The sequence below is a fragment of the Sphaeramia orbicularis genome, chromosome 18 (assembly GCF_902148855.1).
Source record: "Sphaeramia orbicularis chromosome 18, fSphaOr1.1, whole genome shotgun sequence".
Taxonomy (NCBI): domain Eukaryota; kingdom Metazoa; phylum Chordata; class Actinopteri; order Kurtiformes; family Apogonidae; genus Sphaeramia; species Sphaeramia orbicularis.
In genome coordinates, this window is record NC_043974.1 from 40,450,208 (window position 1) to 40,561,622 (window position 111,415).

General features: G+C 35.5%; 5 protein-coding genes across 13 annotated transcripts; 2 read left to right on the plus strand and 3 right to left on the minus strand.

Moving 5' to 3' along the window:
• Nucleotides 1-6,340: 6,340 nt before the first annotated feature.
• Nucleotides 6,341-13,943, minus strand: LOC115438792 (growth-regulated alpha protein-like). Its single transcript, XM_030162628.1, has 4 exons — nt 13,607-13,943; nt 13,400-13,511; nt 9,417-9,497; nt 6,341-6,578 (listed from the first exon to the last, which is right to left on the minus strand). The coding sequence occupies exons 1-4, from the start codon at nt 13,665-13,667 to the stop codon at nt 6,467-6,469; spliced, it is 366 nt and encodes a 121-aa protein (XP_030018488.1). The 5' UTR covers nt 13,668-13,943; the 3' UTR covers nt 6,341-6,466.
• A 9,019-nt stretch (nt 13,944-22,962) lies between these two features.
• Nucleotides 22,963-33,110, minus strand: trmt10b (tRNA methyltransferase 10B). Of its 2 annotated transcripts, none has more exons than XM_030162424.1 (9): nt 33,036-33,110; nt 32,611-32,772; nt 31,942-32,050; nt 31,080-31,213; nt 29,951-30,103; nt 27,618-27,696; nt 26,552-26,619; nt 25,406-25,529; nt 22,963-23,662 (listed from the first exon to the last, which is right to left on the minus strand). In XM_030162424.1, exons 2-9 carry the CDS (start codon nt 32,740-32,742, stop codon nt 23,526-23,528), a joined length of 936 nt encoding a protein of 311 aa, XP_030018284.1. In that variant the 5' UTR covers nt 32,743-32,772; nt 33,036-33,110; the 3' UTR covers nt 22,963-23,525. The 2 variants fall into 2 exon arrangements, with proteins under 2 accessions (XP_030018284.1, XP_030018285.1); XM_030162425.1 differs by lacking the exon at nt 33,036-33,110 and adding an exon at nt 32,856-33,027.
• A 5,036-nt stretch (nt 33,111-38,146) lies between these two features.
• Nucleotides 38,147-74,742, plus strand: intu (inturned planar cell polarity protein). 4 transcript variants are annotated; one of them, XM_030162777.1, is made up of 17 exons: nt 38,147-38,496; nt 40,952-41,544; nt 43,581-43,666; nt 50,019-50,234; nt 57,138-57,256; nt 58,932-59,021; nt 59,583-59,660; nt 62,603-62,786; nt 63,489-63,542; nt 64,170-64,232; nt 66,291-66,497; nt 66,603-66,695; nt 67,627-68,052; nt 68,495-68,589; nt 68,704-68,893; nt 70,366-70,570; nt 71,691-72,142. In XM_030162777.1, the coding sequence occupies exons 1-17, from the start codon at nt 38,411-38,413 to the stop codon at nt 71,819-71,821; spliced, it is 2,916 nt and encodes a 971-aa protein (XP_030018637.1). In that variant the 5' UTR covers nt 38,147-38,410; the 3' UTR covers nt 71,822-72,142. The 4 variants fall into 4 exon arrangements, with proteins under 4 accessions (XP_030018637.1, XP_030018639.1, XP_030018638.1 ...); XM_030162779.1 differs by lacking the exon at nt 71,691-72,142 and adding an exon at nt 74,275-74,742 and having other exon boundaries at nt 38,150-38,496; nt 70,366-70,508; XM_030162778.1 differs by lacking the exons at nt 38,147-38,496; nt 71,691-72,142 and adding exons at nt 39,494-39,722; nt 74,275-74,742 and having other exon boundaries at nt 70,366-70,508.
• A 378-nt stretch (nt 74,743-75,120) lies between these two features.
• Nucleotides 75,121-82,037, minus strand: ino80b (INO80 complex subunit B). Its single transcript, XM_030162785.1, has 5 exons — nt 81,556-82,037; nt 80,212-80,398; nt 79,284-79,432; nt 78,094-78,266; nt 75,121-76,442 (listed from the first exon to the last, which is right to left on the minus strand). The coding sequence occupies exons 1-5, from the start codon at nt 81,593-81,595 to the stop codon at nt 75,978-75,980; spliced, it is 1,014 nt and encodes a 337-aa protein (XP_030018645.1). The 5' UTR covers nt 81,596-82,037; the 3' UTR covers nt 75,121-75,977.
• Nucleotides 82,038-83,840: 1,803 nt separating this feature from the next.
• On the plus strand, nt 83,841-109,445 carry aadat (aminoadipate aminotransferase). 5 transcript variants are annotated; one of them, XM_030162853.1, is made up of 14 exons: nt 83,841-83,911; nt 84,494-84,576; nt 86,851-87,019; nt 89,490-89,622; nt 91,167-91,241; nt 91,489-91,698; nt 92,738-92,803; nt 92,946-93,028; nt 98,391-98,487; nt 100,456-100,517; nt 100,633-100,697; nt 101,631-101,737; nt 108,957-109,058; nt 109,144-109,445. In XM_030162853.1, the coding sequence occupies exons 2-14, from the start codon at nt 84,510-84,512 to the stop codon at nt 109,183-109,185; spliced, it is 1,278 nt and encodes a 425-aa protein (XP_030018713.1). In that variant the 5' UTR covers nt 83,841-83,911; nt 84,494-84,509; the 3' UTR covers nt 109,186-109,445. The 5 variants fall into 5 exon arrangements, with proteins under 5 accessions (XP_030018713.1, XP_030018714.1, XP_030018712.1 ...); XM_030162854.1 differs by having other exon boundaries at nt 83,869-83,911; nt 84,505-84,576; XM_030162852.1 differs by lacking the exon at nt 83,841-83,911 and adding an exon at nt 84,107-84,143 and having other exon boundaries at nt 84,505-84,576.
• Nucleotides 109,446-111,415: the final 1,970 nt, after the last annotated feature.

Sequence of the window (111,415 nt, forward strand, 5' to 3'; positions counted from 1 at the left end):
ATGCTGCAGCTCTTTCATAATTCATAGTTTGAGTTCTTGTTTGTTCAGTATTATTTGTCAGCCTTGTAAATCCAAGCTGGACTGACTGTACATATCCTGACCAAGGAAAATCAAATTCTCACTTTGTGCAGTAATCTACACCTGGCTTTACTGCCTCCTAAAATAATTATATAAATTATATAGACTAAATGTTGTCTAAAATTTGCCTTTATTTGCAACATAGTAAAACAAAATATTACATGATGAAAGTAAATTAATTTTAACAAAATGTCTCCATTTTGAATGTCTGGGGTCGGCAGAAATTTGTGATGTTAAAATGGGGTCACGAGTCAAAAAAGGTTGGGAACTACTGGTATATAGTTTATAAGCACAGTTATAAATGTTTTACTGATCATTCATAATCATTCATTATTCAATCATGCAGTTTGTTTGATAATCCCCTGTGCTGTGTCTTTCCTTTGTTAGAATAACTGAGACTTGTGTGAGTCTGTAGACACTGCCAACCTTTAAATCTCATTTGTAAACACTTTAGATGGCACAGATAGTCCACACTTTAGATGAGCTCACATCATATACTGAATGAATGAGTAGTAAGTGCTTTATAACTACCTGAAATAATGAATTCCTGTATTAATAACTGTTTATAGGACATTTATTGGAAAAGAAATGTGTGAGTTAGTATAAAACACTCACGAAATTATTCACTAACCATTGTTACATGTCCGAATAGTGTATGTGCGAGCATAAATGCACGTCATAACTGGTTTGTAAGTGATGCGATACTAAATTTTTAAATGCTGAATCCATAATTTATAAAGTATGAAAATATAATCATTAAGCACATTGTAGATGAGCTTATGAATGAGTAAAACCATAATAACTGTGCTTTTAAACCATATATTAATGAGTGTTCGTGTCAGAAATATGCTTCATAAATGATGAATTCAGTATTTTTTAATGCTTCATAGTGTGTACTTATTATATAGTGTTACCTTATTTATTTATTTATTTATTTATTTATTTATTATTCTTATTTATTTGTTTGTTTTTATTTATTTATTTATTTAGAATAGAATAGAATAGAATAGAATAGAATAGAATAGAATAGAATAGAATAGACTTTATTTGCCATTTGCACAGATACATCGCAGTATAGGCATGTTGGAATTTTTGTGTGTTTCCCTGAGTCACGGACTTCAAAGAAAAAAAGACATGAACAAAAACAGAAACAAAACAGAAACACAGCTGAAACAACAAACATATAAAAACAGTTATTGCACAGACAAACACAAATACACACTTGTAAAACAGAACACTGGTCAGAAAAAAAGATAAAATAATAACAAAAGTACTGGAAGGTAGAAACAACTTATTGCACATTCAATTAAAAGCAAAAAATATATATATTTATTTATTTATTTATTTGTTTAGAACATGCAAAGACACAAAATAAAACAAAACAAAGCAAAGTAAGTCAAAAACAAAATAACATTTAAATGAACAGAATCTATCTTCAAGTACGTGTCTGAATTTGCACGGTTGAAAAAGAGTAGGAAGAAATATAAACTATATGACTATATGTGATGTGCAGTTTGACTAAACTAATTTCAAAGGCAAAGATTGTTACTAAAAATAAATAAATAAATCTGCTGACGTCTCATGATTGACGGCATGTGTCATTTTCAGACATTCTGGTCAAAAATGTGGGAAAGCTTATGTAGGTCATTATGAGAAAGCCACAAGACCACATGACTGAAAAAAAAAAACAAAAAATAGAACATGTAACTGAATTATGACTCAGCAAAAGTTTTAGCTTTTGAAAAACAATTCTGAGGAGACATTTACTGGTATTATTATTACTGTCCAGCACAGCACTCACCAAACCTGTCTGATTTATAAAGAAGGCATCATAGTTTGATTCCATCATTATTTAGTTTGTAAGCAAACTCATTTTAGTTCAGGGATCACATTTACCTGAATATGATCTGAAGTGGAAAATAAAAATAATAACATAATAATATAGAATTAGTGTCAACTCCAAACTTTTCTCTAAGTTTTAGAGTGAAAAAAGTAAAAATACACTATGAAAATGTTTACATCTACAAATTATTATAGAAAACAATGTGAATAACATAAACAAACTGAAATTTCTTAAGAAAAATAAATTTAAGTTTAAAAGTTTAATGAAATCAACGAAGTTAAACTTTTAGAGCCCTTCTTAACTTTCTTCAGTTCACTTCCATTCTTTTCTTGTAATTGATGGACCTACCCCCTGTCCTTTTTAAAAAAATTAAAAAAAATTAATCTAATTTTAATTTTTATTATTATTATTATTATTAGTAGTAGTAGTAGTAGTAGTAGTAGTAGTAGTAGAAGTAGTAGTAGTAGTAGTAGTAGTAGTAGTATATTTCTCTTCTTCTTTTTATATATTTAATTTTATTTGATTATTAATTTTCTGTGTGTGCTTTTATGGGGGTTATTTATCTAGGATTGCACACCTCTTGTATACTTTGTTTAAAAAATATATTTTTGTGTGATGCACAAACAATAACTATGACATTTTTGTCAATTTTTTATTTCCTGAAATGTTAATTTTTTTGTCTTTTATGTGCCATATTTTTCAAAAATAATAAAAACAAAAAGTTTAACAAAGTTAAAATGCTAAAACACTTGAAGAAACACAAATGTCACTGCTTTTATGTTATACTAACCCCAGTTTTATTGCAGTTTTGCAGGTTTTTATAAGATGATATGATGATCATAAAATCATACAGTAGATGGGTAACAGTAGACATGAAAATGTTAAAATATAGAAAAGAAAAAAAACAAAAACCTGTTAACCCTATAATGTCGAACGTATCATATTTGTTACATGAGTTTTGAAGCCCTCTACATGATCAGTGTGATATTTTTTGTCTTGAAAAACCTGATGTATACAATTAGATACATGCAATACACAGATAATCCACCAGGGGGAGGAATTCATTCACCAGAGGCCTTTCCAGTGACACTACAAGACTGTCATTAATGATAACTTTATCTATTTTGAAAAGGAATTACCAATTTGTTAGACATGTTTGTGTTAAATTATGTTTTTGTTTGTTCAAAAATAATAATATTTGAGCATTGAGACCTGATGGATCAAATATGATACAAAATTGAAAGTCATACATGGAAATTGATATTTGAAAAAAAAAAAAGTTTTTTGGTTGTTCAGAAGGACCAGTAAAGGCTCTGGTTTCAAAGAACTGGGATTTTCTGTCACTGAGTTAATGGTTCAGGCTTTACAGTTGCTATAGGAACCAGGGATACCTGTTAAGGGTTAAGGTTATTCCTGAGTTGTATTTGAAATTCTGTAGTTCAGGATCTGTTTAAGCTACATACATGTTAAATACAGAAAATATAACAATAATATAATATAAAATAAAACATGCTCCTTTTCATATTTAGTCTGATACAGTCATATACGTATATACCGGCATCACAGTGTTTCGATGGGGTTGAGTTATTCTGAAAACTGTGGATGTTCAAAGGTTCAGATACAGTTGTGGAAAAAATTATTAGACCACCCCTTGTTTTCTTCAATTTCTTGTTCATTTTAATGCCCGGTACAACTAAAGGTACGTTAGTTTGGACAAATATAATGATAACAACAAAAATAGCTCATAGTAGTTTAATTTCACAGCTGATATCTATCCATTCTCCATGTTTTCTTGATAATAACCAAAATCACTTCAGTTCTTCCATTAATATCTATGGCATTGTACTGACAAAAACAGTGCTTTTAGACATTCCATGTTTTCTTTTCTGTCTGTTTTAGTCACATGATACACACAGGAGTTAGTACTGGATTGCATAACCATTGTTTTTGATGACTTTGGATGGTCTAATCATTTTTTTCCATGACTGTATATCACAATGAAACAGTGAAAAAACACACAGAATACATAGTTTAGTGCTTTTGAAGATCAACCTGCTTCACAAAAGCACAACATCCTTCACAGTTTCTATCATGGCCACGTTTTGGCTGCAGCATTTTTAAATACTTCTATGTGAAATGGTAAGTCAACTCCTTTTGAAACAAGTGTGTGTGTGTGTGTGTGTGTGTGTGTGTGTGTGTGTGTGTGTGCGTGTGTGTGTGTGTGTGTACATATAAGTAACTATAATTTGAAATCTATATGAAGAAATGACTATGGTCTTTACTGTTTTTTTCTGTTTGTTTTTTTGTTCAGTAAATCTGAAAATTCATGGACAACAATTATAATTATGATTTAGAATTAAAAGTATAAGTTCAGTTAAAGAGCTTCTAGACACTGGTGTATTAACCATTACAGAGACATAAAAAATGATTTGGAAATAAACTGTGTCCTCACCCACCTGGCTGGTGTTGTTTCTCCTTCAAACTCAACGTATCCTTTACCCCATGTATGCCCCCTAGAATTAACAGCATTTTTTTGCAATTTTTGGAAGAAAAAAAATGAAAAACGTATAAAGTCTGTTATTATTTCTTCATTAAGATGTCAAATTATAGTTATTTACTTGCATTCCTGAACAGAATAATGAGTTTTGGTGTTTGAATATTATACTTGTTTAATTTGTGGGAGTAAAAAACGTCAGTTCAGTCTGAAATTCCTCATTCCTGTTCAAAATGGAGTCAGTTTTAAAACACCTCATGATGCTGGATGGTCTCTGAGACAAACAGGGAGAGGTGGTCGAATACATATGTTAAGCACTGTACATTATATACTATATTAGCTGCTTCAAAATCTTGTATTCCTTCAGCTATCACACGTTTAATCTCTGACAGCAGCCATTTTAGTCATTTTATATGAGATTTTTTTTATGTTAGTAGAACCAATAGGGTCTTTTAGTTTTTTAGTCTGCATTAGTATTTATTGATTACACTGGTCAACAACAAATTTATTGCTGAAGTTTTGAGCTGATTTAGGATAATTTTGGTGTGCTGAATCCAAAAATCACACTAATTTTGCTCAATCAGGTCAACTTTCTGAACTATGCTACATATTGGCTTTTTAACATTTTTGCTTACATTTATGGGCATTTTCACATCATATGATACAAAATTCTTTCATATTTCTTGCAATAAATGAGTTCTGAAGATTTTACTTTTGCCAATTTATGATTAATGTTTTTTTTAATATTACAGGTGAATGAAATGGCTTCGACTAGAAGATCTTGCAAAAATAAGCCAGACGTATTCTGCTACATCTGTGGTGAATACATAATAAATAATAAATACATCCTGTTAGAAAATGATTTTTTTTTCTCTTAAAACCTATTTTGGGTGAGAACTATATAAAAAATCAACTGATAAAGTCACAAAAATGTAATCAATTTTGTGAGAAGATCAAATTTTTCAAAATCAAATTAGCAAAAAAAAACCTGACCTGATTGAGAAAAACAGATGTCATTTTTGGATTTAGCGGTGCAAAATGGTCCTAATTCAGTTGAAAAAGCCTAGACAACTTGCAAAAAAAACATTTTTTTGTAACCCAGTGTTATGTATTGTTGATTATTTAAATGCATTTACACTGAACAAAAATATAAACGCACCACTTTTGTTTTTGCTCCCATTTTTCATGAGCTGAACTCAAAGATCTAAAACTTTTTCTGTGTACACACAAGGTTTATTTCTCTCAAATATTGTTCACAAATCTGTCTAAATTTGTGTCAGTGAACACTTCTTCTTTGCTGAGATAATCCATCCACCTCACAGGTGTGGCATATCAAGATGCTGATTAGACAGCAGGATTTTTGCACAGGTGTGCCTTAGGCTGGCCACAATAAAAGGCCACTCCAAAATGTGCAGTTTTATCACACAGCACAATACCACAGATGTCACAAGTTTTGAGGGAATATGCACTGGTCATGCTGACTTCAGGAATCTCCACCAGAGCTTTTGCCTGTGAATTGAATGTTCATTTCTCTACCATAAGCCATCTCCAAAGCTGTTTCAGAGAATTCATGAAGAAGACTGTGTGAGGAAAATGGTGGTCACACCAAATACTGACTGGTTTTCTGACCCCCCTGGACCACCCAATACAGTAAAACTGCACATTTTAGAGTGGCCTTTTATTGTGGCCAGCCTAAGTCACACCTGTGCAATAATCCTGCTGTCTAATCAGCATCTGGATATGCCACACCTGTGAGGTGGATGGATTATCTCAGCAAAGGACAAAGGAGAAGTGCTCACTAACACAGATTTAGACAAATTTATGAACAATATTTGAGAGAAATAGGCCTTTTGTGTACATAGAAAAAGTTTTAGATCTTTGAGTTCAGCTCATGAAAAATGGGAGCAAAAACAAAAGTGGTGCATTTATATTTTTGTTCAGTGTAATTGTAGTTGTCACATTGCACTTTGGACGTGGGCTGATGTCTGTTGTAAGCTGCAAATGAATTGCCTGTATGGGATGAATAAAGTTTTCTGAATCTGAATCTGAATTCATGTTGTGGTTGGAGGTGTTGAAGTTGTTGTCCCAGTCATCCCAGTTGACCCAGTTGTTGTTCTGGGGGTGGTGGTACTTTTCTTCCTGGCAACGTGAAGCTCCCTCTGCCTGGAAAAAAAAAGAAAAAAGAAAAAACGACAACAACATATTAGGATCAATCATTGTGTATATAAGAAAAAACTGTAAGAGATTCAAGTAGTGAATTATTTTGGGGAGGTGGGGGTTATGAAATCCTTGTTTTGCAAGAAAAACATATTTTATGAGGCTGCAAATTATGAGTGTCAAACATACGGCCCCTGAGCCAAACCAGCCCACCAAATCCAAGTTCAATCCGGCCCGTGGGATACATTTGTGAAATACACAAATTACACTGAAGATATCATCATCCATTTTAGTTCAGGTTCCACATTCAGCCCAATTCGATTTCAAGTGGGTCATCATTTCATACTAACCTATCAATTATGACAACTCCAATTTGTTCTCTTTGCTTTAGTGCTAATAAGGAACACTACATTATAGTATTTACATTTACAAACTGTTCTCAAAAAACAGAATAACCTGAACAAATGTGAACAACCTCAAATGTTTTAAAGGAGTGATATTTAGCTTTTTTAAATGGAATTCTGCATTTTCAAACATGTCCCTGTGGTCTACATAAACTGTAAATGCTCTGCTTGGGTCTGAATTCTTCATTAATTCAACTCCACAGGTCTATCCTCAACCCTATTTCTGAGGAATGACATTCTAATGAGCGCTGGCCCTTTAAATGCACATGAGCCACTTCAGGCCCCACCCCCTCCAGGTTGTTGACAGTGCTTTCTGTCCCGTTCAACCACTGGTGTTCGTTAATACAACCAACACCTGAACATTTTAGGTAATCGACTCGAAGTTTGGACATATTTTCAGTTTTTACTCCAACCGCTGCTGCTGATAAACAATTATGTCGTACTTGGAGAAATGTTCGTCGGAAGTCTTGACCTTATATGTGCAAATGTTGTGACGTAGCTAGTTATAAAATGTAACAAATTAAGCAGGAATTAAAACAGGTTGTAGAAATCTACTCATTTTTTGCCAGGCTTTGCAGTTCAAACTGTTTGAACTATTAGTGTCCAAATACACAAATAAATGAACCAAAGACTAATAAAAGTGGGTTTAGCAAATTATGACCCCTTTAAAAGAAGTAAGTAAAATTTTAACAATATTCTGCCTGTTACTAAATGTTTTGTGTGTTTGTAGATCCACTGTGATCTGTAAATGAAAAGCTGAGGCATAAAATTCCTATTTTTCTTAATAAATTCCAGTTTGTTCATAGTTGTTCATGTTGTTCACATTTTTTTTTTATTTCATAATTTGTAGATGTAAACATTTTCATAATGTAATTTTACTTTTTTCACTTTAAAAAGCAAAGAAAAGTTTGGAGTTGACATTATTTATATATTAATATGTTATTATTTTACTGGTCGGGACCACTTCAGATCATATCGGACTGTATGTGACCCCTGAATTAACCTCCTAAGACCCAGGAAATGTCAGCAAAGTACAAGCTTTTTTTGTTTTTATTAAATAAGTGTCTATATTGGAAACATCATAATGCAACAGTTTTTTCAGATGCAGTTTTTAAAATTTTTAGGGAATGTCCTTTGTGGTGGACAGTTTTCTTTTCTTTTTTTTTGTATAAAGTTGTGAAACTCTTGTCCACAAATGTGGACAGAAAACCCAGAGCTGGGTCTGAGGAGGTTAAAAAACAAAGAAAAGTTTGAAGTTGACATTATTTATATATTAATATGTTAATGTTTTACTGGTCAGGACCACTTCAGATCATGTTGGACTGTATGTGACCCCTGAATTAAAATAAGTTTGACACTCCTGCTCTGAACTCATGCTTGAGAAAATCCAAACATTACTTTGTGTCACATTTTTCTTGAACCTCTGGTGAACCTAATACCGCATGTTGTATAAACCTGCTGCATTTCATCTCTTCTTATCGAAATAGTCATTACCCCTGTAACACCAAACGTATCATATTTGATACATGAGTTTTGAAGCCCTCTACATGATCAGTGTGATATTTTTTGTCTTGAAAAACTTGATGTATACAATTAGATACATGCAATACACAGATAATCCACCAGGGGGAGGAATTCATTCCCCAGAGGCCTTTCCAGTGACACTACAAGACTGTCAGTAATGAGGAAGGAGGAAGAACTTTGACAATTTTGAAAAGGAATTACCAATTTGTTAGACATGTTTGTGTTATATTATGTTTTTGTTTGTTCAAACATAATAGTATTTGAGCATTGAGACCCAATGTATCAAATATGATACTAAATTGAAACTCGTACATGGAAATTGATATTTGAAAACGCCTCTGTTGATGTTTCTAAGAGTAAACTCAAAATTCACTTCTTTCTCCAGACATTTTAATGGCAGTAGATAAAGAATTGTTATATGACCAACTTATTATTTTAAATGTATACCTTTTTATGATTGGAATTTTATCTGTGTTCTTATTTGTATTTTATTGTCTTATTTATATTTTATTTTCTTTTGTGAAGCCCTTTGTGACTTGTCTTGTCTGTGAAAGGTGCTATATAAATAAACTTTGCTTGCTTGCTTGCAAAAAAAAAAAAAAAAAAAAAAAATTGGGTTGTTCAGAAGGACCAATAAAGGCTCCAGTTTCAAAGAACTGGAATTTTCTGTCAATGATTTAATGGTTCAGGGTTTACAGGGTTGATTTTGTATTGCATAACAAAGGGTATTATAACTATCATAATTACTGTTATAAGAGCTTGCTAGCACGTCATTCTGAATAAGTCCATACAAGTTCAGTTCCTTGTTTTTCTCATCTCACCAGATAAAACCTCCTCCACTCGTATGTTGGCCTGTGCTTGAATAACATGTGGTGAAAATGTTCAGTTAGCCGTGCCAACACTTCTTTGGACTTACATTTTCACTGTAGCCAGGACTGCCTGGGTAAATTCTCCATCAGGGTCCAGACACTGTTCTGTCTTATCTTTGAGAGTGACGCTGCAGGAAACAGAGAAATTGTTGGAAAACCAAGGAAAACATTTACAAATGACTACTGCTGTGCAACAGTAGAGTTGAACCTTTTAACATCCATTGCACTGATGGAATTGTTAGTATTAGAGTTATGACAGAAGATAACAGAACATTTTTGTTTGCATTTCTTATTTCCTCAGGTGAGTAACAACCACAATCCATGATTTTTTTTCAACAAATCCGGTGTTTTTTAAAAATATTGACCTCTACCAAATGGTCATGATGTCAGTTAATAGTTCAAGTACGTTATTTCATGCAAATGCCCCAATAAGTAGACAAAAATAAATGAGATACACATTCATAAAGCATTTATAAACATCCAACAACATTGAAACATAACGTCTCTTAACGTTTCACTTCAACAACCTCATCTGTGTGACATGTGTGGCATTAAAACCACATGACCTCTGGTGGTGCTTTTGATTTTACAACAAATAATCCATTACTTTATATTGGCTTAATTTTGCTACTTTAACCATAAAGCAACAAATCAACCATTTGGTTGAGCATGTTTTTAAAAAATTATTACATATCAATTGTTTTTTTCTGTGGCATCAAGTAATATAACTGTGTTCAGGAAGAACTCTAACATTATGATATGACAAAAAGTATTCATACACTTCATATTTTCACCAAAAAAAGAAGATTTTCGTCTTTCTCATTTCCTGGTTGGGGGGGTTAAGAAGCATACCGCTGACAATCACAGTGACACCTTTACCCTACCCCCCAAAGGGGAGGCAAGGGGTATTGTTTTTGGTTTGTTTGTTTGTTTGTTTGTTTGTTTGTTTGTTTGTTTGTTTGTTTGTTAACACTCTAGCTGCAAAACTATTGGTTGAATTCATAAAAAATTGGGTTTATAGATTGCCAGTGACTCAGAATAGATGTCATTACATTTTGGGAAAAGAAGGTCAAAGTTCCAATTTTTTATGAATTTTTAAAATCTTTTTTTCCCCATTTAACCCTTTCATGCATAGTGGTCACTCCAGTGGACACATATTCTCCAGCTGTTCTCTTGTATATTCATGGGTTGTGTTGTTTTACTTGCATATCAGACAACACAGTAAGCACTTATGCATCATCCCAAACACTGCAGTTCATACAATTATTGTAACTTTGCTGCTCATGATAAACCTGATCTGCACTTACATGTTTTAGTGTAAATCAGTTGCTACTTGTTATTAGAGTGTAATTAACAGTTTTCTGAAAAAAAAAAAAAAAGTTTTTTTTGTTTTTTTTTTCAGAAAGAAAAAAAAGTTTTTTTTGTTTTTTTTTTTTTTTTTTTGCATATCCTCCTGAGACCCAGCAAAGCATTTTGTCCTCTGTAGGGGACAAAAGTTTGATAGTTTTACTTTAAAAATGCTGTGCATTACAAAGGACATTCCATTAAAAAAAATCTATCAATAAATAAAAATTATTCTAAAAATGTATCTGAAAAACTGTTGCATCATGCAGTTTCCAATCAAGACCATTTTTTAATGTAAAAAAGTTAAAACTGTCAAATTCCTGAGTCTCAGGACGATTTTATCTCCATGAAATGAGTAATAACTAATATTAGAGTATGATAAAATGTGAGAAAACATCAGCAATTTAGCAATTAAATTTATTTGGCATTTATGTGGCATTAAAAATGTTTTTATTTCATAGTTTTCACACAGTATATCACTTCTTTGCTTCAAAAATGAAATGCATGTTCTCCACCTGAGTGGACATTTTTGTGACTCCATGAAAAATAGGTTCATAAAAAAATTAATTTGCATTGTTTTTTTCATGCCTAAAGAGGAATAAAAACACTCAAGAAAAAAATATTGACTAAGGTTCTCATAATTCTTGCATGAAAGGGTTAATTATGGAGGGCAAAATTTCAAATGTCTGTAGCTGCAAAACTGTTAATTGAATTCAGACCAAATTTGATTTATAGATTGCCAGTGACCCAGAATAGATGTCAATACATTTTGGGAAAAGTAGGTCAAAGTTCCAATTTTTTATGAATTTTTGAAGTATTTTTTTTTCTCCCATTTATTTATAATGGGTGGAATTTCACATCTATAAAAACATCAATTTTGTTTCAATTTACTTCAAACTTGGCACATATATAGAGGTAATTGATATGTTGACATCAGCACGTGCATGAACATGATGACATCAGCTGGATCGATGCCAGAATAAGCTACAATACATGTGAGGGGCGGGGCTTGTTGTACCTGACACCACTAGTTTAGTACCATACACTTCAGTCAAGTGGCAGAGTTGGCTCAGTGAGGTTCAGATAAGTTAGGCACTCCACTTATTGAAATATAGTGACTCAAAATCTGCTAAAGCATATGGTCAGACAAGCAGTTAAAGGGTTAACGTGGCTCAAATGTGACCTATTGCCCTTACCCAATGGTTCCCAACCTTTTTTTGGCTCGTGACCCCATTTTAACCCTTTCATGCATGAATTATGAGAACCTTTGTCAAGAATTTTTTTTTTTTTCCTGAGTGTTTTTATTTGTATTTAAGCACGAAAAAAAAAAAATGCGATTGTAAAATTTTTTTTAACCTATTTTTCATGGAGCTCCAAAAATGTCCACTCAGCTGGACACCATACGTTTAATTTTTGAAGCAAAAAAACAAAACAAAACATGTATTTACTGATATATTGTGTGAAAACTATGAAATACAAACATTTTTCAAGTAGCTAATCTGATGTTTTCTCACATTTTAACATATTCCAACACTAATCACTACTCACTTCATGGAGATAATATGCAAAAAAAAATTGTTTAAAAAAAAAAGGTAATTCCAGTCTAATAACAATAACAAGCAATTGATTTACACTCAAACATGTCACTGCAGTTCAGATTTATCAAGAACAGTAAAGTTACAGTAATGTTATGAATTACTGTGTATGTGATGGTGCATAAGCGTCCACTGTGTTGGAACTAAAACAACAAAAAAACCAACAAAACCCATGAATATATGAATAAGAGAACAGCTTTGAACAGCTGTCCACTGGAGTGACCACTACGCATGAAAGGGTTAACATCACACATTTTTGGCAACCGCAGACATTCAAAATGGAGACCATTTTTTGGCTAAAATTAATTTGTTTTTGATCATGTAATAGTTTGCTATACTATGTTACAAATAAACGTTAATTTTGGACAACATTTAGACTATATAATGTAAATTTTTATTAGTAAGTTTTAATTTTAAATTTTTTTTATCAATTATTAGAAATTTCAGGCCACCCTTTGTGGGGTCCAGACCCCAAGGTTGAAAAACACCGCATCAACTGCTCCCAATCTCCTTTTTAAGTGGTTTGGTATAGTCTGTTCTTTCTCAAACTGATAAAATCTTGTGCCACAAACATCTTAAACCAGTGTACACATCTGAATGAAGGGGATAACCCAGTGGTTCTCAACCTGTTTTGGCTCATGACCCCATTTTAACATCACAAATTTCTGGCGACCCCAGACATTCAAAACAGAGACATTTTATTTGCTAAAATTAATTTGTTTTTGATCGTGTAATAGTTTGCTGTAATATGTTGCAAATAAATGTTAATTTTAGGCAACATTTAGGCTATACACTGTAAATTTTTATTAATAAGTTTTCATTTTTTATCAATTACTAGAAATTTCAGGTGACCCCATTTGACTTCCAGGCTTCCAAGGTTGAAAAACACTGCCCTTACCCCTCCACTATGGGTGACACAAATGCCATAAAAACTGAAACATTCTCTGAGGTGATAAACTCATGTATTTGTTGTTGCTTCACATTTCTAACAAAGTCATGAGTTCTGCAGAGATAACGCCCCAACCCAAACCCCCACCCTAACACATTAAATGTAGGTCACTATGGAGGTTTGAAATTATTGCACTACTTACATGACTTCTTTTTTGTTGCAGTACGGACGAGGATCATAGGACTTCACAGTACGGATGAGTTTGGGGTTGACTGAACCGGTGGTCTTCACACATCTACAATGTCCATCTGTAACTGAAATATAGAAGAATTTGAGAAGTTTTCATCATCATTTTACAACACACAAAAATATAAAATCCACCAGTATAAGCAGTGAGTGCAGGACTTACTTCTTGATGTACAAATGGCAGCACAGGCCAGGAGTATCACAGCCCGGATCACAGCGTTCATTCTGTCTGGAGCTGTAAACCAATGTCCTGGTGTTCTGTCAGTGAAGATGAAGAGACGCTGACTGGGTCTGTCCTTCAGTAATTCCAGATAATAGCCTTGCTGTGTTTATCCTACTCTCCTACTGGGTGCCTGGAAGCCATGCTCTACTTTTTATAGGTGGACACCAGCCAGGGAGGACTTCCTAAGAAGTAGTTAGAAAACTTCTTCTCACGCTGGTTCTTTTGTAATCCTAACACTTATCTTCCACAGAACATGTTCAGTCCTGTATCATTTCCTGTTCAACTCTGTCAAAATCTAAATCTTGGCAAGTATGTTATCTCAAATTATCTTATTAAAAACACAGTACAACAGATAAAAAGAAGTAAAACATTAAAAAAATAAAAAAAACAGAGCAGTTTATTTTGTTTTGTTGAGAGCAGCTATTGCAGAGGGGATAAAAGATTTTTTGCAGATGTTTTTTCCTGGCTAGCAAATGTGCAGAATTAATTCATTTATTTTTTTAAACTTTCAACTATTTTACATGTGCTCAAACATTTTTGGTTTGTCTAGATCAGTGTTTTTCAACCTTAGGGTCGGGACCCCATGTGAGATCACCTGGAATTCAAATGGGGTCACATGAGATTTCTAGAAATTGATAAAAATAAAAATAGAACCTTACTAACAAAAAATATATGGTGAGGTGACAGAGACAATCACATTAAAGACATGACAAACTGTGAAGCTGAAACTGCAGCACTGTGGTTCTGTTTATCTGTCAAATGTTCATTGTGGTCAGTTTCACTTTCATAATTCATAGTTTGAGTTCTTGTTTGTTCAGTATTAATTGTCAGCCTTGGAAATCCAAGCTGGACTGACTGTACATATCCTGACCAAGGAAAATCAAATTCTCACTCTGTGCAGTAATCTACACCTGGATTTACTGCCTCTGTCCATAATAATATACATTATATAGACTAAATGTCGACTAAAATTAACGTTTATTTGCAACATAGTATAGCAAACTATTACATGATCAAAAAGAAATTAGTTTTAGCAAAAAAATGTCTCCGTTTTGAATGTCTGGGGTCGCTAGAAATTTGGGATGTTAAAATGGGGTCACGAGCCAAAAAAGGTTGGGAACCACTGGTCTAGATCATTCTGTTTTCATGTTGTAATTTCTTATTTTTAGTCATTTTTAGCCTTTGGTATCAATACACTGCAAAAATCCAAATCTTACCAAGTGTATTTTTCTCATTTCTAGTCCAAATATCTCATCACACTTAAAATAAGACATAACCACCTAAAGAGTAACTTTTCAGTGAGTTATAAGAACTTACCTTTTGATGATAGTTCTTGAAAATCTTATTTCAAGAAATTTTTTAAAAAATTTTTAACTTGTTCCATTGGCAGATTTTTTGGATAATTCAAGATTTTTTTTCTCTTAATTTAAGGAAACAAACAAACAAAATTCTGCCCATGGAACAAGTGAAAATTATCTTGGTAAGATTTCTTGAAATAAGATTTTCAAAATCTATTCTCTAAAAATAACTTTCTTATATCTCACTGAAAAGTTACTCTTTAGGTGATTATGTCTAATTTTAAGTGTGATGAGAAACTGTGATGAGACTAGAAATGAGAAAAATACACTTGGTAACATTTAGATTTTTGCAGTGCATTGATATCAAAGGCTAAAAATGACTAAAAATTAGAAATTAAAACATGAAAACAGAATGATTTAGACAAACCAAAAATGTTTGAGCACATGTAAAATAGTTGAAAGTTAAAAAAATAAATAAAGTTTAATTCTGCACATTTGCTAGCCAGGAAAAAACATCTGCAAAAAATCTTTCATCCCCTCTGCAATAGCTGCTCTCAACAAAACAAAACAGACTGCTCTGTGTTTTTATTTTAATGTGTTTTACTTCTTTTTATCTGTTGTACTGTGTTTTTAATAAGGTGAGGTGAGGTGAGATGAGACTTTTTTGTTCCCACCATGGGGAAATTTAACAGTATACAGCAGAAGTATGCAACTTAGCAGTGCAAAAGAAAGGCAGGTAGGAAATAATCATTCTTAAAGTATAAAAATGTAAGTATACAATTTAAAGATCTTTACATATTTCAATAGTAATTGCACATATACATGATGTGATATGGGGGCGGTGGAGGGTCACTGTGAACTGTTAGACAGTGCCTGAGTGTCTTACAGCCATGACAGAAGACAAATATTTTTGTTATTACTTGGAATGGACAATAAATGTATTTGTTTATTTATTTATTTATTTACACTTGTTTTTCATAGTATGGGGGGGGAAAAAATCATGTTTTTTTTTTTTTTGTTCTACTATAACAAACTGTTTCAAGCACCTGTTATATATAATGATAACACTGGTCAACAACAAATTTATTAAGTTTTTTGAGCTAATTTAGGATAATTTTGGTGTGCTGAATCCAAAAATCACATTAATTTGCTCAATCAGGTCAACTTTCTGAACTATGCTACATACTGGCTTTTTAACATTTTTGCTTACATTTATAGGCATTTTCACATCATATGATACAAAATTCTTTCATATTTCTTGCAATAAACAAGTTCTGAAGATTTTACTTTTGCCAATTTATGATTGTTTTTTTTAATATTACAGGTGAATGAAATGGCTTCGACTAAAAGATCTTGCAAAAATAAGCCTGACGTATTCTGCTACATCTGTGGTGAATACACCATTGTACCTAACAGGAATCAAGTGATCAAATGATTTTTTTTCTCTTAAAACCTATTTTGGGTGAGAACTATATAAAAAATCAACTGATAAAGTCACAAAAATGTAATCAATTTTGTGAGAAGATCAAATTTTTCAAAATCAAATTAGCAAAAAAACCTGACCTGATTGAGAAAAACAGATGTCATTTTTGGATTTAGCGGTGCAAAATGGTCCTAGTTCAGCTGAAAAAACCTAGACAACTTGCAAAAAACATTTTTTTGTAACCCAGTGTAATTAATGGACAGATATTTAACCCTTTCATGCATAGTGGCCACTACAGTGGACCGCTGTTCAAAGGTATTCTCTTGTACATTCATGGATTTTGTTGTTTTAGTTCAATTTCAGCTGATATAGTGGACACTTAAGCATCATCCCATACACTGTAATTCATACCATTACTGTAACTTTGCTGTTCTAGATAAACCTGATCTGCACTAACATGTTTTATTTGTAAAAAAAATTTGCTAATTGTTATTAGATTGTAATTAACAAGTTGTTGTTTTTTTTTGCTTTTTTAAACATTTTGCATATTATCTCCACGAAGTGAGTAGTGACTAGTATTAGAGTATATTAAAATGTGAGAAAACATCAGATTAGCTGCATTAAACATGTTTTTATTTCAGTTTTTACACGGTAGATCAGTAAATACATGTTTCTTTTCTTCTAAAATCAAACGCATGGTGTCCAGCTGAGTGGACATTTTTGTAACTCCATGAAATATTGGTTCATAAAAAAATTTAATCGCATTGTTTTTTTTTGTTTTCATGCCTAAAGGGGGGGGGGGGCACGTCTTGATTAAGGTTCTCATAATTCATGCATGAAAGGGATAAAGTTCAACCTGGAAAACAAAGGTGCAAAATAATTGGCAAAAAATACATTTTAAGACACTTTTATTGCAAAAAAACCCCAAACAAACCATAAACTAATCTAGGCAGCCTGTTATAATGGTAATTGTTAAAGGGTTAATAATGATGGTAAGGTGTTTTGCAGTTATCCTGAGCATCAAATGCAAATAATGTAATGAAAAGCAGCCAAATCATAGTAAAAGTAGCATCCAGTCAGAGAATCAGAGGTTCCAAACATTTTAATAGGCGTTTGTTCTTAGTGTCAGACACAGTCAGACAGTAGTATGTGAATTCTGAAAAGTGAAAAGTTCAAGTATTTTCACATACTTTCCCATTTAATAATTCAAAATGTCACAAAGACCGATAAAACATGGACAAGACAGAACAGGTTGGTTTTCATATCAAGTGATCAACTGGCGAGTTGTTCATTTGTTTTATACAAAACCAGACTTCTGAGAATGTGAGACACTGATAAACAGGATGATACATGTAAAGGATTAGTAAAGTGAAGATTACACAGACATGTCCCCTGACTTTCACAACACTGGATCAAAATGATTGAAAATTATTAAAAACCAAATCAACTAAATATCTTCATCTGACAGATCGGTGGTGTATGTTCTCCTGCAGTAACTAAGGCTCCATTCACACAGCAGGTCTTAATACACAACTCGGATTTTTTGGTGAAATCCAATTTGTTCATGCGCTCATTCATGTTACACATTAAATGCGACTTCTATCAGTTTTGAATATGCACTGAATGCGACCCTGAAGTGTTGTTTTTTTTTTTTATGCAACCCTGAAGTGACCCGCATGTGTAAAAGAGGTCCTGATGTAATACGTGACCACACAGACACACACTGTGTTCACAGAAGTAAGAATATTTTTCCCACCGCTCCTCCTCCTGGGATGCACACTTGGGACATTTGTCGCATTTCAATGACGTAAAGGTCGGATAAATGTGATCTGGCCGTTCAGACTGAAATCGCATTCCAAAATATCAGATATGTATTGGATTTAGGACCACATATGAAAGTGGCCTGGGTCGGATTTGAAAAAAATAAGATTAGTGCTGTTCAAACTAGTCGCTTTTCCATTGGACATCTGCGCAAAACTTTACCGAGATTTACTAAATACCGAAAAAACAAAAGTGCATAATGTCGATTTTTCCATTAAAGCTATACCGTATGATGTGGCATTTTTACACTTTTCTTTTGTCATCTTAAAATGCTCCTAATAAGTGTGTGTCAAACTAAAATATAAAAGAAATCCACCAGGTATTGAAACTCAAAAATGTTTAATTCTCATATATTTCTGATAAAAGTCTGACCAATCATTTTAGTTGGTCCGAATAAAATAATTGGCTGAACCTGACTGAGCCTCCTGTCAATCATCCATTACGGCCGTCCAGCATCCGATCCATTATCGCCGTCTCACATCCGATATGTGTCCCTCTGAATCTGACGCTTCACTGGCGCTGCTTCTCCTGTCACTGACCACAGTCTACTGTCTAGGATGTTTGGATAGAACTGACATGCACATGTGGAAGGGATTAAACGGATTTATTAACAGAAATGACAACTGAGGGGCACAAACGGGAGTCTGATGAATGAAGGATGGAGATAAAAGTCTGGAAGTCAGCTGTACTGGACTGAACAGGTCTGCATAAAGCTCAGCTTTTCTGACGGTGGGACTCATACAGGTACATGTACATGGTGTCACACATGTAAGATGATGTAGGATGATAATTGTATGGACTATGAAACTTCAAATGTCCACGGAAAATTCGCGGAGGCCGCGTGTTCACAGTGCGCGCGCCCATCCCCTGGGCCCTGCAGTGAAGACCCTGACCCAGTACTGCACAGACCAGGTCCACTGATGGAACAGGAGCCGCGGGCCCGCGGCAGGTGGATGATGCATCTGATTACTGAGGGAGGGGTCCGCGGACACGCCAAAACGGACCAGACCTCCACCTCTGTTTCCTCCTCCGTTTACATCGCGCATCAGGAGAGAGGAGGAGGAGCCTCAGTGCTCAGGCAGAGGGAAGGGGGCGGGGCTTTGGGGGGAGGCAGGTTGTTCATGTTCAAACTTTTACTAAGTGCTGTGAGAAATGCCACATCGGCAGGTAGAGCTTTAACTCACAAATGTGATGATTTATTTATTATCACGAGATGACACGAGAAGTCATTCCATAAACATGGCAACGAACGTAAAGATGGTGTTGATTTACAGATATATTCATTATTATTATATACTAGCAGCATTGTACCCGTGGTGCCATTGTACGATAGCATGATAAGTAGAACTGGTCAGCCACCACTATCCATTCATAAACTATCATTTAATCATGCATTGTGCAGGAAATAATTTGAGCCAACATGTGAGGCATGAAGGGAAGAGCATGTATTTGTTTGGCCTGTCAAGCATGATTACATTCATCCAGCAGTAGTGAAGTGTAGCCTTCACATTGTAGCATGGTCTGGTGGGAGTAGAAATGTCATGAACGGCAGCATAACCACCAGTGTTGGGCAAATTACTTCTAAAAAGTAATGAGTTATAGTTACTAATTACTTTTCCAAAAAAGTAATTGAATTAGTAACAGAATTACTCCTTCATAAATGTAATTAGTTACCAGGGAAAGTAATTATTGCATTACTTTTGTGAAAAACCTTCAAATATGTAAAAGGAAACTGATTTTTGAGCGTGTTTCACGGCCCATCGAGCTGTAGAGTAGACCAGCTGACAGATACTAAATACCATAACTGTGGTGAGGCTGGGGTCCACCAGGGCCCAGCTGGGGTCCACCAGGGCCCAGCTGGGGTCCACCAGGGCCCAGCTTTTCCACCACATGAATGCATAGGTGCATTTACAGGAAGAAAATGCTCCTCCAGTAAATTCCACATCGACATTTTTTTCAGTCGCTCCTCCCTGATACAGCAGTAAATGTCTTCAGTCCAGTCCGTCACACTGTTGAACCGCATTATGTAATAAATTCCCATTATGTAATAAAAGTTCAAAATGTAATAAGAATGTCACGTCATCTTGTAATAAAGCCGCATTATGTAATAAACTGACGCATTTCGTAATAAACTACCTCAATGCATTATGTAGTACATTTTTTTGCATTATGTAGTAAGTTATTACAATTTGAGAAATTTATTACAAAATGCACTTGACACATTTTTATTTTCAGGAAAATGTAATGTGTTAAAGTAATCTGTAAACTGTGTGGTTAAAGTTCTGATTACATTACCTGTAACTCCTGTCACTAATTTCTTCTAAATTGCTCTGAAATTATATTAATTTGGATTGTTATTACAAAAGGAACCATGTTATTACATTTTTTTAAAATAAAAATGTGTCAAGTGCATTTTGTCATAAATTTCTCAAATTGTAATCACTTACTACATAATGTGAAAAAATTTACTACATAATGTGTTGACATAGTTTATTACAAAACCCGTCAGTTTATTACATAATGCGGCTTTATTACAAGATGACGTGACATTCTTATTACATTTTGAACTTTTATTACATAATGGGAATTTATTACGTAATGAGGCTCAACACGCACTCACTGATAACTACTCCCCTAAGTTAGCTGCATTCATGTGAACGGGGTGTGCTGCGGACAACTCAAACTCGTAGACGTCATTAGTCGTTCAGGTGAAGGCAGCGTGGACAGGTCAGACTCATGGGGCACGCAGGTGAAGCATGAAGGCAGTGTGGGCAATTTGAATAGAAGAACGACACGTAAACAAACGGCTCACAACGAATCGGTTCTTATCGTTCACTGAAAAGAGCCGTTCAAAAGACTCGACTGGTCCGCGAACGTCACATCTCTCGTACCTGGCAGAGTGAGCCAGGATGGATAAAATCTCCCAGCATACCTCACAACATTTGAATACGGACATAAAATTGTGCCTAGGAGATAGTCAGGTAATGTTTCTATTCATTTGGCGAGTTTAGCGGCGATCGGGCCTGTGAAGGCTGAGGAAAACCCGTACAAACGCCCTCCTGTACTGCAACATCGATCGGACACCGGACGGACACGAAACGTCCATTATAGTAAGAAGGATTACTCCTCTATCTCGTACTAAATTTAAAAAATGATTGGGTTTCCTAGTGTGTCTGCACATACCGCGACATGTTTCTTATTTTTCGCTTGTTGCAACGTACGTCAACATCTGTTTTTTTAATTCACCTGACTCTAGTTGCGAAAAAAGGTCATTCCATTGCAGTTTTGCGTGATATACTATTTGCGCTATGTCTGAAAAACCACCTCTTGCCAGCGCAAAAACTTTTAATCAAAAAATGATACTTTTGACGAAATTGTTGTTTTTCATTTGGTAAATTTTTATGTGCAAGTTATATTTGCGCAATTTGAGGGTCAATGGAAAAGCGACTACTGTCTTTAACAGATACAGGTCACATATGGGCAAAAACATCGGATTTGGGCGACATTTGCCTGCAGTCTGAACGTAGCCTAAGAAACAAGTAAAAATTCAATTCTTTTGTCAGATTTGGTAAAACTTTGGTTAAAAACTGTATATAAACCCTATTCTTATCTGCTTCAATTCTTCAAAATCTAAACGTGGGACACAAAAAGAACTGACAATAAATGATAAGATAGACAGAACCATGGGAATTTATAGTATGGAAAGAATTACCATTACTTGAAATTTGAGGATGGATTCTTTTGTGCAACACTGGGAGGGATGGGGGAGACATGTGAGGCCTTTGAGACCCGATTCTGCTGAGACGACTGCATGAATATGGACTCAAAATCCTCTAACACAGGTGTCAAACATGCCAGGAGGCCAAATCCGGCTCGCCATAGGGTCCAGTTCGGCCCTTGGGATGAAGTTGTGAAATGCAAAATTACACTGAAGATATTAACAATCATTTTAGTTCAGGTTCCACATTCAGACCAACATGATCTAAAGTGGGTCAGACCAGTAAAATACTATCATAATAACCTATAAATACTCACAACTTCAAATTTCCATCTTAGTAAATGTAAATATTTCCATGTATTTAGACTAAAATTAAGTATAATTTCACAAAAAATGCAAATAACCTGAACAAATATGAACAACCTGAAATATTTTAAGAGAAGTAAGTACAATTTTAACAATATTCTGCCCGATATTAAATGTTTTGTGTACTTGTAGATCCACTGTGATGTGTAAGTTACAATAAACATTTGGAAATGATAAAGTGAGGCAGAATATTGCTAAAATTACAGTTATTTTTTCAGTTTGTTCATGTTATTCACATTGTTTGAAAGGATAGTTTGTAGACGGAAACATTTTTATTGTTTAATTTTACGTTTTTCGCTCTAAAACATAGAGATAATTTTGGAGTTGGCATTATTTATATATAATTATGTTATTATTTTACTGGTTCGGCCCACTTCAGATCAAATTTAGCTGAATGTGGAACTGAACTAAAATGAGTTTGACACCCCTGCTCTAACTGAAGGAAATATGTTTGTGTTTTCTACGTTTTTATTTATCTATTTATATAGATTGTTTACTCTGAAATCTTGTATGCCAAGACAATAAAGAGCTGATGTAAATGTTTTTGTTTTTTTACACCCACTCTCTGGATGGATATAGTTTGTGTGTATCTGTTAAATTTTTCAACTTCTTTCAATTAAAAGAGAATTAAAAAAAAAAAAAAAAAAAACTTTTCTCAAAAGTGGAGACTACAGATCAATAAAAACATGAATCATAACCATTAACATGTTTTTTTCGGGGGGGTTTTTTGTTATATTTACTGGACTTTGTTAATGTTTTGAAATGAATCAGAGTCACATTAATATCACAGACATTGCTACAAAAGCTGAATATTTACATAGTGTTTAAAAAAATAAGGAGAGGCCATAGAAAACAAAGTGAACCATTCCCAAATTAAAGATAAAGGCTTCATGGATGATGGTGAAAACAGTGCACATGCCCTGAGGGATTGGCTAACTACAACGATTAACACTAGTAATGGTCTGTAGAAATGTTTTTAGAGACCAATCTGACATTCCAAGGAACTTAAGACAAGTTATTTTTATTCCTGAGAAAGTGCAAAATGTGTTTAAAATGAGATTGTGTTCTGTACTCATTGAACTGCAGGGAGTAGAAGTCCAAACACATCCACCCATTACCGACATCCATGAATGATGCAATTGCACCACACACACCTCCCTCCAGCCCCCCGCTGCTGCCCAAGATTCCCAAAATAATCTGTATAAACTATGAAATATAAACTCTGAACCCACGCTAACTTTGTGCAACAGTGATGTCGGGCGTTGAGGAAACGTCTTGGGCAACGATGTAACCCTTCCCCTGAGGAAACCATGTATGGAAAGCTTCTGTCCAGCTCCCAGTGTGGCAGAACGTCAACAAGATGTCAAACACTGCACACACACACACACACACACACACACACACACACACAGCATTAACATCAACATAAACACAGACCCTTAAAACTTCATTTTCATTTCATTCATTTTGTTATAAACTGTATACATTAGCTGATTAACTGAGTCATGTAAAATTGGAGTAAACACTATAAACTCAGCTTCTTCCTGCTCCTTTTCAGACATAAAGTATTGTTAAAGAGCCACAATGAAACTGTTAAACATTTGTGTGACATTTGTTTTCTTTTTTGGTGGATTTATTTCCAAATAGTGGAGTGTCCTTTGAAATCTGGAATCTGTTTTACGTACTTATGTTTGAAATAAAGTCTATCTATAGCTATATCTATATGTACATTTATATCTATATATACATATATGTATATCTGTATCTATATCTATATGTACATCTATATTTATATGTACATCTATATCTATATTTATATGTACCTCTATATCTGTATCTATATCTATATGTACATCAATATCTATATCTGTATCTATATCTATATGTACATCTATATCTATATCTGTATCTATATTTATATGTACCTCTATATCTATATCTATATGTACCTCTATATATGTATCTATATCTATATGTACATCTATATCTATATCTATATGTACATCTATATTTATATGTACATCTATATCTATATTTATATGTACCTCTATATCTGTATCTATATCTATATGTACATCTATATCTATATCTGTATCTATATCTATATGTACATCTATATCTATATCTGCATCTATATCTATATGTACCTCTATATATGTATCTATATATGTACATCTATATGTATAACTGTATCTATATCTATATGTACCTCTATATATGTATCTATATCTATATGTACATCTATATTTATATGTACATCTATATTTATATGTACCACTATATCTGTATCTATATGTACATCTATATCTATATCTGTATCTATATGTACCTCTATATATGTATCTATATATGTACATCTATATGTATAACTGTATCTATATCTATATGTACCTCTATATATGTATCTATATCTATATGTACATCTATATTTATATGTACATCTATATCTATATTTATATGTACCTCTATATCTGTATCTATATCTATATGTACATCTATATCTACATCTATATTTACACCTATATCTATATTCATATCTATACTTATATCTATATTTACATGTATATCTATATCTGCATCTACATTTACATCTATATCTGTATATATGTCACAGTAGAGATTGAAATCCAGTAGGATTTGTAATCCTACTAGGACAGATTGAAATTTTAGTTTGTCCTAGGACAAACTGAAATCCTACAAGAAATTAGGATCTGAAGATTAAACCTAACCCCCTAACCCCCCCCCAACGCCTCCTAACCCTAACCCCTAACCCCTAACCCAGATAGGATTTCAGTTTGTCCTAGGACAAACTAAAATTCCTATCTAATTCCTATCTGTCCTAGTAGGATTACGAATCCTACTGGATTTCAATCTCTACTGTGATATATATATCTATTTTTACATGTATATCTATATCTGCATCTATATTTACATCTATATCTGTATATTTATCTATTTTTACATGTATATCTATATCTGCATCTATATTTACATCTACACTTATATCTATATTTACATGCATATCTATATCTGTATCTATATTTACATCTACATCTGTATCTATCTACAGTTACATTTCTATCTCTCATTTCAAGTGAGTATCTATCACTCACCCTGATTAATTGCCAGTATTTTGGAGTGGAAGTTTTTGGGGTTGTGTTTCTTCACCATGTACTCGTCTATGGGTAACCTGGCCGTGTGGACACTCAGCTCTGTGGCCCGAGACAGACTCAACCTCTGCAGAAGCAGAAGACGGAAAGGACGAGGTCAACACACAGCTGCAGAGTATACGACGCCACATACACTACATGGACAAAAGTATGTGGACACATTGAATTCAGGTGTTTCTTTTCTAACAGGGGTCTGGGATACAAAACAATAATGACTAATGTCATAATATAGTTTTATATTGGGATGAATGTCATTCCATTGGTTAGTTTTGGTTTAAATCGTTATCTTTGCTTCCAAAATGAGATGGCTTTTACTTAATATCTCTCAACACTGATTTTTTTTTCTATCCATGATATCTTACAGCTGCAGACGTGTCCCAATATTTTTTGTCCATATACAGGGTGGGGAAGCAAAATTTACAATGAACATTTAGTTGTTTTTTCTCAGCAGGCACTACGTCCGTTGTTTTGAAACCAAACATATATTGATGTCATAATCATACCTAACACTATTATCCATACCTTTTCGGAAACTTTTACCCATATGAGTAATCAGGAAAGCAAACGTCAAAGAGTGTGTGATTTGCTGAATGCACTCGTCACACCAAAGGAGATTTCAAAAATAGTTGGAGTGTCCATAAAGACTGTTTATAATGGAAAGAAGAGAATGACTATGAGCAAAACTATTACGAGAAAGTCTGGAAGATACTATTAAAGAAGAATGGGAGAAGTTGTCACCCGAATATTTGAGGAACACTTGCGCAAGTTTCAGGAAGCGTGTGAAGGCAGTTATTGAGAAAGAAGGAGGACACATAGAATAAAAACATTTTCTATTATGTCAATTTTCTTGTGGCAAATAAATTCTCTTGACTTTCAATAAACTAATTGGTCATACACTGTCTTTCAATCCCTGCTTCAAAATATTGTAAATTTTGCTTCCCCACCCTGTAGTTTTAAACATCAATATTTCCTTAAAGTTTAGATATTAACAAAAAAAACATTAACATCTTCTCCTGTGTGATGACTCTTTTCTGTAGTTATTAGTATTTACAATGAAACACCTTTTCTTTTTCTTTTTTTTTTTTTTACCTTTTGGACACTTTCATCCACAAGGCCACCAAGGATGTACACTTTGTCAGAATCCACAGTTTCCAAAGCTGAAATGAATACAATAAAAAAAAAAAAAAGTATAAGAACATGAAAGAAAGATGGTAAAGAACCATGTAGTGGTATGTATTATTGAATAATGATTTATCAGTAGTTTAATCACTATAAGCCATATGTACACTCATTTACAAAAGTACCAGTAAGATAAACAATATTAAGTACTATTGAAGTATGAATGAATGATTGAATGAATGAATGAATTTATTTTTGGCTTTACATCAATCATTGTACTTGGTACATTAATTGTAATAAACATAAAAAACAAAAAAGGAATGGGCTAGAAGCAAAAGCTTATTTTTTTGCCTATCCTTTTCACCTAATACACTGCATACATCAACTTAAATGTGTACAGTATTGCGCATTCACACCATAATAATAAAAAATACAAAATATCAAATAAAAAAATCAGCAACAAAAAAACCATATCTACCATCTCAATTCAATATTTCTGACTAATTTTAAGTTTAAGGCACTTTTTTTTTTAACTCAGCCAAAGGAGTGAATAACTTAAATGCATCATAAGGTCCATTCCATAATTTCACACCCACAACCCCTGTCCATCTAGACTTCACCTTTGTCCTCACTTATACACCTCACTAATCCACTCACACAAATGAAACTCTCTGAAATCCGAATTACTCTCTTAATTCCAAGAACCACGACTGGTATTTGAGACAATACTATCTGTATCCCTCATCTTCCATATACCTGTTTAGAAACAATTCTTTATAACTCTTTTTAAATATATTTATGTTTGTATTATATTATTATTATTATTATTACTACTATTAATGAAGTGTAAAATCAATCACTAATAGATGTAAAAATAGTTACAACTATACCCAGAATAAACTCTGACAATGTGTCCATGAGTTTATGACTCCCTCTGCTGGACAACAAAAGCACTTACAATTAAAAACTACAACGCTATCAAGACAATAGTTTTATTTCTAATTATCTTTAATAATGTTGACAAAATGTTTCAAACCATGCTCAGCATCTGGTGTGAGGTAGACAACGGTTTCTGGGGGAAACAAATCCAGACAGCTGTCCTCTGTTACGTCCATCTGACAGAAACAAACAGTGAAAGGTCCGACTGTTACTAAACCATCACAGGTACAGTTTACACACAGTTAGCCCGAACCACTGTCACTGATGTTTACAGTCATATATTTGGCATTTGTACATTCTATTTATGTTGTACTGTTACTTATCAAACCATGTGTCTGTGCTCTTTGGTTTCTAATAGATGGACCACTAAGATAGATAGACATACTTTATTGATCCCAAACTGGGAAGCTGCAGTAATTACAGAGTCGATCATTTCTGAAAACCACCATCTCAGTTATTCATCTTTCCCTCCAAAAATCCTACAATTCAAAACTGTGGATGAGTCAGACTTTCAGAGCAGTTACACCAGACTATAGTTTTCAAAAGAAGAAAAGGAAACAGAAAATAAAAGAGGTTAAAAATGAGAAGAATTAACAATATGAACAAATTTAAAAACCAACCACTGAGCACAGAGAGGCACAGGTGATTATGATGGGATGTAGCTATGACAGGAAAACCCTTATAAAAGGTCGCTTACATTTCTTTATGTTGTTTTTGCAGTGGCAGTATCAGAAAATGTCTTTTTGCCAGTTCTTTTGTAGCTTTTTTCAAGAACTTAGAAGAATTTTCAATATATGTCCATTAATTATCAGTATTTATGTAAAAAATGCTTAAAACAGTGTGTTATAGAAATTTAAAAAAAAGACTTGAATTTTTTAATCATGTTTATTATAAAAAAAACAACTGTAAATGGGCATAATGAACCTTTATTTTTTATAGAAATAAACCTTCAACTATTTTACATGTGCTCAAACATTTTGTTGTCTAGATCATTTTGTTTTCATGTTACAGCTTCTTAGTTTTAGTTATTTCTATTCATTTTTAGCACGTGATAGCAATGAACTACACAAATGGGAATTTCCCAAAACTGCAGTGTTGAAACAAAACTAACTGGACCGAATGTGTGCGCTGTAAACAGACGTCACAAAAGCACCTCTGACAGGACGAGCATCAGGAAAAGAAAACCTCCTACAGACATTCACCTCCTTCTAGACTTTTACTACTGTTGAGTCAAATTCTGTCAGTTATTCAGCATAACTTGCCACCTATAGGAGGGGAGAAGCAGTGAGCTTCCTCTCTAGTCTGACTCCAGCTGATGAGCTGAACTGACACCTGCTGCAGACTGGGAGGGAGAGGACTGTCATAGAATCAGTTCACTAGCAAAACGTGTGCTGTCACTCAACCCAGACGAAGACACCACTGTGTCTTTGTTTTGGTGATGGAATTATCATTTTTAACACACAGCTGTTTGCTGTCAATCACTGAACTGCGGAAGACTGAAAAAGAATTCTGAAGAATGTATCAGTCCGTGCTCATTGTAAAGGTCAAACTAGATTTACTACCATCATGTAACTTGTAACCGTTGAAAACAGTATATAAGCTGGACTTCAGCCAGCCTAGTTTACACGAATTACGAGGTTGCTCTGAGTGCTTGTAATTGTCTCACTTTGATTCTTGCAAGAATAACAAAGTATTTTTGTGATCCCTCAAATCAGAGTGTGGTGTTTTACTTTCTCTCAGAGTGCTAGTAAATCCATTACAGGACACACTGCTTCAGTTTGGCTGCAGACACTAGAGGAGAAACAACTGACAGTTCAGTTTGAACAAACTATGAAAGGCTACTGGTAGGAATGGACTGCAGTATTTTGTTTAATGAAATCATGTTGTGATGGATGTGTGTTTGACAGTCCTACACTTTAAAAAGGTGAATTAATGTTAACATATTTTGAATAATAGAGTACTTTATGTTTATGTTTATGCATTTGGCAGACGCTTTTTTCCAAAGCGACTTACAGGGGAAAACCAATCTTGAAAAACTTTAAGTTAAAATGATTGAATAAAAAGTACTTGAAAATGTTAAGTTAAAATGAGACTATGTGAATAATATATTACTTTAAAAAGTTAAGTTAAAGGTAAATATTTGATTAATGAAGGACTTTGAAATGTCTAGAAACGATTTAAAAGCATGTGACATATTGTTTCGTGTAAAAATGATTTGATGATTTGTGATGTTTGTATATTTTTGTTTTGTTTAAAGGTTTTCAACCCATTATTCCTCAAAATAAAAAGTAAAAGGAAGAAGAGTTGAGCCGTTTCATCTTTTATGGTTTGCCAGGCCATTTTCAAGTTTGGGCAAGAGTTGAACAACATAAAAACTGTACATAACTTGACAACTACATAGAAACTTTGATGATGATTTCAGCTGCTCACCATGTAACGAAGGAATCCAGAGTTCATCCTGATGCACTCTTTGTACAGACAGCTGTCCTCCCTCAGGTTGGTCAGGAACAGGTGGAACGGCTGAGTCGCCTTCCTGTTAGAGCCGTACAGACGACGCAACTGTCCGGCCAGTCGACTGACCTCCTGAGAAGGAGAGAAAACAGAAAAGAGGAGAAAAGAAAAGAGAATAGAATAGAACAGGCTTTATTGTCATTGTGTTTAAAATTAAATTATGAGTGCTAGTCCAGTCAGTGCAACAATATAAGAACTAGAAGCACTTGGAGAGCGCAGACCTCCACCAAGGCAGATCAGTGCCCTGGATTTGGATGAAAATTTCAGGAAATGTTGATACTGGCACAAAGAACAAATGATTAAATTTTGGAGGTGATTGGGGGTGGGGTGGCCACTGCTCTGCCTTGGCGGAGGTCTGCGCTGTCTTTTCTAGAAAAGCACTTGGAGAGCGCAGACCTCTGCCAAGGCAGAGCAGTGGCCACCCCACCCCAATCACCTCCAAAATTTAATCATTTGCTCCTTGTGCCAGTATCAACATTTCCTGAAATTTTCATCCAAATCCATCCATAACTTTTTGAGTTATCTTGCACACAAACAGACAGACAAACAGACAAACCAACGCCGACAAAAACATAACCTCCTTGGTGGAGGTAATAAAAGACAAAATATGAATAAACACAATATCTACAATAGTAAGAGTGTGTATCTCTACAAAAGACTATAAATATAGTGTATTTGTATTTGAAGAAATATTGAAGAAATATTAACAAACAGGAGGAAACCTCCAAGGCCCTCCCTTGAAACATTAAAATGCCTTTATTCTCACAGTATGGTCATGTATAGACCTTTCAGATCTACACATGACCATGCCGTGGAGGTTTCTTCCTGTTTGTCATTTACTTTATGAATCCCTTTTTCCAAAGAGCACCTCGAACAAACTCTTGTTTTGGGTCCTAGAAGCATTCCTTCCCATATTGCATTGTTATCGTAAGAACAGAGGATTATAGCACAACTTACTGCACATAACTCACATTATACAGGGTTATTGCACATTAATGGAGTGTGATGAAGACTGAAGGGTTAAGGTGAATGTTTAAGGGGGACCGACCTTGCTGGACATGGAGTCTGTCATACTTAAGTCCACACACAGTTTGAGGCCTGTGCATTGAGCCTCAGCTAAACGCTCCCTGGTGATCGCCTTCAGCACCCGTTTGGTCAACAGAGGACCTCCAGCACGACCACCTTGATGATGACAAGACAGGAAAAGACAAGTGTTCATGTGAGTGGCATAGGTGAGAGATTAGAGCACATGCAGCCCGGGGGCCAAATCTGGCCCGCCAAAGGGTCCAGTCCGGCCCTTGGGATGAATTTGTGAAATGCAAAAATTACACTATGATGGTAACAGTCATTTTAGTTCAGGTTCCACATTCAGACCAAATCAATCTCAGGTGGGTCATAATAACCTATAAATACTCGCAACTCCAAATTTTTCTCTTTGTTTTAGAGTAAATACATGAAAATATTTAGATTTACAAAGTATAATATTTGAAAAAATATCTGCATAACATGAACAAATATGAACAACCTGAAATGTCTTAAGAGAAGTAAGTGCAATTTTAAGAATATTCCACCTGTTACTAAATGTTTTGTGTATCTGTAGATCCATGTGGAAATGAGAAACTAAAGCATAATATTGTTAAAATTACACATTTTTTTCAGTTTGTTCATATTATTCAGATTTTTTGAGAGGATAGTTTGTAGATGCAAACATCTTCATAATGTAATTTTATTTTTCTCACTCTAAAACATAGAGAAAAGTTTGGAGGTGACATTATTTATATATTATTCTATTATAATTTTACTGGTTCGGCCCACTTCAGATCAAATTTAGCTGAATGTGGCCCCTGAACTAAAATGAGTTTGATGCCCTTGGATTAGAGCATTCACAAAGTCCAGCTGTTTGATTTTACCCGTCTGCTGCTCCCGGTTCAGCTTCCTCCTCATCTTCTCCTCTTTCCTCTTGCTCTTCTTTGCTGCCACCTGCCTCTCCCAGTGCCTCTGTTTCCTCAACACATTCCTCTGTTCAAGAAAAATGAAAAAACAGACACATCAGCCACATCAAACCACAGTTATTACAGAAAACTAAAAGTACCAGAAAACAGAACTATTTTATCTTAACTGAAGAACAAAAAACATATAAGTTTAGCAAAAACTAGTTAACAAGACAAACTAAAATGAAACATAATGTCATTGTCAGTGTTTAACCAGCCCAGTTTTATTTTCTCCAACATCATTAATGGAATGAAATGTCTTTGCCTGATGTGAGACATTTGATAAATAGTGGTTTTGCTTCTATCAAACAATACTCATCTTATAAAACCTGAAAAACTCAAACTAAAGACATACTCAAAAATATCTAGTCATCACAACAAAATAGAAATAAAATTAAGTATGGTATGTACCCAAATGAACCCATAAGGACCCAGTGTGACTTTTGTGTCAGTTCCCAAATGAATTTTTCCTCAATATTTAGCTTTTCTCTAGTGATTTACCACCATTTATTGTAACATTATCATCTTTATTTTGCATTTTTTCACCATTTTTTTTCCTGTTGAAATGAATGTGTGGGTCAAACTTACAGAACACCGTGCATCCTCTCTTCCGGGTCTGTCCTGACCCTCATCTGTAAACACTTCAATGTGAAGTAACTCTATTTCCTCTGAAACTCCATTCAGCTGCTGTTCACATATTTCAGAATGAGCCTGTGCCATCTCTGCTTTCGTCTGGAATCACAGCATTACCTGGAAAGAAATATAAAAAAAGCTTTACATCTGTAATCACCCATAAAGTTAAGAGCTGTGTGTTTTTGATGCTAGTTACGGACTCAACATGGACCACTAGATCTGGATTTTTGACTCTGTTTGTGCGGTATTAGATGAAGAAACAGCTGCGACAGTTGAGCTATTCAAACAATAAGTATTTTTTATATTACACCTATTTGGTTAAACCGTATGAAAGGCACAAAATGAAAGTAATAATGGTCTACAGCGAAAAAGAAATGTACCTGAGCTGAAGCCAACCCTCAGAAAGCATGTGCGCGGCGCATGTGGATGACGTCAGAGTAAACAAGGAGGAGGGGTATGGAATTAAGGACAGATTTTGGTGTGATATCAATCTTTTTTTAAATAGAAAGCGGGATAGTTCTCTTTACGACATATTTTATTTGACTTCTTTATTACTGATTTGCCTGTTCGGAAATTGTTTATTCTTAATCTCTTTTCCTTGTTAGCTAAATTTCATATTCATACAAGCAAATTTGCTAATCAAAAACCCAACTTTGTAGTCTTTAAATCTTATTTGAAATCTTATCAAGAGACACTCAACTTTTGTACTAACCCTAAAGCTATGAAAACTAAAGCCTTATGTAACGAATTTAAGTTATTTATTTATTTATTCATTCATTTATTTATTTATTCTCTCTTCTTGTTTTTTTTTTTTTTTTTCTTTAATTTGCTTGCCTATTGTGTAGTTGTGTTTGATTCTTCCTGCCTCACCTCGAGCATTATGTTATGTTGTGTGTTTTTTTTCTCCATGCCATGTTCCGGTCTATGTGTATAAAATGTTTTGTAAATTTAAAAAAAAAAAAAAAAAAATGGAATCAAGGACAGATACCATGGAAAACGGTCTGGCTTCTCCCTAACAAATATCTGATTACCAATAAAGTTAAAGAAATATCCTTTAAACTTATACATAAATTCTATCCAGTTAAATCTTATATTAAAAATAGATTTAAGAAAGATATTGATATAAAATGTAACTTCTGTAATGTATGTCCTGAAACTGTTGTTTATTTATTTTGGCACTGCCCTACTGTTAAAACTTTTTGGCAAAAACTTTGTGATTTTATTCATAATAACACTGAAAGGCATTTTATGTTGTATTGGAGGAATGTATTGTTTGGTGTATTTGAAAATAGCTTGCTCAAAAGTGAACCATTATACCTGATAAATCTTTTAATTTTACTATTGAAATTCCATATTCACTGTTGTAAACACTCAGCAAAAAACACATGCTTTACTGCATTTTATAATAACTTTAAACAATACATTCTCTCTTTTAAGCACTCTAAAAAGCACAAGACAATAAGGATTGTTGAAATCTATGCTTCCCTTGGTGTACTCATCTGAACTTTGAACTTTAACACCCCTGGTATGAGTTGGCATGCGCTTTCTTTTTTTTTTTCTTTTTTTTCCCTCTTTCCTGTCCTCTTTTTCTTCTCTCCTTTCTTTCTATACATGATTATAAGTAAGTACTTATAAAATATTGTTTATTGCTAATATTTGTCATATGCACATCTGATATGTAGAGAATAAGCTATTTTTGTAACAAATGTGCTGTTCTAAATAAAATTTAAAAAATTAAAAAAAAAAAAAAAAAAAAAAAAAAAAAAAGAATCAAGGACAGATATATATCCCTCCAACGCTATTTTGTGTCGATTTTGTGATGTGGATGAAATATGTAACTTTTGTCAATCTGAATCTGAATCTACTTTACACTTACTCTTTTTATGTGAACATTCTTCTAATTTGTTGTCCAAAATTGAAAATTATATCATATCTAAAAGTAACAATAAAATAAATATAACATCCCAAAATGTAATTACTTATGTAATTACTTACTTATGTAATTACTTACTCATGATACTAACAATCTAGAATTTATTGCAAATTTATTCATATTATTTGGAAAATTTCATATACATAAAAACAAATATACTAAAACACACCCAAATTTTAAAATCTTCCTATTAGAATTTGAAAATTATATTAAATCTTTAAAATTCATATACAATAATAATAATTTTTAAAAAAAATCACCAACACATTGGCTATTTATAAACAATTTTTCAATACTGACTGAACTCTCTGTTGCCTTTATTTATTTATATTTGTCAGATTTATTATTTATTTACTTATTTACTTTTTTTAAATTATTATAATTTGTATTTTATGCTTTGTATTTTTTAAATCCATGCATTATTTTCTTAAATTTATATGTTCAAATGCTTTTTCTCTTTTGACATCTTGATGTTTGTTTAAAATGTTGTACTGTATACTCAAATGTTGTTAATAAAGTTGTTTAAAAAAAAAAAAAAAGACTCAAGGACAGATGAGTATTTGAATTCAGAGGATGCGGTGTATCAGTGATCCGGTTTACTATCGAATTAGTTGGTATTTCGTATTGTTTGGGGGGGTGGGGGAGCGAGAGAGAGAAAGCAAGAGAGACAGAGACAGACAGAGAGATGCAGTGTACTATTCCACCTGAAGGAGGCAGTGGAACACAGGTACATACAATGCCAGCCTGACCTTAGAGCAGGGCTCTCAAACTCATTTTCTTTCAGGGGCCACATTCAACCTGATTTGATCTCCAGTGGGCCGGATCAGTAAAATATTAGCATTGTAACCTATAAATAATGACAACTCCAAATATTTGTCCGTGTTTTAGTGCAAAAAACCCATTAAATTATGAAAATACTTACTTTTGTAAACTATCCAAACAAAAGATATGAATAACCTGAAAAAAACTGAAAATTCTTAAGAAAACTAAGTGCAATTTTAACAATATTATGCCCCAATTTATCATTTATATATGTTCATTATGGATCAGATCTACAAAGATACTAAACACTTAGTAACAGTAAGAAAATTGTTAAAATTGTGCTTAATTTTCTTTAGACATTTCAGGTTGTTCATATTTGTTCAGGTTATTCACATTTTATTGTTTCAGGATAGTTTGTGAATGTAAATATTTTCATAATTTAATGTTATTTGAAGTTGTTAATTAAAGATTTTTTGCTTAATTCAAGATTTTTTTTGTTTTTTTTTGCTTAATTTAAGATTTTTTTTGCTTAATTCAAGATTTTTTTTGCTTAATTCAAGATTTTTTTTCTTAATTCAAGATTTTTTTATTCAATTAAAGATTTTTTTTTATTTATTTATTTTTTTTTGCTTAATTCAACATTTGTTCCTTAATTCAAGCAACTTTTTCGGGGGGGGGGGTTTGTTTAGTCAATTCAAGACTGTGGAATTTTTGACTTTACAAAAACATCCCACAGGCCAGATTGAAACCTTTGGTGGGCCACATGTTTGAGACCCTGGGCTTAGAGGAATACAGAAAGTTTAATTGAAATTTATAGAAATTAATTAATTAAACTCACTTTATTCATACCTGAAAAAACAGTTCATATATTTGTATTGACTTACTGATTTCAATACTGATATTTAATATGTATACAGTAAGGAAAAAAATATTTATGAGCATGAAATGCCAAGAAGCAAATATGAAGCTGATTAACACGAAGAAGTGAATGGATAACTCCATTTAAATATAAATATTTATAATTAAAATTTCTCGTATTTATCTTTCATCTATATTTTAGAAGTATTTGTATTTTGTATAAATGATTAAAACATTTCATTTTTTTGTTTCTTGTCTGTGTTTTTCTTCATCACTGATTCCATTAGTTTCTTTATACATGTGATTTTGTTGTGAAATGAATAACTGTATATCTGCCGTGTATACTTCACGTAACAGTAGAAATGTTGGTTATATATAAAATAGCTGTATGACACACTTGACTTAGCAGCAATCAGCTAAAGTTCCAAACTCAAAAGTGAGTGAAGCTTTTCATATCTGGTGTGTTTTATTGTTTTCTGCTTTATATGACGCCTACTTTAAACTTAAGTAAAAAAAAAATAAAATAAAATAAAAAAAAATCACAAATTAATAGTTTAATAATTCTTTTCAGGTTACGCGTCTGAGTTTGGTTTAATCATTTATAGAGAACTGCTACCTACTTCAGAGTTCGGTGGTTTAGAAAAGCTCGTATGCAGGAACTAAAGAAATCCTCGTTTCGAGTCGGACGCCATTATAGGTGCACACTCAGAGCTAACCTTTAATACTGTAATATTTTAGATTTCTTCAGTCCTCCTTTGTGTCATTACTTCCAACCCACTGTGTCTCGTAGTGTGGGACCCCTGTCCCCATTTAATCCTCTAAAAGTAAACATAATTGAATGTTTCGGTTGTTAAAAGTAGATATACTGCATTTGTTGTTAGCATAGCAAGCTACCACGTTGCCGTGCAACGTCAGGTTAACCAATGAGAGGCACTCAGGAGGAGCATGCCCCAGAAAGGATCATGGGTAGTTCTGAATGAAGCTGTTTATGTTGTCTTTTACATAGAGTCTAGGCTCTAATTGTAATAATATTGCCGCGGTTATAATATAGTAAGTATAGTAGCTGATGTATGATGGACAGGCTCGTTATATAAGTAACAGAGTAAGTAGCTCAAGATGATCTTCAGGACGTCACTTCTTGGACAATTCTATGGTTAGTGACATGGGAAAAAAATGTGTTTTTAATGCGAATAATCACGATGAAGAATCAGTGATAGTCATGTCTGAAATTTAAGGGGATAGAAAGACTTGATGCAAGTCATATATGCCTACCGTTTTTTTTTTGGGGGGGGGGGGGGGGGGGGGGGCAAGGAGGGATGGAGCATAATGGTGTTTGCGTGCATGTGTAATACAATGTACAAGACTGAAACCACTACAAAGAGCAAGTAGGGGGTAAATTTAGGTTCGGCCCACAATAGAGATGAAACAGTAAAGGTAACTGTCCTTGAAATATTACAACTTTATTCTAATAATATTTTTCCTCGAAATATTATTGTAATAATGTTACTTTTTCTTTATTCTTCCATTATTACTTTATTCATCATAGTAGGTTCTGACTACAATATTTTAGTCTCGAAATATCTAATACTAGTAGCCTATGTATGTGTCAAATTATCCTGTAGTAAGCCGTGATCGCCTGGGAGAAATAAGCTTATTTATTTATTTATTTATTCGTTTTGCTTTGTTTTTTTTGTTTTTTCGAGAAGGGTTAATCTGTAGAAGTGACATTACATAACACTGCCAACGCATGGTGGAGGTTTTGTTATATATCATATTTATTTTAAACAGTTATTCCATCCATGGTCGTTTTGCCTCGGATACCCACAGATAAATTATAGACTTTGATTCTGTAAATAATAAAATGCTAATATATGCTGGTGTGTGCGAAACTGTAGCCTGGAGTAGGCGTGTTTCTCCTCCACCTGCCAAGAAAGCCGCTGGGACAGATTCCGCTCTACTGGCCTGGAGAAACGCTCAGAACTGAAAAAAGAAACGCACACACTGCTTTCCCTAATAGCTGTGGTCGGTATTGAACCGTCCAGGGTGCGTGGTGTGCGGTCAGATCCCTCAGACCGACGGAGCAGAAAAGGAGGATTAGAATTTTTTTTTTTTTTTTTGTAGCTCTTGGTTTGTGTTGACGTCTCGTGCATTGGACAGTGTAGCTGTTGTAAGTGACCGCGCTCGTGAAACCATGAAACACAGATGATGTGTAACCTCTCTATAGATGGATGTTCTTTCTCTAAAAACTTAGAGGACTTCGACTCTATTCGCAGCGTTCTCCTTCACAGGTCAGTAGAGAATTAACACTTTTTTTCTGTGTGCAAAAAGTGTGAGTAAAACTTATTTCCACTGGCAGGAGTTAGAATACCGCGAGGGATTTAAAGTCCTCGTGCAGGAGGCAGCGCGAGGAAGCAAAGCTCAACTGAAATATAGGGTATATTTCAATGTACAATGTAACATTTAAGGTCACCACGGAATTTATAAACACTCTACCTTAATAACGTTTAGGATATTTGTGCCTGTATTTGAGTGAAAGTCGGAGCTCCGGGGTACATTGAGGCTTTTCTGGGGCAGAAAACCTACGAAGCGCAGAGAGTAAAGTTTCTTTTAAAATGCATTAATACATACTGAAGGGATAATGTCTGGGGGGCGTAAACTGTAATCTGATTTTAATGAGGTTTTCGCAGCATGGTATGTTTAAGTGGTAGAAGTTCTTTACTAAAGGAAATGCATAAATATAACTAATACGAATTCATAGTATAAAATAGTAAAGTATTATCAGTAAGGGCTCATTTCAAAGTAATGCATTATTATTATTATTATTATTATTATTATTATTATTATTATTATTATTATTATTATTATTATCTTGTTATCACCAAGTAATAAATGAAATATGTTATAGTGCGTTAACGTGTAGCCAATTTTTAATTCTTTATTGGCCTGTACTAATGAGTATATAGCTACTGACAAAAACGTGACTATATGCCAAAGTACCAAATAAAGTTATATTTTTTCCTTTGTAATATGTATTAATAAATACAACTAAAATATTACGGAAAACAAGTATGCATTGTCAATAAAATATTGTGAATACATTTAATTAATGATTCCTGACCCGGTACTGTTGTTGTCTCTGTGGTTACTACATTATTAAAGGAAAGTGCTGCTTGAGGCTGCAAAAAAAAAGCGGCACTCTGCCCGTAAAGCTTCTGCGTTGTCAGGGACAACTGCTCAGCCCTCCAATCACATCGCGCCCTTGCGTGTCACGTGGTGCCTTCGTCATGACTTCCAACATGGCGACGAACTATCACCATCCGTTTTCTAAAAGTTAACCTTAGAATTTGGACATTTTTTCGGATGCGTATGTTGGAAATAAACCACATTATATCCACATGGCCGAACACTGTACAGAAACAAATGTCTCTTGTAGACAAATTGAAGAAGAAGAGGAAGAGGATGAGCAGGACATTGGTAGTAACAGTGAATCTACATCGAACTCCGACTGGTCTGAGTAAGAATAACTCCAGACTAATAACAAACCACTGATATGTTATGGATTGTTACAGACATATGACGAAACAAGCTCATCCACGGAAAAATTACAGCTGTTTGTAAATAATATGACACCAGAGTGAATAATTTTAATGCTAACACTGCAGACATAAAATGCTTTTATGCAAGTTGCCTTTGAAAATGTATTAATACACAGTCGACGGAAATGCGGTTTATAACTAAAGGAGATTAAAATGTTAAATAACTACTGCATGGCCTTGCCACAGAGGGAGTGTCTGACCACTGACTGTCCCACACTTGGCCTGCTGCTTCTGCCTTCACTTGTACTTTTCTTAGCTTTGGGGAGTGTTTTTAATTTGAGAGATAGGCCTTCATAAATAATTGTATGCTTCATGCCATCCTCAGTAAATTTATACATGTCAAAGCTGCAGATTCAGTGGTTTAAAGACAGGACAGAGACCAAAAGAAAATAGTGATACCCTTTAATTCTTCCAGTCTGTATGAGAGAGTACTTTAACTTCAGTAGTCTGAGATTTTCCCATCCACTTTGGAATAATGTAACAGAATTGCTATGTAGTTGTTATTTTTTTTTTTTTTTTTTTTTACACTGCCCTGTATACTAGGGAAACGACTGACTAAAGTTAAAGAAACAAATAAATATTCTGTCAGTTCCACCGAGAATAATAATTTAAAACCTTGTTTGGTGTGGTAATAAATTATCAAACCTGTGCAAATATGTGACATTTCTATCCCAAAATAGAAATTGATAATGTGAAATTGATAACAAGCTACACATTTATAGACAATATCATAATAAGTAAAAGTAGTTTAATTGATTTTAATATTGTATTTAAGAGCTTTTATGGAGTTAATCAAATTTACAGACTTTCCTGGCAACTATTTTGTTTTCAACACACACATCCAGTTTGTGTCCTGTGAAATAAAATAAGTAAAATGTAATTATTCAGTAATTCAGTCTACTCAAAAATATATCATAATAATATCAGATCATAAAATGTGTTGAAAATAAATAAAATCAACAGGATTTTGGGCAATTGGAATACAAAACAAGCTGCGTCATAATGAATTATGCTTAAATATGTCATATTCATCAATTAGGAAAGGTACATCCTTAATGAAAATGTCACTATAAATTGTCTCCTTTGTTTTCAGTTGCAGTTACTTTTATCTGTTAGCTGTCTTACAGTCTTGTGCGTTTTCCCGCAGTGATTTGGAACCAGAATGGCTGGATGACATCCAAAAGAACGGGGAACTTTTCTACCTGGAGCTGAGTGAGGGCGAAGAGGAGGCTGTGTTGACCCAGGCCACAGCCAACCACACCAATCATGTCCGCTTTAGTGAAAAGGAAGCCGAGATCATCACAGAGCAAAGTAAGAAACCGCGCTGTGCATCTCAGACTAAAGGTGAACCAACGCTAAAGAGACTGGCCCGGATCTTAAGGAGGAAACGGCGTCAGTCACATCACAGAGGAGGGATGGATGGAGGTAAAGATGGCTCGTCTGTGTCCTCACCCCCGGCGTCCATCCTGAAGAACCAGCCGGGTCAGAGGCAGGGACTGACGGTTCAGAAGCAGCAGCTCAAGGAAGTGTGTGTCTACCTCAACCCCAAACGGTTAGGAGTATCATCGGCCCCTGTTTCAGGTACAGGGGGCTTGCTGGAGGCCCTTTTAGGGGTGGTGCATCGGCCCTCCTGGAGCAGGGGTCAGAGAGATTCTGCAGGGGTCAAACAGGACGAGAGACTCACAGTTCATGGATTAATTCCAAACAGCCCAGCCATCAAATGTGGACAAATCCTGATCGGTGAGAACTCCAGTTGCTAACAATTACAATTACCAACAACTATGACTATGAAATATAAATATTTTACTTTTTTGTGTCCATTTTGCCTTTATAGAATTTTCTTACAGACACACAAACATACCCACATACATTCCAACCTCCCTCACTGGGTTGTGGATGCATTTTGAGGCCTCAGTATGAAACTGACTATACTCAGCTGCATGCTTCGCTCATCATCAAAGCATGAAAACTAAGGCGTGTTTTCTGCTTCTGTTACATTGGATGATTTATCTGCTGTAGCCTTTAGGAGAGGTCAGGAAGTGCACATCTCTCTGTAAACTGTTGCATAATTTGAAAAGTTAAAGGGTACCTGTAGTGAATTCTAGAGATGCACAATATATTGTTTGAGCATCATCATCGTGATGTACGTGTGCACAATAGTCACATTTCAGGTCCTGCCATGTAGGAGGCAAATGAACTCAACGTGTTCTCATCTAATTTCAACCTGTGTACCTGACACACACTGCGCACAGCGATCCACCAATCACAATCGTTCTTTGTCAGTTTGCCAAAGCAGACCATGCCCTTGCACATGGAGTGAGTCGCTGGTAACAACATTGAAAAATGAGCAACGAACAAGAGAAAATCACCGAAAACGAAGACTTGGTGCCAAAAAGGAAAGTCAACATCAGTTATGTGGAATTATTTTGGCTACAAGATGGATGATATTGAAACACGTTCTACACAGATACACATTCACATTCCAACTTACAGATCACAGTGCATCTGCAAGTAGACAAAACATTTAGTAACAGACAGAATATTGAAAATTACACTTATGTTTCCTAAGACGTTTCAAACAAAAAAACATTTGTTTGAAACGTCTTAGGAAACATACGTTTTCTTATAATTTTACTAATTTAGACTAAAATGTAGACACATTTTTGGAGTTGTCATTTCTAGATTATTATGATAGTATTTTACTTTAGATCATATTGGTCTGAATGTGGAATCTGAACTAAAATGATTTTTGACACCCCCTGATTGTTAATACTTTCAGTTTAATTTTTGCACTTCTGAAATTCATCCCATGGGCCAGATTAGACCCTTTGGTGGGCCAGATTTGGCCCACGGGCCGTATGTTTGACACCCGTGGGTTAGGGTATCACTCTGTAAAATACTGTAACTACACTGAGAAATGGAATATTTAATACAAATGTAAGTTTAGGATGAATGTTTTGACAGTGGTGGTATTTATTTTTTAAAATGTATATTCTGGAAGGAAGATGATGTGACAAATTAAGATCGTTCAAGATCTAAGATTCTGAGGTTTCCAGACCCACTTATAAATAACCTTAATGGATTCAGCTGTGAGTGGTTAGTATTATTATTGGTTAATATCCAACACACACATATCCTCTTAAATTTTTGGTTTGAGAAAAATGATGAATACAGCTCCTCTAAACTTCAGTGTTGGATATGGAGGTTCCGACTCTGAGGAGTAACTTCATTCATTCATCACAGTTTTTCGCAGTGAGTGAGAGCCAATAATAGTAGGAACCGTACTGTGTTTAAAGGCTTGGCAGATTTCAAGTGATTTTCTTCTACCTAAGCTAATTGTCAGGCAGTGTTTACCAACAGACAAAGGAATGTGCTTCACCACAAATGACTACCCACATGAGTTAGTGTTTAGAGAAGCCTTTATGCGGCTCGGCTACATGCTTAAACAATTAGAGCGCTTAAATACCTGAAATAGCTCTGTTTCAAAGACTGTGGTGAACCCGTGTGTGCACATAAACAGGTGAAACCTTGCAAGTCACTGTCGATTTCTCCATCTCCCAAGTCAAACTATGACCAGTGCTTTTACATAGTGGATTACAAATGATTGTTAGTGTTACGCCGCAAATTTTAAAATGTAATGACATGGTGTGTCAATATTTGACAGTAGGGCTGTGTATTGGTTTATATCATGATGTATGGTTGAATCATAGATGTATAAGTGAATACATAACTATTTTCATTGTTAAACAGTGCTGTTTTCTCCTTACGGTTGTCAGGTGATGTGCTTGTAGCAGTGGATGATGTGGATGTGACCTTAGAAAACATTGAGAGGGTTCTGTCCTGCATCCCTGGACCAACACAGGTAAGTGTGGAAATCTACCAAAACACAAATCTACCAAAACACAAATCCGTGCTAAAAATAACTCACAATATGTGTGCACAAAACTGTATTTGTATTTTTGTTTTGTCTATAGTAATGATGATATTATATTATTATCCTCTTAATATTAGCTATATCCAGAGTATAGCTATTTATTATTAGCTAATAGCTACTAGCTCTTTATTATTGCTTATTATTACCCCACCCCTCAAAGGGAGGCAAGGGGTATTGTTTTTGGTTCTGTTTGTTTCTTTGTTATCACTCTAGCAGCAAAACTATTAGTTGAATGGATTCATACCAAATTGGGTTTATAGATTACCAGTGACCCAGAATAGATGTGATTACATTTTAGGAAAAACAAGTCAAAGTTCAAACTTATTATGAATTTTTAAAAACTTTTTTGTTCTCCCATTTCTAATGGGCGACATTTCAAATGTTTAGAAAAACATCAATTTTGTTTCAATTTACATCAAACTTGGCACATATATAGAGGCAACTGATATGCTGACATCAGCACATACATAGACATGATGACATCAGCTGGATCGATGCCAAAATAAGATACAATATGTGCAAGGGGTGGGGTTTGTTGTGCCTAGCACCACTTGATATTTTTTTTTTATTATAACTACTACTTTATTATTACTACTATGCTACTTGTTGTTTCTACTAGTACTTTCTAATGTACAATTGCCTGTTTTTTTTTTTTTCATTATTGTTTTTTTTTATGGTTATTGTTTTGCTTTTATTTTTCTTGTGGTATTTCTTGCGTGCACATTTGGCGTTGTGCTGCAATTGAAACATCAATTTCCTGAGAGCTCTGGCCAAAGAATCAATAAAATTCTATCTAATCTAATCTAATCTAATCTAATGTGTTAATACCAGTGCATCAACTCAAACTCACATATAAATGATTCAGATTCAGGTTCTAGTGGTGCATATTTCTGCCCAGCCACAAATGTGAGTTTTTTTTGTAAGTGTTTTCCATATTGGACTAGCCTTCCAAATCTATAAAACAGCAATTAGGTCTTCATAATGTTGGCTTGTCATGAACAGCAAACTTTGACATTAAATATAGACATTAAGCCACTTGGGGAAAAAAAGTGTGGTTCCTCTAAGCTGCTAAAAAGTGTATAGAAGGCAGCAGTTGGTGGCGTCTAACATTAGAAAACCCTCAATTACTGAGAAATGATCCTTTGATCGGCAGTATAAAAGGTCTGTAGTCTGTGCCTCCGATGTGTGTTTTCACCAAAAGGCTGACCATCAAATGTAGGAATTTGCAAATGACAGAGTGTGTCGAGGGTTGATGGGAAACACGGCGGATAGACGGGACTGCGGCGTGACTCTGTTTTCAGCATCACAGGAAGCTGACAGTTATGTTGTGGAATTTAAAGCTCAGCTGATTAGAAGATGTAGTTGGAAGCGAAATTACACTGTAGGCAAACGAGGAAGGCTTTTGGAAATACGCAAGGGAACATACAGTGACTGTCCAAAAACCCCTGGAAATAGAGTTGTACTTTATGGAGGACTTGGAGAGTCACACAAGTAATGACACAGACCAGCCAATTAAAGATTAAAAACAAATGAATGAAAGGACAATTAATTTGTCTAATCCGTAAAAAAGCAGTGATATGAAAATGTACTTTGACTTAATTCACTGTAGATAGTATTACAATATATTTCATGTTCATCCACCGCTGTCAGACTGTACAACACAACAGTATAACCTGTCTTGTATGATAAGATGGGATAAAATAAAGTAAGATAAGATAAGGTAAGATAAGATAAGAAAAAATTAGATGATAAGATAAAAAAGAAAAGAAAAAAAAAGATAAGAAAAAATTAGATGAGATAAGATAATAAAAGAAAAAATAAGATAAGATAAGGTAAGGTAAGAAAAAAATTAGATGAGACAAGAAAAGAAAAAATAAGAACAGATAAGGTAAGAAAAAATTAGATAAGAAAAGAAAAGAAAAACAAGATAAGTTAAGGTAAGAAAAATTTAGATAAGAAAAGATAAGATAAGATAGAATGACTGAACGTCTGTGCCAGCACATTTGGGTCAGTTTTTCCAAGTAGAGTTACCATCACACATGCACAAATGGTCATTAGATCCAGCAGTGACAGGCAGCAGAACCAACCCATAAAGATGGAAGATGCTAAACAGCACATTGTCCCTCTGGATGGAAATATGAGGACAAAAAAACCAAGACGGAACAGTTGGTTCAAGTTGTAATGCTGAAACAGTTAAAGGGGCTTAATAAATGCTTTAAGTGCATATATATTCCCTTCTTTTTTGAGTCTGTTTATTCATGCAAAATGAAACGCGATTAATATAGATTAAAAATGAATGATATTTAATCGTGACTAATCGAAATTAATCCACAGCAACCTTGTGATTAATCTGATTAAAATTTGAATTGTTTGACAGCAGCACTAAAGATAAGATAAGATGTGACTTTATTTATCCCACTGTGGGGAATTTCACAGTTAACAGCAGCAACATTCAACAAGCAAGTGAAGAGAAAAAGATGAGTAGTTGGACTGAAGGATAAACTGATTAGATATGAGAGGCCAAAGGGAGTTTGATTTTACAAAACACATATTTGGTCATTACTGATAATAACTGCAAAACAGATTGTATTCCAAGTTTTGTGGAAGCATCTGGTAGCTAAATCATGAATTTTCTTGTATGTGTGTGTATATATATATATATATATATATATATATATATATATATATATATATATATATATATATATATATATATATATATACCACTCATCAGAGAATATTAGGTAAATGTTTGTGGGTTTTTTTTCTTTGCAACTTTGCAACTTTAATTTCAACATTTATCAAAATTACCTTCCTCCCACAGTCTTAAATTGTTTTGTTTTACCCAAAGTGGCCCTAATACACCATATTATTTATTCGATATCCTGTATAATTCTTTTTGTGATCTTCCTCAGACTCAGCTTTATTGTCATTCGATCAATGGTACATGACAGAATGAAATATAGTTACCCATGTTTCGGTTTTGTAGCATAGAAGATAAAAGGATAAAATATAAAATAGAATATATGAAAGGTAAATAGGGTAGAATAAAAACTACCATAAAATGTGCAATAAGTAAATAAATAAAATAACTTCGTCCTTGTCCTCCATATTATTTTTCAGACTCATTGTTTTGTGAGATTGCGTCCTTTGGTGACTCTTACATCTTAACAAGCAGCAGTTTCTCTGTTGTGTTGTGTGTGTGTGTGTGTGTCCATGAGTGAGTGCAAAATGACTGACTTCAACCGAGTGGAATTCCAGTGAGAGCACTCTCCAGTCTAACCACATCCTTATTATTTATGATGAGAGAAAGTGCTGCACTTAGTCCACTCAGCCTCGGTCCTTTCCAAACCCAGTATTTCCCTGTTTGAAACGTTTCTTTATCGTTTGTCTCAAGCCTTCAGACTAATCACAAGAAATCTTTTTTGCTTCTTTTATCAAAGCCAAATACCTGAAGCTTCAGTTGCTGTAAATATAATTTCCAGTCCTTGAGCTCAGAACTGAAGAAGCCAGTCCGAGTTGAAAGGTCCGTCACATAGTATTCCACCACTAGCCGGCTTTTCTTTAATAATACCCCTCAAATGGGCAAAAGTGGCTGCGAGCCCAGATGTAGGCGCCTGCTGGATACTGCTGGTGGACTGTGGTTAGTGCTGACAGGCCTCGCAGACTTCTGGGAGTAATTGTTGGATTCGAAAAATACAGTTTCAACATTTTTGAGCAGAGAATGCAATCTTTCTTTATTAGACATATTTGGTAGGCACCAAAAAGTCCAGAATAAAGACAAATGCAACCCTCCTTTTTGGATATTAACCATCACAACACCTCATATTTTTCATGGACTGATAGATGGTGTTCTTAGGATGGTTACATAACCATGACTATCAGCTGAATTCAACTAAAACTCATCCATTACAAAAACTGTGTGCAAACCAAAATCATTCATCATGCAATGTGTTTTTTAATCAAATATCTAAATGGAGTTGGGCGTAGTCCAGTGAAGATGTAGCGGTCAAAACTGGATCTACAAGGTCTCTAGTGGTTTGAGGTTAAACTCCCAGAAGCCTCTGCTGTTCTACCTCTGCAGCTTCACCAGATGTTTCAGTAAAAAACACAGTTGGAGTACCTACTGCATACTCCTCATGCATCACAGTTGCACAGTGTTATTCCTCGCTTAAGTAAACAGAACTGGCATCAGTCCTTCTATATAGTGTTGGAAAAAGCATGGTTTGCTGTATCCTTGTTGTAATTAGGGATGTAACAATTACCAGTATAACGATAAACCGCGTTAAAATTGCAGACGGTTAGTATTACCATTTAAATTCTAATTATCATGTTAACCGTGTTTGATTACCGCACTTTTAGGGGAAAAAACACCTATGTAAAGATCTGCTTTTATGTCAAATATTTAAGTATAGTTTTAATTTATTACAATTTTAATTTTCTATACCCAATATTTGGAACCAATATTCACTTTTAGAGTCTTTGAAAAGGTTCGTTAAGCATCTTTGTGTTATTTATGCAACAAATTATATACGTTTTTCAAATCGGATTTTATATTTTTTTTTTACGTTTTTTGTCCATTTGTGTTTTTATAGTAGGTTAAAGTGAAAAAATAATAGGCAGATGATATAAATGAAGTTGTGCTGAATAAAAGATCCCAGACATGGGTATAGTAAACATTTGTTTGTATAGTATATAAAGGCAAAATCAAAAGTACTGAAAAACGGACAAAATAGGCTCAGACCACTAAGGGTTAATATTTGAATGTTTCTGTCAGCAGAAGGTACACTGTGCCTATTATTTTATTTGGTTTATTTATTTTCCAAAATACAACTTGGTTAAATTATTTCAGTTTGTGTATTAGTACTTTTTGAACATTTTGAGCACAGTTTCAACAATACCGTGAGAATGATAACCGTGATAATTTTGGTCACAATAACTGTGATATGAAATTTTCATATCATTACATCCCTAGTTGTAATATACCACAGGAGTTATGGAGGAACGTAAAAACCATATTGATGGTATTGTGATACAGCAATTCTGCCATTCTTGATACATTCAAACTACACATTCTGTTTTACTGTGCTGCGTTTTTACACTTCTTTTATATATATGATGTACATTGTCTTATGATGTACATATTCTTTAGTGTTTTTATATTTTATCTAGCCGAGAGCTACCTGTAAGCAAATTTCGTTATGTACACATAATAACAATAAACATCTTCATCTGAACCTTGGGTCTTGAATTGCAAAATAATCATCTTCAGTGGTGTGGATTTCAGACCCGTGGAGTTCAGCATCTGTTTACAGTGATCGTTTTCCCACCAAAACTGAACTCCAAAGTATGTTTAAAACCATAATGAGAAAATAGATATTTTCCAGAGTTTTCTATTGGCACTTGACATATATGATCATATTGCACAGGCCTTTGTGTTTGGTATTTATGAAGCAATAAGAGTGTACGAAGGTCAAAGCAGTGGGAATTCAAATGACTGGAGTGAAAATAACTAGTGTGTATTATTTCAGTGTGTGAGGTCTTACTAGATGCAATGTCTGGGAGGCTGATTATACAAGACTGCTATACTACAGTCTGAAAGGGCTAATACAGTGTTTTACTGACGACCCCGTAGGGCTGTATGTTGGCTACACATGGTTCCATGTATTTCCATGTGTGGACTTGTTGATTTCCATGTGGCCCTTTTTCTGTTTCCACTGTGACTTTCTATGAATGGCAGTGTCAAACTGAGCGCAGGCCTGTGGAAAGTAAAAGTACTGCCGAACCCAGAAAAGATAGGCATGTGTGTTGTCTTGCCACTTTTTCTTGGGCTCGTAGCAGCCTGGTTTTAATTTCGACAAACACACTCAGACATGGACACACACACAAACACACACACATCTCTGTTGTGTGTTAAGCTGCTGCTATAGTCTGTGTGTCAGTGTCATTTTCTTCCTGACAAACACAACTATTCCCTTTTTTCCTCCTTTTTTTGAGGCACACCTATTTTCCTAAAACTCATAAATAAGCACCAAGTAACATCTCTTGCCAAGAACAATCATGTGGAGTCAGTAACTCCCTGAAATGAATGAAAACTCTGAGAGGGACCAGAAGACAGACTGATGACAATGATGTTCTAGTCCGTTGTCCAAATGGAATTTGGCTAGCCAACTCTTTTTTTTTTGTCCTCATTTCTTTCCAACCTTTCAGTCATTAATCTTTCAAATCCATTTCCTCAGCTTTCCTTCTCACGTACTTTCTGTCTTCCCATCTGATCCAGGTGAGGCTGACCCTGGAAACGGTGGCTCCAGTGGACACCAGTGGCCCCTGTGAGTCTTCAACTGTCCGAAAGATGAAGTCGTCTCCACCGGTCAGTCAGCTGGTGCGTCTGCTGTGGGGAGAGGACACGGCCGAACTCCAGATGTCCATTGGACACATCCCACACATCGTCATGTACCTCTCACTTAAACTGGACTCTACGTCGCCACAGGAGGAGGTCAGTCTGGTGTAAATCAGCGTAGAACCCAATAGGCTGAGTTTTTGGACTTTTAGTTGATCATATTATAAGATAAGATAAGATATACTTTATTGATCCCTACAAATTTAGATGTAACAGCAGCACAAGACAATGAACATCAAATACAATAGGAAAATAGAGAGTAGCGATGTAACGATTAAGGGTATAGTGATAAACCACGGTAAAATTGCCAACGGTTAGTATTACCGTAGAAATTGTAATTATCATGTTAACCGTGTTTGATTACCGCCCTTTTACGGAGAAAACACCTATGGAAAGATATGCTTTTATGTCAAATATTTGAGTATAGTTTTAATTTATTACAATTTTAATTGTATATACCTAATATTTGGAACCAATATTCACTTTTAAAGTCTTTGAAAAGGTTCGTTAAGCATCTTTGTGTTATTTATGCAATAAATTATATACATTTTTCAAATGAAGTTGTGCTGAAAAAAAGATAACAAACATGGGTATAGTAAACTTTTGTTCATATAGTATACAAAGACAAAATCAAAAGTACTGAAAAACGGCCAAAATAGGCTTAGACCACTAAGGGTTAATATTTGAATGTTTCTGCCAACAGAAGGTACATTGTGCCGATTATTTTATTTGTTTTTTGGTTTTCTAAATACAACTTGGTGAAATTATTTCAGTGTGTGTGAGTACTTTTTGAACATTTTGAACACAATTTCAACAATATCGCGATAATGATAACTGTGATAATTTTGGTCACAATAACCATGATATGAAATTTTCATATTGTTACATCCCTAGTCTGGTGTAAATCAGCATAGAATCCAATAGGCTGAATTTTTGGCCTTTTAGTTGATTATATTATAAGATAAGATAAGATATACTTTATTGATCCCTACAAATTTAGATGTAAAAGCACAAGACAATAAACATCAAATACAATAGAAAAATAGAGAAGAAAAAAAAAAACAAACAAACAATTTTGTTAAAGTGACTGAATGACATAACTAGTAATAACAGTAAATAAAGTAAAGAGTGTGCAGTAGGTGATATTGACAATGAATTATGAAATGCTTTTATATAAAGTGTCGTATTTAAATCTGTTTTAGGGGAAAATTTATTTCTCATATTGTTACAAAATGAAACCCACATGGAACCAATAAGTACAGATACAAACTGTGCAGCCTGTTCAGAATTGGCCAGAACACGCTCAGCTAGTGTTTCATGATGTGGTGTGGGAAGCATCTCCTCTCATCAATACAATACTTCCATAGAAGTAGTAAGTCTTTCTCTTAGTATTACTTTTATCCAAAGTGGGTACAAGTACAAGTTCTGGGTTGAGAACAGAGCAATTTAAGAAGCAGTTTAAGAACTCAAATACTTTCTGTTCTTTATAGTGTGTATACAGCATTAAGTACAAAAGAGATGGAAGTGACTTATTGTTTTGTGGACTGTGGCTGTCACTGTCTTGGTTTGTAGAGCCAAAAATGAATATATTTCAGCAAGGGAGAGGAGCTGGGGAAGAGTGAAGGGTGAAGCTTTCCAGAACAACACTGTTGCTAACACCTACATAATACATTTGACCCAAGGTTATAATAGTTTGGGATTTTTAATTATAGCTTAGTTTTATTTAATTGTGACTTTTTTTCTCTAATTCAGTTAGTTTTAATTAGTTTTTAGAGCAGGTTTGCTAGTTTTTATTAGTTGTCGTTTTTTTTTAATGGTTATTTTTAGTTTAGTTTAGTTTGGTTTAGTTTTGTTTCAGGTTTTTTTTTAATATATTTTATCTTCCTCACCATCCTATTCAAAGAAATAAGTGAGGTTACCCTGCACACTTTGTTTGGGGGTGGGGTTAGGGCGGCTCTGACTGAGCAGGGACACAAACATATGTACAGTACCATGGATAAATTCCCTATCGCAGGTTGGAGGGGGTAATGTAGGTCGAGGTGCGATCCATACACAACCTCACTTATGTGAAAACGAAAGTGACACTTTCCATACTTTCACTGTTGGCCTCCCGACCTCTATACCTCTCTTATCTTATCTTCTATCTTATCTCTGCTCTTAGACGAAATTTTCACATGTTCTATCCTATAGCAACATTGACAAAGACGAAAACTAAGGGAATTTTATACATAATTTTTATACATTTTAGTTAGTTTTTTAAGCACACAATACAGTTTCAGTTAGTTATCGTTTTTTTTTCGTTCATTTTCGTTAACAATAATAACCTTGATTTGAACACATAAAAACCCAGTGCTACTTTTGTGGCAGTTCCCAAATGACCTTTCTTAAATGATTTTTCACCATTTATTATAGTATTATCTTCTGTATTTTGCATTTTTTCAGTGAAAATTATGTATTTTTATGTATTTAATGTACTGATCATGTAGATGTTCATTAAAGCTCAGAGTAAATGATTATTATACCAGAAACAGAGAAAACTGAAGAAAAAGTGATTTTTTTTTTTTTCAGCAAATCTATCATTAACAAGTGTGTCCATCCACTGTCATTGATCCAACTCCATGGGTTTACTGGTGAATCAATGTTGTAGAAGATGACGGTGATTTCACGTTCACTACGGAGCCTCTGAACGTCCAAATAGTCATATCTGATGACCATGAAAAGATGACAAACTGTATTTTACATTAAATATTTACATGTATTGATAGGATTAGTGGATCAACAGGTAATAAACAGTTTAGATCAGTGGATGGTTTTAATTGAAGGTGAATTTTTGAGTCTTTATGGGTTAACACATGTAGCATGAAACCAGTAAATGATGTCACAGTGACTACATCCACGTCATGTATACTGTCCTATGATAAAAACCTACAAAGTCACTCCAGTTCAGTTTGAACATTCTGGTCCTAACATGGACAAAATTAATAAAGACACAATTCCACTTCTCTATCCATTTTAGTTATAAAACAGGATGATTGAGAAGACCACAAAAGTTGCCTGACAGACAGGTCTGCTGTGAGCGCTGAGAATGGACCGTCCAAACCGTACATTGTGGAAAATGTTAAAATAGAATGACGTTGAAAAGAACATAGATGTTGGTATTGATATCCAAACTGAGGGTGACCACATATTTTTTCCATTCCATTGGAAAGCTGATCAGGACTGTGTGGTCAGATGCAGCCATGACTGCAATGAGACTCATAAAACTGCATTTAGTACGCTGAACTATACTGAAAGGATGTAAGAAATATATCTGCATTTTAAAAGGAGGCATACCTTGATAATTCAGTGTTAGAATGAGCTTAGTTGTGGAGGAAATCCCAAACCCAGTGGTGTTAGAATGTATCTGGTGTGAGTGGGACTCTTCAGAGAACTACTGCTCTGGATAGCGTCCAATGCCTGCGGCTGCTGCAAACACAAAACAGAAAGAAAGAGGAGGAAAGAAGCAAGAAGTAGCCAAGCTGTGCCCTGAACACAGCTCCTATTAATAACAAATCTGTCCTTTGATTCTCTCAGGATCCACATATGGTGTTTTGGCTGAGCTGAGGAATTTCAATACGGTCTATAAACATGCTATTTCATTTCATTTCTGTTTGTTAACCTTTTAATATCCTCACTTTTATATATTCATATTAAATATATTTACTCTACTTTCAGGTCAGTGTAGTTCAATCATTTGGTCACTTTTAATTATATTCACTTAGCTTCACTCCTGCATAATTAACAATTTAGCTGGTTAATATAAGTGATAGAATATGACATGAATAAATATACCATTTACAACAATGAATAATATTAAATGAATAAACATATACAATTATAATTAACCCATAAAGACCCGGTGCTACTTTTATATCAGTTCCCAAATGACATTTTCTCTATATTTAACCATTCTTAAGGGATTTGTCATCATTTACTATAATATTACCCTCTGTCTTTTGCATTTTATCACTATAAATCAGGTATTTTCCTATATTTAATTTACTGATCATAAAAATGTTCATAAAAATGCAGATTAAAGTTGATGGTTATTATATAAAAAAAAGACAAAACTGAAGAAAAAGTGACTTTTTCTGTAAAATCTCACATTAACTGAACATAAACCCAGTGTTTCCATCCACTGCCATTGATCCACCTCAATGGGTTTTACCGGTGAATCAATGTTGTAGAAGATGACGGTGTTTCCACGGTAACTATGAAGCCTCTGAATGTCCAAATAAGTCATATCTGATGACCGTGAAAAGATGACAAACTGTATTTTACACCAATTATTTACATGGATTGATAGGATTAGTGCATCAACAGGTATTAAACAGTTTAGATCAGTAGATGGTTTAGATCAACAGTGAATTTTTGGGTGTTTATTGGTTAAATTAATAAATATTCCACGTAAACAATGAATAATATTAAATGAATAAATATACTATTTACAACAATGAATGGTTGGAACTGTTTGTATTTTGTAGCAAATGGTTGATTGCATTTGAATTTGTTTAGCTTGACAAACTTTAGCATAAAAAAATCAATTCAACTGCTTAGTAGGGCAGACAGTAAAAAAAAAATCATTATTTTTTTTTACAGCACATATATAATGGATTAACATTAATAATGATTAACGACAGTGGATGATAAAGTGAGTTTCAGTTATGTTGCTTAGGTTAGTTTAGTTTAGAATAAAAGTTTAAGTTATGGTATCTGTTTAAAGCATGTTTTCATATACTATACTTTTTCTTTTTTTTCTTTTTTTTAAATTTTTTCTTGTTGTCTTTGGTTTTAAATATTGATATTCAAAATAAAACAAACAATATACAAAAGAATGATTCCCATAAGATGATTTCAGCCTATATTTGATGGAATAATATCAAATGTGACTCAAAATGTGCTACAGCTAGACATTAAAGTGTTAATTCAGTCCATATAGTGTACTTTGTGTCCTAGTAGTAAAGTGTTAATTGCAGATTTTGTTTTGCTGACCGACACCTACAACACTATAATCACATTTTCCTTCTGGACAACTTCTGCAACTGCCGCTTTCAGCTCAGTTTTTCTTGTTTTCCTCTTAATTCAGTTCCTTTTTGTATATCTGCAAATCTTTTTTTTTTTTTGGTTTGACCTAAAAACCAGTGCAGATTGAGTATGGGTTGTCTTGAGCCACAACAGCCAGTGGCAGATTTTCTAAATGACAGTGTGTGCAAGAGTCCACTAAAGTATGACTTTGATTTTTTAGTCTTTTGATTGTAGGGTAGCAGCAGCTGGGAGGTTTCGGCGGTGGTATTTTTGAGCTTCAGCTGGGTGATGAGTTTGTGATCTGGGCCCTTTTTTCCTGTTTATACGGGCAAGATGACACTACTCTGTCGGCCTCCGTGATCATAAATGTTCTACATCAGCACTTCCAGACTCAGAGCAGACTGCTTGTGCTTGTTTGAGGCAGTTGCATGTCTCTTTGTTCTGGTCGCCAAGACTTCAAGGGCCTGTTCATTCAAAGGTTTTATCCCCTCACCCACCACTCCACCCTCTGCAGCTTTCCTCTTATCCACCCTGCATCCTTTAAAGTTGCCAGTTTGCTCGGCGGAATACTAATATCACTGACAATAGCCTGAATCTGCCCAGAAAGGACTTGTTGTACATTTTTCCCAGGATATCTGATCCTGTAGAATCTCAGATTGTAGAAGTAAGCATTCCTATTTTATTCATGTTTAAGTAACAAATCAAACTGCTACTTAAACATACTTATACTATCACAGCCATTTCAGCCATAGTTTATTAAGGATTTAAAGGGGTCACATTTTGCTAAATCCACTATTATTAGTCTTTGGTTCATTTATTGGTGTTTTTAGTTTTTAGTTGATTTAGTAAAAAGTTTTTGTGGAAAAAAAGTAAGTTATTGAACCAAACTAATGGTAGTATTACACACACACACACACACACAGTAGAACTACATTTTATTTCATTGTATTTTATTATTATTATTATTATTATTATTATTATTATTATTATTATTATTATTTAGGGACCATAATGAAGTTCATGAAGTTTGAATTTGAACCCTCCAGGTGCTGCAAAGCTATCTTTATATTCATTTTGGAAAAAATTGAGTGGATTTCTACAATCCGTTTTAATTCCTGTTTGTCTGTTTGTTTGTTTGTTTGTTTGTTTGTTTGTTTGTTTGTTTGTTAGCAGGATAACTCAAAAAGTTATGGAAGGATTTTGATTAAATTTTCAGGAAATGTTGATACTGGCACAAGGAAAAAATTATTAAATTTTGGTGGTGATCTGCTGCTTGGACGACACTGATTTGCCTTGGCGGAGGTCTGCGCTCTCTGACTGCTTTTCTAGTTTACAACTGCAGTTGAAAACATAAAAAATATACTTGGAAGCTGCACAAAAGAACATTTTCTACTTTTTCTCCAAATAAAATGTAGTTCTAGTGTGTGTGTGTGTGTGTGTGTGTGTGTGTGTGTGTGTGTGTGTGTGTGTGTGTGTGTGTGTGTGTGTGTGTGTGTAATACTACCATTAGTTTGGTTCAATAACTTACATTTTTCCACAAAAACTTTTTACTAAATCAACTAAAAACTAAAACTCTGAAAGTCTAACTCAGTAGATGAGCAACAGCATCTTTGTCACACTGAGCAGTGGTCTAGAAGGTGTACAGAGAATAGTGAATAAACCTGTCTTTGAAACCACACTGTAAACATGTTAATATCTGCTGTAAACATTTTAATATCTGCTATAAACATTTTAATATCTGCTGTAAACATGTTAATATCTGTTGTACAGTTAAACAGTTCAACATGGGGGTCTGTGGGACCAGACTCACTTTCAGAACCAGCTTTAAGTGAACATTTCAGGACCTGCAGGTTTTTGATACTACTGCCTTGGCTTTACTTTTTAGCTGCTGAAGTTGCTGTGTTTGAAGTTTACAGTCCACATATGTGTTGGCAGGAGGGGATCGTGTACCAGTATCCGGTGTCTGAAGCATCCAGCCAGCTGAAAGGAGTGAGGGGAATCTTCCTGACTCTTTGTGACATGCTGGAGAATGTCACAGGAGGACGAATCCTCAGGTAGGTGTAGGCATAAAATACTCCATTGAGAACAGATGCATTAAGACTGATATAGTAACTTTAGTTTGTGGCATCATCCCCACATATATTCCAAGAAAAAATAAAGATTTGGGTGGTTCGGTTAAGATACATTCATGTTTCAAGCTTTTACGTGTTTTGTCTTAATAAGAAGTAAAATGAAATTAGAAAAGGAAATACCACCAAGCACATCCTCAAATCACAGTATATGCAATTATGTATTTTTTGTACGCGTCGATGATTAGTAAATAACCCTCAAAATTCTAAGTCATGGATTAAAGTGAGTGAACTCATCCACAGTTTAACCCATAAAGACCCAGCGCTACTTCTGTGACAGTTCCCAAATGAATTTTTCTCTCTATTTAACCTTTCTTAAGGGATTTATCACCATTTATTATATTATCCTCTGCATTTTGTGTTTTTTTCCAGTGAAAATCAGGTTTTTTCAAATATTTAATTCATTGATCATGTAGATGTTCATACAGTTGTGGAAAAAATTATTAGACCACCCCTTGTTTTCTTCAATTTCTTGTTCATTTTAATGCCTGGTACAACTAAAGGTACATTTGTTTGGACAAATATAATGATAACAACAAAAATAGTTCATAGTGGTTTAATTTCAGAACTGATATCTATCCATTTTCCATGTTTTTCTTGATAATAACCAAAATCACGTCAGTTCTTCCATCAATATCTATGGCATTGTACTGACAAAAACAGTGTTTTTAGGCATTCCATGTTTTCTTTTCTGTCTGTTTTAGTCACATGATACACACAGGAGTTAGTACTTGATTGCATAACCATTGTTTCTGATGACTTTTGATGGTCTAATAATTTTTTCCGCGACTGTAAAAGCTCAGATTAAAGTTGAGGGTTATTACCTCTGCCATGGAACAGCAGAGGTTATGCTTTCATCTGGGTTTGTCTGTTTGTTTGTCTGTTAGCAAGATAACTCAAAACGTTATGGACGGATTTGGATGAAATTTTCAGGAAATGTTGATACAGGCACAAGAAACAAATGATACATTTTTGATGGTGATGGGGAGGTGGGGGTGGGGGGGGGTAGATCTGCCTTGGCGGAGGTCTGCGCTCTCCGAGTGCTTTTCTAGTTATATTAGAAACAAAGAAACCTGAAGAAAAAGTGACTTTTTCAACAAATATATCAATAACTGAACATCACCCAAATGTCTCTATCCACTGTCACTGATTCAACTCCATGGGTTTTACTGATGAATCAATGTTGTAGAAGATGACAGTGTTTCCATGGTAACTACAGAGCCTCTGAACGTCCAAATGGGTCATATCTGATGACCATGAAAAGATGAAAAACTGTATTTTACACCAATTATTTACATGTATTGATAGGATTAGTGGACCAACAGGTATTAAACAGTTTAGATCAGTAAATCATTTTTGTTGATGGTTTGAGTCTTTATGGGCTAATCTGCATCCGACATACCTCCTCATATGTTTTTGGCTTCAGGCCCTCTTAACTTTGAGGTTATCTACTGCACTTTCAGGTTCTACATGCACTGTTGTGTGTATTTAAATTGACCTGATGACCTTACTGTGCCTACTTTTGATTGCTAACATAAAGCTTTTCCCCAAACTCACTGCACCTTCTCCTTTTTCCCCTCCATCTTTTTTTCCCTGTCAGTTCATCTCTCCTGCTCGGGAAATATCTGGTTCATGTGGGTTACTGGAAGGAGAATAACAACTTGTTAGTCATTGGGCTTCCTGCAGAGAGGTACACACACATTCTGTACATACAGTAGCGTCTCTCAGTACCATTTGGTCGCTCTACCACATACCATGTGGCTTGTGGACGGGGCAGATGTTAAAGACTCTAACGGCTAAAATTCAATTTTTAAGTTGGAGCGGTAGTAAATGTTTCAACAATGACGTGCATTTAATAATTGACTATTTTAGAAGCAGACGAAGGAGCATGATATGTGAAAACAATCGAAAGGCCGTCCTTTTTTTTCAGTTGCATAAGGGCTTTTTTCTCTTTACGGAGTACGTGGTTGTAAAACGGTGGCTGAAATGACTCACATTAGCCGTCTTCGTACTCATAGCAACCAGGTCAGTCCAGTCACTCATCATCTCGGTTGAGAAGTCATCCCGTTCATGCATAAAGGTCTGAAGGACTACATTTCCGTAGACCTCTGCATGAAGAAGACACAGTGAAATCCAAAATGTTCCTGCTTCTTGGCCCCGTTCTAAAATCAAAATATCTGAGAAGTCATAGATCTGTTTGAAGCTGAACTTTCTCCATGTCTGTGTCTGACATTCTTTCTGTCTCCTCCAGGGTTCCGCTGCTGTATCTGCAGACAGTACTGGGAGATGTAGTCCGGACAATAAAACTGATGTATGGCTCCTTAGACAGGTTCGTCAGCTGTGGATTTCCTGTGGATTTACTGAGAAAGCTGTGTGTTCCCTGGGTGAAATTTCCACTCATGACTTTGAAGTGTGAACGCGTCATAAATGTTAGAAAATAACAGATAAAACTACTGTATGTACATCAACATACTGAACTCTGTTCTACCCCATCCCAGAGTTACACCGCTTTTACTGTTTTCCATTAGTTTTTATGTTCAGGATTTTGTGGGTGAATGTATTGGAGCCAGAATCAGTAACATCCCACCCCTTCCCTCTGCAACAGAAACTGGAGCTTATTATTATCTATTCTGATTTTATTCTGATTATTCATTCATACAGATTTCTAACATATAAACTGGAATAAAAAATGACTGTAGTGGTATTTAAGATAAGCAGACAGGAGAACTGCCAATAAGATAAGCATTGTGGCTTAAAGAAGGTATATTATCCACCTAAAAAAAAGCATACCCTAACAAAATGAATGTTGTCGCTGTCAGGCCAAAACCTCTTATGTCCACACCTGCAATTTTTCCGGAAACTGGAAAAACAATCTACAGTCGTGGAAAAAATTATTAGACCACCCTTGTTTTCTTCAATTTCTTGTTCATTTTAATACCTGGTACAACTAAAGGTACATTTGTTTGGACATATATAATGACAACAACAAAAATAGCTCATAGTAGTTTAATTTCAGAGCTGATATCTATCCATTTTCCATGGTTTTCTTGATAATAACCAAAATCACTTCAGTCCTTCCATCAATATCTATGGCATTGTACTGACAAAAACAGTGCTTTTAGGCATTCCATGTTTTCTTTTCTGTCTGTTTTAGTCACATGATACACACAGGAGTTAGTACTGGATTGCATAACCATTGTTTTTGATGACTTTTGATGGTCTAATAATTTTTTCCGCGACTGTATATTCTGCACGGTGGTGCAGTGGTTAGCACTCGTGCCTCACAGCAAGAAGGTCCTGGGTTCGATTCCAACACCAGTTGATGGGGGGTAGGACCTTTCTGTGTGGAGTTTGCATGTTCTCCCCGTGTCTGCGTGGGTTCTCTCCGGGTACTCCGGCTTCCTCCCACCATCCAAACACATGCACTGATAGGTTAATTGGTTAATCTAAATTGCCCGTAGGTGTGAATGTGAGAGTGATTGTTTGTCTCTATATGTTCAGCCCTGCGATGAACTGGTGACTTGTCCAGGGTGTACCCCGCCTTCGCCCCTATGTAGCTGGGATAGGCTCCAAGCGACCCCCGTGACCCTAGTGAGGATAAAGCGGGTTCAGAAAATGAATGAATGTATATTCTAAATAAAGTAGTGGAGTTAAGAGATGTAGTCACAAGCCATTTTCGACACTTTTTATTGGTTAAATATTTCTAAAACCATCAGGTCAAAGTGAAGACTGACTAATAGAATTCTTTTATGACCCAAAAAAAGACCAAAAATGGACTTAGGAGGTTTCTGCCCGACAGCAACGATATTATGTAAATTCATGCTCTATTTAAAGTATAGCGTGTCCATAAAAAATTTATTACAAAAGCAAATAAGTAGACAAATCTGTGGAAATTATTACAAAATGAAAAGTAGATATTGAAGGGTTTTTTTACTGGTTTAATCCACCTCTATATGGACACCATTAGTTGCACAAAGCACATCCAGACGGTACTGGATTTGTTGCCATGTTCACTGCATCATAGCTTCATCAATGGTTTCAATGACATCAGTGATCTTTTACATCAGGTCGTTGATGTCCCATATCTTTGTTCAATACACGATATCTTTAACTTAACCCCATAGAAAGAAATCCAGGGAGGGGAGTGATATCTGGTGAACGAGGTACCAACCGTTCCAGTTACAGACTTAGGTTCTTAGGAGGTCTGTTCTCTGGGACTGTTCTTACCAAGACCGGACTCGCCATTAGGGCAAGACCCAACCTGATGAACTTGATACTGAGTAGGGATGTAACGATATGAACATTTCATATCACGGTTATTGTGACCAAAATTATCACGGTTATCATTATTATTGCGGTATTATTGAAATTGTGCTCAAAATGTTCAAAAAGTACTTATACACACACTGAAATAATTTAACCAAGATGTGTTTTGAAAAAAAGAACAACGAAAAAAACAAATAAAATAATTGGCGCAATGTACCTTCTGTTGGCAGAAACATTCAAATATTAACCCTTAGTGGTCTGAGCCTATTGTCCATTTTTCAGTACTTTTGATTTTGCCTTTATATACTATATAAACAAATGTTTATTATACCCATGTTTGGGATCTTTTTTTCAGCACAACTTCATCTATCTCATCTGCCTATTATTTTTTTCACTTTAACCTACTATATCAACACAAATCCGATTTGAAAATTGTATATAATTTATTGCATAAATAACACACAGATGCTTAATGAACCTTTTCGAAGACTTTAAAAGTGAATATTGGTTCCAGATATTAGGTATAGAAAATCAAAATTGTAAAAAAAATAAAATTATACTCAAATATTTGACATAACAGCAGATCTTTACATGGAGTTTTTCTCTGGAAAAGTGCGGTAATCAAGCATGGTTCTCATGATAATTAGAATTTAAATGGTAATACTAACCGTCTGCAATTTTACCACAGTTTATCGTTACACCGGTAATTGTTACATCCCTAATACTGAGAAACGCCTATAGACCTAGACCTAGAAACTACAAAAATGCACATTAACTTTAGGTTTCACCTGATGTAAGGTGGAAAAAAGAAGAGGATGTCAGTTTCAAGCTTCTGTTGAAATGTAGCAGTGCAACATGATGGATTTTGTAGATATAAAGGACTATTCTGGGGAAAAGTCTTATTTTCAGATGATTCCTGAAAAGGTGCTTTCCTACTGGGTTTATCCTGAGTCTTCATTGTTTTATTTTTAACTTCACCTCTCTTTCCTTTCTTTCCTTCCTCAGTGCCTTCTGTGAGGCAGAACATGCTCCCAGGTTGGACCATTTCTTCTGCCTGTTCTTCCAGCAGCTCATTCAGCCGTCTCGCCTCAGAGATGGTTTCCCTGCTTCATCTCCTGACGTCTCTGGGACTCTTTTCCTCGATGGACTGCCAGCGGTCCGCTGGCTCACACTGCCCACAGAAATCAAGGTGAATATTTATTTATTATTTTTATTGAACCTTTGTTTAACCAGGAAAAATCCCATTGAGATGAAGAACCTCTTTTACAAGGGAGTGTTATGTCAAACTAAAAAGCATAAACTTGTTGCTAGATTTCCCTCTAGTGTTCCATGTTAAAAATGAGCCCTTGTGTGTCACCTATATTACTGTGATTGAAAATTAAAATAAGAATAAGTGTAGACATCATAAAAAGACACATGCCTTTGATCAGACAAATTCATTAATTATCGGAAAACTAGGTTGATTTTGTACACCATTAAGAGCTGGTTTTACCCGATAAGGATAACGTACATATAGACCCATGTAAACCCTTTGTTCATGTAACACACTTTAAATCTTTGGTGTTAATCCTACAGGGGAAAAGGCTTTCGGAAAGCAAAGAATGGAATGGAAATAATACTTATATTATTTCTCATTAACTCTGTTTTAGGTTTCTGTGTATATACTGTATGTGTTATTTCTGTCATTGCTCCCATGTACAAGTATGTTTTTGTTTTTTTGATTGTTTTGTTTTTTGTTTTTTTTTTTTAATATAAAGAAGTTATATGCATGATGTAAAATGCTGATAAGATAATGCTGCCTGAAAATAATAAAAATGTAATTACAAAAAAAAAGACACAGTGCCTTTATCATATCCAAGTGTTAATATTGTGTTTATTTTTGTCTCCACAGATGGAGGTTGACACTGTTCTGTCTGAATTTGAGTCGTCTGATTTTGGTGAAATGGTGAGAATTTTGAATAGGATTAAGTCTTAAAGGGCGTTATCTTACGCTTGTAAAACATAAACAACTACAGATTTTTTGTGTTGGTAAAGGACATCTATCACTGGTACTATCACTGTTCACACCCAACATTGAGCCCATTTACAGGACCATAAAAATCCCCTAACTAGGAGTAATCTGATAATTGCTGGGATCAGATGTGACGCGTTTACATGCACTTCAGAAGTGCAATGATCGAAAAACCCTGGTTCACATGTTTCAGTTCATTATTTGATTTATTTCGGAGTACATATGTTTGTTATGATGTCAGACATACACTTCCTGTTATTTTCAAAACATCTGGTCATTCAATAAACAATAAACAGTAACCATTAAATAAAATCAGAGCAACACACTTATTAGATAATACAAGGTCTATGTATTTTTTGTAGTCAGATTGTATCTAAAATTAAGACAAATTGCAGATTTAATAATATCTCTTTTGTTTTATTGATAATATTTGAACATTGCCCTGTTTGTAGAGTATGTGAATATATTTCCATATTCATCTGAACAGTGTATTTCTACATTTGCTTTAACTGTATTTGTGTCTTTCTCTTTTCTAATATCTTCTTATCATCTCTTTGACAGTCTGAGGATGTGTTTGGCCTGAGGCGTCTCTACGTGATCCTTGGCTCCTGTTTGTTTTACAAGGTACGCATCACATTCTAAACATGTGCAGTTGTGTGTCCGTGTTCTCCTCTAACTCCCAGTATGAGACCTGCTGGGCCCATTATCTCAGTCCCACACCAGAGTGATGAAAACAGAGGAGAAGCTGCACAGTGAAATGAACATTACTCTTCACAGATCCAAGGCTTTTGGATCTTAACCCATGAAGACCCAACCAACTAGTAGCAACCAAGAGCGTCTACTGATCTAAACCGTTCAATACCTATTGATCCATTAATACTATCCATATGTATTTGACCCCAGCGATGAGGTGCTGTGCTAGGAAAATTTAAGAATGGCTCTTAAACGAGTGATATTTTGCTTTTTTAAATGGAATTATGCATTTTCAAACATTTCCCTGTGGTCTACATAAACTGTAAATGCTCTGCTTGGGTCTGAATTCTTCATTAATTCAACTCCACAGGTCTATCCTCAACCCTATTTCTGAGTAATGACACCAGAAAGGTGGTTTTGAGCGCTGTCCCTTCAAATGCAAATGAGCCACTTCATACCCCACCCCCTCCAGGTTGTTACCATGCTTTCTGTCCCATTCAGCCATTTGTGTTCGTTAATACAACCAACAACTGAACATTTTAGGTAATCGGCTCGAAGTGTGGACATATTTTCAGTTTTTACTACAACCGCTGCTGCTGATAAACAATTATGGCGTTCTCGGACAGATATTCGTTGGAAGCCTTGACCTTATATGTGCAAATGTCGTAATGTAACTAGCTATAGATGTAACAAATTAAGCAGGAATTTAAACAGGTTATAGAAATCCACTAGATTTTTGCCAAAATGAATGTAAAGATAGTTTTGCAGCATCTGGAGGGTTCAAATTCAAACTTTATGAATTATTAGGGTCCCCGATTACACAAATAAATGAACCAAAGGCTAATAAAAGTGGGTTTAGCAAAATATGACCCCTTTAAAAGTGCTTGAAAATACCACTCAACATAAGCGACTCACAATCATACACTACCAGTCAAAAGTTTGGACTCACCTTCTCATTTAAATGGCATGAGATGGACCACAGATGCCCAACAAGTGCTCAACATCACTGGGAACTCCATTAAGACTGTTGGAAAACATTTCAGGTGACTACCTCATGAAGGTCATCGAAAGAATGCCAAGAATGTGCAAAGCAGTAATAAAAGCAAAATGTGGCTATTTTGAGGAAATCTAAAGTATATAACATGCTTTTAGTTACGTCACACTTTTTTTAACTACATAATTCCATACGTGTTCATTCATAATTTTGATGCCTTCAGTGAGAATCTACAATGTAAATAGTCATGAAAATAAAGAAAAAACAGTCGAGTCCAAACTTTTGAATGGTAGTGTACAGGGGTTGGACAAAATAATGGAAACACCTTCACCTCAAGATGATAATGCCCCAATCCATACAGCTAGAATTGTTAAAGAATGGCATGAGGAACATTCTAATGAAGTTGAGCATCTCGTATGGCCGGCACAGTCCCCAGACCTCAACATTATTGAGCATTTATGGTCAGTTTTAGAGATTCAAGTAAGACGCCACCGCCATCGTCTCTAAAAGAGTTGGAGGGTATTCTAACTGAAGAATGGCTTAAAATTCCTTTGGAAACAATTCACAAGTTGTATGAATCAATACCTCGGAGAATTGAGGCTGTAATTGCCACAAAAGGCGGACCTACACCATATTAAATTATATTTTGTTGATTTTTTTAAGGTGTTTCCATTATTTTGTTCAACCCCTGTATGTCTCCTTCAAATCACAACTTACACATTGGATGAAGGAAACCCAAGCCTGTGACCATCAGTAGATTGTCCTCACTGTTGTTCTGTGTGTTTTTATGATGTTTTTCCTTTTTGTCAATTGTTTTTTGTCACCTGCCTAGGGACTACAGATGGAAGTTAGCACTGCTGCTACAATCTGGCACATTTACAGCTGCAATTGTTGTAGAAGTTCATTAATATGCACTGTCCCTAATAAATAAATAAATAAATAAATAAAAGTGCTTGAATTTGACCTGGTAAAATGTGTACTAACCCTTGTTTCAGTCGTACCTGATTGCCAACCACCTCCCCAAAGAGGACCTGCTGGATGTTTGTCTGTACTGTCAACACTACTGTCTGCTGCCACTGGCGTCTGAGCAGAGGGTGGGTCAGCTGGTCATCTGGAAGGAAGTGTTCCCACAGCAACGAGCCAACACAACGCCTGGATACAACCAGCCTCAAGGACGCCACTTCCTCCTGATAGTGGGCTTGGTGAGACCCTCTCAGTGCTGTCTGTTGTTGTTGTTGTGCATATCATCACCAGTTATCTGTTTCCAGTAAAATGTGTTTTCTTATAGTGTGTTCTCTCCTCCTCAGAAACACTTCATGCAGTGTGTCCTGTTGGAAGCAGGCGGCTGTGCTTCACCTGCTTTTGGCTCTCCAGGACCTGACTATGTCTACGTAGACCAGGTGAACAGTTACCTCCACCAAGGAACAAACTGTTTGTCTGTTAGCAAGATAACTCAAAAAGATATGAACAGATTTGGATGAAATGTTGATTGATGAGGAAATGTTGATATTGGCACAAGAAACAAATGATCGTTTCTTGTTTGTCTGTTAGCAAGATAGCTCAAAAAGTTATGGAAGGATTTTGATGAAATTTTCAGGAAATGTTGATAGTGGCACAAGGAACAAATGATTAAATTTTGGTGGTTATTGCCGGGGGGGGGCATTAGCACTAGCATTATATGTTTTTCAGCTAACTGGCTAATTAGAGAAAATAGATAATCAGTAGATAATTAATAATTACAGTAATCAGAATCAGAACACTTAGGGGGAAATTGTATAATAATAATAATAATAATAATAATTTAATAACTAGTATTAATTACTTTATTTCTGAATTATGCAAAGGTGAAATTACTGTTACCAAACACAACTGAATGCATTATGCATGATCAGTGAATTAAATATAGGGAAATACCTGATTTTCACAGGACAATGCAAAATATGGAGGACCATTTTATAATAAATGGTGGTAAATCACTTTGTAAATATTAAATATAGAGAAAAAAATTGTTGGGGGAACTGCCACAAAAGTAGCACTGGGTCTTTATGGGTTAATATGACATGAGATCTTATAAATGGAGGAAAAATAATTTTTATTGGTTCCAAATAAAACAGATGAGACTGTAATTAGTATTTTTGGAAATCTCAAAGTAAGTCTACAGCTGCCAGGGCTTTTTGAAACCACCCCCATCAGCTGTATCACAACTTCTGCCTTTATCCTTCCCAGTGAATCCACTTAGTTTGTCCAGTGCAGTGAGTACCTGTGCGTACATTCCAGATCTTATGGTGTCTGGTTGTAAAGTAAATCTTGGTTGTGTGGTGGTGGTCTTAGGTGAAGGCGACCCTGCTGCAGTTGGAGGTGTTGGAGGCCGGTATAGAGGAGCGTCTCAGTGCTCCTCCAGCTCCCTGTCTGTCCTGTGCAGACTGGTTCCTCCCCGCTGCCACGGCCCGGGACCGCCTGGACAGCCTGACCTCATCCTCCCCTGTCCTCACCAAGCTGGCGGGGGTGGTTAAAGGCTCCTCTTCGGGGTCCAGAGGACGCAGGCTTTTCGGGGAGAGGTCACGCAAGTCCAGTCCACAGAGGAGCCAGTCGGACAGTGGGAGCGAAGGACCGACGGAGGCCAGGTCTGGGTCATCGGCCGCACGAGGACTCAGTCCACATTCTACCCCAGACTCGGCAAGGAAACTCGGGGGCCGGCGAGACTCTCTGGGGTCTGGTGGCTCTGATGGAAGTGGAGGCAGTGGAGGCCTGTTCAAGGTACAGCTGGAAGCTCTGATGAACGCTCTCTGCTCCTACTTGTTTCACTGTTGGACTTTGTCAGTTATTAGACCAGTGTTTTTCAACCTTGGGGTTGGGACCCACGTGGAGTCGCCAGGAATTCAAATGGGGTCGCCTGAAATTTCTAGTAATTGATAAAAATAAAATAAAAACTTACTAATAAAAAATATATGGTGAGTTGAGAGAGACAGTCACAATACAAGTCATGTCTTTTAACATGACAAACTGTGAGTCTGAAACTGAAGCACTGTGGTTCTGTTTATCTGTCAAATGTTCATTGTGGTCAGCTTAAGATGCCTCTCTAGGACTTATCAAAAGTGTTCATTTAACTCAAGTTGTAAAACCACTGCTCTGTTCATTTGTGTAAACAACTGTATTTATTTATTTATTTATTTTCGTGTGCGTTTTGTTCATACATCAGATTCCCAGGATGAAGCACCCTAACCCCTTCTACCTTGGCACCTTGAAAAAGACTCTGACTGAGAGGGAGACAGAGGACATGTACAACACCATGAAGTAAACGCTGGGAACTCATTTCCGTTTAATCACTCATTTCTTTGCTTCATTTGAGTATAGAACGTATGTTGACGTAAAGCTAACGTAAAGCGTACCTCTGTTGTGTTTTGTCAGGCTGACATCGGGAGCAGAGAACACGTTGTTCCACTACGTGCTGATGGAGAACGTCCAGGGCATCTTCATCGCTCCCACACACAGAGAAGTGGCTCAGCTCAGTGGATCCATTCACCCACAGCTCATCCGCAACTTCCACCACTGCTGTCTGTCCATACGGGCCGCGTTTCAGCAGAGTCTGCCCGCCAGGGTGAGATGTGAAGACATACATCTACACAAGGAAACTACAGTGAATGACACAGTTTATATCAGCTGGAGCACTGAGACACTCTGGATATGAACCAAAAGTTGGTTCCTCTGGTCTGAAACAGTGATGGAATTAGTAAACTCAGAACATTTTCTCATTGGTTTGCTTTTTTACGCACAGGAAAACGTACAAGTGAACCAAAATCAGTGGTGGCTGATGGCCAAAGGGGAGGCAAGGGGTATTGTTTTTGGTTCTGTTTCTTTGTTTGTTAACACTCTAGCAGCAAAACTGTTGCTTGAATTCATACCAAATTAGGCTTATAGATTACCAGTGACCCAGAATAGATCTGATTACATTTTGGGAAAAGTAGGTCGAGGTTCAAATTTTTTATGAATTTTTTACATCTTTTTTTTTCATTTACTTATAATAAGCGAAATTTCAAATGTCTGTAGCAGCAAAACTATTGGCTGAATTCATACCAAACTGGGTTTATAGATTGCCAGTGAGCCGAAATAGATGTGATTACATTTTGGGAAAAGTAGGTCAAAGTTCAAATTTTTTATGAATTTTCAAAATCTTTTTTCTCCCATTTAATTATAATGGGCGACATTTCACATGTCTATAAAAATGGCAATTTTGTTTCATTTTCCTTCAAACATGTCACATATGTAGAGGCAGTTAATATGCTGAAATCAGCACATGCATAGACATGATGACGTCAGTTGAATCGATGCCAAAATAAGCTTCAGTATGTGTTAGGGGCGGGGTTTGTTGTGCCTGGAACCACTTGTTTTTTGGGGTTTTTTTGGTTGGGCGCCGTATGCAAATCAGTTTTCAGCTGCACTATAACCACATATCACCACTAGGATACGCTAAAGCACCACTACTGCGCCACTATTTTAAAATATTAGATCAAAATAAAAATACACAGTACATGTTTTCAAGTCATGTATTTTTATATGTGAATTTCATGATCTATCCTTCAAACATGTACATTTTTCTATGACTCTATATTGTTAAAGTCAGACATGTCCACTTCCACTGATAGTACAGACTTAGTATGCATTTACACCAGCGGTGAAGGTAGTATGGGTAGATCACATGGCACTATGGGCTAAATGATAATATTGTTACCACTCCTGCCAGGAATCGAACCCTGATCTCTTTTTACAGGTGTGTTCCAGTTCACAGTTCATGTTCAACATCCTAAATCTCTTATTGATGTACATGAGTGCCTTATTTTGTCAAAACCTGTCAAACTTTAATTCCTCCTTTTGTCTTTTTCTGTTATTCCACCTGTTTTGACCCTAAAACACACAGTAAAACAAAACCACTGAAGAAAAGGAACACAAACACATACAGCAGCTTTTATGAACCTGAAACAGACGCAAATTCACAGGAGAATGTTTACCTGGAATAATGTCTCTGGGGTTAAAGGGTTAATGAATGATTTGCTTGGGTTTTCTGTCTTACAGGGCCATCGGGGTGCAGACAGGCCTCGGGGGGCTGGATGGGGTCTGGGCCCAGTGAAGGAGCACGGGGTTCTGTTCCAGTGTAAACCTGAGAACTGGACCGACCAGAGGAAACCTGCTCCCACCATGACTTACTGGGTCATAGGGTACGACAAACTCAGCTCCTCACTGTTAAGGCGACAGCTGGTGAATAGTGGAGGCTCAGGAAATACAGGGTTCATAAGGGTGCTTAAGATCCTTGAAAATTTTTGAATTTCAGTAGTGTTTTCAAGGTCTGAAAAGTGCTTGAATTTTAGTTTAAGTGCTTGCCGTTATAACTCGGCAGTGTGATTTACTTATGTTTTTTTAGATAAAATTTTTTTGTTCTTTAATTTCTAAACTTTTTGCTATTATGAAGCCTAATTTTATATGTTTATAGCATAAAACAATGTACATCATTGTGATAAAAAAGTAAAAAAAAAAAAAAAAATCACTAAGCATGAGTATGTGTATTCCTGTAGATTAGAGATGTAACAATTACCGGTATAATGATAAACCGCAGTAAAATTGCAGACGGTTAGTATTACCATTTAAATTCTAATTATCATGATAACCGTGTTTGATTACTGCACTTTTAGGGGAAAAAACCCAATGTAAAGATCTGCTTTTATGTCAAATATTTGAGTATAGTTTTAATTTATTACAGTTTTAATTTTCTATACCTAATATTTGGAACCAACATTCACTTTTAAAGTCTTTGACAACGGTTTGTTATGCATCTGTGTGTTATTTATGCAATAAATTATATACATTTTTCAAATTGGATTTTATTTTATTTTTGTGTTTTTTGTCCTTTTATGTTTTTATAGTAGGTTAAAGTGAAAAAAAAATAACAGACAGATGATATAGATGAAGTTGTGCTGAAAAAACAGAACCCAAACATGGGCATAGTAAACATTTGTTTATATAGTATACAAAGACAAAATCAAAAGTACTGATAAACGGACAAAATAGGCTCAGACCACTAAGGGTTAATGTTTGAATGTTTCGGGCAAGAGAAAGTACATTGTGCCAATTTTTTTTTTTTTTCAAAATGCATCTTGGTTAAATTATTTCAGTGTGTGTATTGGTACTTTTTGAACATTTTGAGCACAATTTCAACAATACCGCAATAATAATAACTGTGATAATTTTGGTCACAGTAACTGTGATATGAAATTTTCATATTGTTACATCCCTACTGTAGATATGTGTTTTATCCCAACGATAAGGTGCTGTGCTGGAAAATGTGAAATTTACCCTTAAAAGTACTTGAATTTGACCTTGAAGAATGTGTACGAACCCTGGAAATACATGTTTGGTGAGATCTGATTCAGAACCAGGAGGAGGACTTAATGTTCGCATAAAGGAGGGGATGGTTTTCAGCCAATTGGACATGTGTAGGACCAGGAGTGTGTGTGAGGAGTGTGTGACTGGGTGAATAGCGGCATTGTGCAGAGGGTTCTAGTGGGAGTGGAGTGTCCCATGCTGAAGTGACTGATGGTGATGTGGATTTATCTGAGCTCTCTTTGTCTTGGACAGACTCCCAGGTTTACCAGACAGACAGACAGCAGGAGCTCAGACAGAAGTGACTGAACTCAGAAGGTTTCATTGACTCCAATAAAATCAAACAGATTCTGCTGATCGGTCCAACTGATTCCTGATCAGGTTCCATGTGCCCGTTGAAGCTTATTACTGGTGTTACAAATAAAGTTACTGTCCTGGTTATAATTCTACCAATGGGCAGAGAGTTTTGCATGGATAGGTTTGTTAAAACTAAAATAAAGGTCTACTCACCGATAGGCTACGATGAGCCTTCAGACGAGAAAAAGGTTGTGTTTATTACAACCAACAAATACATAGTTATTTAAGGTAGTCTTAGTGTTAAACTTGGGGTTGAGTGGATGGTATCACTTGTCCCTCTACTGGGATATTATGCACAGTGCAGTTTTTGATTATTAATATTAGATTAAGAAAGTGTTAGATATATTTTCTGCAAATGAGATTATATTTCATGAAAAAAAAAAAATCATTATTTTTCTTTTTAGAAACAAAATTTGACTCATTTCCCAGAAACTTTTTTGCAGTGTTTCAAGTATTTTTACAGACGTTGTAACTTTCATGGCTGTCACCATTCTTAACTATCAGAAAGAATTACAATATGCATATGAGAGATGCATTTACAAATACACTACAGTTTACAAAAACTCCTTTCTGTGCAACTAGAATGTGGTCTAACATAGCCGCCTAGCTAGCTTAGCACAGTTGTCAGCCAAAAATAACTGTCCTACAACCACAGTTGAACTATTAATTTCATTGAACACATAACAATAAAGGCTATTCTATTCTATTCTATTCCTTTCTGTTCGACTTTGTGTTCTATTCTATTTTACTCTATTCTAAAATAAACACTTTGTATCTTTGTATTATGTATGTATTTACAGTATGTATATCATATGTCTGATTAGAAGCACATCCCTCCATTTATTACCTCCGCCAAGGAGGTTATGTTTTCATCGGGGTTTGTCTGTTAGCAAGATAACTCAAAAAGTTATGGAAGGATTTTGATGAAATTTTCAGGAAATGTTGATACTGGGACAAGGAACAAATGATTAAATTTTGGTGGTGATCTGGGGTGGGGATGGGGGGGCTGATCTGCCTTGGCAGAGGCCTACATTCTCCAAGTCCTTTTCTAGTTATTTTGGTTCAGTTTGTGAGTTTGTTTACACTCTAGCACCAAAACTGTTGGCTGAATTCATACCAAATTGGGTTTGTAGATTGCCAGTAATCCAGAATAGATCTCATATTTTGGGAAAAATAGGTCAAAGCAAAACATTTTTATGATTTTTTTTTTTTTAAACCTTTCCCCCCCCCCCATTTACTCATAATGGCCAAAATTTCATGTCTGTAGCAGCAAAAGTATCGTTTGAATTCATACCAAATTGAGTTTATAGATTGGCAGTGACCCAGAATAGATGTGATTACATTTTATGAAGAATTAGTCTAAGTTCAAATTTTTTATGAATTTTAAAAATATTTTTCTTCTCCCATTTACTTATAATGGGCAAAATTTCATGTCTATAAAAACATCAATTTTGTTTAAATTTACTTCAAACTTGCCACATATATAGTAAACTTGGAACATTTTCTCCTTGGTTTGCATTTTTACACACAGGAAAAAGTACAAGTGAACCAGAATCAGTGGTGGTTAGTGATTTTTTTTCAGTAGGATTTTTAGGATAGGATTTTGTTAGGTATAATTTTTGGTTCTGTTTCTTTGTTTGGTAACACTCTAGCAGCAAAACTGTCTCTTGAATTCATACCAAATTAGGTTTATAGATTACCAGTGACCCAGAATAGATCTGATTACATTTTGGGAAAAGTAGGTCAAGGTTCAAATTTTTTATGAATTTTTTATATCTTTTTTTTTTTTATTTGCTTATAATAAGCAAAATTTCAAATGTCTGTAGCAGCAAAACTATTGGCTGAATTCATACCAAATTGGGTTTATAGATTGCCAGTGACCCAGAATAGATGTGATTACATTTTGGTAAAAGTAGGTCAAAGTTAAAATTTTTCATGAATTTTTAAAATCTGGTTTTTCTCCCATTTACTTATAATGAATGGCTGACATTTCACGTCTATAAAAACAGCAAATTTTGTTTCATTTTACTTCAAACTTGGCACATATATAGAGGTAATTTATATGCTGGCATCATCTTACGCATAGACATGATGACATCAGCTGGATCGATGCCAAAATAAGCTACAATAAGTGAGGGGTGGGGTTTGTTTTGACGTTTTTGTCTGCTTGGGTAGTTTTACCGTTGGTGTGAATCCCCGTCTCTGCTGTCCTGTCCCATGTGTAACCTGTGTCATGTTCTTGTGTTACAGACGGATGCTGCTGGAACCTGTACCTCAGGAATTTTACGTGTGTTTCCATGATTCCGTGGCAGAAGTCCCTGTGGAGATGGCCTTCAGACTGTCCTTCGGTCTGGCTTTGTGATACATGGTCTTCCCTCCTCAGATCAGTCACAGCGAGGACAGAATCACAGACGACAAGTACTGAACACGACTTCTATTCTCAGGAAAATAGTTCAGACTGTGACGCTTGTGGGAAATCCACACCAGTTGTGTTAGGTTTTGTGTGCGACGTGGAGTCTGGTCTTCCACCTGATTCACAGATGATTTTCAGAACATGATAGAGTGTCACAGTGGCCTTTCAGTGATGACACACCAGGTCACGTAGTGCCTTATTCTGGTCACGGCATTAACTATATGGACAAAACTATTGGGATATGTTGAATTTAGGTGTTTCTTTTCTAACAGGGGTCTGGGATACAAAACAATAATGACTAATGTTATAATATAGTTTTCTATTGGGATAAATATCATTGCATTGGTTAGTTTTTTTAAAAATTATCTTTGCTTCCAAAATGCCTCAAAGATGGTTTTTACATAATTTTTCTCAACATTGATTTTTTTTTTTAAATCCACGGCTATGATTTTAAATGTTCTACCTCTAAATTTCTAAATTATTTTTCATGCTCTGACAGTAAATACTAATTTTCTACCACAACTAACCATCTACTACCTTCACATTCTTATTTACGATGTCCAACCAAAACTAAAAAAAAAGAAAAAAAAGAAAAGAAAAACATGGAAACCTCAGCATTTCATGACTGTTCCTGTTCCTGAGTGAACAGTCAACAAAGCATCTCAGTGCTGGCACAGAAAGAAAAAAAAAAGGCTTCTATTGATATTTTCACACATTGTATACAGAAGAATTTCTTTTTTTTTTTTAATTTAAAGTTGTATGTACAGTTTTGTATGGAGTCATTTCTTATAAAAATGAAGATTGAGATTACAAAAGCAACACAGTGTCTCTTATTCTTTTCTTTATTTATCATGGATTTTCAGTTAAATTCTCCATTAAATCAGTAATAATGTCGCAGGATAATATTATACCTCAGCTGGAATTATTTGATGACAGCAAACATAATTTTTATGACATTCCCAAAACAAAGATCATGATATAAAAACGGAATCTACCTTATTTTACATTCAGAGCCCTCTGTATTTCATGTTCCACTGACAAACTCAGCATATTAGAGCAAGAATACACTATAAATTATTAATATTTACACCTACAGTTAATTCATTCATTCATTGTTCACCAATTTACACTGGAAAACAGTCTTATTAGGACATTATTGTTCCGTTAAACCTGCAACCACAAATGACTAGGTTCTCACACTTCCCCATTGGAGGTCTCAATGTGGGCTTGTAGGCTTCTTTTTACTTTTTCAACAATATAATAGCAAGGAAAAAAAAAAACGGCAAATTCTAACCAAATCCTGACATTTTAGTTTAGAAAACGGCTCCAAGAAGCTTTTTTCCATGTCTGTACCTGATACATTTACCAAATTTGGTATATCCAAGTCAAACCTCACATGAAGATCCACAAGACGTGACTTTTCTGACCATTTCTGTCACATGTGAGTCTTTAGAGATAAAAATCATCTTGTCATCATGTGAGTTGTTGTGAAATCTTCCATATCTGTGTGATTAACGGACCGTGTGTTGGCGTCCTCCTCTCAGGCGGCGCCCTGAACCAGCAGCAGGTTCCTCTGGTAACACTCCAGGCTGCAGAGTGGAACCCCGGTCTTGGAGCACGAGTATTTCTTGGTGTTGTTGCAGCCGCTGACCCCACAGTTCACAGCTGCCGGCGGTGGGGGCCGGGGAGGGGCCGGGGCTGGAGCCGAGACCCCAGCGGGGAAAGAGATGGCCAGACCCTGGGCCGAGTCGCTGTAGCGGACCATGGGGCACTGGTTCTGCTTGGACTTCTTCTCCCTCATGCTTTTGATCTTGGCCTTGCTGGTCTTGGTCAGTCTCTCGATGGTCTGGTTCTTGTTCTCCTCGGCCTTCTTGGCGGCCTGGAGGCGTCTCTTTCTGGCCCGCTCCTCGCGCTTCTGCATCATCTCGGCGGTCATCTCCTTCTCTTTGTAGCCCATGGGCAGCTCCAGCAGAGGTTGACTCTGCTGCTTATGGAGAAGGGCTTTCTGCAACACAACACGACCACACACTGAGACCATTTACATTAACAGAAAAGTCCGATAACTGGGAGTAATTAGATAATTGTAATAATCAACAGCACTTAAATGCACTTAAGAAATTTGATAATTGGTTTAGACCAGGGGTGTCAAACTCATTTTAGTTCAGGGGCCATATTCAGCTACATTTGATCTGAAGTGGGCCGAACCAGTAAAATAATAACATCATAATATATAAACAATGTCAACTCCAAACTTTTCTATATGTTTTAGAGCGGAAAAAGTACATTTATATTATGAAAAGGTTTACATCTACAAACTATCCTCTCAAACAATGTGAACAACACAAACAAACAGAAAAAAATAAGTGTACTTTTAACAATATTCTGCCTCAGTTTATCATTTCCAAAATGTATATTATAACTTAAAGATCACAATGGATCTACAAATACATAAATCATGTAGTAACAAGCAGAATCTTGTTAAAATTGTACTCACTTCTCTTAAGACATTTCCAGTTGTTCATGTTTGTTCAGGTTATTCACATATTTTGCAAAATTATACTTTGCTTTAGTGTAAATACATGAAAATATTTACATTAACAAAGACCAAAATTTTGAGTTGTCATTATTTATATGTTATTATGAAAGTTTTTTACTGAATCCTGCCCACTTCAGATTGAATTGGTCTGAATACGGAACCTGAACTAAAAGGATTGTTAATAACTTAGTGTAATTTTTGCAATTCACAAATTCATCCAAAGGGCCAGAATGGACCCTTTTGCGGGCCGGATTTGGCCCCCGGCCCGCATGTTTCACACCTATGGTTAAGACGCTCCAGTCCATTATTGATTTTTATTCGGAGTACTTACGTACATAGTAACGGCAGACTTAAACTTCCTGTTATTGAACCTGTTTATATGCACACTAATATGATCATTATCTGATTTCTGGAGTTATCAGATAACAGCAGTAATCTGATCATGAGAAATCTGATTGATAGAACTGGATTTCTCCTCAATACTCCACAGTGTTCCTATATGTATACAGGTTAATCTGATTTATTTGGTTCTTTTACATCTGCACATGTGTAAAAACAATTAAAATCATAGAAAACAGAAGTTATGTAGTCAAACATGAGCAGAAGACAATAAGAGGAAGTTTAAGTCTACCATCACCATGTGCGTGCGTACTCTGAAAGAAATCCGATAATGGACTGAAATATCTAAACCATGGTTTATCAATTATCGCATTTCTTAAGTGCCCGTAAACCCGTCAGATCCGATTATTACAATTATCTGATTATTCCCAATTATCAGACTTTTATGATCACATAAACAGGCTCACTGTAAGTTCTGTTTCTGTGATTTTTAATTGCGTTTACACATGCACAGATGTAAAAGATTAGCCTGTATACATGCAGGAAGACATCGGAGTATTGGGGAGAAATCCAGGTGTGTTAATCTGATTTCTCATGATCAGATTACTGCTTGAATAATCTGATAACTCCAGTAATCAGATAATGGTCAGAGTATTGGTGTGGATGTTAATGGGCTCACTGACAGATACCCGCTTTACTTCCAGATGCATTCTGGTACTTTAGTGATGACACACTGTGGGGCATTTACAGTTTTCCACACTCACACTGATGCTCGTCTCACCTGTCTGGCTGTGAGAAGAGACTCATCCACCTCCTTCTTTAACTCTCCATTATCATCAAGCTCTCCCTTCTCCAGAGCATCCAGCCAGCGCTCCTCCTCATCCACTGGACCGCCCAGCATCGAGTCCGAGTCCAGGTCTGGCATGGGTGAGGTGGCCATATTACTGTCCTCATCTGGAATGGGTCAAAACAATAATAAAATGTAAAGAACTGCTGTAGTTATTTTAAACAATGAAAAATAAACTAATAACAAAAATATTACTTTGCAACTGAAATAACAATAAAATGAAAAACAACAATGACCAACACAACATAAACTGAAATGCATGTAAAATCACTTTTATTTTCTTCCACAATATGCATATTGGTTGTTCTACCACTTCCTATTAATAAACAGTGGTTTTGTAGAATATATTTGATGTCATACATTTCATTCAACTCTTTTCAGCATCTAGAAATCAAGCCTTTCCTTATAAAACCTGCAAAACTCAAAAATCCCTATGCATTCAGAAAACAAAAATGAAATCAAACACCAAACTGAAGAACTAAATAAAATAAGAACACTGGTGGAAACACTGGTAATGTAGTGTGATGACATTTCACTTCAGAAACTTAAGATTGAACTCTAAACTGGATCTATTCATCTACAAATGCACTTCAACTCTAACCTGGACTTTCAGATCAGAAAATCATCCTTATACAAGCCTGTACTTCTCAACTTCTGCCCTTACGCTGAGTTACAAACTGTCATTAGAGTATTACTAGTCTATACATGATGCCTTATGTTGTTGTAGAAAAGAATTTTCTACCCATACAGAGGAGGCCTGCTTTAAATATAAAGTTCCAGGGCATCTTTGGGTAAAATTTGAGCATCATTTATGTATCAAACTGAGTGTCCTCTTTTTTGGAAATCAAAATAGTCATCCTAACTCAGAGGGACCCCATCTGAGGATCTAATGTTAGAAACTGGCTCTAACAGGGTGACTGTTTTTACCATGTCCCTGGAAATCCACGCATGCTATAAAAGCTGCCTGTTAAAACCAATAAACTGGTGGGGACACAAAGGTTAGGTTTAGATTTGGTCAAAAAAGAAGGGAGTAGTAGTAGAGTCTTGCAGAGATTATACAACAGCAAATAAAGATGTGTGTCAAAGCCTTTTCCAGATCTGAGGTCAGTTGAAACTGTTTTTACCTAGCCAGGCTCGATACTGTTCCAGAGGCACAGAGGGTTCCTCATCATCCTCATCATCATCTTCGTCGTCATCATCGTCATCATTATCGATGATCATGAGGGGTGATGGAGGACGGGCCACACCAGGGTGAACAGTAAAGGTGGGAACACTGGAAGAGAAAAGAAAATGAGACCGGTATGTTCTATCAAGAATCAAAAAGTTGAATTTGTGAGGCTGTCAGGTTGTGTTCTATGTTAGAGTCATGTGGTCTGGGTGCAGGAGATCAATCTCCCAATAGAAGTGGGTGGTACTTTCACTGGAGGAGAACTCAACTAATTCAAAGTCCATACATGACTTCTATCAGTGCTCAAAGCAAGGCAAGGCAGGTTTATTTCTATAGCACATTTCATGTACAAGACGATTCAAAGTGCTTTACATGAAACATTAAAAGCATTACAGCATGGAAGCAATAAAAAGTATAGGCATGAGAAAAACAAACAAAACAAAATCAGACAAATAGATAAAACAATACTCAAAAATACTCAGTAATAACTATATTGATTTCTGTAACCATTTACATGTTATAAGCCATCAAAATATGGACCATTAGAAGTAACAGCAAATTTTTAATATTTCAAAAAACAAAGATAAAATAAGATGCCTTTATTAGTCCCACACGGGGAAATTCCAGAATTTCTCAAAACTGTGAACAAACTTTGAAGCTATTGTTCAAAGGAAGCAACATATAAAATTTTAAATGAATCCAACCAGTAATGTCATCAGAGAAGATGTTTGAAGAAATTGCTAATGAAGACGCCACCGGACACAGCACCTTCTCAACACCTCATGTTCTATCAGCTGATGAGCTAAAAACCAGCAGCAGCTCAAGTCGGTCATTGCTGAGCTTCAACACTGACACTGGACAGTGGTGTCCTGACCCAGACTCACCTCTTGGTCCCCAGGGTCTGTCCTCCCAGTTTGATCTTGAGTCTGAGCTGAGGAGGAGGCCGAGGGGCCACTATAGGCTCAGGCTCCGGGGCCTCTGGGAAGCTGTGGTGTTTCCTCTTGTGTTTCTTGTGTTTTTTATGCTGTTTTTTATGCTTGTGGACGCTGTGCAGACCAGAGCTGCCTTCACCTGGAAATAGCACATGATGATGATGATGAATAAATAGCATTAGAAACAACACATATCACCACCACCTTACGCTTTAAACACATTTTACATGACAGCTAAAATTTACTTAGGGGGTCAAATGAGTGGCCATTTTGGTCAAAAAAAAAAAAAAAGTTGTCAGAAATGCATAGAACTGTGTTGAAATAATGCTAATCCATTTGTGCACAGACTACTGATATTATTTGACAGTGGAAGCTCTACTTTCAGAAATATTGGATTTTGAATAGCACGTGTATGTGAAAACTTTTGCTGGTGGACGGACGTGACATTACCCATGATGCTCTGGTCAGTACCAGTACTTTATTAGTAATAAACTTATATTCTTACTATTGCTAATTCTCCTCTTATTCATAAATGTTAGTATTGTGGATCTAAAACAATAACAGCTGACACAAAAACACAAAATGTGGCAGTGGACGGATGTGACATGGTTGTTACAGATCCCATCATACTGATGCTCGGCAGCCATGTCACCGTTTACACTAATGATCCCTGTGCAAAAACTAGGATCAGAATTATTTATTGTGTAGTTTAGCATCATACTAAAGAGTAAATAACAATATAGAATTGTTATTTCTTTATAAAAATGCTTATTATTAGAAAACTGTTGATTTAAAAAATGACGTGTGACATTCTTAATGTATGTATTGGTGTAACATAAGCAGGATGGATCAGCACCATACTCCATATTGAACCTGTAAAAATAAAACATGTGATATGTAGGAGAGAATCTTCTAAGAAAAACTGGGGAATTTAAAAGAATAGAATATTTGTTTTTCAGGTAAATTCAGTTCAGATATAACTTGGCCATTTGTGACATGAAAATATAGCATTAATTGTGATGAAACTGGACATTTTTGAGCTGAAAACATAGTTCATGTGACCATCAACATGTTGAACAGAACTGAAATCCTGTAAATTTGCAGAACTTGCATTTACCAACACAAAGTTCCTTTGGGGATTCACTTAGATTGATTTCTTATGCACAAAGACAGAAATAAGACCTCAAAGCAAGTTTTAGCCGATGAAAGTTTAAGACTTTACATAACAATTGTTCAACAACTGCCACTGAGTTTTCCTAAAATAACATTTGTTGTGATCCTGTAGCATATACTCACTCAGAAACCTGGGGTGAATCATGTCTTTCCTTTTCCCCATTGAGACGATGAAGGGGATGTAAACACAAAGGAGCAGCTGTCTTGGGTGCTACATAACAACCTTCACTTTCAAATAGGTACTAATGTTACCACTGTCACAGTATATGCAAATGAAAACGAATTTTAAAGCGAGAAATTCTAGTTACCAGGCTGCATGTACACCTAAATGAACCCCCGTTAGCTTCGGCATGCTCTGTGGTTAGCCTGTTTTGTAGGTACTATACATTCACTTAAACGGCCCATAGTATTTACTATAGATGTACATAGTTTAAGATTAATTTACCGACTTTCAATAAGAAGCGCATCACAATATGGAAACTCAAACGTATTTAAGGAAAAAATAAATTATCACTCAATACTTTTACATCATTCGTAGTTAGAACGACTTAAGCTAACAAGCTAACAACACGGAAGTAAGTACGTCCACTATTTCCTTCCGTTCCGGTCACTTCCGTCCATGGTTTAGGTTGACTGCCCTCTAGAGGTGAAAAAGAAAAAAGCATGTCCATTGAAAAGTTCACCTTAACTTTGTATATAAAGTCATCACACTGTTTTTGGTCAGACATTAAAAAAAATTGGATTTCACTAAAAATGAATGATGTTCCATGTTTTGAATTATATCATATTATTTTTATATGGATAATGTGGCCTCCTCTGTTTCAGATATTATTAACATAATTTTATTATTGGGTAAATATCATATCCACTGTGCAAAATGGAGAAATAACAAGCCCTCCTTTTCTGGATTTATGAATGAATTTAAAATGTTTGTCTTGTCCCTAAGAAAATTAGAAAAAAACAAAACTGCAATGAAAATAAGCCAGAACATTGCTCGTTATCAAATATTTTAATTAAAAAAGTCTTCTCTGTTGCGTCTCTGCTCCTATACGTTAATTTAAAATGCCTAATGATTTGCACTGTATTCTATTTGAATGTATTTTTGCTCTTGCCCCACATATCCCCATGATTTTTGTACTTTATTTTATTTATGTTCATTTGTATTACTGTATTATCATCCTCGTTGAGAGTTTGTAATTTTCACATGTTCAAAAAAACCCAAATTTATATATATATATATATATATATATATATATATATATATATATATATATATATAAAGTCATGTCATAACTCTGATTTCACGAAGCAAATATTAATTTAATTTAATTTAATTTAATTTTTGCTAATTTTATTGATTATTTAGTTTTTTGTTTTTTTTTATCATTGACTTAATTTTATTTTTTTATGAAAATTATATTTTTATTGATTATTCTATCCTTTATCATCATTTAGTTGACTATTTTTTTATTTAATGTTTTTAAATGTTGAATATTTAATTTTACCCTGTTTTGGTTATTCATTTATATTGACATACATGATGCTGTTTTATTCCGCTCCTTTTTTTTTTGCATTTGACAGCATCATGTAATGTTATTTCTGCCCTCTCCACTATGATATATTCAAAGTTAGTCATGATTTCATGTTTTCTGTACTTATCTCTTTTATTGTGCTGCTTGTCCACATGTCTGGAACAAACTCCCAGAAAACCTCAGATCAGCTGAAACACTCAGTTTATTTAAATCCAGGTTAAAGACCCACCTGTTCTCAGCTGCATTTGAATAGATGTTTTATTCATCAGTTCAGATCTGCACTATTCCTTTTAAGCTAAAAGTTTTTATCTGTTTTATCTGCTTGTCTGTTTTATCTGTTTTATCTATTTGTCTGATTTTTGTTTGTTTGTCTGTTTGTTTTTCTCATGCCTTCTGCTGTAATGCTTTTAATGTTTTATGTAAAGCACTTTGAATTGTCTTGTACATGAAATGTGCTGTATAAATATACCTGCCTTGCTATGTTTTTATTCTGCTGTTGTGCACTTTTGCTTTGTCTGTCAAAGCACCTTGTAAACTCAGTTTTTAAAGGTCCTATATAAATGAAGTTATTATTATTGTTGTTGTTGTTGTTGTTGTTGTTGTTGTTGTTGTTATTATTATTATTATTATTATTATTATTATTATTATTATTATTATTATTATTATTATTTAGTTGAATGTGTTATGATATTGAATATGCTATGAAATTTCTCCATTTTGTTCCTTTTTTAAAAAAATTTATTACGTCTCTGTATAATATGTTCCAGTTTTTCAGTGATAATGAAAGTATAAAATCCTATCACAGACACTGTCTACCTAATAAAAAACAATAACTAACTAAACTGGTTCTGTTCCTTCTGCTGCAGGCGGAGCTAAAGGGTGCACACTTCGACAGGGAACCCAGTACAGTGTTACACCGGTGATGGACGGACAGGACTCAAACTGAGGTAAGCTTTTATAAAAACATTTGAATTAACTGTGTTACACTAGCCTGAATAATAAACTAACAAAAGCTTTAAGCTAGCTAGTAGCCTGCACATATCTGTATAGCACACTTGCTAACACTAGCTACTGCTATTTTCTCTGCAGTCTGGGTAATGTAGTTCCTTTAAGGGAAACTGTGGTTTACAGCATATATTACCCAGAATGCCCCTGGCGTCTCGATCCAAGACACGTAAGGTCAGTTGTGTGGCTGAACGTGTCCTAGTTAATATCCTAAATAGCGCTAAAGTGCGTGAATTGGACAGTGTTGTATCATGCGAAGTGTTTGTCCCTGCTATCTTATTTTAAGCCGGTTTGTGTTTGTTTGGGCTCCTTTAAAGGTCCAGTGTGTTTAACTGTCCACTGCACCTACCTGTAAACATGCACCACTGGAGGGGCTATTTCTGTCAGCTTATATAATAAACTAAAACATGACTGTACATCTGTACTACCATTGTATTTACACACAGCAAAAAGTGCAAACAGAGAAATGAACCTGGCAGATATTTGTAAGCAAAGAACAATTTTGACTTTTAATAATTTTGCAGGAATTTTGCAGGAAAAATGAATTACGCTCGGTTTCTCACAGCAGTCAGTGCAGCCAGAAAACCATCCCCTATCAGGATACTGAGTGAGTATTTGTGTCCTGGAAACACTCAACTACACTACAAACAACAAGTTAAGGATAGTTTGAACCCTTTCATGCACAGTGGTCACTACAGTGGACAGCTGTTCAGAGCTGTTCTCTTGTCTAGTCATGGATTTAGTTGTTTTAGTTCCATATCAACTAACACAGTGGACACTTATGCACCATCCCATACACTGCAATTCACACCATGACTGTAACTTTGCTGTTCTAGATGAACCTGATCTGCACTAACATGTTTAAGTGTAAAAAACTGTGAATTGTTAGACCTTTTTTTTTTTTTTTTTTTTTTTTTTTTTTTTTACATATTATATCCATGCAGGTATGTTAAAATGTGAGACATTAGATAATCAGCATTTATTTCATAGTTATTTCACAGTATATCAGTAAATACTTGTTTCTTTGCTTCTAACATTAAATGCATGGTGTCCAGCTGAGTGGACATTTTGGTAACTCTATGAAAAATAGGATCATAAAAAGTCAACCACATAGTCTTTTTTAAAAAAAAATTTTTTTATTTATTTATTTTTTTCATGCCGAAACATCTAGAATAAAATCTTGATTAAGGTTCTCATAATTCATGCATGAAAGGGTTAATTTTTTTTTTTTTTTTCCCATTTGGGATTCTTGCACAGTGCTTTTTACTTTTTTGTGCGTGAATTGAATTGAAACACATTTTTTTAATGACCAGACATAGTTTTATTTACAAATGGCAAAAATGACCCAAAAAATGACCCAAAAAATGAAATATCCTTAACTTTTTGAGTGTAGTGTACCTTATTCCACACCTACTAAATAAGACCCCCTTTATATCCTGTAATTTTCTTGAATAAATTACAACATAATCCTCTGTTGACTCATAAAGACCCAAACATCCACCAGCGACCACAGTCATCTACTGATCGAAACTGTTTAATACCTGTTGATCCACTAATTCTATCAATACATGTAAATAATTGGTGTAAAATACACTTTGTCATCTTTTCATGGTCATCAGATATGACCCATTTGGATGTTCAGAGGGTCTATAGTTACCATGGAAACACTGTCATCTTCTACAGCATTGATTCACCAGTAAAACCCATGGAGTTGGATCAATGACAGTGGATGGAGACACTTGGTTTATGCTCAGTTAATAATAGATTTTGATGAAAATGTCAGTTTTTTGTTTTGTTTTTCTCTCATTTTTGATATAATAACCCTCAACTTTAATCTGAGCTTTTATGAACATCTACATCAGGACATTAAATATTAGAAAACACCAGATTTTTGAATGAAAAATGCAAAATATAGAGGATTATTTTATAATAAAAAGGTGACAAACCACTTAAGAAATGTTAAATATAGAGACAAAAAATCATTTAGGAACTGCCACAAAAGTAGCACTGGGTCTTTTTGGGTTAAATTAAAAGCAATTTGTAAAATCCTGAATCTTGACTCCAAATCCTGTATTATTTTGAATTTTTGCAGTTCTAAATGAGCCAAAAGTCATTAATGTGTTTTCTATCTCTCAGCTGTTACTTATTTTTAACTGGATTGGGTCAAAATTTTAAGGAAACATTCAAGAGAGGCTCATTTGCCACCTGAATCCACTATGAATAATATCTTTGAGGATTGCATGCAGAATGAATATAAGTCTGAGAGTTAATGAGGACTGAGCTGTGTCCTTACACTGCAAAAATCCAAATCTTACCAAGTGTATTTTTCTCATTTCTAGTCAAAATATCACATCACACGTAAAATAAGACATAATCACCTAAAGAGTAATTTTTCAGTGAGATATAAAAACTTATTTTTAGACAATAGATCTTGAAAATTTTATTTCAAGAAATCTTACCAAGATCATTTTCACTGGTTCTGTTGGCAGATTTTTTTTTGCATGAATTAAGCAAAAAAATCTTGAATTAAGCAAAAAAAATCTGCAAGTGGAACAAGTGAAAATTATCTTGAAATAAGATTTTTAAGATCTATTGTCTAAAATAAGTTCTTATATCTCACTGAAAAGTTACTGTTTAGGTGATTCTGTCTTATTTTAAGTGTGATGAGATATTTTGACTAGAAATAAGAAAAATACACTTGGTAAGATTTAGATTTTTACAGTGTACCTAAATGGGTGACAATCTGAGAGAGTAGATATGAGTGAGATTACCACACATACATTTCAAACACTTAAATCTGATACATTAACCTCATATTGCCTCGTATTTAAACTGAACGTCCATAAATGAAGCCTCATTTGTGTGTGCTTTTTGTGTGAAGCGGAGCTGCAGCAGCGCTCTCCACCATCTCTGATCTCTTTGGCTGGTGGAGCTCCGAACCCCAGCACCTTCCCCTTCCTGTCGGCCAACATCCAGCTGAAGAACGGGCAAACAGTCGGCTTCGATGAGACTCTAATGAAAAGGGCTCTGCAGTACTCGGCCTCCAACGGGTGAGATTATCAGAGCAGAGTGCAGAGGTTATCAGCCAGTTTCTGCCTTTACAGCCCTTTGTGTAAACTTCACACTCAATGGCTCATTCACCTATTGACTGTCTCTTTTTATAGAGCAGTCACTGATATGTTTGTAAAAAAAATCATGGGAAGGTATGCTTCCAGGACCCAAAAAAGAGTTTGTTTGAGGTGCTCTTTGGAAAAAAAAGATTTATAAACTAGATGACAAACAGGAAGAAAACTCCAAGGCACTCTTTTTCAGCATTAAAATGCCTTTATTCTCACGGCATTGTCATGTATAGACCTGAAAAAACACTTCAACGGCTAAAATTTGCTTAGAGGTCTTATTTCTGTCTTTGTGCATAAGAAATCAATAGAAGTGAATCCCCAAAGGAACTTTGTGTTGGTAAATGCAAGTTCTGCAAATTTACAGGATTTCAGTTCTGTTCAACATGTTTATGCTCATATGAACTATGTTTTCAGCTCAAAAACGTCCAATTTCATCACAATTAATGCTATATTTTCATGTCACAAATGGCCAACTTATATTTGAATTGAATTTACCTGAAAAACAAATATTCTATTCTTTTAGATTCCCCAATTTTTCTTACCAGATTCTCTCCTACATATCACATGTTTTATTTTTACAGGTTCAATCTGGAGTATGGTGCTGATCCATCCTGCTTATGTTACGCCAATACATACATGAAGAATGTCACACGTCACTTTGTAAATCAACAGTTTTCTAATAATAAGCATTTTTATAAAGAAATAACAATTCTATATTGTTATTTACTCTTCAGTATGATGCTAAACTACACAATAAATAATTCTGATCCTAGTTTTTGCACAGGGATCATTAGTGTAAACGGTGACATGGCTGCCGAGCATCAGTATGATGGGATCTGTAACAACCATGTCACATCCATCCACTGCCACATTTTGTGTTTTTGTGTCAGCTGTTATTGTTTTAGATCCACAATACTAACATTTATGAATAAGAGGAGAATTAGCAATAGTAAGAATATAAGTTTATTACTAATAAAGTACTGGTACTGACCAGAGCATCATGGGTAATGTCACGTCCGTCCACCAGCAAAAGTTTTCACATACACGTGCTATTCAAAATCCTATATTTCTGAAAGTAGAGCTTCCACTGTCAAATAATATCAGTAGTCTGTGCACAAATGGATTAGCATTATTTCAACACAGTTCTATGCATTTCTTATAACTTTTTTTTTTTTTTTTTTTGACCAAAATGGCCACTCCTTTGACCCCCTAAGTAAATTTTAGCCGTCAAGCCTTCATCAGACTGGAACTACTGTACATCTGCAAATGAATGTCCATCAGTCCTGGTTTCATCTATAGTCTGTCTGTCCATGGGAGTGGATCTGTCCTTCACTGTGGTTCTCCCTGAGGTTTTTCTTTTCCCACTGGGTTTTTGGAGTATTTCCTTGCCGAGAAGGAGGGTTTAAGGACGGGGCATGCCTGGGACATTAATCCATTTCTTTCATCTACTGTTTAGAATAGAATAGAATAGAATAGAATAGTCCTTTGTTGTCATTGTAACATGTTGACTGTTGTTTATTTTCGTATCCAACTAATTCTGTAAAGTCCTGTGAGACAACCTTGTTGTGATATAAGGCTCTACAAATAAAACTGAAATTGAATTGAATCAGGAAGTCAAAAAAAAAAAAAAAAGGTGATGAAGGCTTGAAGCTGAAATGCCTTGAAATGTTTTTTAAGGTCTATGCATGACCATGCTGTGAGAATAAAAGCATTTTAATGCTTAAAGAGCAGTGATTTCCAAACTTTTTTGGCTTGTGACCCCATTTTAACATCACAAATTTCTGGCAACCCCAGACATTCAAAACAGACATTTTTTTGGCTAAAACTAATTTTTTTTGATCATGTAATAGTTTGCTATACTATGTTGTAAATAAATGTTAATTTTAAATAACATTTAGTCTATATAATGTATATTATTCTGGACGGAGGCAGTAAAGCCAGGTGTAGATTACTGCACAAAGTGAGAATTTGATTTTCCTTGGTCAGGATATGTACAGTCAGTCCAGCTTGGATTTACAAGACTGACAATTAATACTGAACAAACAAGAACTCAAACTATGAATTATGAAAGAGCTGCAGCATCTGAAACTGACCACAATGAACATTTGACAGATAAACAGAACCACAGTGCTTCAGTTTCAGCTTCACAGTTTGTTATGTCTTTTATGTGTTGGGATTGTCTCAACTTACTGTATTTTTTTTTTATTTTTTATTAGTAAGTGTTTATTTTTATCAATTACTAGAAATTTCAGGCAACCCCATTTGAATTCCAGGTGACCCCACGTGGGGTCCTGACCCCAAGGTTGAAAAACACTGTTAAAAAGAGTGCCTTGGAGTTTTCTTCCTGCTTGTCATCTAGTGATATGTTTGTATTCTGAGGATAAATCTACTTTGTGTGTAGAATCCCTGAGCTGCTGACGTGGATGAAGAATCTGCAGAAGAACCTCCACAACCCTCCGACAGCCACCTACAGCCCTGAGAAGGGACAGATGGAAATGTGTGTGACCACAGGAAGTCAGGAGGGACTGTGTAAGGTACACACTGATATGCAACAGCTGCAACACTACTGTTTGCTCCCATACCTTCGAGCACATTTGGATCAACCCTTTGCTTTTGCTTAATTCAAGCAAAAAAAAAAATCTGCTAATGGAAGAAGTGAAAAATATCTTGGAAAGATTTCTTGAAATAAGATTTTCAAGATATATTGTGTAAAAATAAGTTCTTATATCTCACTGAAAAGTTACTCTTTAGGTGATTATGTCTCATTTTAAGTGTGATGAGATATTTTGACTAGAAATGAGAAAAATACACTTGGTAAGATTTAGATTTTTGCAGTGAGGCAGTCCATAGATATTCTTGTTTTTTTCTCTTTTTTTTTTAAACAAGTGACATTAAGTTTTCTTAAATGACACAACACTTGGGTTAGGGACCATTTACAACAGTATCTCCTAAAGTTTTTATGCCACTATGCAGGTGACACCTATGACTAACAGCTGTACGTTTTCAGATTGTCTGTCCTGTACAGTGAAGCATACACATTATCATTAACATTATGTCTTTCTTCAAATTTGACACATTCAGTTGGACTTAAGCATATATTGATTAGATTTTTGCAGCTAAAGTGACCTCACAGAGCATAGTTTTGACCATATTTCCAGAAATCAGAATTCACTTGTTGTACCATGTGACCAGCTCTTTATCCGTCCTCTGTTTAATGGAACACTGAAATCAGTAGAGTGAGAACGTCCACTAGCTAACATTGACGTGTAATGTTTCAGATGTTAAAATGACAACTTCTGTGATCCCTATTGACAGAATTTACATTTAGCCATGAGCACTGCCCTGGGTTACATAATGCTGTAAAAGTCAGATGGTTTCTTTTTTTTTTAAACTTAATTTCTATTTAGTTTTGCTCATACAAATATACAAGACATTTTACATACATAAACATATCTAATCAAACATCCCTATATGGCATATATGAAAAAATATGGACATCTGCAGTAGATATTGATTACAGTTAATCACAAATGAAACATGAATGACACTACGCTTGCGGAATCAGTGTCATCTTTTAAGTCACTTCTTAAAACGCATTTTTCTAGACTTGTCTTCATGTGATGTTGTCTCTTTTTAACGTTTTTAATGTTTAAAATTTAATTTTACCCTGTTTTGGTTATTCATTTATATTGACATACATGATGCTGTTTTATTCCACTCCTTAATTTCACATTTGACAGCATCATGTCATATTATTTCTGCCCTCTCCACTATGACACATTCAAAGTTAGTCATGATTTTGTGTCTGCTGTACTTATCTCTTTTATTGTGTTGTTTGCTATGTTTTTATTCTGCTGTTGTGCACTTTTGCTTTGTCTGTCAAAGCACTTTATAAACTCAGTTTTTAAAGGTGCTATATAAATACAGTTATTATTATTGTTGTTATTATTATTATTATTATTATTATTATTATTATAATAAAGAGACAAAAAAAACCAAAAAACATAAATGTAGTCAGAAGGGTTTTTTGATACTGACACTTATCTTGTACCTTGTGTTTGACCTTTTTTCACTGGAGGTGTTTGAGATGCTGGTGAACCCGGGAGACAACGTTCTGCTGGACGCTCCTACCTACTCAGGCACGCTAGCGGCAGTGAGTCACACTTACGAACATTACAACACACACATATTGTCACTTCAGGCAGCTGTGATGCAGGAGGTCCAAAAGTCATCCACATTTTGGAAGGTTCCAAACCAGGTCCATCCTTGTTCACATGTCCAAGTGTCCCAAACTCAAGTTTCTCCCACTGACAGTGTGTAATCATGTTGTGAAGCACTTTGGGTAGAACAGTGCTATAAAAATGTCTGTCCATTACTTTGGTCTTGGTCTTCATGTGCAGCTCCAGCCTCTCGGGTGTAACTTAATCAACGTTTCCAGTGACCAGCACGGCATGATCCCCTCAGCACTGAAGGAGGTTCTGTCCCGCTGGGCCCCCTCAGAGGTCCATGAGCCCGGCAGCAGCGCTCCTAAGGTGCTCTACACCATCCCCAACGGAGGAAACCCCACCGGGGCCTCCATGACAGCCCAGAGGAAGAAGGAGATCTACGAGGTGAGGGCCGTGCTGCTGGTTTTCCAGAACCAAAGACAGGAGTTGTGTCTTCTTACTTTGAATGGATCACAGCTGCATTAATGGGATGCAACAACCCTTATCTTTACGAACATTCTTTAATAATTTTAGGAATGGTTCTGAATCTGTGCTGTTTTAATCATCTCCTACTGTGAAGCAGTAATGTTTCCCCACAGATCGTAACTCTGTCACTTCATGTTAACCCTTTGAGCACCAAAGTCGCAATATTACAATAAGCAACAGAACTGAATGAAACAGACCTCAGCTCCACATAGAGTGGCCAAACCTTGTTCCCACCTTCCACCAATAGATGGTGGACATGTGTCCCTTAAATCCTAAAACCTTTTCAGGGCATATTTCTATTAAAAATGAAGAAGAAAATCCAGTTTAAAGGTGTTGTCCCACACTGGTTTAGTAAGTAAGTAAAGTTTATTTAGTTTTAGTTTTGATAAGGACAGATTTGGCTACTCTGCTGCTTGGCTACAAAGCTACTAAAACTTACTGTATTGACTTTACTTTAGTTTAAGTTCACTTATTATAAGGATAAGATGACAAAACATAACATGCGCACACTTGAAAACCCTCAGCCTGACTTATCAGTCACACTACTTCCACCCAGTGACTTAACTTATCAGTGCACACAAAAGTTTTTGCACATATGGACAGACAGACAGACAGATGACGAACTGATGCCAATACCCTTTGGCCGGTGTGGCCAAGGGTAAAAAAAAAAACACAAAGAAAACTTCTATGTAAATATGTTCAAAGGTCAGTTTTACTAAATGTTACACAATCCAACATGGCCACAGCCCTGTGACATCACAATATGCAAATTGGATCAGTAAATTTACTCCCACCATAAACTTTGGCTCATACCCAATATTTTTGTCATTGACAGTATGATTTTATCTCTTAAATGCTTCCAGGCTATAGCTTTTTGAAATCTTGATATCAAAACGAAATATTTTTTTGAAAAAAAAAAAACACCTCAAGGGTTAACACCTGTCTGTGTTTACAACAGCTGGCCAGACAGTACGACATGCTCATCATCGAGGATGACCCATACTATTTCCTACAGTTCGACAAGGTAACACTAGAACCTCTATCATCATTTGAACACTTTGCCTTTGACAGTATGTTCTATGTTTAGTGATGTGCGTTGGTCTGTATGTGGACTTCCAGTGATGATACAAAGTGATTGATGTTTTGACGTTATGATTATTCACCAGCCATGGGCCCCCACGTTTCTCTCCATGGACGTTGATGGACGAGTCATCAGGACAGACTCCTTCTCTAAAATCCTGTCTTCAGGGTAAGCCTTTCAGTCTGTGTGTGGGCTTTTAAGCCTCTGCAGCACAGGCTGTATGTCTTTGAGTTCCCTACTTACAACGGACTCAGTGTCTGAATGGTCTCTGCTACACACCTCACAAATCATCTGTTTTTTGAAGCACATTCTAGGTCACACTTCAACAGATCATGACCTTACTTTCAGAGCTCTTAGTTGCTAATTTACAAACATGGTCATCTGGCACTTCTACGTTCTGTCATGACTCCAGCATTCATTATTGGTAAGTAATTACAGAGGAATGTACCGCAGCAGGATTTTCACAGTGACAGTTAAGGTTTAAACGGTGCTTGATTTATCAGACACAGACTTTTGTTTTCAGAGCTCTGCAGTCATACTATTAGCAGACGTGACGAGTTATGATATGAAACCAACAGTATGTAAATTACTTACTGTTTCCAGGTAAATATGGAGACTTCTTGAGCTTAAATATCCCATAATGCAATGCAGTTTTGACAAAAGAAAATGACAGAAGACAAACAGATCCCAGTAACTGGTAGTCAGTAGTATTACACAAATACAGATACAGTTTGTAGTGTTACAAAGCTGCAAGTACAGTGATGAGTATTAAATACAGGCAGATAGAGATGAGACTGGCAGGTTACCAAGGCAACGTGCCCCCATCTTGAAAAGAAACTTACAGGAAGTAGCATGTATTCGTATGTTGGATAGATTCCACTGTTTATTTACTAAACAGGTTGATTGGTTGGTGTAATCCACCCATAGGTGTGAATGTCAGTCTGAATGGTTGAATACTGTATGTCAGTGCTGTGATAAACTGGTAACGTGTCTGTGCCCCGTTGGATGCTGGGATAGAGTCCAGCACCCCCACAACCTTCCCAAGGATTAATGCTGCCTTCACTGGCTATCGGGAAAGTGATCCTTTCCACTTGTAAATTTGAAATTACCAGTGTATTGTGTTCAAGTGCTTTTATTGTCGTAGTGAAATGAAAAATGGCCGACACACAATTCATCATGACCTGCTACTCAGGTAAAACAGTTTTGGACGTGGTAATTCATTTGCTACAGCATTTTTTTCATTCATTATATCCCTGAAATTCGATTAATGGTTTTACCCTGACCTCTGGATCCGCTGCTGTATATCCTTCATATGAAGGCGTTAACTAGGACAGATTTGGTTGGATTTCTTCTTCCTTGATAACCAGCATAGGGGACCCCTAGTGGGAGAACCTTATCGATTTCAGCTTCTCCATAAGTATTATAAGTCATCCAAATGGGGGCGCTTTAGTTGAAAATCAGTTTTTTGGACATAAATCAAGCAATAATAGGCTGATTGAGATCAAATTTGCTTCATATTGGTCGTCTTACAAATGTCCATTTTCCAGTCTGGTAAAGGTTCATACTGTCTTCCAAATATAACTATTGTAGGTAAATGTATTTATCAGACAGGGGTAGTTGTTTGTTTACTTGCTTTACTAGTTTCAGCTATTTCCTGTAGCCTTCACCAGAAGCGTCACATGATGTTGCTGTGATATGTCTTGTAGGCTGCTCAGGAGGATTGGTTAAACAGCAGGGAGGGTTTACGCCCCCTGCTGTCTGACCTCTTCTCCAGGACCGCATCCCAGGTGTGGGATAGGACAGGGCTGTCAAACTCATTTTGCTTCAGGGGCCATATTTAGCCCAATTTGATCTCAAGCAGGCCAGACCAGCAAAATAATGACTTAATAACCTATAAATAATGACAAATTCAAGTTTTTCTTTTTGATTTAGTACAAAAAAAACCCAATTAAATTATGAAAATATTTACATTTTACAAAAAAAAAAGATGTGAATAACCTGAAAAAAAACAGAAATTTCATTTGAAAAATTAGTGCAATTTTAACAATATTATGCCTCAACTTATTTATACATGTACATTACACACAATGCTCCATAAACATTTGGTAACAGGCAGAATATTGTTAAGATTTTGGAGTTTGGAACTAAAATTTGAACAATTTCTACAATATTCCATCTCTTATTATTAACACAACTCCAGATCACAGTGGATCCATAAATGCCCAAAACATTTAGTAACAGGCAGAATATTGTTCAAATTGCACATTTTGGGTTGTTCGTCTTTGTTTATATTTATGTATTTATTTGCATTTTATTGTGAAAAATAATTTTGTAAATGTAAATATTCTTACAGTGTAATGTTGTTGTTTTTTTCACTTAAATTTTTCACAAAGAAAATTTGTATTTGTCATTATTTATGGGTTATTGTGTTGTTTTTTTTACTGTAGATCACATTGGTCTGTATGTGGAACCTGAACCAAAATGATTTGGACAACCTGGACTGTTCAGGTTAATTTTTGCACTTTCATCCCACGGGCCGGAATGGAACCTGTGGCGGGCCAGATTTGGCCCTTGGGCCGCATGTTTGACACCTGTGGGATCGGGTGTATGCGCTGTCGTCCCTGTTCGTTTCCGTGTCTCAGTGGCCTCTTTAATCCAGTGATGGTACTTGTTGCTGTCAGCACAGATGACCCTGGCGTTGTTCCAGTCCATAGTGTAATTTTCTTTCTTGCAATGGTCGGATATGGCTGATTTTAGGTTCCTTTGATGTTCTTCTTCTTTTGCTGCTCTTGTTTGTCTGTGCACTGTTTCCTTTTCGCATTCCATCTGATGTTCTTTTTCCCTGAGTAGAAACTACTAAAGCAGATAAACAAACAACTACCCCTGTCTGATAAATGAATTACCTACAATTGTCCATTTTCTGTCTACCATCCAGAGTTCATATGGTGTCATTTTCATTCACTAGGTGGAGTTTTGTGGGGAAAAATTGCTTCTCTGACCATTATTCTCAGGTCCATGTAGCTCAGATTGAGTTCATATCGATTGTCTATTATCTTTCCTCATGCCACTAAATTGAGTTTACATGATATCATATTTTGACACCAGGGGGTGTGTTTCTTCCAAACGGTTGAGGGAGTAGAGGAACAGGGGGATTCCAGGGATATACCCTTGCTGTTGGCACCCAACAGCATAAGCCTTGTTCATTCATTCATTCATTCATTCATTCATCTTCTGAGCTTTATGCTGGAGAGGGTCACAGGGACATGTATACACTGACGCATATAGAGATGAACAGCCAATTACTCTCATATTCACACCTATGGGCAATTTAGTTTAACCAATTACCCTATTAATGCATGTGTTTGGAGGTTAGAATACCTGAACAGAACCCCCACACACACAGGGAGAACATGTAAACTCCACTCTTTTTTTGTCAAATTGTGTTTTTGTAAATTATGTATACGATAAATGTGCAGAATCATCAGTTAACAACAGCAGAACATTATAAAAGCAATGTGTATCATTCACGATTAATCCGTCATTGCTCTCCAGTATTAATTGGAGCACATGAAGGCAACATAAGCAGCCTGTAAAATAAAATAGATGAATGAATTAATGTTTATTTACACAAAAGTATGCTGAAAGTTAGTAGAGATACTGTGTATGTAGCACATGTGTGACACTGGGATTTCAGACAGACCTGTTATCATGAACGTCCCATTATGTTCCACCGCAGTTTGATCATTTAAAATACAATGTAAACAAAAGACAGTCATGTGACTCTCAAAAGACACAACAACATCCATCCACACTGGTTACAAATGACTGGGTCGTCAGTGACAGTCAGAGCTACTTTCATTTTTTCTTATTGTTGCCACTGTTGGTACTGAAAGTCCACCATTTCTGGATTTTGATTGGTCAGTGTGAAAGACGTGACATTGACGAGCACGGCACAGAAGTTCAAATGTTGTCTTCTAAAAACAATGTGAGAAATGGAAGAACCCAGAAAGGCCCATTGTGACCATATTTCACATTATTTTCGATCTGTTGTGTTGAAATTGCTCCTTTCCAGCAACATGTAAACTGCAGTTTGACTGGTTGGCAAAGACTTATACTACAATACAAGGTGCCCAGTCTGGTTCCTTAACGCCACCTTAATCCAGCTCTTCAGGCTCCTTTTGTAATCTACAATAACTTCACGCTTAAACAAGTCAGAACCTGATGTGATGCAACAGGGAGTTTTTTTCTCATTTGCGGTACACTTTAATTAGCTTCTCTTACTCCCTATTGGATACAGCTCACAAACAGAAGATTAACCCATAAAGACCCACTGCTACTTTTATGGCAGTTCCCAAATGATTTTTTTTTTTTCTCTCTATTTAACCTTTCCTGACCTGTTTAACCCTGACCATATTTTCAGGGGAAAAACGCCTAAAAAGACATACCCAAAGTAAATGAAGAATTACTTCACAATAATAAGGTTCATATGGATGTTCTTGGTGTCTATGGACATTTTCAGACCTCACAGAATCTATTCCCATTGTCTAAAATATTGTATCTATTACTATGCCTGAGTAAACTGTAACAAACTAAAAGAGAAATTGGAATTTTTATATCCTCGCCTGTTTTTTTTTTGGCTGGATTGACGATGATATGCATAAATTAATTGTTCGTGTCGGAGATTTTTAATAGCGTATATTTCACCCCACAAAGATTAAAAATCATGTTTGAACTTTAAAGTTTGCACTAAAATACACTTTTGATGTACTTTTATTAACATTAGGGTCTAAACTTTGAGCAAAAGTAGAAAAAAACATTCATTGTCCTGATTTATTATATTTTTATAGTAGATGAATATTAATATAATTTTTTCGGCCCGCGGGCGGGCTGATAGGGCTAAAGGAGTTAAGGGATTTATCACCATTTATTTTAATATTATCCTTTGTATTTTGCATTTTTTACATTGAAAATCAGGTATTTTCATATATTTAATTTACTGATCATATAGATGTTCATAAAAGCTCAGATTAGAGTTGAGGGTTATTATATCAGAAACAGAGAAAACTAAAGAAGTGACTTTTTCAGCAAAGATATCAATAACTGAACATAAAAACAAGCATCTCCATCCACTGTCATTGATCCAACTCCATGGGTTTTACTGGTGAATCAATGTTGTAGAAGATGACGGTGTTTCCACGGTAACTACGGAGCCTCTGAATGTCCAAATGGGTCATATCTGATGACCATGAAAAGATGACAAACTGTATTTTACACCAATTATTTACACAGATTGATAGGATTAGTGGATCAACAGGTATTAAACAGTTTAGATCAGTAGATGGTTTTGGTTGGTGATGGATGTTTGGGTCTTTATGGGTTAAAATGTGTGTGTGTGTGTGTGTGTGGGTGTGTGTGTGTGTGTGTGTGTGTGTGTGTGTGTGTACGAGTGTTTGAACCTGTTCTTTTCAGCTGAAAGGTGACGATCATGAGGTTTAATCTAACACATGATTCTCTGTAAATATTGTTTCAGGTTGAGGATCGGGTTCGTCACTGGTCCTAAACCGCTCGTGGACAGAGTAGTCCTGCACATCCAGGCCTCGACCATGCACACCAGTTCCTTCACACAGGTGATTCCAAAATTAAATACACATGGTTCTTGTCATCTCAAAATTGTGCATCACTGATTTCTGGGGGTGTTTCTAGATCAGGGCTGTCAAAGTCTTTTTAGTTCAGGGGCCACATTCAGCCCAATATGATCTGAAGAGGGTCGGGCCAAAAATAATAACAATAAAAAAAAAGAAGACATTATGAAATGTAATTATGTTTACAAAAGTTTCCTTAAAAATGTGGGTAACATGAACAACCTGAAATTTCTTAAGAATAATAAGTGCAATTTTAACAATATTTTGTCTCAGTTTATCATTTACACATGTGTATTACAACTTACAGATCACAGTGGATCTACAAATACACAAAACATTTAGTAACAGGCAGAATATTGTTAAAATTGTACTGCTCTTAAGATATTTGAGGTTGGTCATTGTGTTCAGGTTATTCACATTTTGTGTGAAAGGATAGTTTGTAAATGTAAACATTTTTAATGAATTTTAGTTTTTACACAAAAACAAAAGAAAAAATTGGAGTTGTCATTATTTACATGTTATTATTATTAATAATAATAATAATAATAATAATAATGGATTGGATTTTATATAGCGCTTTTCTAGACACCCAAAGCGCTTTACATTATTAACCCATTATTCATTCGCTCTCACATTCACACTCTGGTGGTGGTAAACTACATTTGTATCCACAGCTGCCCTGGGGCAGGCTGACAGAAGCGTGGCTGCCAATTTGCACCTACGGCCCCTCCAACCACCACCAAACATTCATACATTCATGTGAGTGGCACTGGTGGAGGCAAGGAGGGTGAAGTGTCTTGCCCAAGGACACAACGGACTGACTAGGACAGAGCGGGATTCAAACTGCCAACCCTTCAGTTATTGAACGACCCGCTCTACCACCTGAGCCACAGCCGCCCTCCAAAATTATGATAATACTTATAGTATTTGGTTTTAGTTTAGTTTATTTCAGACTCAAACGTGATACAAAACATAGGGGAAAATAAAAGAAAATGGAGCGACGACCCCCACATAGCTGCATACTTATACACATACAGCTACGTACACGTATACATAATACCAAATTATGTATACATCTGTGCACCAGCCCACATCTGCACATTTATGTATACATGCATACATACTGTACTCCCACACATATAACAACCTGACGATCCAAGTAACAAGCACACCCTTCCTTGAGCAGTAGATTGTAACGTAACCATTTCTTTGTACATTGTTTTGAATTTTTGAATGTTTGGACACTTCCTGAGGTCTACCCCCAACCCATTCCAAAGCTTAACCCCACACACCAATACACACAAACGTATCCTGGTTGTTCTTACTGCCTGGACTTTGACATTCCCACACCCCCTCAGGTTGTAGCCCCCCTCTCTATGGGCAAATAGTTTTTGGATGTTGGCTGGTTTTACATTCTTAGTATAATATAAATATAAAATCTGTGTAAAATTTTAAGTTGTGTTGCTCTTGTCCAAGTCCAAATTGAAATCTTTTTTGCATAAGACCAGATGGCATCCCATGTTTCTTCATCTACGGTCACAGCTCTTTCCCCCACACAAAGACAGATTAATTAGGATCTGCACATGGACAAACTTTACTTTAGGGACGATCAATTAGAAACTAGAAAAGCACTCAGAGAGCGCAGATCTCAGAGGTAGATCAGTGCCCCCCCCCAATCACCACCAAAATTTAATCATTTGTTCCTTGTGCCAGTATCAACATTTCCTGAAATTTTCATCCAAATCCATCCATAACTTTTTGAGTTATCTTGCACACAAACAGACAGACAAACCAACGCTGGCAAAAACATAACCTTCTTGGCGGACGTAACATCAGTGCAAAACAAGAACAATGCTGTTATGTACAGTATAAATGGACATGTTGGTGGATTATTTGTTATACGGTAAAATAATGTGACGGTATAAGGTTAAAGCAGAATCCTGTTTCCTTCAGCTCATGGTGTCTCAGTTGCTGCACAGTTGGGGCCAACAAGGTTTCCTCCAGCACATAGACGGGTACGTGTCCTCACAACACCAACACACACTGGACTAAAATGGTCAATACATTTGTGGTATAAACACCTTTGTGCAAATCAATGGAGCGTGAACGATCCGCTGTGTGTCCTCACAGGGTCATCGAGTTTTACAGGAAACAACGTGATGCCATGATCAGCTCTGCAGAGAAGTGGCTCAAAGGTTTGGACACGAAAAACAAGTCACACAGACATCATCAGCCACCGATTTGGACATTGATGTTTTGATGACTTATAGTCTTGTTAGCCATTTTTATTAGAGGACAACTGATATGGGTTTTTCTGAGGCTGATGCCGATATCTACAGCCGATTTTTGAGGCCAATATTTAAGGCTATTTTTTAAATTTTTTTTTTTGCATATTGACCATAAAATACAATTGAAAAACTCAGATAATTAAGATTTTTATGAAGCAATATAAATAAAATTATTAATATACGTACACATAGTCCTGTTTTAACATTTATTGAACTTCAGATGCTGCCCACACAGGTGCCTGATCAAATATCTTATCGGTCTACCTCTAATTTTTATCCCATAAAACTCAAATGTATGTACATAAATACATAAAGCACTGACATCTGTTGCTGTTTGGTTTCACTGTGCACCAAAGATAAGATAAGATAAGATAAAGGGAAATTGCACAGTTGACAACAGCAAACACAAAAATAAAGTGCAGGGAAGACAAAACAGAAAAACATAAAATATAAAGAGAAGAAATAAATCTGCTATTTATATAAGTATTTGTTAAAATTTAAATATTATATACATACTTACATTGTGGTTGCACATAGTGTGATATGGGGGTGGGTGGGGTACTTACTGAGAATTCTTATAAAGTCTGATGGTTGTGGGGAGATTTATGTATATTTATATATAAACCTTGAAGGAATATTTACTTAAACCTTTGCTAGTTTTATGGAAAAATTCAACAGTCCGCACATACATCATACTGTCTCTGGCAAAAGGCACCGAGTGACTCTAATAATGTCCTGCAGCACCAAATAAAAAACAGACCAAACTGAAATCCAGCTGCTCACTCAAGCGTAGTTTTTTTTTTTTTTTTAATTGGAGTGTGTTTTCGTGTGTGTGTGTAGATGTAGCTGAGTGGCACGCCCCGTCGGCTGGTATGTTCCTGTGGATCAAACTGAAGGGCATAGCTGATACCCAGCAGCTCATTATGGAGAAGGCACTGGAGAAAGAGGTGAGTACACACAAACACAACCGTACGTCAACCTCTCTGACATTTCACACATCATTTTTTATGTCATTTAAAGGGACCTGTAAGGAATTTTCATTGCTAGCTACTTCAAAAGATCACATATAATATTAGCGGTTCCATCAGGTCAGTTTTGTTATAGCCTGTTGTCAAGTCACAGCTCCGTCAGTCAGGTATGGTCAATGACATGTTGCCTCCGTCATGTGGCGTTCTAATGGCGTAGTAATGTTGTATTTTCCAATTACCTGGGCTGCGATGGACTGGTCACTGACCCTGTGCAGCAGACACCAGTCTAAGGCTACATTCAGACTGCAGGCAAATGTGGCCCAGATCTGATTTTTTTGCCCATATGTGGCCTGTATCCGATCCGTTTAAGACAGATTTTTTTCAAATCCGACTCAGGCCACTTTCATATGTGGTCCTAAATCCGATATGTATCTGATATTTTGCTAGTTAATTAGTTTGTTAGTTTAGTTTATTTCAGACACAAACATAACACAAAACATAGGGAAAAACATAAAACAACAAAAATAAAAAAAAAGAATAATAGAAAAAGGAACAACTATTGTGCCCGAAAGGGAGTAGGAAGAAGCCACTGCTCATCCAGTCCCACCTCCCAATTCCAGTCCTCAGACTGGTATTTTGCAGTACGACTTAATTCTAAAAACAGCCAGGTCGCATTTATCTGACACTGAAATGCGACAAACGTCACAATTCTGCATCCCAGGAGTGTTACTTGAGTGTTACTAACACAGTGCATGCTGGCGTGGTCACGTATTACGTCTGGACCTTTTTTGCGCATGTGGTTCACTTCAGGGTCGCGTTATGTTCATACTCAAAACTGATAGAAGTGGCATTTAATGTGTAATATGAACCAGCACACAAAAAAATGGATTTCACCAAAAAATACAATGGTGGAGTGCAAAGCTTACGACGGCACAAACAAGCACGTACACGTGTTTTCCACTCAATCGTGCTCACTGACTACTGTTTGTTTACTCGCACTGATTACCCGGAAACAACGAGGGTCTGTCACCTCTGGACAATAACGACTGCTCCTGTCTGTGATTCACGTAATAAAAAGGTCCAGTGTGGTGCATTTACGGGAATTTTTTTTTTTTTACAGAATTTGCGCCTCTCTTGCTTATAAGTAAAACACAAAAGACAATTAATGTCATAAACAGGACCAGCACAGGTACACTTAAGAGCCAAACCCAGCTGACTGTATCCACTGATGGTTAACACAGACATACCACAGTCTAATACGATATTAGCAGGTACCCAAAATGCACTCTGGTGCTTTTTTCTGTGCTGTGTCATTTGGGAGGGTTTTTTTTTGCATATTGACTGTAAAATACAATTGAAACACTCAGATAATTAAGATTTGTATGCAGCAATATAAATAAAATTATTAATATACATACACTTAACATTTATTGAACTTCAGGTGCTGCCCACACAGGTGCCTGATCAAATATCTTATAACATTTTTACTACTGATCAAATATCAGCGTTAGAAAAAAAATTAAGGCTGATAGCCAATATTGAAAAAAATCAATATATCAGCCTAATATATTGGCCAGCCGATATATCAGTCTACCTCTAATTTTTATCCCATAAAACTCAAATGTATGTACATAAATACATAAATGCACTGACATCTGTTGCTGGTTGGCTTCACTTGCACCAAAGATAAGATAAGATAAGATAAGATAAGGGGAAATTGCATAGTTGACAACAGCAAACACAAAAAGTGGCATTTAATGTGTAATATGAACGAGCACACAAAAAAATTGGATTTCACCAAAAAATACAATGATGGCATGCAAAGCTTACGACGGCATAAACAAGCACATACACGTGTTTTCCACTCAATCACGTTCACTGACTACTGTTTGTTTACTCGCACTGATTACCTGGAAACAATGAGGGTCTGTCATCTGTGATTCATGTAATAAAACGGTCCAGTGTGGTGCATTTATGGCAATTTTTTTTACTGAATTTGCGCCTCTCTTGCTTATATGAATGAATGAATGAATGAATGAATGAATGTTTTTATTATTGTGTCTTGCATAAAAAAAACATGCCCAGCCCTTACATGGGCTTATAAGACCCCAAAAATACAAACCAAAAATCAAACACCAGACAACAGGCACAATAGATATGAACAAAACAAAATACTGACCTATTTAAACAAACACATCTGCCGCTTTTTCCAGGCTTTACAAACAAATAATGCTAATTTATATACATTAGAACTAAACAGCCATTTCATCTTGTCATCATCAGTGCTCCAGAACAGATCAGGATTTCGGATACACATGTCATCAAACAAAGAGGCTCTCAGTTCATCATACAGAGGACAATACAAAAGAAAATGTGATTCATTTTCCACTTCCCCCAAACCGCACAGTCCACAAAGTCTGTTTTCTTCTGGGATTTGGGTGAATCTCCCAGTTTCTAAGGCCAAGGGGAGGATTCCTGTTCGCAACTGAGCAATAAGTATTATAAGTACTGCACAAAGCACAATAAATGTCATAAACAGGACCAGCACAGGTACACTTTAGAGCCAAACCCAGCTGACTGCATCCACTGATGGTTAACACAGACATACCACAGTCTAATACGATATTAGCAGGTACCCAAAATGCACTCTGGTGCTTTTTTCTGTGCTGTGTCATTTGGGAGCAGATGTTTAACACCGGGGGCGAGGCAGCTTTTGTGCCTGAGTGGAGTGCAGGCTGGAGCATGTAAAGCTGCTATTGTGCACTGTGCCAGAGTGTTTTTCCTCCCACAAACACACACACACACACACACACACACACACACACACACACAAACAGGGCGTCTGTAAATCCCTGCCAGTGAACAGCTGATTAGCTGTGTAAAAACACCAGTGTGTACAGTAGGAGACTTTCCCAAGGGTTCCATTCTGGGCTGCTCTCCTGCATGTTTAAACCTCCACACAGCAGAGGAAACTCTTCTACTGTGACCTAAATCACAGCTATAATGGAAGTTATCTACTATAGTGTCCCATAATACACTGAGGAAAGTCATTTTCATGGCGTATACACTACTACCTGTTAACAATCACACAGTAGAACATGTCACAATTTACAGATATGTAAACTCCCATCATGCTTTTCTACAGCCGTCGGTAGTGACTGTAGTGACAGAGACAAATCAGTTTACTACAAATTATTGATGGACCTGTTTGTAATTTATGTTTCCCATGTTACAAAGCCGGAATAATTGTCTCTTTGTTAACCCCACAATACATTTAGTTTTTCTACAGATTTTTAAATTTGAAGCATTTTGTTTACAGTATTGAACAGGAAGTTTTTTAGAGTAAGTTTTGTAGCAACAATTTTAGAGTAAGTTTTCTTGTACATTTTTTAGAGTATATACTAACCTTAACCCTTTCATGCATCAATTATAAGAACCTTAGTTGAGATTTTTTTTTCCTGAGTGTTTTTATTCCTGTTTAGGCATAAAAAACCAATGCAATTGATTTTTATTTTTTTTTAACTGGCTTTTCATGGAGTTACAAAAACATCCACTCCGCTGGACACCATGCATTTCATTTTTGAAGCAAAGAAACATGTATTTAAAACCCATAATCAGACAGTCATATACTGTGTGAAAACTATTCATTCATTCATTTTTGGTTTATTTCAAGCATTTACAGAATACATGCAAATTCAAAATTCCAAAATCATTCATCTACACTCGAAAAGGAGTTGGAAGAAGAAAAACTATGAAACAAATAATCTGATGTTTTCTCACATTTTAACATACCCTAATACTAGTTATTACTAACTTCATGGGGATAATATGTAAAAAAAAAAAAAAAAAACTGTTTTGATTAACGAAACTGTTAATTACAGTCTAATAATAATTAGCAATTGATTTAAAACATACTAGTGCAGACCAGGTTTATCAAGAACAACAAAATTACAGTAACAGTATGAATTGCAGTGGATGAGATGATGCATAAGTGTCCACTGTGTCAGCTGATATAATAATAATAATAATAATAATAATAATAATAATAATAATAATAATAATAATAATAGTAATAGTAAGTTGCATTTATAAAGCACTTTTCATTCAGCAGAATCTTACAGTGCTACAGAGAGAAGGTATGGAACCAAAATAACAAAACCCATGAATATTCTACAGCTGTTCTCTTGTATAACTGTCCACTGTAGTGACCACTGTGCACGAAAGGGTTAATGTTAATCCAGTTACTATGCTGCCTGTTTTGTTTTGTCTTTGTGCTGCATGCAAAGCTGCTGAATACTTGAATTTCCCTCAGGATTTACAAAGTATCTATCTGTCCCTCTATCCCTCTGTCCATCCCTCCCTCAATCTCTGCTCCACTCTTCAGCCCTCACTCCTATTATGTTCCTCTATGGCATATTCAGATGTATAATTTAAAAGGAAATAATGGCAATAAAAACTTCTGAGCTCTGAGATGTAAGGCTAGATAACGTTAGCTAGCTTAGTAAATTATTAGCAACAAAGATAGTTGAATATTAAGTTACTTGTTACTGTTTTAACTTCAAGTTAGATGGTTTCATATCAGACTGTATAACATAACAAGTGGTGCCAGGCACAACAAACCCCGCCCCTTGCACATATTCCACCCATTCTAAGTAAAAATTCATTTAAAAAATTTTAACTTGACGTACTGTTCCCAAAATGTAATGAGATCTATTCTGGGTCACTGGCAATCTGTGGTGACATCAGCCTATCAGTTACCTCTATATATGTGCCAAGTTTAAAGTAAACTGAAACAAAATTGATGTTTTTATCGACATTTGAAATTTCGCTCATTATAAGTAAATGGGAGAAGAAAAAAGATTTTAAAAATTCATAAAAATTTGGAACTTTGACCTACTTTTCCGAAAATGTAACCACATCTGTTCTGGCTCACTGGCAATCTTTGAACCCAGTTTGGTATGAATTCAACCAATAGTTTTGCTGCTACAGACAGGAAATTTCGCCTATTATAAGTAAATAGGGAAAAAAAAAGATTTAAAAAATTCATTAAAAATTGAAACTTTGACCTATTGTTCCCAAAATATAATGACATCTATTCTGCATTACTGGCAATCTATAAACACCATTTGGTATGAATTCAATCAATAGTTTTGCTGCTACAAACATTTAACATTTTGAAATTTGAAAAAATATTTTAAAAAATTCATTACAAATTTCAACTTTGACCTACTGTTCCCAAAATGGAATGAGATCTATTAACCAAATTAGATATGACTTCAACTAATTGTTTTGCTGCTAGAGTGTTAAGAACCAAAGAAAGTAACCAAACCAAAAACAATCCCCCTTGCCTCCCGTTCAGGGGTCGGGGTAATAAAGAGCACTAGTAACACTAGAACAAGACATTCTTTTCTTTGCTAATGATTGTGTTGTGAGTGAGCTAAAGTTTTCTTTCTGAGATCTTCAGATAATTCTCTCCTTTTGTTTCTGTTGGTTCAGTGTGGTGTAAATTATTGCACACGTTTGGCTGAAAAAAAAACAGATTGAAGACACCGGTGACATTAAGGCTAAACAGTTATTTTGAAACTCGAATACAATGATTTAAAATGTTTTGTTAGGGAAACCAAGAAATATCACAGCTAGCGATTGATGATACTTCATCCAAGATACAAAGATGCTACAGTAACACACATGCAGTGTGTTACTGTCTGCAGTCTTTGTTTGCTACTGTCTGTTTGCTTAGTCTTAATATGTGCCCATTATCATTTATAAAATGTCTCAATATGTAACTAGAAGCACTCGGAGAGCGCAGACCTCCGCCAAGGCTGATCAGTGCCCCCCCCCCGTGGGCCCCCCCACGCCAAGGAGGTTATGTTTTTGCCAGGGTTTGTTTGTTTGTCTGTCTGTTTGTCTGTCCGTTAGTGTGCAACATAACTCAAAAAGTTATGGACAGATTTTGATGAAATTTTCAGGGTTTGTTGGAAATGGGCCCCCCCGTGGGCCCCCCCACCCCCGATCACCACCAAAATTTAATCATTTCTTCCTTATCCCATTTCCAACAAACCCTGAAAATTTTGTCAAAATCTGTCCATAACTTTTTGAGTTATGTTGCACACTAACGGACAGACAAACAGACAGACAAACAAACAAACAAACCTTGGCAAAAACATAACCTCCTTGGTGGAGGTAATAAGTAAGATCAGTGGATCAGTGTGAGTGAGGTTCAACATATGGAATAATCTATGTCGGACATCTCTGCTTATAGAAAAGGAAAAACAGACACCAGGTAAATTACACTGTTGAGTTTACCTATTTTCTCAGCACCACACTGGTTTCTTCTGCCATAAAAAAACAGGTACATGTACAGTTGGGGAAAGGTAAAAAAAAAAAAACTGAGATGTTTGAACCTTTTTTTGTCACAATCTCAATGAAAAAACGAAACAGAATTTGATGTTAAAAAAGGGTTCAAACATCTCAGGTTTTTTTTTTTTTTTTTTTTTTTACACCCAATTTGGTTTGTTCTTTCATTGAAATTGTGACTAAAAAAGGTTCAAACATTTCTTAGTTTTTTTTTTATTTTTTTCCACCAAATTTTGTTTTGTTCTTTCATTGAAATTGTGAGTAAAAAAGGTTCAAACATCCCTCAGGTTTTTTGTTTTTGTTTTTGTTTTGTTTTTTTGCACCAAATTTTGTTTTTTTCTTTCATTGAAATTATGACAAAAAAAGGTTCAGACGTTTCTCTTTTTTTCTTTTTACACCAAATTTTGTTTCGTTCTTTCATTGAAATTATGACAAAAAAAGGTTCAAACATTTCTCAGGGTTTTTTTTGCACCAAATTTTGTTTTGTTCTTTCATTGAAATTGTAACAAAAAAAATGTCCAAACATCTCTCAAGTTTTTGTTTTTGTTTTTTTTTTACACCAAATTTTGTTTCATTCTTTCATTGAAATTGTGACAAAAAAAGGTTCAAACATTTCTCAGTTTTTTTTTTTGTTTGTTTTTGTTTACCCCAAATTTTGTTTCGTTCTTTCATTGAAATTGTGATAAAAAAGGTTCAAACATTTCTCAGGTTTTTTTTGTTTTGTTTTTGTTTTTGTTTACACCAAATTCTGTTTCATTCTTTCATTGAAAGTGTGACAGTCTTTGTATGTGGTAAATCGATAGAAACAGTAACCTGAATGTTGTGTTCGTGTATCCTACAGGTGCTGCTGGTTCCTGGAGGTGTGTTTATGATCAACAGCAGCGAGCCCTGTGCTTACGTCAGAGCGGCCTTTTCTCTGTCTACACCAGAGCAGATGGATGAGGTACTTCCAGTCTCTCACACTCTGTCGTATACTCGGTAAATCCATCCGGAGTGGAGGTTTGATCATGTCCCAACTCTCTCAACAGGCTTTCAGAAGACTTTCATCCCTCATCAAAGACGCAGTTTGATGACAGGTGGATTTATATGTGCAGATGCTGACAATATTTTTAGTAATGTGTCATTTTATTATGGTGTTATTTCAAACCATGTATGGATCTAGATTGTACAAAAGAAGAATAAGCTCTTTGGAAAGGTACTTACTATACTGTGTAGTGACAGTACATTTTCATTACGTTGCACAGAAAAGTAAATAATTTTGTCAATCTTTCTATTTAAATTGTTACTTTTTCACTGCAAATAAACATGTAAATACAGCACCTCTTAAGGACACATTGGGAGAGTTTATTTTTCAGCTTCCTCTCAACAGTACATCCCACTTCCATGACGTTCAGGGGCCAGTAATACAATATGTTCATTGTTAAAAGTGAGTTCAAAGAGAATTCTGTGAGCTTATCCATGCCTAGATGTTGCATGTTAACAGCAGAGAATACAGCATCGACTGCAAAAGGAATGAGAAGTACTGAAAAAGTATTGCAAGGGAACAAAAAGTTACTGCATCACATCTCTATAGAGTTTTCAAGGGAGTGAGAAGTTTTGCAAGGCAACTCAAAGAAGGTACTTAAGGTATTACAAAGAAACGTGTTGTGAAATTAAGTTAAAGCAGAGCAGGAATTAAAATCTGTTGTAGTGTTGCACAAAAGTATTACAAGGGAACAAGTACTTAGGATGTAAATGCATTGCATAGAAACAAAGTATATTATGAGGAAACCGATAGACTTATCACCCAAATTTGGTTTATAGATTGCCAGTGATCCAGAATAGATCTCATTACATTTTGGGAAAAATAGGTCAAAGTTTCCATTTTTTATTAATTTTTTTAAAAATCTTTTTTCCCCTGTTTACTCATTATTGGCAAAATTTCAAATGTCTGTAGCAGCAAAACTATTTGTTGAATTCATAGCAAATTTGGCTTATAGATTGCCAGTGATGCAGAATAGATGTCATTACATTTTGGGAAAAATAGGTTAAAGTTTCAACTTTTTATTAATTTTTGTAAATCTTTTTTTCTTTTTTTTACATTTTGAGAAAAGTAGGTTAAAGTTTACATGTTTTTCTTAATTTTTTAATATATATATTTTTTCCCATTTACTTATAACGGACAAAATTTCAAATGTCTGTAGCAGCAAAACTATTGGTTGAATTCCTACCAAATGGGGTTTATAGATTGCCAGTAATGCAGAATGAATGTCATTATATTTTGGGAATAATAGGTCAAAGTTTCAATTTTTAATTTTTTTTTTTTTCATCTTTTTTTTCCCCATTTACTTATAATGGGCAAAATTTCACATGTATGTAGCAGCAAAACTATTTGTTGAATTTATACCAAATTTGGTTTATAGATTGCCAGTGATGCAGAATAGATGTCATTACATTTTGGGAAAAATAGGTTAAAGTTTCAACTTTTTATTAATTTTTTAAAATCTTTAATTCCCCCATTTACTCATTATTGGCAAAATTTCAAATGTCTGTAACAGCAAAATTATTGGTTGAGTTCATACCAAATGGGTTTTATAGATTGCCATTAATGCAGAATATATGTCATTACATTTTGGGAAAAATAGGTTGAAGTTTAAATTTTTTCTGAATTTTTTCACTATATTCTTTTTCCCATTCACTTATAATGGGTGAAATTTCACATGTCTGTAGCAGCAAAACTATTGGTTGGATTCATAGCAAATTTGGTTTATATAATGCCAGTGTCACAGAATATATGTCATTACATTTTGGGAAAAGTAGGTTAAAGTTTACGTGTTTTTCTTAGTTTTTTAATATATACACTGAACAAAAATATAAATACACGTCTTTTGTTTTTGCTCCCATTTTTCATGAGCTGAACGCAAAGATCTAAAACTTTTTCTATGCACACAAAAGGCCTATTTCTCTCAAATATTGTTCATAAATTTGTCTAAATCTGTGTTAGTGAGCACTTCTCCTTTGTCCTTTGCTGAGATAATCCATCCACCTCACAGGTGTGGCATATCAAGATGCTGATTAGACAGCAGGATTATTGCACAGGTGTGACTTAGGCTGGCCACAATAAAAGGCCACTCTAAAATGTGCAGTTTACTGTATTGGGTGGTCCAGGGGGGTCAGAAAACCAGTCAGTATTTGGTGTGACCACCATTTTCCTCGCACAGTCTTCTTCATGAATTCTCTGAAACAGCTTTGGAGATGGCTTATGGTAGAGAAATGAACATTCAATTCACAGGCAAAAGCTCTGGTGGACATTCCTGAAGT

Coding starts and splice junctions, on each gene's coding strand:
- trmt10b (XM_030162424.1), bottom strand. CDS start 32,742: ATGGCACAGGCTCATTCTGAAATATGTGAACAGCAGCTGAATGGAGTT. Junction 26,620..27,617: donor CACACCAGATGCTGAGCATG/GTTTGAAACATT, acceptor TATTCATTTCAG/CTTTGGAAACTGTGGATTCT. Junction 25,530..26,551: donor TGGATGAAAGTGTCCAAAAG/GTAAAAAAAAAA, acceptor CTGCTTCTGCAG/AGGTTGAGTCTGTCTCGGGC.
- aadat (XM_030162853.1), top strand. CDS start 84,510: ATGAATTACGCTCGGTTTCTCACAGCAGTCAGTGCAGCCAGAAAACCA. Junction 84,577..86,850: donor ATCCCCTATCAGGATACTGA/GTGAGTATTTGT, acceptor TTTTGTGTGAAG/CGGAGCTGCAGCAGCGCTCT. Junction 91,699..92,737: donor GGAAGAAGGAGATCTACGAG/GTGAGGGCCGTG, acceptor TGTTTACAACAG/CTGGCCAGACAGTACGACAT.
- intu (XM_030162776.1), top strand. CDS start 39,604: ATGGCCGAACACTGTACAGAAACAAATGTCTCTTGTAGACAAATTGAA. Junction 50,235..57,137: donor CTACGTCGCCACAGGAGGAG/GTCAGTCTGGTG, acceptor ATGTGTTGGCAG/GAGGGGATCGTGTACCAGTA. Junction 70,571..71,690: donor GAATAGTGGAGGCTCAGGAA/ATACAGGGTTCA, acceptor CGAACCCTGGAA/ATACATGTTTGGTGAGATCT.
- ino80b (XM_030162785.1), bottom strand. CDS start 81,595: ATGGGGAAAAGGAAAGACATGATTCACCCCAGGTTTCTGA. Junction 80,399..81,555: donor GATTCACCCCAGGTTTCTGA/GTGAGTATATGC, acceptor TGCTATTTCCAG/GTGAAGGCAGCTCTGGTCTG. Junction 79,433..80,211: donor CAGACCCTGGGGACCAAGAG/GTGAGTCTGGGT, acceptor TTTCTCTTCCAG/TGTTCCCACCTTTACTGTTC.
- LOC115438792 (XM_030162628.1), bottom strand. CDS start 13,667: ATGAACGCTGTGATCCGGGCTGTGATACTCCTGGCCTGTGCTGCCATT. Junction 9,498..13,399: donor TGCAACAAAAAAGAAGTCAT/GTAAGTAGTGCA, acceptor TGTTTCCTGCAG/CGTCACTCTCAAAGATAAGA. Junction 6,579..9,416: donor GTCCTGGCTACAGTGAAAAT/GTAAGTCCAAAG, acceptor TTTTTTTTCCAG/GCAGAGGGAGCTTCACGTTG.